The 144,179-nt window shown below is 40.2% G+C and overlaps 6 protein-coding genes across 15 annotated transcripts in view; 1 reads left to right on the top strand and 5 right to left on the bottom strand.

Annotated features, from left to right (window-relative positions):
• stk16 (serine/threonine kinase 16) overlaps positions 1–3,918 on the bottom strand; it is a 6,594-nt gene extending 2,676 nt beyond the window's left edge. Inside the window, exons 1-5 of one of the 2 annotated variants that reach the window (XM_061740867.1) lie at positions 3,839–3,918; positions 3,471–3,595; positions 2,320–2,539; positions 2,098–2,231; positions 249–336 (exon numbers count right to left, since the gene is read on the bottom strand). In XM_061740867.1, coding sequence (XP_061596851.1) covers positions 249–336; positions 2,098–2,231; positions 2,320–2,539; positions 3,471–3,556 — 528 coding nt within the window. In that variant the 5' untranslated portion in view covers positions 3,557–3,595; positions 3,839–3,918. Of the gene's footprint in view, positions 1–248; positions 337–2,097; positions 2,232–2,319; positions 2,540–3,470; positions 3,596–3,826 lie in introns of both variants that reach the window. The other variant, XM_061740876.1, reaches the window with a different exon arrangement.
• A 2,795-nt stretch (positions 3,919–6,713) lies between these two features.
• LOC133460242 (PEST proteolytic signal-containing nuclear protein-like) lies at positions 6,714–11,071 on the top strand. 2 transcript variants are annotated; one of them, XM_061740844.1, is made up of 5 exons: positions 6,714–6,834; positions 8,333–8,559; positions 9,557–9,631; positions 9,722–9,777; positions 9,850–11,071. In XM_061740844.1, the coding sequence occupies exons 1-5, from the start codon at positions 6,792–6,794 to the stop codon at positions 9,956–9,958; spliced, it is 510 nt and encodes a 169-aa protein (XP_061596828.1). In that variant the 5' UTR covers positions 6,714–6,791; the 3' UTR covers positions 9,959–11,071. The 2 variants fall into 2 exon arrangements, with proteins under 2 accessions (XP_061596828.1, XP_061596820.1); XM_061740836.1 differs by having other exon boundaries at positions 6,770–6,834; positions 8,330–8,559.
• Positions 11,072–11,224: 153 nt separating this feature from the next.
• LOC133460260 (interleukin-18 receptor accessory protein-like) lies at positions 11,225–25,536 on the bottom strand. Its single transcript, XM_061740855.1, has 12 exons — positions 25,398–25,536; positions 25,048–25,246; positions 24,275–24,428; positions 23,913–24,081; positions 19,315–19,383; positions 18,865–18,994; positions 18,575–18,729; positions 17,583–17,720; positions 17,244–17,351; positions 16,998–17,159; positions 16,797–16,912; positions 11,225–11,765 (listed from the first exon to the last, which is right to left on the bottom strand). The coding sequence occupies exons 1-12, from the start codon at positions 25,486–25,488 to the stop codon at positions 11,523–11,525; spliced, it is 1,734 nt and encodes a 577-aa protein (XP_061596839.1). The 5' UTR covers positions 25,489–25,536; the 3' UTR covers positions 11,225–11,522.
• Positions 25,537–30,035: 4,499 nt separating this feature from the next.
• LOC133460294 (interleukin-18 receptor 1-like) lies at positions 30,036–39,853 on the bottom strand. Of its 2 annotated transcripts, XM_061740910.1 has the most exons (10): positions 39,680–39,853; positions 34,581–34,833; positions 34,092–34,272; positions 33,864–33,999; positions 33,712–33,774; positions 32,780–32,912; positions 31,745–31,884; positions 31,418–31,567; positions 31,067–31,219; positions 30,036–30,989 (listed from the first exon to the last, which is right to left on the bottom strand). In XM_061740910.1, exons 1-10 carry the CDS (start codon positions 39,762–39,764, stop codon positions 30,640–30,642), a joined length of 1,644 nt encoding a protein of 547 aa, XP_061596894.1. In that variant the 5' UTR covers positions 39,765–39,853; the 3' UTR covers positions 30,036–30,639. The 2 variants fall into 2 exon arrangements, with proteins under 2 accessions (XP_061596894.1, XP_061596898.1); XM_061740914.1 differs by lacking the exon at positions 39,680–39,853 and having other exon boundaries at positions 34,581–35,275.
• Positions 39,854–48,341: 8,488 nt separating this feature from the next.
• Positions 48,342–58,893, bottom strand: LOC133460307 (uncharacterized). 3 transcript variants are annotated; one of them, XM_061740932.1, is made up of 10 exons: positions 58,659–58,893; positions 56,452–56,517; positions 52,469–52,721; positions 51,981–52,161; positions 51,735–51,870; positions 51,586–51,648; positions 51,365–51,488; positions 50,756–50,889; positions 49,915–50,061; positions 48,597–48,775 (listed from the first exon to the last, which is right to left on the bottom strand). In XM_061740932.1, exons 2-10 carry the CDS (start codon positions 56,492–56,494, stop codon positions 48,741–48,743), a joined length of 1,116 nt encoding a protein of 371 aa, XP_061596916.1. In that variant the 5' UTR covers positions 56,495–56,517; positions 58,659–58,893; the 3' UTR covers positions 48,597–48,740. The 3 variants fall into 3 exon arrangements, with proteins under 3 accessions (XP_061596924.1, XP_061596916.1, XP_061596908.1); XM_061740924.1 differs by lacking the exon at positions 58,659–58,893 and having other exon boundaries at positions 56,452–56,609; XM_061740940.1 differs by lacking the exons at positions 49,915–50,061; positions 50,756–50,889; positions 58,659–58,893 and having other exon boundaries at positions 48,342–48,775; positions 56,452–56,609.
• A 5,331-nt stretch (positions 58,894–64,224) lies between these two features.
• Positions 64,225–132,473, bottom strand: LOC133460328 (interleukin-1 receptor type 2-like). Of its 5 annotated transcripts, none has more exons than XM_061740967.1 (9): positions 72,454–72,749; positions 68,915–69,167; positions 68,470–68,659; positions 68,253–68,388; positions 68,102–68,167; positions 67,832–67,955; positions 65,525–65,664; positions 65,120–65,263; positions 64,225–64,455 (listed from the first exon to the last, which is right to left on the bottom strand). In XM_061740967.1, exons 1-9 carry the CDS (start codon positions 72,488–72,490, stop codon positions 64,421–64,423), a joined length of 1,125 nt encoding a protein of 374 aa, XP_061596951.1. In that variant the 5' UTR covers positions 72,491–72,749; the 3' UTR covers positions 64,225–64,420. The 5 variants fall into 5 exon arrangements, with proteins under 5 accessions (XP_061596951.1, XP_061596955.1, XP_061596943.1 ...); XM_061740959.1 differs by lacking the exon at positions 64,225–64,455 and adding an exon at positions 132,328–132,473 and having other exon boundaries at positions 64,757–65,263; positions 72,454–72,519; XM_061740971.1 differs by lacking the exon at positions 65,120–65,263.
• Positions 132,474–144,179: the final 11,706 nt, after the last annotated feature.

Genomic DNA, 144,179 nt, shown 5'->3' with positions numbered 1-144,179 from the left:
TTTTATTAAACAGTAGAGAGTTAACAATCAGTTGGTTTGCTTTAAGTCTAAATCATGATGGCCAAAAGGTACAGAAAAAGTACTTCCAAGAGGTTCAGTCATTGTCATGCAAAGTGATCATGAATGAGATGCTAGGATTGGCTTCAGTCTGTACACGATCTAAATGAGATGTCATGACTGCAGCAATGCTTATCAAGTGATTAAGTTCTTATTATTATTCTAATTTGTTATAAACTGTGCACCCTCACCTCAATTCTTGCACGGTTCATTGAGCCCAGATCCATCAGGACAGGCCTATCATCCTCATCCAGAAGAACATTTGTGGGCTTCAGGTCTCTAACAAGTCACAAGACATTGCATGTGGTCACAACCAGACAATTTGGCTTCTTTTCTAAGTTCGGAAAAGAAATGTTATGATTGACAACATCATGCATACAACATGTATATTAAGTGTAAACTATTTTAAGCACATTTTTCATTAGAGACGATATGCTAAGTGGAACAAAAAAAATTACAAAATGTTCCCTTTTTTTCCCCCTAAGGACACAGAAGTAGTCAGGTGTGAAGACGAGATTAGTTGACTGTGTCAAATAAACATTTCAGAACAAAAGAAACACAATTCAGCTTGATAGTTAAAGAAAACAGTTTTGTAGTCAAACTGTCCAAAAAACAAAGTTTAATTAATTATTTTTCCCTTTTACAATATGTACTGGCCAGAGACACTGGTTCATATTTTCCAAGGGGGTTTAAAGAAAAAAATTACATAAACTATGACTAATATACCTCATCAACCACACTTTTCTGCAGTTGTTCCATGGAAGAGGGGAAAGGTGTTTTAATAGTATGACTCAATTTTTATAAATAAACTGTTTTGTATCCGTTTTGTTCATCTGATTGTATTTTCATTTTTCATACTTTGTCCATACTTCCTGTACTTTAATTTTGCGAATTCGTAATTTCTCAAATATGAGAAAGAACCACAAATAAACAAGGCAGTTTTGAATAACAAAAGTATCAACATTAGAAATCAACTTTTTCCCTAAAAATATATTGTGATGGTAATCTCAAAGCACATTCTTCTTTTTCACAGTAATATAGAGAAGAAAAGAGGGGATCTTATATTGTACCAACACAAACCCCAAATCCAAAAAATGGAAACAAACAAAGTATTTACAAAGCTAACACAAATTGCAACAAGGCAACGGTTTCCAGGACTCATATTTGGATATTCCTAAACATCCTTTCAGTGATTGGCCGTGGTCTTATGTTAAAAGCAGGGTTAAGGATTTCTGGATGATGTCACATTTGTTGATATTTTAAACAAAACAGGGAGAACTAGTTCAACCTTTCCCTACCCTCCAGTGGTTCTTAAGAAAACAAACCCATCATAAACTCTACTATGCTCAGTTTATGGATCCAGCATTATGTGTGAAAAACATATATCAATGAAATAAGTGTCCTCACATGGGAAGCTAGCAGATGGGGAGAAAGTATTTAATGAATGTGACAACGTGTTTTTCCATTAGACATTGCTACAGTGTCTTAACCATGGTTTCCCAGTCATGGTCCTTGAGATGTTTCTGAGCTCCAACATGCCTGGCTTTAATTGATGGGTCATAAATAGACTTGTGAAGACCTTAGTGACAAGTGATGCTGTGACCCAATTAGTTAAATCTCGACTACTGACACAGGGAAATGTCTAAAACATGCATGGCAGCAAATACAGAGGACCAGCACATGGAAACACTCTTATCCTGTCTTTAAGTTAATGGATTGTTTTGCCTTTGTATGTTTAAATTAAACCATAAAACAATATTATAGAGTTGTTTATTTTTTCCTTTTTTGTCTTTCTTATGCAATTTAATTTGTACAACAGAAAGTTTCAACTATTGAACCAAGTACTTAAGTAACAAGCCATTTCTGCCGTGGAAACAGACATGAGGAAAGAGATTTGCTAGCATGTAGAGATACGGGAGCTTTGTGTTTCACACAAATCTCTGGAAAACTGAATTTATTGCATTTTCAATTGAAGAACTAAACCAACATTTAAAGTATACAGATATGAGTCATACATTTCTGCATTAGGAGAAAGATTACCTGTGTGCATAACCTTTTTCATGAACGGTCTTCAATCCAGAACAGATTCCCCGGAAGATTTGCAAAATCTGTTTTTCAGGCATTAAGCTCCCTTTGTCTCTGAGCTTCTCAAGTACAGACCACAGACTTCCTTTCTGTTCTCACACACAAACAAAACCATATCAGACTTTTATCATATCTTGTACAATGTGTCTTATCATCCAAACCATGGCTACAACTCACTCTTATGTATGGCAAAAGAAGCCAGGCTTCAGTCTTGCCCCCATGTTCAACAAAGCTGTATGCAACTAGACTCAAGATGTTGGGATGATTGAACATGTGATGCATTTCCACTTCCGTCTGAGCTTCCTGGCGACCTTCTCTGTCATGACACAGGATCCTCTTCAGAGCATAGAAGTGTCCATCCTTTACCCCCTCCACCAGATCAACATAACTGAACCCTCTGAACAGACATTAAAATAACAGAAAATAAATAAATAAATATGTAGTGAACAGGATGGAGGTGGGAACATCCCTTTGTGCGTGGAACTGAATCTGTTTTTTTTTTAGTTTATTTCATATTATATATCCTGTGTAGTAGGGATGGGCGATATTTTACCGTTCACGATATACCGCCAAAAAAATTCCCCACGGTAAGAATTTTTCATCTCGCGGTAAAAACGATAAATTCCCGTTGATGATGTTTTTGTGTAAAGTCTGATTTATGGTTCTGCGTTAAATCCACGCACAACGTACGTGAAGGAAGGAAGGAAGGAAGGAAGGAAGGAAGGAAGGAAGGAAGGAAGGAAGGAAGGAAGGAAATGAGCCTGAAAGAAAGAAAGATATGAGCCTGAAAGAAAGAAAGAAAGAAAGAAAGAAAGAAAGAAAGAAAGAAAGAAAGAAAGAAAGAAAGAAAGAAAGAATATTTTTTTAATCGTCATTTTTATCGTTATCGGGATAAATGCCAGAAATTATCGTGATACATTTTTTAGTCCATACCGCCCATCCCAACTGTGCAGATGTTTTTCATTTATCTTTCTAATCTTTTATTATGCCCTCCTTAACTTGGCTGTTGTAACTTACTTTTCCAAATTTGGGATTACTAAAGTCCATCTATTCATCTATCTAAAACAACAGACTTTTGCTTCCACAGTAATCAGACTTAAATTACACATCTGTTGGAGGCGTTGAGTTGCCATCCCTGAAAATATCACAGCTTTTAAATGAAGTATAGTTTCCAGGTATGGAGGCATGTGTTTAACTAGACCAAAACACAATAGGCAATACTTGTTTTGTTTTTAAATGGGATTTTATCACATCTATAAAATATGCCACACTTACAAATGAAAACAGATCAATGGTGATAAAGGTGGACAATAAGAATGTCACCTTACCCTTCATCTAGCTTCTGAACAAAGTAATATTTTTTGTTTTCGATGGTGATGGAGCCACGAGAGCATAAACACAGGGTCTGCCCCATCCTGCCTGGTACATTGTTTAACAGGAGGCTTTAAAGGCTCTAGAAGAAATGAAACAAACACAAATATAGAAAGTAAAGTGTAAAAACGACAATTACCGAAGGCAACTGTGACAAATTACAATAAACAATGAGTTCTGACAGACGAACGTGAGCTAACACGACACAATTTCCAGTCTCTTAAAGCATATAATGTGAGTTTTTTTTACGTTACTATCAGATGTTGTGATATCACAACCAACTCCTTCACAAAACAGGATTATAACTAGTTACCTTTCCTCTTACCGGTTTTATTTTCCCCAAGTTAGCCAGCTGTGTTGTCATATTGCTCTTCCTCGTCGTTTTCTTCTTCTTTGCGTTTTTTGGCGGATTGCAATACCAACTGTAAGGTGCATACCGCCCCCTACTGGACCGGAGCATGTAGGACAGGATCTACTTATCTATAGCTTTACATTAAATTATCCATCCATCCATTAGCTATACCTGCTTTGTCCTTTGCAGGGTCACGGGGGTCTGCTGGAGCCTATGTTATAATGTATGAGTAGGCCTATATTATGATATGTAATATATATTTATATTTATACTTCTATAAATAGAGGGATGGGTATATTATAAAGTCGTTGTAAACTATCTTGTTCATAAGCGGAACAGATCTGGTGATAGTAGCAAATATTGCTACGTAGGATGTGGATGTAGGATTACTTAATCTTTTATTTTTGGTTCAATTTATTATTTCGGGAATTGTAGTGAAGATTTTTCACCCTTTTTGAGTTGGATTATTGTCATGTTATTATATTATTATTATATTATCATCTTTTATATTATCTTTTGTATGTCTATGTGTGGACCCCAGGAAGAATAGTCTTCCCATGGCGAAGACTAATGAGGATCCTTTTAAATAAACAAAATCCCAGCTCATTTCAGGTGAGAGGCAGGGGTTACACCCTGGAAGGGTCACCAGTCCATCGCAGGGCCACATATAAACACAAACCATGCACACTCACACTCACACCTACGGGCCATTTAGAAACACCATTTAACCTAATATGCATGTTTTTGGACTGTGGGAGGAAGCCGCAGTATCCGGAGGAAACCCACGCAAGCACGGGGAGAACATGCAAACTCCACACAGAAAGACCCTGCCGGGCCTGGGAGTGGAACCGGGGACCTTATTGCTGTGAGGCAACAGTGCTAACCACTAAGCCACTGTGCTGCCTTACAATAAATTATCTAATATAATAATAATAATGAAAAGAGAGAGAAAAAAAAACATCTAAACAAACAAACAAATAAAACAAAACAAGACTGCTATATATCCACTGTATCCTGTAAAACAAGCCAGTGTTTCTTAGAAACTTTATGAGCCCTCTCTGTGTCTCCCACAACTTATCCCCCTTAGTTCCCAGGCAGTATCCCTGCCTCTCTTACCCTGTCTTTCAACCTGGTCCTTTCTTTGATACATTTAGTACATTGCATAATTACATGTTCAGCGTTTTCTGTTTTCTTACATACATTACAAAGCTCTGAATTTATTTTTCCCAATAAAAAGTTTTATTTAGTCCAGTGTGATCAAATCTTAGTCTTGTTAACACTACCCCCTCTCTTTTACTTCTTCCCTTGATACTCTGTGCTCTGACTGTGTTTTGTATTCTATAGTAAGTTCTGCCCTTACTGTCCTCGTCCCACTTCTTCTGCCAAAATGCAGATATTTTCTTTTTGATTAGGGCTTTAGCTTCACCTTTTCCAAATGGAATATCAGTGATATGTCTTGTGCTTAATGCTGTTTTTGCCACTTTATCTGCACGTTCATTTCCTTGTATTCCCACATGAGCAGGTACCCAGCAGAACTCTACCTCGGTCCCCATTCGAATTCTGAACAGACACTGAAGAACTTCATACAGCAAATCTTCCCGGAGTGACTTCATAGTCTGTAAGCTCAGCAGCATCATAGACATATACGTAGACGCCCCATCGAGTGCTGAGCCGTACGCCAACGTCGCCGCCATATTGGATGTGGCAAGACTGCGCTGTAAACTAATACAAGTAAATTGACTTATTTTCATAAAGCGCCTTTCTACAAAGAATTGTACGTTTTACATCTAATTTATTCATTCACACACGCACTAATATACTTGGGAAACAGTTAGGCACCAAATATAATATATTTAATTTTCTCAGATGGCAACAATAAGAACTTTATTGATCCCACATAGGAGTAATTCATGTTATATCAGCTGTAGAGAACAAGGTAGTGCCAAAAAACAATATATATCCCCCTTCACAAAAATAAGAATGTTATTTGTTGTCTGAAAAATGGTTCAAATGTTATTTTATTGTCTGAAAAATGGTTCAATTGTGATTTTATTGTCTGAAAAATGGTTCACATATGCTATTTTGTTACTTGAAAATTTTAAAATATGTTTTGTTGATGAGAAAATATGTCTATTTTTCTTATTTTTGTGAGTAGCACTCACTGCTGCCCGAGGTTGATCCCTGCACTTTTTGCAATTCTGATGATGAAACATTGGAGCACTTGTTTTTTTCCTGCCATTATTCACAACAATTTTGGATAAATATTAAAAACTGGTTATCCTTAAAATCGAAGGTTCCTTCTCTGAACATTTCCCACATCTTATTATATATAGACAATCAAAGCTCGTCCAACTCTAATATCATAAATATTGCCATACCTTTAGCCAAATATCACATCCACTGTAGTAAATGGAGAGGTAACACACCCTCTTTTTCCTGTTTTATGAATGAATTTAAATTGTATTATTCAGCATTACTCAGACTAAAAGACTGGAAGGCAGCTAGGATGATCTCTTACATGATTTCTAAATCTCTAAGCTACTCTCATTGTGTGGTTTAGCTCCTCTGATTTTCTTTTGGTTTGGTCTTATGTCATTATCATTGCACTTGCCCATTTAATTTATATTTAAACAATTATATGCCCCCTAGTCCTTTTTCTTTCTTGTTTTGTGTATTTATGTTCTTTTGTTTTTGTTATTGTTCTTCATGTAGCATTACAAAGAAGAATTTGAAAGTAGACTTGTTTCCTCTACGAGAGTTTGTATTGGTGTCTTTGTTAATAAAGAAAGTGAGAAAAAAACAAAAAAAAAAACGGCTGCCCTCTTCCTCGTCTTCTTCTTCGCTGGTAGAAATGTGAGTCCTCCCGGCCACAGCGCCCTAAGAAGACTAGCGGCCGGATCCCGCCACTGCAGCGAGAGAGACGACCATGGCGGACAACGAGCACAGCACGAGCAGCAGCGACGACGGAGGTGATATTTGTGTGGTTACAGTCTATAATAATTGTAGGGGGAAAACGCGCGAAGCTCGATTTGATGCATAAGTTAAAACTGGCTTCATTGAGGAGGATTTATTCGCTGAACTTCAACATAAAAACTTGACGTTAGCTTCAGCTAGCTCACACATGTAGCATAAACATGGTTTTATCGCGACCCGTGTAGCCATGAGCTAAAGTGTCTCAAAGATGTTATTAACGTCAGCAATGCTGCAAAGAAAGAAAAAAAATGTATTATAAGAGTTTCTAAACTATAAATAAGAGCAACATTGTCACTGGCCAGCTAGTAGTTTGAGTTTGTAAGGGTGTTGTTGTTAAACTCAACCTGCTCTCACTACTCCCTCTTTACATGAAAGAGTGAAAGCTGTCACATTGTGGAATTGCTGTGATAAGGATCTAAGAATTAACCTCAATTTATGTTTTCAAAAAAAATGTTTAAATATAAAACGATAAACAGTTATAAAGAAATCTGTTAATTATGTTGGTATAGCCTATTATAGATTAACATGAAAATAGCACCACTATATACCCCTTTTTGCATTATTGGTATTACTATTTTTATATAACATAATGCAATGACAGTTTCTCTTTGTTTTCTTTTTATATATTTATTTTCTGAGTGAGTGATGAGTATTTCTTTTCTTATTTGTGTATTATCATCCACCGGATGCCATATTGTGTGAATGATATACACTGCACAGGATAGGCTATAATAAGCCCTTGGCTTCAGCCTACTCCCTTTTCGGACATTTCTATTTACTAGTGATGCACCGAAATGAAAATTTGTAGCCGAAACCGAAAATAATAATAAACACTTGGCCGAATACCGAACAATACCGAATTCTTCAGCAGTTTTTCATTTATTTTGCCAATTTTTTCACCATTGCATAAATCAAATACATTTGATTTAGGCATGCTTTTCAAAGAAAAAAATATTTTACAAAATTACAAGGTAGAAAATATTTATTGAACATAAAAAAATGATTTTTTTAAAAAATTTCCCAGCATTATGTTGTTTTGGTTCCACCTCCTGGTGAATGTTAAGTAAAATTGTTATGGGGTTAGTTTTTGGTTGGCCAACGATTTATGTAGTGCGCAACATTACGGGACGGAGCAGCCAGTCTATTTCCTTATTTTACAACGCAGTTATTAATTGTTCGTTTTTTTTCCCCACTTATTCCACCGAACACTGAAAGTGTTTTTTTGCCATTTTCGGCCGAACAATTTCGGTTACCGAACAATCGGTGCATCACTACTATTTACCTTTTATTTGTGAAATGACCATGTAAATGTCTCAATGTATTCTGTCCGAAATAAATCATTCATTCATTCATTCAAATAGTAGCAGAGAATTCAAGTCCCGTTTGATTTATCGGTGGCTAGCCACACAGGTGAAAATAAAGATATAGCTTTTTATCATCTCCGATTACAAGAAAGCAGTTGTTCACCGTGGTGAGTTGTCTTGCTTCAAGCAGGCCCGCAGGAGGAGGGAGACAGAGTGAAAACTAAGCCTGTCTCTTGTAGCACTGTGGGAGGAGAGGGGACCGCACTCAAACGCAAACAGCAGCATCTCAGCCCTGAAGTCGAAAACGAGGCCTCGGCAGACCCGCCGGCCCCCCGAAAACTCTCCAAAATAGGCTTTGGCATGAAATGTCCGTTGCCGAAGAAGGGGAATCCCATATCCATCAAGCTCGGAGCGACAGTAAGTGGGACAGCAGACCTTGACTTCTTGCAAAGACTGTGCATGCATCTGCAGCACGAGTTCTGACTGAGACCAGAAGGAGAGCACACATTAGGCCAATTTTAAAATCCTTACACTGGCTACCTGTTAGTTTTTGTGTTGATTTTAAAGTTCTTTTATTAGTTTATAAAGCGCTACATGGGCTTGGACCAGAGTATATTTCAGAGATGTTTTTATTCTATGAACCAGGAAGGCCCCTCAGATCCTCTGGCTCTTCCTTTCTAGCTGTTCCACAGAGTAGAACTAAAACATTTGGTGATGTTACTTTTAGCCACGATGCTCCAAAACTGTGGAACAGCCTGCCGGAGGATCTGAGAGGGGCTGGAAATGTGGACATTTTTAAACGTAGACTAAAAACTCATCTCTTTGGTCTGGCTTTTATGTAGCATCACATTTTATAGTTTTATTCTATTCTATTGTTTTTAGAGGTATTTGTTTTATTTATTTATCTATTTCTTGTAATATTTTTATTATATTTTATTGTTGTGGACTGATTATTTTTTAGCCTTAATTCTTGAACTTTTATCATTATTTCTTTTTAATTAACTGTATTGTATGTCAGTGTGCATTGGTCTCCCAGTTTTTATTTTTATTATGCTTATATTTCAGTCAAAATGTTAAGCACTTTGTATTTCATCTACCTGGATGAAAGGTGCTATACAAAAAAAATGTGATTGATTGATTTGATATAAATGGTGTAAATGTTCTAGAGGTGCACAACAACATACACGTTGGTGTGTATGATATGTGCACATTTCTCATGGGTTCAGAAAAGGCATTTAAGGCAGTAAGGAATTATTTTTAAGTGGTTTTGGAGCAATCACTAGTTTATAATGGGAATAATTTGTAGGATAACCATAACCAGTTGTTATGGTTCTTCCACTCTTTCATTTTATGTGTTGAGAGGTATAATGCTGATTGACTGTGTTGCTTTTTTTCTTTGTCTGAATTATTGTAGAAACCCAAAGAGACTGTACCATCACTTCCTCCAAAAAAGGTTGAGATGGCATCGGTTTTTAACGAAGATGATGATGTAAGTGGGCGCATGCATCCAAATGAACACAAGATTTTCATAGTCAGAAAAAGATAATATTTTATTTTTGTTTTTTTTCTTGCCAAATAGAGTGAACCAGAGGAAATGCCTCCAGAAGCAAAAATGAGGATGAAGAACATTGGCAGGTAATATGGCAGCAGTTGGCTCTTAAATCTCTTTTAGTGATTTTGATGTATCTTAAGCCGCTATCTTTTCAGGGAGACGCCAACATCTGCAGGACCTAATTCCTTCAACAAGGGCAAGCAGGGCTTCTCTGATCATCAAAAGCTATGGGAGAGGAAGCTGAAGGCCCAAACAGACGAATAGTAAATCATGGGCTCAGATTTTTCTTGTCACTAATGGATAATTTTGCATAGGTCAACTATGTCTGATATCCATGAAGGCTCAAGTGTTTCCTCACTGTAGCATCAGGTTTTTACAACCTAACAATTTGTGGACACGCAATGAGGAATACTTTTAGCCTTCTATGGTTGTAACTGAACTTTTGTTTACGTTTCTAACCAGTTGTGGTTATTCCTAACTGAAAGGAAAGAATATCAGTCCCCTCGGTTCGAGGGGTATGGGCCGGTGATGGAGAAGGGATGAGTTATACAGAATATTGTTCTAAACTTGTAACATCTGCAACAATTGCACTGTGCTGGCCCATAGAAAAGCTAGCATTTTACATCCTTCACGCTCTTTTTGTGACATTTTGTTTTCACCCACATAGAGCTGGTTAGGTGTGTTCCTTAGCAATTGTGTTGCATGTCTTTTATATTTGTTTAAAAAAAAAGTAAATCGAAATGTGAGTTGGTTTTTTTTTATCCTCAGTTTGGAGTTTTATGTAAACGTAAATGTTTTGCAAAGCAGACACTAGATGTGCAAAAGCATCCTTTAGTTTGATTCAGTTCCATAGCATCAATGTACAACCTTCTGTTTTCACCAGCTGTGCCACTTCAGAAACTTTCTTTTGTTTGATTTTTAAGTTTTTACTTAGGTTTATTAGAGCTTTGTGCAGGTGGTTCTTTTTTCTTTTTTGGAACACTGTATTTCATACTGCTCCACTCAGTTTGACAAACCTGCAATATGAATATGGGTCATTGAATCTTATCTTTACAATCAATTTCTTTTTAGTTGTTAGCTGTATGAAAACCTAAGTGATTCAGCAGTGACGTGGTTACCCCTTTTGGTGGTAACTGCTATAGCAAATCATTTCTTGTGGTTTAAAATATAGGTTTCAGTTATAAGGCATTTTCACAAGATTTTTTCATGGAAAATATAGATTGTCCTTTTATGTCAGCTAAATGTCATACCTCACTGACTTATCCTGTGCCTGAATCTCTTATGAATTTCCCTTTGTCTAAATTATAACTTTGAATATCTCTGTGGACTATTTAATTGTTGTTCAGACATCCCCAAATAAATACAATAAACATATAATGTGATAATCTGCTTTTATCCAACAGAACTATTGATCCATCTAAAAAAAAAAAAACATGGTGAAAAGGGAGTATAATTTCAAATATTTAATGATAACATACCAGTATGGTGCAACTCAGCGATGTACAGCCATGTAAGCACAAATCAAATTCGTCAACTTGTAGAGTCGACAGGCTTTTAATAGTTTTCCATCGTTCAGTGCAGGTGGAAATTCATACACGACATAAAACTGAGTCATGTTTACAGAATGACTCACCTTTTTTCACACATTTTAAAGTTACGCATTGTCATTTTTCATATCGGCCAACATAGATATTTTACTTCTTATTTTCCAGAGCTTTTCCTCATTGAGGTCTTGCAATGGATTTTTGGTAAACGAATCATTGTTAGTTGTGTTATTGTTTCGAAGATTAAATAGCTGCACCTCGTTATTGTAAAAATGTTGCTGATATTACGATTGTGTCATCAACACTGGATGAGTGCGGTTCCTGTTATACGGCATAGCTTTCCTCAAAGAACTCCAGAAGATGCTGTTGGCTGTGGGAGATGTTTCTGATCTCCATTTCAGACTGGGTAGCACATTCAAGCTCCTTCGGACAACTCTGGACAGCGCGGTGTCCGTCTGGATGAGGGAGGCTGAGGCTCCGCCGGTCCATATTGGGAGGAGTTTAAAGACAGACTTTTGTAGCAAAGCCTGAAAGACATTATCGATGTAGCAGATTGTCGAATGTGAATTGTCATTTCACAATTGAAACCAGAGGTCTACATTCACTGCAAAAAGACAAACATTTTTATCACACTGAAGTCAAATCAGACTAAACGTCTCCGGTTTCAGGTCAATCATGATGACCAAAATGATTTCATTTTGCTAAGTGCCATTATAATGTTCTTAGAGAATTCTTAGAGAATTTTTACGTTACTTTCTTCAGGGTCATACATTTCCTTAGTATTTAGTAGCATTACCTTTGGACTGCTGACTAGGGTCAAACGTTTTTAGTAACCTTCCACAAGCTTCTGACACTCTGCTGGAGTTCTGGCCCTTTCCCCCTGACTGAACTGGTGTAACTGAGTCAGGTTTGTCGGTCGCCTCACTCGCAAACGCCTTTTCAGATCTGCCCACAAATTTTTGATGGGATTCAGATCAGGGCTTTGTGACAGTCACTCCAAGACATTGACTTTGTTGTCCTCAAGCCACTTTTTAACTATTCTAAAGTATGCTTTGAATTGTCCTTTTGGGAGAGCTTTAGTCAGTTTTAGCTTCCTGGGTGATGTCTTGAGGTATTGCCTTAATATTTCCATGTAAAGTCCTTTCTTCATGATGCTGTCTATTTTATGAAGCGATCAAGTTCCTGCTGCAGCAAAACATCCCCACAACATAATGCTGCCACCTCTGTGTTTCACAGTTGGTATGGTGTTCTCAGGTCTACAAGCTAATCTAATGGTCAAACAGCCCTGATTTAGTTTCATCAGACCACAGGACAGGTCTCCAGAAGTTAAAGCAGCACAACGTAACTTTCAGCTTTTCTGAGTTTGGCGGCATCTTTTGGACAAAAGCGGTAGTGCTTTACCAGAAAGAACACTACGTTTCCCATGAGCACCAGCGTGTACTGCTGGAAAACTCCTGTCCCGTCGCTGCATTTGTTTTGAGAGAAGACGGGACGCTTTTCTGTTTCACCAAGTGAACAGACGGAACACAAAAAAAAAGATGTTAAACTGCTGGAAAGGAACTGGAATTTACCGGGGTACCTTAAACAAGGAGACCAGGGAGCGGTATATGGAGAAAATAATGATTATTAACGGTCTGGATCCATATGAAATCCCTACTAAAGAATGGAGCTCCTCGTCGGAGCTCCATTCTTTAGAAGAATTTACTGCCGCAGTTCTGCACAACCCACGTCTTACTACCTTGTTTAGGAGTGTTTGGCAGCTGCTTCGGTAAATGTTTGACTCGCCATGTGTTTCAATAAATTAGTATAATAGTACAACATACAGTACATGTTTTGTATTACTCTTACTTTTCTTTTCTTTTTTTTGACTGCTTTGAAGAGGCTCCGAGGCGTGAGCAATATTTTTTTTTCCTCGTGAGATTATTTTGTTCCTCTGCAGCTACAAATCAAATAGTTAATATTTTTTCCTCAACAAAATTAATCGCACCGCAGAGAGCTGGCCAACAACTGCGTTTAGCTGGAGAAGTGGGGAATAAAACCCGTTTGAATGATCCGACCCCGGTCTGTGAGTGTTTGTTAGTGGTTTAATAAACCCGTGTTTTGATCCCACGCCCGTCTGTGTGCGTGTTTGTTTGTTTACTGAGGAACGTTATGTTTGGTCGGACTCATTACAGCCGCGATCCAACCGAGCCGACGACTCTTTTACTCTTTTACTTTATCTCAGATAATTGGCCGACCTCCGTGGTTCTGCCTCCGAGCAGGAAAGCGGTGAAAAGTTAAACCATTAGCGATCTTTTCCCCACGTCTGTTATGTGTGGAGCTGCTGCAGCCACAACACAGCAGCGGGTTACCAGCTTCTGCGGAGCTGCACTCCAAGTCCCGCCCACTTTCGTCTCGACTACGAATCGGGAAGGAGGGGGAAGTGACGTATGCCGTAAAGCAGTCAAAGCCGTAAAAATGTGTAGTTTTTTAGTGTGGCAGGGTTCCTACCATGCTCCTCAAAGTTACATAGTGCCAGTGAAGGTGATACAGACCCCCCCAGACCATGACAGAGGTGTCATTAAACCTGTTGGAAGTTGATGTACCATCACAATGACTCTGGAAATATTATATTAAGGTGGAAAAGTTACGTAGTGTCGCTTTAAGGTTTTTGTCTTGGTGTCTTTTTGCAAACTGTAATCTGGCTTTTTTCTGTTTCTTTAGGAGTAATGGCTTCTTCAAGCTGAGTGGCCTTTCAGCCCATGTCAGTGCAGGGCTCGTTTCACTGCGGATAAGGCTCTTTTTTTAATCAGCTTCATCTTCACAAGTTCTTTAGCTTTTGTTCTGGGGTTAGTTTGCACATTTCGGACCAAAACACGTTAATCTCTGGGACACAGAGCCCGTCTCTTTCCTGAGCGGTGTGATGGCCGGACATCCCGGAGATGTTTATACGTGCGTATAATTGTGTGAACACATGAACGTTCCACCTTCAAACATCTAGAAATTGCACCCATGGAAGAACCAGATTTGTGGAGCTCCACGAGGCTCTCCCTGATTTCTTGGCCAATTTATTTTGATTTTCTCATGATTTCAAAGGAAGAAGCAGAGTGTTTGAGGTGTTGCCTTAAAATACATCCTTCAATTAACTCACATGTTGTCAGTTAATCTATCAGGAGCTTCCGAACCCATGACAACATCATCTGGGCATCCCCACTTTGTTTAAAGACACAAGTACTTTTTGTGCATGTAAACTTTTGACCTTGAAGAAAGTAATAACATTTTCTAAGTAATGATCTCTCTCATTAATGTGGCATTTAGCAAAATGAAATAATTTTTGTAATCCTGACTGACCTGAAAAAGGAGAGGTTTAGTCTGATATGACTTCAGACAGTGAGACAAAAAATGTTATGTATCTTTTTGCACGGTGTATGTAAACTGACTTAGAATTTTCAGCTAGATGGTAACAGTGGCACTGCTCGTGAATTCTGCTACTTTCCAGTACATGTGGAGCTTCTGGTTTTAGTTTGTTGTAAAGCCAATTTAATGAAACAAGTATGATTAGATTACCAATACAATCAAGACCTGTGTGGCTAGGAAACTTAATCCCATATCAACTGTGGTTTGAAATGAAAAGTGGTGTCATTTTTAGTAAAAATAAGACTTGTAGAAGGGTCATCAGAAAGTACTGAGGTCAACCAAAAGGAAATTATGTCACTGCCAGTAAAATGATTGCTATTTTGAGGCCAACTGTAAACATTTAGATGAACAAGGACCAAATCTTCCTGCTTTAGTGAGAAATGTAACACATACACTGACGAAGTGATGTCAATGTACAGCAAGTCACTGATTCTTATCAATTTAACTTTCCGGTCATGGCTAAGAAATACCTTCAGAAGCCTCCCTCCTTATCTCAATGTGAAAATGTTCTACAACAAATAAACCTAATCTTATTTGATCTTGCTGTCATAGATTAGATGTCATAGATTCAAACAAATGTCAGTTTTTATCTTTGATGAGCTCATGTCCTTCAAGTTATTTTGATCATTGTAACCTATACACGAATCCGGCGAAACCCGGAAGTCGAGCGGCCGCCATTACTGCGGTGGCGGCTCCGCTCCTCCGCTCCAGCCCATAGACATATATACGTATATAGATCCATGCTCCGCTCCCATGGATCTATTACTGCGCTCCCTGCCAGGCTCTCTTAATGTATTTGTATCAGCGGAAAACTCCTGTCCCGGTCACGTGCATTTGTTTTGATAGTGAATGAAGAAGGGATGGACTTTAAAAACTACTTTTTTGTTTCACCAAGTGAACAGACGGAACGCAAAAAAAAGATGTTAAACTGCTGGAAAGGAACTGGAATTTACCGGGATACCTTAAACAAGGAAGCCAGGGAGCGGTATATGGAGAAAATAATGATTATTAACGGTTTGGGTTCATATGAAATCTCTACTAAAGAGTGGAGCTCCGATGAGGATTTTACTGCCGCAGTTCTGCAGAACCACCGTCTTACTACCTTGTTTAGTGTTTGGCAGCTGCTTTGGTAGATGTTTGACTCGCCATGTGTTTCAATAAATTAGTATAATAGTACAACATACAGTACATCTTTTTTATTACTCTTACTTCTCTTTTCTTTTTTTTTTACTGCTATATTATGCTGAAGAGGCTCCGAGGCGTAAGCAATATTTTTCTTTTCCTAATAAATAGAGTTGATATTTTTTCCTCAACAAACTAGTTTTATCTGAAGATTGGGGTTATGTATGTATGTATTCTGTATCATCCGGAGCTGAGATAGTTCTGCCCTTCAATTAGAGACCTGTAATTGCGTTTTTTTTGGTCATCGGACGCCAGGCGATCAATAAAATATTCTTGGATACCTAAAATAAAACAAAACATAAACAGGTAATATTTAATTGTGCAGACGTGCCTCGTAAGGAGAGGAGGTGGAGAGAGCTATATTACAGTGTTTAATCATACACTCCCTTATCTCCCTATTCCTCTATTCTTTCCTGCTTATCGCTCAAACAAATCATTATTTATAAATTAACATCAGCATTAATTTAAGATACCTTCATTATTTATGGAAGGCCACTGTCTAACATCATCAATCCAGCTATAATGATGCTGTAGCGTCAGGTTACAATAACAGCGCTGCGGTGGCAGATTGACACCTGCCACCGCAGCAATGGCGCCGCCGCAAGATGGCGGCGCACACAAACCGGTCGCCGGATTCGTGTATAGGAGAAAAAAACATTTAGACCTACTCTGGGAATTACTGAAGGAGAGATATATTTAATCTGAGCTTTCGTCACAGTTTTGACCATCACACTAATAATTTGAGTAGCTTCACTGCTCCTATATTACTCATAATGTTAGACATGTTTAGTATTAAAGAGCAGTCTCTCAGAAGCCCTGCACTAGTAGGTCCAACAGTACATTGACCTGCATGGTCTGTAGTTTTTAGTTGTCTTTTTTTTTTTAATGGCAACTGATAGGAATTAACTGGATTAAATAAGGGCATAACCAGGGAAGAAATATCCACTATGACTTCTGTCTTCTGGCAAACACAGGCATACCTGCACTCCTGATTCCAGTACAAATACAGCATTGCTGTTAGTAAGGTATTCGGGTGAGAGGACGCAGATCAGCATTTGGCTTCTGTTGATTCCAAGAACCACATCATTTGTATAAGCTGCAAAGAGAAGGGAAACATCATTTTTTGGTAAAATGAACATTTTTCAATAATATATAAAGACATGCTCAGCTGATCGTCGGACCTCCTCCAGGAAGTACATCCCTTTCCAGCAGACAGAGGCGGTAACCCCACAGGTCCTCTAACACTTGTGGCAGCAGCACTTCTAGTTGTGTCTGGCTGATTTGACCTTCCCCCGAGTTAAACGGGTTCATGCATGTGCTGACCTTCTGTGCTGCTTCTTTTACTGCCAATAAAAGAACAGAGTTCCCTAACAATGTTACTTGTAAAATGTAATCCAGGCAAAGGTGTCTCACATGTGAGCCGTTACCTTCTTTACAAAAAGGTCCTGACTTGGAGGAAAAGGTCAAATCTTCCTGCACCTGTGCAGATGGAGGACTCCATACGAACGACAGAAACACATCAAAGTCTTTGTTCTCTGGTAAATGAGGGAGGATATGAGTGACAAGTCAGAGACCTACATTAGAGATATGCAGTAGAGTCATCACTAAAATGGTTTTGTCAATAAAATTTAGAGTCATAGCATTTAACACGCAATGATAAAGCATGAAGGCTATTGTAAAGAACTGGCATTTTCTTATAGGTAGGCCTGCTGCTATGGTCAAAAATGGCAGTAAAGACTTATAATCTACTGTACTTGCTGTCTGACCTCCATCATATTTTCCATACTGGAAGCGGGACCTGTAGATGACCTGTAATTCCAGCCACTTCACATATAAGATGATTCCGAGCCCAGCTGCCACAAGGAAGGCCACAAATGGATATCCAATCAACGATGGCAATTTCACTATAAATACACCCAACACACATTCAAAGATAGTTTTAAAATGTATATTGAAGTTAAAACAAATATTCTTACAAACTTGTCTCACAATAGATACAGTGTTTATTTAACTGTGAAATATGATTTTGAGAAAGTTATAGATAATTGAAAATGAGTCTGGGGCAGCTCGGGCTGAAAAAGGAAAAAAAAAACTTCAGACGAGGAAAGCCAATGAACTGGGGCTCAGTGGTGTTTATTGATTATGTGAAACTGCCAGAGTCATTTAAAAAAAAAAGAAAAAAGAAACTGCCAGAGGTAGCAAGATGAATTATGATGCTGAGGTATACAGGGCTATACTCTCTGCATACACTCAGCCAGATGCTACAAAACTAATAGAACAGTGCTTCACAGTGCAGATGAATAATGACCCTAAACATACAGTGAAAGCAACTTGAGACTTTTTGAAGAAGAAATGTAAATGGCAGAGACCTACAGTATAAACATTCAGAAGTTGAAGGAGGCTGTTAAGTCTTGGCAAAGTTTCTCCAGGGAGGAAACTGGGGATTTTAATAGGCTCCTGACTTAAGTCAATCATGGACTGCAACAGCTTTTCATCAAAGCATTAGAGATTATGGTTACAATTAGACTCATGCCATAATTCCTAAACGTAATCACTACTTTTCTGAATCAATTGTTTAATCCAGCTGCTTCATCACTAATTTACATTCATTAGTTCATCGCCAATATATACGTACTGTTTACTGGCGTTTATACATTTCAGTGTATATATTGACACAATGACTGCATGTTTTTGTGATGTTTCATATAGACATTATTCATGAATCATAATCTATCTAATTCATCAAAAGAAAACATACCTTGATTTTTCTTTTTAAGTGTGATTGTGACACTGGCTCTCCCTGCAGCGTTAGTGGCAGTGCAGGTGTACGTATGGTTCAAGTGTTGTGGCGTCACTTCTTTTATGATGACTGTCTGTGAGACCGTGAACCATTCAAGATTCTCTTTCCCCCATCTGTATCACAAAGAAAATTTGACCCAATATAGATCATAAAACAGGCCCTCATCCGATTTTTCCAACAACACTGGAGAACAATTGAGTTACGTGTTGGAATATGGGAATTGTGGTTAAGGGTCTGAGATTACTTACACAGTATTGTTTGTGTGCAGTAGAGTCGTATTCTTCATGTTGCCACCATAATTCATGAACCACTCTACCTTTAACGAACGCTTCCTTTCATAATAAAAAGTTACATTACATCTCAGAGTGTGAGGGCGACCTGCAATGAGTAAAAAATGGACATCAAAAGGAAGCCCATGAGTATGATTATATATATATATATATATATATATATATATATATGTATATATATATACATACAGTACACTATACTGTAGAAACTGTTTTAAAGTTTAAAACCGTTTTAAAGTTTCAAAGAAAGGTTTCAAATCCAAAGGCAGTCCAGATGATACGACTTTAATTAAAAATGTACTTTAGTGTGATGATTTAAAATGCATTGGTCTTGTGTTAGACATACTTTTGATAAAATAAATCAAATGTCCTGATATTAATTTCACTGAAACACATGAATGGACTTACCGATTTCTACTTCCTCCGTCATGTTGGCACTAGGATCATCAATCTTGGGAGACAAACTTTGAGGGCGTGCTGTGTAGTAATGGGAAATAAAGTCACATATTATTTTTCTACTTTATATTACTTTAAAAAAATAAGTATATACAAGCCATGAGCTATACATAGGGTCTGTTGGGTCCTTTATTTAAAAGAGATCAGTATTTAAACCTTCATCAAGGTTATGGAAGGTGTCCAAATTTTAAAGTGACCAAAATTTGATTTTGTTACATTCCTGGGAACACCACCGTTTAGGACTGGTGACCACTAGATGACAGCACTGCCACATGCAAAAATTAGGTAAGTCCATCAAGCAATAGTGAATAGATTAATTTGCCAAGAAATGTTTAAAAGACTGACATTATAACAGGGATTATACATATAAATATAGTTAAGATTTATGTTGAATCAAAATATATATGAATACCCTTTTAAATAAAATGTACAGTATTTGCTTTCATTAAATACAAAGTGTTTAAAAGTGATAGTTTCAATACTTAAAAGTAGCAGTGGTGTCTTTGGAAATGCTTATGGAAAGACAAATTCAAACTTTTGCATAACAAATACTCTCTAATTCTTCTTAAATTAAATACTCTCTTTACTAAAAAAACAAAAAAATAACAAAAACAAAAAACAAACTTGAATCTTGAAAAAAGAAGCAAATATCTTACATAAAATTTGCATCATCTTTTCACTGTTGTCCAAATTTAACTGTGACACTCAACCGGATAAATAAACTGACCTAAATCAGCCACCAATTCTTGCAGCTGCACTATGATATTATTGGCAACTCTAAACACTAGAGGTCAGGAATATCACATTTTTCATCTTAAAAGTGGTCCTATTGAATGAAAAACTGAGTCATTTTAAAAACGTAATCACAAGAAACATGACAAACAGCCTGCAACACAATGGAAAATCCTTCAATTTGTTTTTGCTTTTTAATCTGGACCAGCAGTTCTATAAGCCCACTCAAACCGAGCCCCTGCAGCACACCCATTATTGTGAAATATGTTGTTTGCAAGTTTTTTGTTTTGTTTTTTTTTAACACTATTTCAATTGATATTGTTTCTTCTGTTATATTCTTTTTTGACTGTATCATATTTGTTGTTATCTCCACTGTGTCATTAAATCCATGCACCATGAAGCAGTCATCGAAAACAGACTTTACACTAAAAATTCATAATTTTTTTATTCGTAATGGAACAATTAATTCAACATGATTATCATATTATGGTATGTTAGGCAGTTCTTCTGCTGTTAAATATAACTCTATATTTAATATAGTTAACATTTATGTTAAGCATTTATACTTTCAGTGTAAAAATATATATAGTTTTTATGAAGTGATGAGAGGAATAACCACACAGTCAAACATGGGAAAGTCTGATAGTGTGAGATTAGCAGCTAAAAACGAAAGTGTGTAAGGGAAATATCCTGTAGTAAAAAATCTGTGAACAAATTATGTCCAGGGTCTTCACGGTGTGGTCGACAAGGCAAGGCAAGTTCATGTGTATAGCACATTTCAGCAGGAAGGCAATTCAATGAAATAATGAAAAGATGGAAAGTAAAGAGAAAAAAGAAAATATATGAGTTACAGTGCAGCGGCATAATAAAGAAAAGTTACATTTAACCAGAGTTACAATCGAGTACTAAAATTAACATTGTTTAAATTTAAATTCAGAAAGGTTTAAATAATTCAGTCAAAGGCAGCTGTAAACAAGTGAGTTTTTAACCTTGATTTAAAGGAACTCTAGTCGGCTGCATATATGAAAAAAAAACCATCATACCCCCAAAAAATTCTAACAAAAGGTTTTTCAGTGGATTATTGTAGTATTAGGTGTACTTAATGACATTAAAAGTCTACCAAACTCTGACCACCAGAAAGGTGTATTTTTCAAGATGGCGACCAAGGTGGCCAAGAAATCCCAGGTGAATAGGGTAAACATTTTAACAAACAGATATCATCATGAAACTTCCCCAGTTAATTACTTACATGAAGACAAAAAAAATTGCATTGGAAGTTTTTTTAAATTGTATGTGTAACTATGCAAATTAGGTGTTTCTTATTGAATATGCACCAATTCGCATAAAGGAACATATATCTTAACATTGGATAAAGCTAGGTTAAAAATTATTGTTTGACCTTATTCACCTATCAGATACAAATTTACACAGGAGATTTTGGAAAACTCTTATCACTCTGCAGGCGGAGCGGAGCAGAGTGCCTGCGGAGGCTCACGCCCTGTTTAACCAAGGAGACATTAGCTATTGCCTCGGCGCGCGGTGCTTCCGCTCTGCTTCGGCGTCCGGTGGGTTTACGCTGTTAGAGGTAAAAACTCATTTTGAGAAAATGGCCAATAAAGATAACGATTGTGAATTCTTATATTAGTAATATACAAAAATATACAGACGCAAGTATATATGTAACGATTCACTCGGGTCATGATTAGATTCGATTCACGATTTTTAGCCCATGATTACGATTTTTCATGATTCTTTAAACAAAATTATTAAATTAAAAGAATCCACTATACTGTATTTTCTCACCTCCTCACTGTTACAGCAATACTGATCGTCGCTGTGCTGCAGTGTTATCAATGCATCAGGTGATGCAGATGTTGACATAGTCAAAACTGCAGTCAAAGCATCAGAACATCAGACCACAACCTTGATAGGAGAGGATACAGACTTGCTTATTCTTCTGCTCTACTATGCTGAGACAAACAATAGAGACCTCTATTTTCGTTCAGATAAGTCCAAAGCTAGTAAAGTGTACAACATCAGAGAGATGAAACAAGTCCTGGGTAGTGAGTTGTGTTCCCAGTTGCTCTTTATTCATGCTTTCACAGGATGTGATACAACTTCCCGCATCTTTAGTGTCGGGAAACAGTCAGCATTCCAGAAACTTGTGAAACGTAAGTCAACCATCCAGTCCTGTGCAAATGTGTTTCTGCTCCCAAATCAGGCAAGGAATGTCAGAGAGGACCATGGGAGCAAGGCAATGGCAGTGTTTTTTGGTGGCAAGAGTACTGATTCACTTGCTTCTTTGCGCTACAACCTTTTTAGCAAGAAAATTGTTTTCTGCTAAGTCATTTGTTACTCCAGAACGTCTCCCTCCTACAGAGTCCTCGACTAAATACCATTGTCAAAGAGTTTATTTCCAGATCATGGTGTGGATGGAAAAGGAGAGTGACATGAACCCAGTGGATTGGGGGTGGAAACTGGAGGGCAATATCTTCCTGCCAGTTATGACCAATTAGACAGCTGCCCCAGAAAGCCTCCTGCAGATGGTCCACTGTAATTGCAAAACCGCCTGCCGAACACAACGGTGCAGTTGCAGAGCATATGGACTACCATGCATGCCTGCTTGTGGACCATGTCAAGTTGAAAACTGTGAGAATCTACAGAATCAACCTTTATGGGAGGAGGAGTGTGACGACGAACTGGGAAAGGAAAAAACAAAACAAAAATAAAAAAACATACAAGATAAACAAGAAACAACTGCAGCGAACTTAAAAACATAAAAACAATGAAAAAAAAAGATAAAAATACAAAAAAAACAATGAAAAAAAACCATAAAAATACAAAAAAAAAAAAAAAACTATAGGGGTTAGCGGTACTGAGCCTTCACGTGGCGGCCCTGTTTTGACTAATTTCACAGTACCACACTGTAGTAGTCAATGGATTTTTTAGACTACAGGTATAAAGAAAGCTCCTGAATACAGGATTAGAAATAGAAGTGAAACTGGAAATTGTACATTTAATATAGATATGTTCATAACCGATTTCATAACCGTTTTATTAAATGTTAAATGTGCATGGCTAATAATGTCACTATAATTTAAATATTCTAATTAGATGCTTTTATCAAAAAACATGGGGTTTGGCACCAAAAATGCTTGCCTCTGTTAAAGAATAAGGAGCAATGGTTATTTTATGCGAATTGGCGCATATTCAATGAGATACGCCTAATTTGCATAGTTACCATACAATTTCAAAAAACTTCCAATGCAATTTTTTTTTGTCTTCATGTAAGTAATTAACTGGGGAAGTTTCATGATGATATCTGTTTGTTAAAAATGTTACCCTATTCACCTGGGATTTCTTGGCCATAATGTTAAGATTATGTTCAATAATGAAATCATTGATAAAAAATGAATGGAGACAAAAACCAGCCAGCAAACCTCTAAAAATGCAGAGCAGCAGTTTTAAATCATTGGTTTTAATCTTCAGTGGACCACAGCGGAAAGTCTGAGCGCACAAAAGTAGAGCAGGAGTCCTTATATAGAAATGCAGACCAGTTTTAAAACATGTTTTAAGCCTGAACCAAATCAAGTTATGCCACAAGCTATGTAATACTTGTGACACAAATTATGTCACAAGCTTTGTTGAAAATGTAACACAACTACTATTTCTACCAGCCATGTTGTAAGGATAATAACTATGAAAGGCCTGGGTTGTATTCAACCAAACAGAAGCGAGCACTTGAATATGCAAACACTGCACTTGTATTGTGATATGGAAATAATACACACACGCCCACACACACACATAGGACTTACGTATGACTGTGACATTAACAGCCCTCCTGAAGATCCACATGACTCCTTCCTCAGAAATTTGTCTATCACAAAAAAATACACCGGTATCACTCTCATAGACGGTGCAGAGTTCTAACCTTCCTTCCTCGTTGCAGAAGTCTCTATTCATCTCAGCCATGGTTTTTTTTTTCTGTAAGAAACCACATGAGAGATTTTTTTCTTACAGTAAAAGACACATTTTCACTTTAAACTACAAGAATACGTTGTGCATCAAAAACTGAAACCAGGATAATTTAACCATTCACCTCAATGTAATGAACTGAGTTGGATTTAAAATTGAGTTTTTTGTGAAATGGTCAATTTTGCATTTGTATATGCTTTACCTGGTACCAAACAACACCTGTGTTGTTATTGCAGGTAAGGCCCGGGCAGAAAATGTTCCCACCAGATAGCTTTGTCAGCATTGCAATAGTCTCATTGAGCTGGAAGCATCCCAGGCTGAATTTCTCAACCACCTGCAGATGGAGGACAGACGTCCTGTTGCAAGACACGGAGATTCAAATTCTTAGAAGTTCTTCAGACGAAATTATACTTTACAGCATGCTATATACATATATATATATATATATATATATATATATATATATATATATATATATATATATATATATATATATATATGTATATATATATATATATATGTATATATATATATATATATATATATATATGTATATATATATATATATATATATATATATATATATATGTATATATATATATATATATATATATATATATATATATATATATATATATATATATATATATTGTTTTTTCTAAACAAACAAACAAAGTTATAAACTTTTGATGAGCTCAGACTGCAGTATCATCTAGGCGTGATCTAGTTATGGCATGAAGCTGGCATAATATTCCTGGTATTCCTGGGATGAAATCCCTTTCTGCTCTCATGAAACAAGAATAACAACTACTGAGGCTAAAACTGTTCCAATACGCACAATACGTGAGCGTGTGATTATGTATAATTTAAAAAAAAGTTAATTGTACTTTAATATCCTCAAATGACCTAACCACTCATCAAACTGCAAGCTTTTTTCCAATTGGAAACAGATGCATTCGATATGATTGTATTTACCCATTCAAGCTTGTGTACTTTCCAGAATGTTTCACTTCACTTGCAAACTCCCGCCCACAGTCAAAGGATGAACCTCTATTTCCTCCTGTGTCTTCTTCAATCCTGGACCACACAGTCTTCACAGACTGAATGCAAGGCATCATGAAGATTTCCCCTTCCACAACTCTGTAGTGTTCATATGGAGCAAGTTGCTGAGGACCTGCACACACGTTGTGGAGCAGAATCAAGTTCACATTTTGGTTCATTCGAAACTGGTTTGGGATATATGGAGCCCGTAGGGATACAGTCTTTGATTAAACCGTTTGTTAAAAAAAATCCTTGAATATATTGTTTATATTTAAATGACTTACCTTTTATTTTCTTTTGTTGTTTTATGTCACATCTGCATCCTTCTAAGAAAACGGGGAAAACAAGATAAAACCAGACAAATGTTGTTTGCATGCTGGTGGTTAAAATCCGTCCTATAAGTGGCGGAACTGTATGTGGAGTTCTTGGTATCAACGCATGCTTTTGGTAAATGTTCACACCTTATCTCTTGGGCAGAAATTTGCCACAGCATTTTGTCAGCATACGAGTACGTCATAGTGTGTGGTTTTGAAAGGTTTCCTGTTTGCTTGTGCTTTAACATAATTTTAGTGGAAACTGCTCTTGTTAGCCACTTCCTATGTAAATGGCTATATATCTTGGCAGATTTGTTGTTTTGCTATGCTGTGAAATGAAAACATTAAAGTTAAGGATGTTCTGAACACCCACATCAAACATGTACTAAAAAGCAGGGATACGAACTGCGTATGTAACACTTTTCAGAGTAAAATTATACATTTTAAAGGCTCTGAGGTGTTTTGTTATGAGCAAAATTACACACCCAATTCCAAAAAATGTATGACACTTTGTAAAATCTAGATTAAAAACAGGACTTCATTATTTGAAATTTTGATAAACTTTTACAGTATCTTTTATGCCTTATGACATGGGTTGCAGCTGAGGGTGTCCGTCTTGGCATCCCAGCCTCCGTTTACTGGAACTAGCTCTTGGGACTTGGAATTCATCTCTCTGGTGGAGAAGGAGCCTGAGCTTGTGCACGAGGTTGAGGGGTACTACTGACTAGATAAGTTCACCTCAACCCAGATTTCAGAACCTTTCTCCTTGGGAGGGGATGGATCTTGTTCAAACTGCTCCGGATGAAAGGTGTCAGGTTTGGTAGATGAGAGGGCCACTTCACTGTGGCTTTGGGTCAGGGAGCGGGCTCTGACTGTCATTTACGCTTATGCACCTACAACAGTAGTTCAGAGGACCAAGCCTTCCTGGCAGCAATGTTGAGAAGTTCTCATAAGTGAGACTTTGTTGTTCTACAAAGGGACTCTAAAGCTTAACACTGTTAGATGAAGGGACATGACTGGGAGGAAGTTCTTTAACCTGAACCTAAGTGGCGTTCTGGACTTTTGTGCCAGTCATGGTTTGTCAATGATGAAAACCATGTTTGAACGTAAGGCTGTCCATAAGTGAACGTTTAAGTCTGCCGTAATGGCCCTCATGCAGTTCTGCATTAAAAGCAGGCATTATTCTATAATGGAAATCACTACAAGGGCCTTGTTAAATGGAGCCTTTTCTCATTTTGAACGTTTGATTGTTTTTCTATGTTTGATGATTAAAAAATTAATGGATTTGCAATTCATTGCATTAAAATAGATAGGTATTATACACAGGGTAAAATGAAACTGGGATTGTAAACTGAAAACATGCTGTTCTACTTAAAGCTGTGATAACTGGACCAGGGTTAACCCCAGTGACTTGTTGGATAACCATTTTCTAAGTCACACATATAATTTCACTGGCCTGACCTAGTACATTTTGCCTGACTCTTCTGTGATTGCTACGAGTGACATGGGGCTGAAAAGGTAAACAAGTCTACAGTATGTGAACTTATTACTACTCGTGTTTGTTTAGATTCCTATCAATATTTGTTACATTATTTAACTCATATTTAAGGTAAATTTCTATGATGGCTAAAATGTGCCAGTGTCAATTAATTAGAGCCAGAAAAGCCTTTTGAAATAAAAGCCCAATGTTTAAAAAAAAAAATCCTAGGCTATTTTTGAGGGTCAGGAGGGAACCATTGTTTTAGTTTTGACACTGATACTGTCACATAATTACGAACCAGATTTTTGTTTATATCTCTGTTGAAAAACACAAACAAATAAACCAAAAACCCACAAAGGGAAAAAGACGCATCTAAATGAAATAAAACACACTCACTGTGAGTGGCTGCCCCTTCCCTATGGAACAGATCTAGAAGGGCCCTTCACACCCTGGTCACTGCCACTTCCAACTTTTGCCATCAAGCTAAAGATACAGGACTATTATTTAACTATTAAACAGCTTATTGAACATCACATAACCCTGTGTTCTCCAGTGCAGCAACCAATCAGGGACACGTACACATGCTGCATTCCAGCTACGCTTTTGCCTGGTTTGAAGCAGCAAGTGGACAAACCTATATGACCCTGGAGAACCAAGTTCAAGTCTCTAGGTTTGTTTTTTTGTTTGTTTGTACTGTTTATTCCGAATATGCCAGGAAGAAAAATAATAAAGCATAGAAAAACCGAAAATAAATGACATATTCGAAAAGGAGTGAGAAGAAGCATAGCTTATTAGTAGGTTGACAATAGAGGCGAAACAGTGTGGGCTCCTGAGCAAGGCTACTCCCCAGGTGCTGGAAATATGGCATCAAAAAGCAAAACAATGAATCAAAGTTTGATGAAAATACTTGTGGAAATTCCATTTAATTATAAATCACAGTGGTTTTAGTAAAAAAAAATAAATCAGGTAGAACATTTTCCACATCACTCTTTCACATTTAATGATGAGGTGAATATAGTAACAGAGGTCATGGTGGCATACATAGAAGCACAATACAAAGTGTTTAAATAAATCCAAAATTTCCTACCTATGGGAGCGTGTAAGAAATATTTAAAAAGGAAAATAAAAACAACATTTAAATGGTTTGGTGAACTAGCCTTACCAACTATACCCATTTACTTTGCAAAAATTATGTATAATATCTCTCATTTCCCTCCGATTTACGAATGTTTCCCCCGGTACAGATGTTACCAATGAGACTAATTCTTCAATTAGGATGGCTGTTCAGATTAGCTGTTCACTTCAACCACGCTGGCAACTCAAATCAAATCAAATCAAATCAAACTTTATTTATAAAGCACCTTTCATACATAAAATGCAACACAAAGTGCTTTACATAAAACAAATAAAAATAAAACATATTAATGCCCTGCCCCCTCCCCGCACACACACAGACAGACACAAGCACACCACAATTCACCCAGGTTATACACACAGACACACACGCAGACACACGGTGTAGACATGGCTAAGCACAGAGGATCCAGGTGAGGAAACGGTAACAGGGAGCCGTCCACGCCAGGAGGTCTCATAGCCCGCAGCTACAGGGGGGGGGGGGCACAGAGACCATCCCGGCCCGGACGAATAGAGGAGTCCCCACCACAGCGGTGAAGCCGTGGTGCAGAGCTCCACAACCATCCAGGCCAGAACCACCCCCAGGACGACCCCCTGCAGGCCAGAGTCAATCCCAGCATGGAGGCTCCCCATGAGGAAACACTGGAGCTAAAAGCTACAAGAAAGCAGGATAAGATACATAAGATACACAAAAGAGTTTAAAAAGTATAACATAACATAAAATCCTAAAAGTATGTCTAGAAAGCAAGACATTAAAAACTAAAAGAATAAGACAGTAGAATGTATAAAATAGACCATAAATAACGACTAAAACATTTAGATAAAATATTGAGATAAGACAATGAAAATAAAATATGATAAAACAGGATAAACTAAAGATTCATATAAAACAGTAGTAAGATCTAATAAAAATAGGGGTGAGCATAAAAAATGTAAAAGAGTTGAATGAGTCAGTTAAAAGCCTGATTAAAGAGATGAGTCTTGAGCCCCACACCTTATCGTATATGTTCCTGAGGAACATGTATCCATACTTACGAAGAAACTTTGATCAGTGAGGTAGGACGTGAACCAGTTAAGAACAGTACCAGAGAGGCCGACCAGGTTCCTTAGTCTATTTAATAAAATGTGATGGTCTACTGTAACTCCACATATGATAGTAACAAGTGTAATAATTTACTAAATAATGGTATGTAATAACGAAAAGCATTTTTACATTGATGTGTGCATTGTAAAAATGCTTTCTGTCTATTAGAGAGCTGCACGGTTGACACTAATGGTGTCTGATGAAATGCAATTCAGTAAAGAAACTATTTTATAGAATATTTAAGGCATAGGCTACCTACAATAATACCAGTGTAGAGCTAAGATGGCCTATCTAAATATGGACGCTGCTCGTGACCCAGGAGCCCCCCCAGTATGATAAATAATAATCCTTATCCGTTGATGGTAAAAACAAAGCAGATGGTTTTGCATGTGACCAGATGGTGCTGCAACATAAAGAAGGACATCGCCATTATGTAATGTGTCATTAGCACATAAGGGGCACCTCAGTCCAGTAGAGCACTCATTTAGGAACTTGGAACATTTTTAAAAAGAAATGGCACATTACAAAAAAAAAGCTTTTGGCTGCTTGTGCCGAGAATGAAAAGTCATTTGCAATAAAGTTGTTGAAATGCACAACGGAAAAGGTCTAGTATTGGCCTTATATTGACATTGATGGAAGTAAGTTGTTAATGTCAATAATGACATTACCAACTGTATCAATGACACTAAAAAGTTATGATATATGATAAAAAAAGGGACAGACATTAACAACTTACGTATGCATGACCGCAACCAGAACGTTTTTGGCACTTCTAGGACCTCCACAGAAGGTCATTCAGCAGCCAATGAGCAACTAGATCCCGGCTTTGTCCCGCCTCCCCTCTGTAGATTGACACTTCTTTGTTACAGATTCTGGGTTCAGGGTCTCAGATTTTTGGTTTTGATGAACAATACATTTGGCATCAAATTGATGCAATAGGTGAGGAGATTAATAAAACTGACACCAGAAAACTGAAACTATTTGTCAACTTGCACTGAATAAAGTTGCTCTTCTGGGTCACTACATAACCTTCCATGAAACACCAAGCCAATATCACGTGAGCATCACCTGAACATAGCACACAGACATAACTTAACAATGGTGTAAACAACAATGTGGAGGCAGAACAGAAAATGCTGCTTGGTTGTTGGTTGTTCTCAGCTATTATACAGCTGAAATCTGCATTTTGTGATACTGTAACTGCCTACATGAAGAGGAGGAGAGACATTACAAGACCAATCTGCATCAATGCTTATTTCCATTGGAGTTTTCAGCCCATTTTCTTGTGCGCTTGGATGCCCAGTGAGATGGATGAGTGCGTGATGTGTGATTATGGTGGGGTTATGATGTGTGTAACGGAGATCTTTTATAACACAAAGCTGAAATGCTAATCTGGACTGGGTTGTTTCCAAATGCATTTTAAATTAATGCATAAGCAGGGATCATCCTCATTGATTATCGATTGAAAACAAATATGGGAAAAAAATAACATTTCAAATTTGGCAGAAATCGTTTCATAAGCTGAAGTCCTGGTTTGTTTGCAGCAAAAGGTGCATTTGTGATGCACGTCGTGGAGCCGGTAAGTGATAGCGCAGCTGCTTCCAGAAGGAGCGGGGCGCCGGTCTCCCATTCCAGGTGACGCAATCTCCCGCCTCACTCAGAAGGTGCAAAGCCTCTGCAAACGAGTCTGACATTGACGCATCTGCTTGCTCAGTGATGATGAAAATTAGACGAGTCTGTCGCTCCACAAGGGCTGCATGGATGGCACTCAGCAGGCTGGATTCTGGACCCGGATCTGGAGAGCTTGGAACCAAAACCACTGTCCGGCTCTGTTCTATGCAGTCCAACACAGCCTCGGCGACAGCTTCAAGAGACCAAAGGTTCAGTTAAACACAAATGGCCTGAATACTGTTAAATCATTGCGCGGTTCATTGAACAAACCTTTTCCTGGTAAGACATCTCGGTCATAACAACAGAGATTGTAACCAAATCTCTCTTCCAAGGTAGTTTCCAGCCATTTTCTGTCATCTTCATTCAGTCCTCCATTGGTGATACTCTTGTAACACATCAGGAAGGCGTCATAGTTTTTTCCATCTAAGCACACAAGAAACATTCTGTCACTGCAGTCATGTTGATTGCATCTCAACATGAAGCATCACTGTTTTACATGTATATGTTGAGCAAATCAATGTGAACGGCTGCTCAAGGAAACAAAGGTAGCTAGTTAACCACCATCTAGTTGGTTAACATGCAGCCAGTCCTGGTTGTGTGTGTGAAAAGTATGAACCGCACCTGAGGAGCTACGCCGGCAGCCAAGAGTGTCTCTCAGGAAAAGGATGATGTCAACTTTAAACTTCACATAGATAACCACCGTCACAACCATCACCACTGAGATGACAGCTACACATACAGCCAGGGAAGTGTATGAAGGGAAGTGGCGAGCTTGCAGGGAAGGGATTGAGAGAAAAAATTAAAAATGTGGTAAATAATAAATAAACAAAAACAAATAAAAAAAAAAAACAATAAAAAAACAAAAATCCAACGAAACAAAAAGTAAAACATAGACTAAAACAAAGGAATACTTTGAGCAAGAATTCAAATGAGAGAAGATTAACATACTTATTTGGGTGAGGTTGATGGTAGCATGTTTGTGTTTGAAGTTTGAAGTTTGAAGTTTACATGTGTAATTTTTGGAAAGATCCTTCTCTGACACGTTTCTGAAGACTAAAGATGCTCTGATCTTGTTCGTATCTTGGTTGCTGGGAAGGACAGGAAATAAAAGGAAACAATAACTTTGAGCTTATTGTACTGTTACTATCAGTCATTGAGATGAATGTGGAAAAAAAAGTGTAGCAACATAAAAGTAACACAAAGTCAAGAAAACAGATGTACATCTGGCTCCTTGAAGGGATCTGAGTCCTATACTGGACCAGTCATCACTCAGAGTTGGATTCAGAATCAGAATACTTTATTATCAATGTACCTGGGTACTGTGAGATTAGAGGTAGCATCACCTCTCCAGTGCAAGATAAATAGCAGTAGTGCAAACAATAAGAAATACAAGAAATATAAGTAATATAAAAAATATAAAAAAGGTTAAGGTGCATTTGAATCGTTTTTTTTTTTTTTTTTTTTTACAGATGACAGTATATACATGTGTAGAATATTGTAGAATATTGCACAGAGTCCGGGAGAAGTATTGCACAGTTTAAAGAGACAGTAACGAGGATGATTCACATATTGTTCAGGGCGATTATGGCTTTGGGGAAAAAACAGTTTTTGAGTCTGTTTGTTTTTGACCTGATGACTCTGTAGCGTCTACCTGAAGGCAGCAGGTCAAACAGGTCGGAGCCAGGGTGGGAGCTGTCTTTCGGTAAGTCCTTAAAGATAACTTGATTCCTTGTAAAGAAATGCAGAAATCCTCCCACTGCAACATGAGCGCATTGCCATTTAACTAAAGACATCTGTATCTGTATCCGTAGCAAAGAATGCGTAATAATAAAAGAGATTACTTTGGTTTTGATTCGTCGTCAAATTCAAAAGTGAAGACAGACATCAGCATTTGGAAAGCTTTATCGATTGTATTTAACATTTAATACCGTCATGATATTTTGTTATTTGCAAACATCTCTTACAGGTGACTCCAGCATTTACCATGAACTCTTGTAGAAAACTTGAGACGTTTCATTTTCAACCACAAAATCCCCATCATTACTCATCCAGAATAAATCATCCAGATTACTGCAGGAGTTTGTGGGGGCTTCACAATCAATCACCACTGTCTTACCTGCAAAAATAAATTCACAGAAGAATGTGAGATACCAAGCCATCCACCCACTAGCTGGAATGTGGGATTGGAGTTCCAGGTGGCAAAAGGAATGAAGGAAAGGTGGTTTACAGTTCAGAAAATAGCTTTTCTCGTTTATTTTCCAACTTTTTTTAACAGTGCCAAACAAACAGCCTAACAGGAGAGGCCAGGAGACGCCCTTCTCCTTGTACCCAAAAGGCCACCTCCCCCGAGCAGCGAGCTGCCCTCCTTTACGGCCCCTCCCAAATTGCTTTGGTTGGCCATGACCAAATAAAGCGGCTCAGGTAATTAGGACAACTTTAACATAATTGCATATGACTACTCAAAACATAAATAATACAAACCACTATAATCCTCAAAGTGCAAAATGACAAAAGATTAATAAGAATTAGCTACACAACTTCCCCTGTTACGTATCATGCATTGGCCCCATTCCCCTAGCGTGAATAATATAAAAACCCTGTCTCACTGCGGAACACGCTTCCGCAATGGGTCGTGGCAGAAAGACAAACACTGAGGAAGTGTCAGGGTAAATAGATGTACAGTTTATGGACACATGACAAATGACAGATAGAAGATGAAATGTAGTGGGTACCGCACTATATTGACAAAACACAATCACACCCAAGACAGTGCCAAGCACATATAGCTAAGATATAAGTCCGTAAATTCAACAGGGGGACGAGTGGGCACGTCCCCCTTTTCACAAAGAATTACAAGTAACAACGCTCATAAGAAGTAAATGTGTGTGTATCTGTGTTGCATATTTAAAGCTTACCCAGTTCGACTTGAAATACCTGACCATGTTTTGGTGAAATTATTTTTGAATATTTCCCTCGGTCTGTGTGTAAAAGGAGAAGACATCTTTCTTTTAGGTAATAGAAACTCACAAAAAATAAATAAACACACAAACAAAACTTTCCCCCATACCTTCTTTCACAGTGAGGGGCACTGTAAAGGTCATATTGTACATTTGACCAGCGTACAAGCAAGACCTTTTGCAGGTGTAGACACCACTATCTTTATCTTCAACACTTGGGAAGTAAGACGGAGATGTCTTACCATCCTCATGAAAAAAAAATAAAGTATTCATTTAAGACATTCATCCTTCAAAGCCTTGATTTTATTCAAAATATTAAATCTGCATTTCCTTGATACCTTGTGCCACATGATGCTTCTTTTTATGATATTGGGGGCATCTTCAGCAAGGTCATGAGGACAGTTTAATGTGCAGGAATGCTGCTTGTAACATGTTATCGGGTACTGGTTCCTCTCTTCATACTGTTTCGACTGGGCTGTGTACACGGTCACCATGAACTCCATATGCCTGCTGGTCTTCCTGCCAAGAAAATATATTGTCCTTATTGATCATAGCTGCAATAGATTATTTTCAATATAATAAAAGAACATAGGATATTCATTTTAATTACACAAATGTATCTACTTCTGAGCTGCAGGTTGTTGGCGATGACGTCTGCACAGCATCAATACCGGTTTTGCAGCAGTTTCTATAAAAACGTTTAAACTGCTAGTTTCGTAACCAAGTACCAGGCACACAAGTAAGCACTTGGATGACATTTCTCTTGAGATTGAATACATGCACTCCAAGTAGCCGACTGTATTAGTTCAGGAATGCTTACACCGTACCTGCGAGAATCACACGAGTAATTCCCCTGATGGTTTGCAGATGCGTTGAGAATCACAAAGCAGTTTCCAAAAACCAGGATGCCCATGTGCTTCTGCTCAGCTGCAGACGTGTTGAACAGAAACGTCTCCTGGTCCGTGTCCTTCTTCCAGACTGTTACTGAATCACCGTTCTTACATTGTTTCTTACCGCAGTACAGCACCAGCATGTCACCTGCTTTCACATATTTCTCCTTAGCCATTAGTGGACATGCACCTGCAATAAACAAACAAACATAAAGGTACTTATGTCTCCTCTTTGGGCTTTACCATTTGGACGTGGTGGCTTTTTGGTTTTTGGTTGGCACTGTTGTCTCACAGCTAAAAGGTTCCTGGTAAAATCTCAGATGCCAACTTTCTGTTAACAGTTTGTTACATTGCCTTGAATTTTCTCTGGGTTCTGCAATTTCTTGCCACAGGCCAAATATATGTATGTGATTCTTAACAGCCCTTAGCAGTGAATATGAGTGTTTGTCTGAATGTGGTCTTGGAATCTAGTGCAGTGGTTTACAATTGGCCTGGTTTCAGGACTCATCATCACCCTTTAATAACAAGCGGTGACTCAAATATATACTCAAATATTTTCAATTTTTCAGTATTATTTTATGAAAAGATGGTCCAGTTTAAACCTCAGATTGCACAGAATTGACAGTGATTTCATGGATGGACGGGCCCACATCCACACTGTTTTGAGTCATAGCATGTTCTGGCTTATGCTTTTAGTTTTCCCACCAGCTGTTTATCAGAAAGCTGCTCAACAGCAGTGACACGTGTTCTGTTACATGACGTATATCCCTGTTTCCACAGACTGCCCTTATTATTCAGGTGTATTTGCATTGTTTGCATTTGCATTCTTATTTGTTTGAACAGTCATCCATGAAAAAATCATGAGGTAAAGGAAAGACTTTAGGGGAAGTTTATAAGCCTAAGGAATAGAAACTTAGAAACTGCTAAGACAATTCAACTATGCTGTGATGTGCAGAAATAAAGCTAAAACTGGATTAAAAAAAAAACTCCCTGGCCTTATACTAAAATGTATTTTTAAATATATTTTTAATATTTCTAGATGTACTATATATATTTATAACCCATAAAACATTTTTGTTGTTGTACATAAGGGTACGTCTATAATCCAAATGTCTATTCATGAACAAGTTATTATTGATCAACATTTGGGAGAATTCTTTCAATTTTTTACATCCAGAATTACAGAAAAAAAGAGAAAAACCTTACAAAAAAACAATCAAAAACTGACCTGAAGCCATGACAGCTATCAGTCAAAACAAACAAATTCTGTAATTTGACATTAGTTAAACATGCAGTGCTATCTTGCAGACATCAGTATTTGTGCATTTGTGGAAAAAAACAGCTTTTGCTTGACAGTGCATGAACAACTCACTTAACCACATCCTAATTTCTTGGTAGTGTCTTGTTTGTAAAAGCAGCCCTCCACCCCTCAATGGTGTCACCATGTTAAAGGAACTCTCTTCCCCTCAACGTACCAGGCATGGGGTTATGGGGATCTTGTTGTATTGGTTCTGCTTGATCTAATTGCTGCCTTTGATACAATGGACTACAAGATTTTAATCTCATGCCTACATTACCTAGAGGGCATGTGTGACAAAGCACTTGATTGGATTAGGTTTTATCTGGCTGATGGGTCCTTCTGTGTCACCATTTCAAGGTCAGAATCATCCTGCACTCCTCTGTCATGTGGGGTCCAACAGGACTCAGTTGTAGGACCACTGTTTTTTTTCATGTACTTATGGCCTCTAGGGTTTATCCTTAGCCTAGCATTGCATTCCACTGCTATGCTGATAAATGTCAGATTTACTTGCCCTTAAAGGAGAAAAGATGGCTTCTAAATTAAACCACTCTTGCATTGTTTTGAGGATATTAAAGCTTGATGGGCCTTGTTTTGTTTTTGTTTTTTTGAATGAAAAGAATAAAGAGGTATTAGTGCCTCCACCTTTGCTGACCATTACCAATATTGGTTTTAAGATGGACAGTGATTTTAAAAAAGGGCTGTCGCCAAGTCCTATTTTTATCATTTAGGTGTTTGAAAAAAGTGAAAATGTTTCATTCCGGGCAGCATTTTGAAACACTGATCCACACGCTCATTTCATCTTGTTTGGAGTACTGTAATGGACTTTATGTTGGAGTGAGTCAGTGAGTGGACCACAAGCGAGTCTCACATCTGCAGCTGGTTCACAACACCGCTGCACAACTTTAAACTAGTACTCATAAAAGAGAGCATATCACCCCTGCTTCACTCCACTGGATGCCTGTTTGTCTAAGAGTTTATTTAAAAATTCATGTGTTTGTTTTTAAATGTTGAAATGATCTTGCTCCGCCTTACTTCACTTAGCTTCTTCACCCCTACTCACCTTCTCGGCTCCTCGGGTCGGCTTACCAGCTGCTCCTGCAGGTACCAAGGTCTGGGAGGAAGCTCAGAGGGGACAGGGCCATCTCTACTGCTGCCCCCCAGCTGTGGGATAACCTGCCCTCGCATTCAGGAGGCCCCTTCACTGTCCACTTTTAAAACCCATCTTAAAACCCATTTTTATTATTTGACTTTCAACCTCAGCAAGATTTACTTTCTTAATTTAATCTTAGGTGTTTAATTGGTCTTATTGAATGTAAGTGTTCTTGTGTCATGTTTTTATATATGTCTCATGTTTGTATCCGTTTTATGTTTCTTATACAGCACGTTGTTTCAGCTGTGGTTGTTTTAAGTGCTTTATAAATAAAGTTGGTATGGTATGGTATGGAAAAAAGCTGCGCCCAGGACCATAGTATGTCAGCCATGGGATTATTTAATATTCAACTCTGAAGAAAATCCTCATGGAGTGAAGCAGATTTCCTATGTCTGTCAGTTAATTCATTAATGGCAGACGGAGCTGTACTTATACATTATACCTTTCATGACGACTGTGGAATTAAGTTCATTTTACAGAGATTAAAGATTGAAATCCATTCACCATCTACAGTGTACTTATTTCTTTCCTATTCAGGACTTTGGGGGTCTGCTGGAACCCACGTACATCACCAGTCCATCAGGACCACACCATCTCAGTCCTCAAGTCTATTTGAAGTATCAATTAGCCTAACATACATGCTTTCAGACTGTAGGAGGAAACCGGAGTATCTGGGAAACACACACACGCACGCACGCACGCACGCAGGCACGCACGCACGCAGGCACGCACGCAGGCACGCACGCACGCAGGCACGCACGCACGCAGGCACGCACGCAGGCACGCACGCACGCAGGCACGCACGCACGCACGCACGCACGCACGCACGCAGGCACGCACGCACGCACGCACGCACGCAGGCACAGAAGTGCAGTGTAACAACAGCAACGACAACCAAAACTTTCAGAATTAAAAATGAGTAATGACAACAGATTTGTGTAAGTGTATACATGACAGCTCACACTTTCAATGTGTCTATATACATCAAAAATAGCAAGGTATTCTCATCCTGTTGTAACAACAACAACAACAAATAAGCAGACCACTGATGTATGATAAATTGGTATTTTACAATCAATTCATAATTATGTGCATTTAGCATGAATCCTGGATGTTCTGCTGTTTCTCCTTCCACCTGCTCCAGCATCTGTAGGCTACTATGTTTCTAGAGTTTCCCTTGTGCAATTCATGTATTCATGGGAAAGATGTCTGAACTTAAAGCACCATTTACTTCTGATCTAAAGATATCAACCACACCTGAAACGCTTCTGCTTGTGGTCATGTTCCCTGCATGCATGATTCATACATTGAAATACTTTCGTGAATAAGCCACAACACCTTCTTTGATTTTTAATGGTATCCATCCGATTGCGTCTTATGACCAAAACCAAAACTTTGCTGGGAAATCCCTACTACTTTATATTATTACGCGTAAATGAACCAGGAGGAATTACGATCTGGAGCTGCTGCCAGGACAAGTGATCATTTCAAATTAACATTTCACAGTGAAAGTATCAAGGTAGAAAAAAGGAAAAGTTATTAAATAAGTAACTAAATCCTGTTTACTCATTTTAAATAGTCCAGCTACTCCCTTTGCAAAGTCTTTGAAGATTTCCTTCCACACCAAAGTTATTTTCTTCTTTATGTCACTGAATGTCATTTAATTCATTCGATCTAGGAAATTGTTTTGTCCCAAAATCATCTTTCATTGTGTTTGTAGTGTGTGGTGTTCTCGGCTGCAGGACGAGGTTGCAGCGCGCACCCCGTCCCATCCCAAATTGCTATAAAGGCTGATTTATGGTTCCGCGTTACACCAACGCAGGGCCTACGGCGTAGGTTCTGCGTCGATTTAACGCAGAACCATAATTAGTAGTAGTAGTAGTAGTAGTAGTAAATATTTATTTCGGTCAATCACAAACAAAAATCAACAAACAAGATAACACAGGTTTTTCCCTGGTCAACATTGTGATTATTTGACCGAAAAGGTCTGGGCTTGAAGCATAAAGCTTATCTTGCCCACCTTCTAACAGAATAGAATATACAAAAAAACAAATGAAGTATCATACGTCTACACAAAATAATAATAATAAAAATAATAATAATAATAATGATAATAATAATAATAACAACAATAATAATAGTAATAATAATAATAAAAATAACGATGATGATGATAATAATAATAGTAATAATAATAATAATAATAATAATAATAATAATAATAATAATAGCAATAATATAATAATAATAATAATGATAGCTCTGAAAACAGAAAGTGAAAAGATGCTAAGGAAACCGGCAAAACAAATTTAAGTTGTCATTTTATCTCGTGCACGTGTGCATGTGTGCAGGCTTAATGCGACTCACTCGGTCGACTTCTAGTATTTCAAAAACGTTTGATTACGTGTAAGCAAGCTGCGAAAAATAAACCCCAAAGACAGTGTAGTTTAACGAGTTTGACTAAACATTGGTCGGAAAGTTCTGGCAATCCAAATCATTCGTTCAGTCGTTCACATGTGCCCTTGTGACGCACATTGATCAGTGTTTTTTCTGCACTCCTGGCTCATAACATAACTGTTCTCTTACCTGCAATGAGTGAAAAGAGGACCAGGAGGACCATTGTAATCATCTTCAGCACTACGCTGCGGCAGTCTCGTGGAAGTGATGACATACGTGCATTTCCTCAAACTTTTGTGGCGGTTTTTTATGATTAGAATAAAAAAAGAGAAGAAACTTAAGGGATGATAGACCGTTTTCGCACCTCCGCCTCCCCACTCCACAAATGTGAAAGCTTCGCTTTCCGCTCTGATTTCCAGTTAGCTCTTAACGATTTAAAAATGTGTTTCCAAACCTTAGAGTCATCATTCAAGTTAAATAATGCGGTAAAATGAAGAAAAATAGAGGGACTTAAACTGCACTGAGATTATATGATTTGTTTTGTTTCTAGGAGACAAATTGCTTACTGGAATATTGTCATAATCTCAAACCATGTCTAGTACCCCTCGCTGCAGCCCTGCGGAAGGGGCATGGATGGGGGCGGTGCGTCGGACATCACAGGGGCGGGGCGTCGGACATCACAGGGGCGGGGCGTCGGACATCACAGGGGCGGGGCGTGATATCAAAATGACACAGCACCATCTGGTGGCCATTTCCAAATGCAAATTTATATTCAAAGTCATCATTTATACAGATGAATCTCCGAAAATAAGAATACCGTGCAAAAGTTAATTTGTTTCAGTAATTAAACTCAAAAGGTGACACTAATATATATACTCATAATATGCAAAGATAGATATTATATAAGATTATAAAACATACTTGTGTAATATAATTATTATGTTTAATATTACATAATTATAATAAAAATATATAGATTGTCATTGGGTATTGAGTGTGATGAGTAGGCTAGCACTAAAAATCATTGGTATATATATATACAAATTACATTTTTTCAACAACAAAAGAGGGACAAGGACAACAAAAGCAGGTGTTTTGTGTTAATGTGTTTATTCATTCATGAGATTATATAACTAAATATAAAATACTATCAATCTATTGCTTTAAGACAAGCATTTATCAAATTAATTCAAAGTGCCTGTATGAGACAAAAGTATGAACATTGAAAAAAGTACGTTTATATGAAAATAACCAAAACAGACAGCTATGACATTTATATTAAATCAATATTTCCATAGTATTCTTAGTAACATTAATATTTACATTATAACACATATATATATATATATATATATATATATATATATATATATATATATATATATATATATATATATATATACATATATATATATAATTACTATATAACATGTATATATATATATACACAGATGTTATAATGTCATGATATAAATACATCATAATGTAATAATATATAAACATGTTATAATGTAATAATATATATATATATATATATATATATATATATATATATATATATATATATATATATATATATATATATATATATACATATATACATATGTTATATGGTAATAATATGTATATGTATATATGTTATAATGTAAATATAAATGTAAATATAAATGTTACTAAGAATACTATGGAAATATTGATTTAATATAAATACCATGTTATAGCTATCTGTTTCTGGTTATTTTCATATAAAAGTACGTTTTTCAATGTTTATAATTATTCACAAGTATGCAGTGTCATAACTACATCTCTGACGTTCATAAAAACCACACAGTTTGAAAATCTGTTGAGAATTGAGTAAGTTATGTTTTTTTTGCAGTACAGGCACCATTAAACACAATGTTAAAGTGAGCGAGCTCTCCTGTGGCAAGATGGCCGCCGTGTGACGACGTCGCTCTCCATTGGCAGCAGGTCGGACGAGTCATCTAGTCTTTATATATGTCTATGGCCCCGCCCCTGTGATGTCCGACGCCCCGCCCCTGTGATGTCCGACGCCCCGCCCCTGTGATGTCCGACGCCCCGCCCCCTTCCGCGGTGCTGCAGCGAGGGCCTTCTCAACCATGTTGTTGATGAATTCATACTAATTATAGGACCATTTTCTTATTGCCTGTTTTCAAATTAGTGTCTTTATATAGTAAATTTAAAGTTTTACAAGTGAGATTGTGGCATGAAAAGATAATAATGGATTAGATTTATATTACGTTTTTCAAGACGCAAACAATTATTTATTCACTGTGTTGATTCATACACCTGTGATGCCCTCACTGCAGGCAACGAGGGTGAAGTGTCTTGCCTAACCCTGCGTTCACACTGAAAGCGTCAAAAGTCTCCTGACTCCAGCATCTGCTGCTTGGTGAGTTCACTGAAAGCAGCATGCACTGTCGACGGCTGCAGTGGGCGGGGCTAAAGCCTCGCTGCAGAAGTGGAGGGAACAGTGTATGGCCTGTAGTACTTCCCTCAGAAATTAAGTACATGAATTAGCAACTCAAAATAGCAACCTATTATTTAAAGCCTAGTCCTGAGACAGTATGTCCACGTGAGCCCAATTTGGATCAAAATGGGTCACTTGGGTAGAAAGGGGTTTAGGCTTGAACTTGAAATGGGGAAATGAGCTCATTAATAGTTTCAGTATTATGGCCCCAATTGAAGAGCCTATGAGGGCCAAATACATGGGGCCCATGACAGCACAAGTTTATTAAATGTACATGGCATATGGAAAGAAAAAATTATGTGTGTCCTATAGTTTTAGTAGCATTTTCCTCACTTTAAAAAATGAACCCTTTGGGCCCCAACTAAAATTAAAGCTGCAAGCAGCGATGAATGGGCCCTCGCACCCTTGGGCACGTTCAGGCTGCAGTGGAAGCGCTTTTATGACTTGCATGTAGATTCTTCAGGCCTGGACATTTAGCGGATGACACCACCCACGACTCTGTATCAAACCATTCAAAAGTTATGGCAGAAAATAGGAACTATCAGATATCGACCAATCAGAAGAAGTGGGGGGGCTAATTCATGCCAATGAAGGTCAAGTACTCAAATCCGAGTCAGATGACCCCACCCAGGACTCTCTATGTCAAACCATTCAAAGGTTATGGCAGAAAATAGGGACTATCTAAAATCAAGCAATATGAAGAAGGGGCGGGGCTAATTTGCACCAATTATGTTCAAGGACTCAAAACCGAGTCCGATGACACCACCCACGACTCTTTATATCAAACCATTAAAAAGTTATGGCAGAAAGTAGGAACTATCAAAAACAGACACATCAGATGAAGGGGGGGCGCGCTTTTTGGCGTCTATCGTCGCAACGGTAACGCTTTTGACTGAGAAAAGTAGGATCGAGACGCACATTTTGATGTATAACACACCTGGGTGCACGTTACGGTTCGGGCTGAATTAACTGCCGAAGGAATGGCATAAATTGCGCCAAAATTACACGATTAATTGAAAATGGCCGACTTCCTGTTCGGTTTCGGCCATGACCCCAAGAGACTTTTCTTTAAGTTGCGATATGATACAGGTGTATACCGATATTCGTGCATGTACGTCAAACCGTATTGTGAGGCTTGAGGCACAAAGTTTTCTAGGGGGCGCTGTTGAGCCATTTTGCCACGCCCATTAATGCAAACCATTAAATATCACATTTTTTGCCAGGCCTGGCTTGCGTGCAAAATTTGGTGACTTTTGGGGTACGTTTAGGGGGGGAAAAAGGCCCACATTTCGTCGGAAAAAGAAACAAAGAAAAAAGAAAGAAAGAAAAAATTCGTACAGATACAATAGGGCCTTCGCACTGTAAGTGCTCGGGCCCTAATTAGCCAAGGTAAGGACAAGTAGGGCCACCATGGAACATGCAGCACACTTTAACTCATCATAATCAGAGGAAGTTACGTTTTCACTGATAAAACAGTTTTAGTATTAATCAGAGGAATACATTAAAAACCATTTGTCTTCCGGCAATATTAGATTTATCTTTCAGAATCTACCCTGACAATTTTAGATTAAGAATGAGAATTACAGGATAATTAATATCTTTAGACTTATGAGTGCCAAAGCAAGCAGAAACAAATTGGCTACCATTGTGTATTAGTGTCATTTCAAAGGAGCCAAATACCTCTTTAAAGTACTTTTCACCCAGTCACTGTACCCATTAGAGGAAAATAAAGGCCATCATAAGTCACTTATCATACTTTCCAGTCATAATGAAAGCATCTGCGGTGTCTTGTCATTGACATCATCAGGAGAACCTCAGCTTCTCCAGAGCCACAGCACACATTGCAACTCTTCATTAACCAAATTATGTCATCCACAGTTCTGTGACCTTTATGTGTAATATGAACACTTGTCCTCACAAAGAGGCACAAAGTCCACTGAAAAATATATACATATACAGTATATCATATAGATCATATAGATCATTTCCTGCTCTTCTTTTAACCAACATTAAATCCTGTTACATGAAAACATCCCTGTGTGTGTGTGTGTGTGTGTGTGTGTGTGTGTGTGTGTGTGTGTGTGTGTGTGTGTGTGTGTGTGTGTGTGTGTGTGTGTGTGTGTGTGTGTGTGTGTGTGTGATTCATTTCATTGTTTTCATTAGTTTGGGTTCCACATGTTTAAATAGGGTTAAAAGTTTTAAGTATTTAACTAAATACTTATATCACGTAAATGAAAGCTCAGAGTTGATATTTGTTATTTCAAGTTGAAAATGCTCAACTGCAGCACCAGATTGGCCGTAGATGTCTGCTGACTACTGTCATGGCTGCATGTCGATGTTCTGTCGCCTCCAAGTGGACAGTATTTTCTATTACAGGTTAATCAGTGAAATTCATTGGGTTGGAGAAATTTGATTGACACATTTCAAACGTGTATTTCTTTTGCATCTATAATCTTTATATTGTTTGTTGAACAAGTAAAAAATGTAGGTCCCTCATTATTGTTTTCAAAAGCAGAAGAAAGTTCAATACTGTAACAAATATTAAGGCAAGGCAAGTTTATTTGTATAGCAAATTTCAGCAGTAAGGCCATTCAATGTGCTTTACATAATAAATATAAGAAAACTGAATAAAAAAAAAATCAGTCTAGTGGCAGAACTAAAATTAACATTGTCTAAAGTTAAATTCAGAATAGTTTAAATATTTCCGTCAAAGGCAGCCATGGGCGTGGTAGTGGGGGGAAAAGTGGACCTGACTACCCAGGGCCCGAGTAGAGAGAGGGGCCCATGAAAATCCTTTTTTTTTTCTTTTTTTTTTTTTTGTGTGATGTTTTTATTTCGAATGAATTGGGCCCTCCAATTAATTGGTGTCATAATTCATTTCAAATATATTGGTAACATCAAATGAGAGAATGAACTTAATGTCACAGTTCTCCCAACATATTAGACATTCTGGGGCCCCCCTATGCAAAATGGTTTAGTCCGCCCAACAGCGACCGGCAACAGGTCAGTGCGCCCAGATCAGACACCTGTGTGCAGGAGATCATGCTGCCCAAAAAACATAAATCGGGCTATCAGGAAAAGAAATAGAGGAAACAAAAAGAAAGACGGCAGAACGAGGGGAGGCAGCTGCTGACTGCTTTCTTTCCCAAAGGTGAACCAAGTTAGCTGTCATGCAAAGTCCAATTAAAGTTAAAATAGTCCACTCCATACAGCTGCTGCTTATACAGGCCCGGTTCTACGAGTGTGCATAAGCATTGCACCCTCAGTTTGTGTTTGCATGCTCAGTTATAAAGACGAAAAGAAAACTGAGAAATCCGTGCGCGTTAAGCCTCATTTATGGTTCCGCGTTAAATCGACGACGACGCCGTAAGATCTGCGTTGGTGCAACGCGGAACCATAAATCAGCCGTTGTCCGTCACTCATCTGCAAGACGCTGCTCTCTGCTGCTCCGTTAACACAAAGTAATGATGGATATTCAGAAGTGATTCAAGCACAACCACGCCAGCAAGTTTACAGGACTGTCTCAGAAAATTAGAATATTGTGATAAAGTTCTTTATTTTCTGTAATGCAATTAAAAAAACAAAAATGTCATACATTCTGGATTCATTACAAATCAACTGAAATATTGCAAGCCTTTTATTATTTTAATATTGCTGATCATGGCTTACAGTTTAAGATTAAGATTCCCAAAATATTCTATTTTTTTTAGATAGGATATTTGAGTTTTCTTAAACTGTAAGCCATGATCAGCAATATTAAAAAAATAAAAGGCTTGCAATATTTCAGTTGATTTGTAATGAATCCAGAATGTATGACATTTTTGCATTACAGAAAATAAAATGAAACTCCGTGCTGAGATTTAATGAATGATCCATCTAGCAATATTGCTGCTGCATATATCAACATGTAAATAACATACCAATATAACTGTAGGCTCAAGTGCACACTAGTAATATATTAATTGAGCAATAACGCAATTTATTATTTTTGTCTGGTAAAAAGCCTTAGCATTGCGGTGCAGTGCTGTGCTTAAAAGCTATTGTCAATGTTCAATAAATTCATGATGTTACCAAAGCCAATGAATAATCATGTTAAATAACTGTGATCTCACTATCAATCAAAAATGATTGTGATTCTGATTTTTGCCACAGATAGATAAATAGAGAGAGAAAGAGATAGGTCTGGGTGGTGAGAACATAGAAAAACAATTAGCTATTCTTCTCAATCTGGCTGAAAAATGGCTTAAAACATTTTTGCCTCTGCAACTTATTGCAGCCAAATGTAGCCCAGATGTAGCCTAATGTTTTTGGTATTTGAGCACAAGTAGGCCAAATGTATCAATTCAGAACCACTCATCAATATAATCTGATCTGATTGTAGTAGATTGTATAAATACGCCCAACCCCCCCCCCCCCTTTTTTTTTTTTTTCTCTCACGCGCCTCGCGGGCATGGATAGGGGCCCACTGACATTGAGAGTGTACAGGGCCCAGAATTTGGTGCTACACCCCTGAAGGCAGCTATTAACAAATTAGTTTTTAACCTTGATTTCAATGAACTCAGGGTTTCAGCGTTCCAGCAGTTTTCTGGAAGTTTGTTCCAGATCTGTGGAGCATAAAAGCTGAATTCTGCAGAAGACTTGAGAGAGCAATGAGTCTCTGATGTACTTGATCCTAAACCATTCAGGGATTTATAAACTAACATAAGTATTTTACAATCTATTCTGAGGTAGAAAGAGCCAGTGTAAAGATTTCAGAACTGGAGTTATGTGATCCATTTTCTTAGTTCTGGTGAGAACCCGGGCCGACCTGAGAAGACACTGTTGCAGTGACCAAGTCAACTGAAGAAAAAGGCAGGGATGAGTTTTTTTAAGGTCCTGCTGAGACATTGGTCTTTTGATCCTGGAGATGTTCTTCAGATGATAGAAGACTGACTTTTTAATTGTTTAAATGTGTCTCTGAAAGTTCAGCTCTGAGTCCATGACTACACCCAGATTTCGGGGTCTCATTAGTGGTTTGTAGCTATAATAGCTGAAGTGTGTGCTGACTCTTAAACGCCCTTGTTTTGGTCCAAAGACAACTTAAAATTTGTTTGTGTTAAACTGAAGAAAATTATGACAGATCTGCTCATTGATTTATTCTATTTACTCAACACTTGTGTGGGCTCATTGTCTCCTGGTGACATCGTAATGTAAAATGTTGTGTGTAAATGTTGTGTGTCATCTACGTAGTTATGGTAACTTATCTTGTTGTTTATTATTATTTGACCCGGCGGAAGCATGTAGATGTTAAATAGGAGGGGTCCTACGATAGAACCTTGGGAAACCCCACATGTAATTTTTGTTGATTCCTATTAACACAAAGTAGTCCCTGTCCTTTAAGTAAGACTCAAACCAGTCAAGTACTGTGCCAAAGAGTCTGATCCAATTCTCAAATCGTTTTAGCAATATACCATGGTCAACGGTGTCAAATGCTGCTCAGGTCCAGTTACAGTTGATGGCAGGTTGGAGCAGGAGTTTTCTCCATTTACACTATAAATGAACCATTCCGGCTTAATTTCGAGATGTATAAAGACATTTGTCTTGATCACTGTTGTCCTAGTTTTCCTGCCAAGCAGGTTGTCATGCATATGACTTTTGATAATACGTTTTATACATTTTTACTTAATGGAAAACCCATTTTTACATTATCTGACAATAATGACAGTTTAGTAAGAATGTGATTGATGATTGTTTTTAATGCCAATAGTATTGTAATTAATTGAGTAAACTGGTCAAATGTTTATTTATTTGTTCTTATTTAAATTTACTCTGTATTTGGAAATAACAAATGTTACGCTTGTGCTTCCAGTTCTGGGATCCATAGACCCATCCGTAAAAATAAATATTTCCTTTGGATAACATTGACAGACATATTTACATGATCATTAATGCTGGAATAATAACCATTTTGACCTTGATTTCTGGTTTATTTGTGCTACTGGCAACATGACGACTCCCCATCACATGCAGCGATTTCTGCAGGACAGACTGAAACTGGGAAAACATAGTTTATGTATTATTCTTGTTTTCAAGACAAAAAATGCACCACTTTACCTTTTTGAAAGTTTTCATTGAGGATATTTTGTTTGTTCATCATTCTCAGGGTTTCACAGGAGGAGCAGAGAAATATCACAGTTCATACAACACTTTCACATTTTAATAGTAAGGAGGGTTATTTCCTGTGAAACAAAGCACAGGCTTAAATTCACATACTGCTGTTCACTTTAACTGTGCTGACAACTCTTCATATGGTTATAAATATATATAAATATAACCAAATAAATTACTGAGTAAAAACAAAACACATTTTTAAATTTCCACATTAGTTTTTAACATACTGACCATTACAGGTCTAAATACCAGACAGGAACAGTTATGTTTAAATACATTGAATATATTAACCATTTTACAAATTTATTAGATCATAAGATCAAAGGTAAAAGAGAAAAAAATGCAATTGTTATTTTTTGGGGAAATCTTTTCATGAGGTGTTGTTTTAACTCATGTGTGATCAGGAGTGTATCTTTGGTGCTCGCTTTGGAGATGATGTGGCAGCGCAGCCCCTTCCAGAAGTCCGCTCTGACGCGCCAGATGGCACATCTCCAGCTATGCTAGGAAGGTGCAAAGCCTCTGGAAATGCAGATGATGTAGACGCCTCTGTCTGCTCAGTGATGATGAAAAACAGGAGAGTTTGTCGCTCCACAGGGGCTTTATGAATGACGCTCAGTAAGTGAGATTCTGGTCCAAGATATGAAGAGCTGGGAATCAAAAGCACTGGCTTTAGTACTGTTCAATGGGTAAGACCTATCAATCATAGAAACAGTGGTCTGTAAACAAATCTCGTTTCTACACTCTTTAGATCTCAGACTTGAGGAGTCGAGGACAGAGAACTGGTGGGCCGCTTTGTAGGATGATAGTGGAAAATCATCTCATCTTGAATGTGAATATGACAAAGGAGATCATTGTGGATTTTAGGAGGAGCAGGAATAAGTCATGAGAGAAGGAGTGTAGGCCATGGAGGAGTATCAATACTTCAGTGGTGACCAGGACAACAGACTCGACTGGCGAGGTGACAGTGCTTTTTTATCCAACCCAGGGTGGGCGATTCCAGTCCTCAAGTGCAGCTGTACTGCAGGTTTAAGATGTTTCCCTGTTTCAACACATCCTGATTCATTAATAGACTTCTTCAGACATTAATGACGAGGTGGTGATGATCCATCACTTTGAATTAGGTGTGTTAAACCAGGGAAACAGCCCTGGAGGGAAATGCCCACCCCAATCTAGACATACAAGACAGACTCTCTCACTGCTGCCATGTTAACATAACAAAACCCGGAGACTATGGGGTGCCAAGTGGAACAAATTAGTATAAAAGTTGTAGCTAACATATTTTCATTATTATATTAATTTTATCTTTGTAATATATGCCTTTTATTCAGCTATTTTTTTAACTGTACAGCACTTCGGTCAACTTCGGTTGTTTTAAACTGTGCTCTGACTATAAATAAAGATTGAGTTGAGTTGAGGTAACATTTACATTTTTGATATAGGTTTAAGCGTTTACATATGATATATAATATTTAGATTTATATTTAAACATTTAAATTTAACATATAATATTTAGATTTAATATTTAAATTTAGATTTAACATTTAGATATAAGATTTAGCATTTAGATTTAAATATTTAGATTTTTAGATAATGCTTTTTTTTTTTTTTTACCTCTATATATGTTGTGTTAAATGTAGGAAAATGTGCTTAATATGGGAAAAGTGGAATAAATAATGAAAATGTGTTAGTTACAACATTATACTGTTTTTACACTTTTTACACTATGGTTAGTCGTGTGTTGTTTAAGTTGACAATCAACAGATTGTATCTGCTTTTGGACTCTCACCCGAGCCACTGCGTCGCCAACCAGGAGCGTTTCTTAGGAAAAGGATGACGTCATCTTTAAACTTCACATAGATAACAACTACCGCCACAACCATCACCACTACGACGACAACTGCACACACAACCAGGGATGTGTGGGAAGTGCGAGCTGGAGAGAAAAGATTGAGAGAATACAATTTTGAAATAGCAGTTTTTTTTTTTTTTTTTTTTTAAAACTGCCATTTTTACCACCCCGTGCTCCTACCTACTGACAGTCCTGGGCATTGCCATCCTCTACCAACCCCGGGAGGGCCCTGCACTGAGCTCAGGTCTCCTCCTTAACCTGAGGAGTGAGCAGGCCGCATCTTTTCACCAGACAGGGTGGGGTTTCTCCGGCCGAACGTAGCGCGTGGAAGGATCACGTTATTCCGGCCGGATCCTCCCCACCCCATCTGGCGCCCCGGTTGGCCAGAGGGGGCATGTATAGCCCAGGACTGTGTGCATGTTTTTGTGAGGGTAGCTCACACTAGCTACCCAAGGGAACACGGGGAGAACATACAAACTCCACACAGAAAGATCCTTTCGCCAACCCCACCCATGGTGTGGGCACTGAAGTCATGGGGGAACTAACACGCACTTCAGCACCCACAGCGTCCCCCGGCGGGAATCGAACCCAGGACCTTCTTGCTGTGAGACGGCTGCACTACCAGCTGCGCCACCGTGCCCCCTTGAAATAGCAGTTTAAGCCCTGTATTTCTTGATTCTTTTAAAATAATCAAATCACTCAAGTGTTGTGAAAAGTGAAAATTTGGATAAAATGAAATGGACAAATTTAGCAAAAATTTAAACAAAATGGAACATACCATTTTGGGTGAGGGTTATGGTAACCCATTGTTCGTCGCTAGATTGAAGTTTACAGGTGTAATTCTTGGACAGATCCTCTTCTGACACCTCTCTGATGACTAAAGATGCTCTCATCCTTTTAGTATCAATGTTACTGGGAAGGAAGGGAAATGATGGGAAGCAATAAGCATGTGATACTGTCATATACCCACTTTAAAATGTCAAAATCTGCAGCAAATTTAAGTTCAAGGAGCTTTATATATTTATTAATCTTCATAGCTAAATTTGACACACATGACAGCTGTATTTGTTGTGGATTTTTATGTATCAGGTAAAGTAAAATAAACTTAATACACTCTTTTTTTAGTGCTGCCTCTTAAAAAAAAGCAACATTCACACCCACACAGTGTTTTTATGCGACTTCAGTCGCTCAGACTTAAATTTCTATGGCGGATTTATTTCTTATGATGATAAAGCGTGATTTCTAATTTCAAACTCTGACATTATTTGAAAACATTCATTCAGAAGGAAAAAAATGTAACGATTCATAATTCAAACCCATAAATAAAGAGTTTAGTGGGTTTGTTAAGTGCCCACATGCACCTCCTGTGAATGATCCCCGCACTCACCAGGTGTCATTGTTGAAAACACGAGTTGAGTTGTCGTCTGCCACGAATGAGCCGTTACTCAGCCAAAAAAGAAGATTATCACAGGAATCGGTGATGGCTTCGCAATTAATTACCCCTGTTGTGCCTGGGAAAAAAGAGAGAAGATGGCCATCGAAGACTTAGATAGATAGATATAATAAAGGTGTTTTTGTTTATACCCGTGTGGCATATTTGAAGCTCACCCAAGTCTACTTGAAATACTTGTTTGTCTTGTGGTGAAGTGATTTGTGATTTTTCCCAAACCTCTGTGCAATAAAAAAAAAAATAAAAAAGAACACACCATCTTTTAGGCACATCAAACCTTGTAAAAATATATATTTTTTCTCCATACCTTCTTTCACATTGAGGGGCACTATGAAGGTCCTATTGTAGATTTGACCAGCGTACAAGTAAGGCCTTGTGCAAGTGTAGACACCATGATGTTTTTCTCCAACACTTGGGAAGTAAGACGGAGAAGGCTCACCATCCTGAAAATGAAAAAATCAAGCATAATTAAGAAAAAAAATGTAAGACATTTACCTTTTGGAGCTTTAATTGAAATACTGAGGAATATTCTGTATCAGAATTGTTTTGATACCCTTTCCCATGTGATGCATCTGCTTGTGATATTGGGGGCATCTACAGCAAGGTCATGAGGACAGTCTAATGTGCAGGAATGCTGCTTGCAACATGTCATCGGGTACTGGTTCCTCTCTTCATACTGTTTCGACTGGGCTGTGTACACGGTCACCATGAACTCCATATGCCTGTTGGTCTTCCTGCCAAGAAAATATATTGTGCTTATTGATCATAGCTGCAATAGATTATTTTCAATATAATAAAAGAACATAGGATATTCATTTTAATTACACAAATGTATCTACTTCTAAGCTGCAGGTTGTTGACGATGACATCAGCACAGCATCAATAACGGTTTTGCAGCAGTTTTTATGTACAGCAGTAACAAAGTACCAGGCAGAGACGTCCATGGCACACAAGTAAGCACCTGGATGACATTTCTCTTGAGATTGAATACATGCGCTCCAAGTAGCCGACTGTATTAGTTCAGGAATGCTTACACTGTACCTGCGAGAATCACACGAGTAATTCCCCTGATGGTTTGCAGATGCGTTGAGAATCATGAAGCAGTTTCCAAAAACCAGGATGCCCATGTGCTTCTGCTCAGCTGCAGACGTGTTGAACAGAAACGTCTCCTGGTCCGTGTCCTTCTTCCAGACTGTTACTGAATCACCGTTCTTACATTGTTCCTCACCGCAGTACAGCACCAGCATGTCACCTGCTTTCACATATTTCTCCTTAACCATTAGTGGACATGCAGCTGCAAAAAGAGAGTTATGAATTAATTTATTATTTCCCTTTTGGGATTTGGTTTTACAATTTCCTGTTTTATTCTGATAATTTTTTTGCATCACAGATTATTTCCTGCTATTCTTTTAGCCAACATTAAAACCTGTTACATGAAAACATCCCTGTGTGTGTGTGTGTGTGTGTGTGTGTGTGTGTGTGTGTGTGTGTGTGTGCGTGCGTGCGTGCGTGCGTGCGTGCGTGCGTGCGTGCGTGCGTGCGTGCGTGCGTGTATGTGTGTGTGTGTGTGTGTGTGTAGACAATAAAAAATTCATGGACATGGGCTACAAATAACACTGACCTATTTGTCCTTAAATGTAGACAAAAACAAAATGCAAATGAGTAGTATAAAAAATGTGTAGTATAAAATAATGAAGCAGCTTTCTAAGTGTTGTAGCTGCAAATCCACGACTTCCTGTGCTAATGAAGATTAAGAAAGTACTTCTGCGATAGAACAAGAAACGTGTGCCCCAAAGCAAGCACTCGATAAAGGCCTTGATACAACTTGAATATATTACAGGACTCCTTAAAGGAGACCTATTATGGCATTTAATGTATATTTTAAACAGGCCTTGAATGTCTTAAAAACAATCTGAAGCTTGTTTTTTCTACATAAACCAGAAATCCAGCCTGTGGGCCATGTCACTAGTTTTACCACGTGTAACCCCTTTTTCTGTGCTTCATTCTAAGGGAAGGGGGGGGTATGATAATGAGGCTCTGTGCTGATTGGCTCCCTGAATGACGTGTAGCAGGGGAGGAGAATAAACCTGCTCCGCCAGAGCAGCTGGAGTCTGTAAATAAATCACAACACTGAATTTTCACAAATGGCAACTTTATTGTTAAAAAAATAAAATATGAGTTGTATATAAATGACATTTATGCACTGTTTCAGCCGGATCTGCCCGGCGGATGCTGAACGCTGGCCCCGGAGCCACGCCGGGCGCCCGGCCTACAGATCGGCTCCGGGGCGCATCGCCCGTTACCGGGGATCAAACTGACAGATTTCGATGAAAATCTCGGAGGGTGAAGCTGGTCCAGCCTGGGACATACCCCAGAAATCCCTGCTCCCAAAGCGGTTGGGAACGTGGACAATTTAGTCGGACGGACCGCGCTTTGGGAACCAGAAAGTAAGCTGGAGCAGCGCGCGTCACCGCGGCTTTAACGGGGGAATCTGACCGGTTCCGACCGGCCGGGACCGCAGGAACCGGCCTGGACTGGTAGCAGGGACTCCCGGGGACCGACCAGCGCAATTTCAGCCGGATCTGCCCGGCGGATGCTGCGCGACGGGCGCCGCAATCCCACGGCGGGCGCACAGATCGGCTCCGGGGCGCATCCGCGGCGCATCGTCGGTTACCAGTGATCAAACCGACAGATTTGGCAGAAAATCTTTGAGGGTGAAGCTGGTCCGACCTGGGACAGACCCCCAAGGACCCAGCTCCCAAACCACCCGGGAACCTGGATGTTTTAACCCGGATCCGCGGCGCCGTCCGACTGGCTCAAGGAAGGACCGCTCCAGCAGCGGAGAGAGCTGGTTGTGGGCGTGGTTTCAGCAGCGGAGGCTGAACCTATGGAAATGAGCGCCTATGGTGACGTCACCATAGGCGCAGATTCAGAATGGCTCAAAAAAAGGTCACGTGACACTGGGGGACTCTGTAAGGCGGGGGTCAGAGACCCTGCAGAATTTCATGGTATTTTGTCTCCCCTGTGCTGGCAGGGTGAGGGGAGACCACTTTATATATGTTAAAACAAGAAAAAACGTGTTTTTCATAATAGGTCCCCTTTAAGTCTCACTCCTGTCAACAAGTTAACATGCAGCATTTCTCATGCTGAGAACGTAACTTCACTGTACAGGTATTCCAACAGCTTCTTGCAAACGAGTCAAAGGCAGACTACGCCACTGTGCACTGAGCGCTCATACAGCTCAGAGCAGCTGTCTGGATCCTCCCTTCACTTACTCATCTTGACAAAAAAGAAAGAAAGACTATTCAAATCAACTCCTTTTATTTTGGCCCTAAGCTGACATCATTTTGCCTAAATCCACTGTCGACATCTAGCTGCCTTATCTGACATGTCTTTCACTGTCTTCCTCAATCTCTCCTAGTTCCCCCACCAATGCGACTGCTGTGACCTACATCCCACTTCTACTGGACCAACTGTAACTTTTCATCCTCGCTGCTTAGATTATGCCCCTAATTCTGCAAACCTACTTAAGCTTTTTCCTTTCATAGGTTTCCTCCACTGAGTATTCCCAGGAAACTCTCAGCTCAATAAAGTAAACTATTTGCTGACCAACTGACCATAATACTATGTCAGGCCTTAAACTAGTATAAACTATTCCCATGAGGAACATCTAACTTTTCACCTAAATCTATATGCATTTCCCATTCAAGCAGCTTCTAAAGATTCAAACTCTTATTTACTTAACTTGTCACCTCTGTATTTCTCTCCCTCGTGCACAAACAGGACTATTATTCTCTGTTTCTTAACAGCTCCTACATTTTTCGTACGTCCATTTGTCAATAGCTGGAGCCCAGCTTTTCAGCCAAGGCCCAACCCTACCCAGTCAAACTGAAGCTAATCTACAATTGCTTCCTGTTTCAGAGCGGGTTCTGCCTCCTGAACTGCCACTCTTGGCTTCCATTTCTTCCCGTTAGTTGGATTTGGAACCAAATCCAAACTACAGTATCAGATCCTTGGTCGCAGCCAACAACAACTCTGGCCTGACCATATATGTCACCTCTGTCAGTCGGATGCTTTGGAGCCATTTCATTCTGTTAAACCCTCCTTAGCACAAAATAAAGACTGTTTGGCTTCCTCCCTTGTTTGTTTGCTTAAAAAAAAAATCTGGTTTTGATTTTGCTACTTGAGTTACAACACAATATGTGCTGATGTGGATTTTAAAAAGGGTTTCTGTTCTTCTCATATGTTCCCTTTTGGTTTGTCCACCCCACTATTTTGTTGAGTAGTCACATGATTCCCATGACAGCGAGCTGTTTTGCCTTCAGTGTTGTAATGAATACATATTTTTGAATAAATAAACAATTTTTTGGAAAAGTTATGGAAAAATCTCAGTTCAATCCATCATGAATCCCAGATTTTTGAGAGCATATTTGTTTAAATCGCTCCAAACATTGTACATTGGTTAACTTCTATCCAGAGCTTCCTCTCCATGATGCGGATGTCATCTGTGGTTTGCTTACATAATTAAAATTATTTCCCACTAATGAAATTTATGATGGTGTGTGTTTCAGAAAAACTGTCCCTTAACAAGCAAAAGATTGACTTGACATTTGATCAGGTTTATTCTCAGCGGAACGCACTGTAAAGAAAATCATTCAGCCGATCGTGCAGCAAGCTGCAGAATTGTTTTAAGCATTAAGAGTTGACGTAACATGATGCTTCTGTTTTATATTGAAACTACAACATCTGACTGACTGACTGAAGTGTTTGGAATTGTCTAAAATGGTAATTATTGATCATTATTTGTGGCTGAACAGCAAAAAAAGGAAAATGGAAGTATTTGTAAATTAAATTGTCAATTGTATGTTTTTCTAGGCTAGTGTGATAATATAGTTATAGGGGTATTTTACATTGGACTGCAACAACAGGAAAAAAAAAACATTTTAATTGTCTTTCGTTGAAAACTAAGTTGTTCAGAGATTTGGCCACATCTTTCACCGACGCAGTTACCCAAGCTCTCTTACCTGCAATGAGTGTAAGGAGGAAGACGAGGAGGACCATCTTCATTGCAGCTGCCTCAGTCAGTGCCACTGTAAAAATAATCAAGAGAAAGATGTGCATTTTCTTGAAACACAGGAACTTACAAAAACCATCTTTCCCTATTTTAAAAATGAAAAAAAGTTTCACTTCCCTCCTCTTTTTTTTTTTAAATAAAAGGAAAACCAAGAACTAAAGCACAAGCTCCCATATCATCAGGTCCATATAAACTGGGGATTTCCGGATTTCGACATTTGCGTTTACATTTTTGGGCTCTATGGATAAATGTATTTTCAACTTAATTTAAACATAACCCTGATTTATTTCTTGGAGTCCACCTGGCACAGTTGGGACCTTTTACCTTCTCTCAGAAAGTGGATGAACAAGGGGCAGAGTGAGTTTGTGATGAACAAAACAACATCCATTCTTTTACACTAAAAGTGGAGAGCAGAATGCTGGCTGAGGCTATGTGGTTGGCCAGATGTCCGACTGGAATATTGTTATTCATTTATTAATACCTAAGTGCTTGCAAGGCCAAGCTCCTCACACTTTAAATCACTTATTCTAATACCCAGTAATAAAAAATTATAATAATAACAGTAGCAGTGTCGCATCGGGTAAACAGGCAGGAGTGGAAAATTAGTTGTAAAAAATAATTTAATGTCACTACTTATCTCATTGGCCCCTAAGTAAAACATTTCCACAATTAAAAAAATGTTTTTTTGTATATTTTAGATTTTCTGAGTTGTATCTCCCAAGATGGTAAACATTTCAATGTTTACTGTAATTTGATGAACAGATATTATACATTGTTGTTTTCCCTGGTCATTTACATCATACACACTAATTTTAAAATTGATTTCATTCAGTTTTACCAATGCAACCTCCAGCATGAACATCTTTCATCACCTTTTGGTGCATAAAAAGTAACGTAAAAACAAAACTGATTTAAAAAGGACAAGGCACATACAAATTAACTACAATGCCTCTCACTTCCTCTCTTTATTCACTTTTTGTGGAATATTTGGAAGCAGTTGCGTGGGCTTTTCCCAGTGACGATGCACAGACGAAGACCACATTTATGACAGTAGATTGTTGTCTGTCCATCTGAGCAAAACCTGCACCTTCCCTTGTCAATGAAAACCGGGAAGTGATCCACTTGATCATAGCGGACATCAGCCACAGGTCTTGGGGTTGTTGGTCTTTGGATGCATCTGGTGGGACTGTGCACATCCTCCTCCCTTCCCTTGGAGGGCCTTCCCTGCTTCCCACCGTTGATAAGTGCATCTGCAACCTCCAACCTGAATGTCTTGAGCTTTTTGTGCTTTTGCATACCAAGGCTTTTGGCATCTCGGCGATACAGCAGCCATCCATTGTTGATGGCTATATCAGCCATTTGCCAAAAGAGGCACATGTACCACCAGTGTGATTTTGCAGGGGTGCGGTACAAGGCCACCATCATGTCAGCAAGGTCAACTCCTCCCATGTGGACATTGTATTGTCACACAATGTTTGGACAAGGAACACCAACTCTTCTTCTCTTCTCTCCCTAGCTGTCACCTCAATCCCTTGGCTTTTTTGGACTTTTGATCCGTCTCTCCCTCCTCCTCCTCCTCCCCCTCTTCCTCCTCCTCCTCCTCCTCCCCCTCTTCCTCCTCCTCCTCCTCCTCAGTAGAACTATCCTCACTTGCTGCCGCTATCTCTTGCTGCCTGAAAATGACTTCCTCATCTTCATCACTGACTGAGTCTGAGTCTGAGTCTGAAGAGCTTGCAGGGATCTCCTCAATCACTCTCATCCTCTCTCTCATTTTTGTACCCGCCTTTATTTTGCCATAAAAAGAGCTAACTGTGATGCCCTGCAGGAAAATATATAGAACAAAATATATGGTTATACTGTCATAATGTACATACATGTACATGATAATATCTGTTTTTGCAGTGAATATTAACACATCTTGCAGTTTTAAACTAAATTTTGAATAATACACATTGACCAACTTTCTACCATTTCTACCCCTAATCAGTCAACGTATATTGTGGGATACATACATTTCAAAAGTTGCTAAATAACACTACAAACACAGTTAGAACATTTTTTCTTCATTAGCACATTATGACAACAGTCATAATTAGTTTCATGAATTTATATTATTGTTTTATTGAAAATAACTATGATTAATATGTAATCACTTACCCTCTGGGAAGCAGGTCCTGCACCACTGGCAGCCATGATGATTTATGATCAGGCTGACTAAACGATGACATATAACCTGAACCAAATCATGTGACCTACATACTAACGCAAGACAAGACTTTTGATAAATGATAACGTCATTGGTGAAAACCTCCAATCAAGCCCCCTACAGGATGTTAAAGACTTTGTATCTCCTGGTGCACGATGCCTGTTTAAGGAAGTGGACTCAGCTTCTGTAGAGGCACGTCACACATTATGCTGTCTTCACTGGCCAACTGATACTCTCCACAGTTCAGTGACCTTTGATCCTTAACAAAAGGGGAACTTATCTTAAACGACGTATCGATGTTTCCACACAGTGTCTCTCTTCTTACTCAGTTATACAGTGGAGACAAATCTGTTCATTTAGCCCATTAATATGAGCTGGCACATTGGCTCTATTCACACAAACACAGAAACGAACAGACACAAGAACACCCACAATAAAGTGACCATTTATTAATTTCCCTATAATGACAATCTATTACATGGTAATGTAATGCTGAAGCTAAACAGAAACCACCAGCATAAACTTGTCCGTACTTTGAGTCTGTTTTTTTAACCCCATGAAATAGCAGATTTGAACAAATATCCCCTGATTTTAATCCATTTCAACCGAACCAAAGCAAGGGAGAATGTGCAGGAAAGATGTGAGGATGACTGCAGCGAAGCTGTGACTCAAAGAAACAACTTAAATGTATGTGCATCCATCCACTGAACCATAGTAGTCGGTGGATTACCAAAAACGGTTTTAGTTTAATGTAAGGATATAATTGAGGTGTCAGCTCTATCATATGGCGCTCTACCGTCTCACCATAACAGGTAGCAGAAAAGCACTAAATAATCAGCAGAAGATTAAACTGGTGAAAAAGTACATTTAGTTAATTTAAAGTTGAAAGGAAAAATACCAAATTTTTACTTGTCAGATACATTTGAGTAGTCTTGACTTTTGAATGTAATCATAATAATTATGTGGCCCTGAGATTAAACAGTCGGAACCCTCCTGGCCTAGGGTTTTATTTGTAAAGGTTTTGTTTTATTATAATGCAGTGTTTTAAAAGAGAAACAGATATATAATAGAGTTTATATATTACTCTTTCTCCTTTTTACAGTAAAGTGAATACAAGGCAAGGCAAGTTTATTTGTATAGCATATTTCAGCAACAAGGCAATTCAAGGTGCTTTACATTATATATTTATAAACAGTAAAGCAATGGTGGGCTTAAACCAGAGTTACAATTGAGTATTAAGATTAACATTGTTTAAATTTAAATTCACAATAGTTTAAATAATTCAGTCAAACACAGCTGTAAACAAATTCGTTTTTAATGTCGATTTAAAGGAACTGAGGGTTTTAGCGTTCCTGCAGTTTTCTTGTTGCAGTAAAATCTGGTTTGTTCCAGATCTGTGAAGCTTGAAAGCTGAATGCTGCTTCTCCATGTTTGGTTCTGATTCTGGGGACACAGAGCAGACCTGAACCAGAACACCTGATGAACACATGATATGGCAGCAACAAGTCAGACTGCTGTCATTGCTGCACGTCGATGTTCTGTCGCCTCCAAGTGGACAGTATTTTCTATTACAGGTTAATCAGTGAAATTCATTGAGTTGGAGGAATTTGATTGACACATTTTACCCTTGTATTTGTTGTGCATTTATAATCTTTATTTTTTTTGTTGAACAAGTTTAAAATGTAGGTCCTTCATTATTGTTTTCAAAAGCAGAAGAAAGTTCAGTACTGTAACAAATATTAAGGCAAAGCAAGTTTATTTGTATAGCTAATTTCAGCAACAAGGCCATTCAACGTGCTTTACATAATAAATATATGAAAAGTGAATTTAAAAAAGTCAGTTCAGTCGCACAATAAAGAAGAGTTATACTTAAACTAAAGGTACAGTTGAGTACTAAATTTAACATTGTTTAAAGTTAAATTCAGAATGGTCAAATATTTCCGCCAAAAGCAGAGGAAAGGTCTGGATGGTTGATATGGCAGCAACAAGTCTCTGATGTACTTGGTCCTAAACCATTCAGTGATTGATAAACTAACAGAAGTATTTTACAGTCTATTCTGAGGTAGAAGGAGCCAGTGTAAAGATCTCAGAACTGGAGTGATGTGATCCACTTTCTTAGGTCTGGTGAGAACCCGGGTGGCAGCTTTCTGGATCAGCTGTTGCTGTCTGATTGACTTTTAAGCAGACCTATGAAGACACTGTAATGTAATCAAGCCGACTGAACATAAAGGCATGGATGAGTTTTTCAAGGTCCTGCTGAGACAATTGTCTGTTGATCCTGGAGATGTTCTTCAGATAGAAGACTGACTTTTTAATTGTTTTAATGTGTCTCTGAAAGTTCAGCTCTGAGTCCATGACTAGCTGTAATAGCTGAAGCTGTTTACTGACACTTAAACGCTCTTGTTTTGGTCTAAAGACAGCTTCAATTTTATGTTAAACTGAAGAAAATTATGGCACATCCACTCATTGATTTTTTCTATCCATTTATTAAAAATTTGTGTGGGTTCATTGTCTCCTGGGGACATTGTAAAGTAAAGTTGTGTGTCATCTGCATAGTTATGGTAACTTATCCTGTTTAATATTATTTGAGCCAGTGGAATCCTGTAGATGTTAAATAGGAGGGGTCCTACGATAGAACCTTGGGAAACCCCACATGTAATTTTTGTTGATTCCTATTGACACAAAGTAGTCCCTGTCCTTTAAGTAAGTTTCAGACTAATCAAGTATTATGCCATAAAGTCCGATCCAATTCTCCAATCGCTCTAGCAATATACCATGGTCAACAGTGTCAAATGCTGCGATGGGGTACAATAATATCAGCACTGTGGTTCTTCCACAGTACTGCAGAACCACATAAAGGGTGAAGTAAAGATGTGAGGGTTGTTTTAAAAGCAGTTTGAACAGTAGCACAAAATGAAATATGGAAACATAGCTTAACCATCCATGAACTCCTTGAAACATAAACCATGTTGTTAAAACCACATATTCACTTCAACTGTGCTGACAATGCTACATATGACAGTGAACAATGTAAAAATAAGTGGTGTCAAGCGATTAAAAAAATTGAGCGATTAATTAATTAAGATCTGTAATTAATCGCTTTTTTAATCTCACCTAAAAATTGCTGAGAAAAGCCCTCAACTTAAGGTGTTTTCCCTTGAATTCATTACATTATTGGCAGATCAAAACATTGATGTATAAAAACAAAAAAAGTGGCTTTTTAAAGTAATTTGTTTATTTTTTTAACAGATGCAGTCCTAGCCATTTACATTTACTTGGCAAAAACATTCGCCAGCCTCTCCTCGAGTTTAGTTTTTGGAAGAGCGTTGCTGTGGCAACATTGTTGCTGCTAATGTTAGCTGTGGCTGCGCTCGCAACCGGGTGCTTTGCGTTTATGTGGCTAAACTTGAGCTACTTCGGTGGTCAGCAAAGTCCTTTCCTAAAAGAACACATATCAATCTACCTTTATCAAAGGTGCCGTCGGGGCATTTTAGAAAATTCCCCATTCACTGGACCAACTTTCACATGCTCCTCCATTTTCACCCCCCCCACAATAAAGGCAACTCGCAAACAGAAAAAGTAAAGTTAGAGATTAAAAATCATAACGCGCTAAATATGCCTGTAATTAATTAATCACAATTAACACGCTAATTTCACACCCCTAATAAAAATATATACTAATAACTAAATAACTAAAATATACTAATATAATAATATATACTAATAACTAAAATATACATATATATATATATATATATATATATATATATATATATATATATATATATATATATATATATATATATATATATATATATATATATATATATATATATACACACACATATACATACAGTTGTGTTCAAAATAATAGCAGTCTGTTTAAAAAATTGAGTAAAGCCCAAAATCCTTATAATGGTTTTTATTTCCATGCATTGGGAACACTGCACATTATATTCTAAATCAAAACATGAAGAAAAAAGAAGAAATTCTTTACTCACTTTACAGAAAATGAAGAAAAATGAACATTGGGCTGTTCAAAAAAATAGCAGTGTATGCATTTTACTTTACAAACTCAAATATTTACTGTATAAACTGAAAAATATCCCGGATTCAGCATTCCTATGAATCACTAAACTAATATTTAGTTGTATAGCCACTGTTTCTGATAACCGCTTCACATCTGTGTTGCATGGAGTCAACCAACTTCTGGCATCTGTCAACAGGTATTCCAGCCCAGGATGATTTGACAACGTCCCATAATTCCTCTGCATTTCTTGGTTTCGCCTCAGAAACAGCATTTTTAATGTCACCCCACGAGTTTTCTATCGGATTAAGGTCCGGTGATTGGGCTGGCCACTCCATGACTTTAACTTTGTTGGTCTGGAACCAAGATGCTGCTCGCTTACTGGTGTGTTTGGGGTCGTTGTCTTGTTGAAACACCCATTTCAAGGGCATTTCCTCTTCAGCATAAGGCAACATGACCTCTTCCAGTATTTTGATGTATCCAAACTGATCCATGATCCCTGGTATGCGATAAATAGGCCCGACACCATGGTAAGAGAAACATCCCCATATCATTATGCTTGCACCACCATGTTTCACTGTCTTCAGAGTGTACTGTGGCTTGAATTCAGTGTTTGGGGGTCGTCTGACAAACTGTCGGCGGCCCTTAGACCCAAAGAGAACAATCTTACTCTCATCCGTCCACAAAATGTTTCTCCATTTCTGTTTCGGCCAGCCAATGTGTTCTTTGGCAAATTGTATCCTCTTCAGCACATGTCTTTTTTTTAACAGTGGGACTTTGCGGGGGCTTCTTGCTGATAGATTAGCTTCACACAGGCGTCTTCTAATTGTCACAGTACTCACAGGTAACTTCAGACTGTCTTTGATCATCCTGGAGCTGATCATTGGCTGAGTTTTCACCATTCTGGCTATTCTTCGATCCATTCGAATGGTAGTCTTCCGTTTTCTTCCACGTCTCTCTGGTTTTGCTTTCCATTTTAAAGCATTGGAGATCATTTTAGCCGAGCAGCCCATCATTTTCTGCACTTCTTTATACGTTTTCCCTTCATTAATCAACGTTTTAATCAAAGTACGTTTTTCTTCTGAACAATGTCTGGAACGACCCATTTTTCTCAGGTTTTCAGAGAGAAATGCATGAGCAACATGTGCTGGCTTCATCCTTAAATAAGGGCCACCTGATTGACACCTGTTTGTTCACAGATTGAATGACTTCACTAATTGAACTCCACACTGCTATTTTTTTGAACACGCACCTTCAATTCATCATTCAATTACACAGACCGAGGAGCCTACATATCATGAATGTTGGCTCTGTTGGTTTTCTATGACCCTACTACAGCAACTGGTAAATTATTTGCCATGCAGTAATATAATTTCTACCAAAAACAGGTTATTCATGTTGGACTGCTATTATTTTGAACACAACTGTACATATATTATAGAATATCTTTTTTGTACTTTCTTAGTTGTAAAAAGTTGCTAAATCATAGACTGAACACATGGAAGAAAAGATACAATTGCTGAGTTGGCAAAACATTTTTTCCATGAAGTAATGTCTTGTGAATCGTCAGTAGTAAAAGGTGTATTTTTGATGCATGCTGTGGATCCAGTAAGTGATAGCGTACTGCTGGAAGGAGGAGGAGGAGGCCAGTCTGTTGATCAGGTGACAAAGTCTGCACGGACACACTCACAAGACTTGAGCCTTGTCCCGGCCCTGAGGACCTGGGAACCAAAACAGCACATTTTAATACTTTTTACTCAGGAAAGACGCTTTTTGAATGTAACATTTCCTGGTAAGACATATGAAGTTTTTAACCAAATCTCTCCTCTGTGTTAGCTTCAAGCTCTTTCATGTCTTCTTAATTCAGTCTCTTTTGTAATGCCATAGCTTTGTTCATCTACCCTGGTACTCAAGGGTCCTGCATGCTTTAGATGTCTCCCTGCATCAGCACACTTAATCTTAATTAATGGTCATCATCTGCTTGTCATCTGTACAAGTCTGGTAATGACACAGTCACTTGTATCACAGTGTTTTGAAGCAGTGAAACATCAACATGCAGGACAGGTTCCCCACGTCTGATCTAAACACACGGTCACACATCCTGTCACTGCTACCTTGCGGCTTCAGCTCACTGCAAAGCATTGCTCTTGCCAATATAAATGAAGTATAATGCAATAGTAAAGAGTGAAGATGTTATGGTTTGTCATGTGTCCTTTAAGCTGTCAGAATGCACAGATATTTTTTTTTGGTTTTATCCTCATCATATACCCCTTTTATCTATGACACTGGGTTGGAGCTGCGTACAACTATACACTGGTTTCAGGTGGACTGTAGCTGAGATTTGGAGTTAGCCCATCTCTTGTTTGTCAAAAATATGATTCTGACCTGAGGTGCTGCGTCGCCAGCCAAGAGTGTTTCTTAGGAAAAGGATGATGTCAACTTTAAACTGCAGACAGATAACTACTGCCACAACCATCACCACTATGAGGATAACTGCACATCCAGCCATCCAACTGTGTGAAGGGTAAACTGAAGGAATAATAATAATAATAATACATTTTATTTGTATAGCGCTTGTCAAGGTACTCAAAGATGCTTTATATTAGAAAAAAATCAATCAGTTTCAGTGAATAAAATTATAAAATAGCTATTTAAACCCTCACTATTTTCTGAGTTTTTTTTTTTTTTTTAATAAATCAATGTTCTGTCATTAAAAGTAAATGCTACAATAAAGTAAAACGAACACTTTGAGCAAGAATTAAAAGGAAATGAAATAACTATCAGAAATACCTTTCTGGGTGAGTGTGATGGTAGTCCACTGTGATGGTTGGCTGTCACATTGAAGCTTACATTCATATCTCTTGGACAGATCCTCCTCCGACACATCTCTGATGACTAAAGATGCTGTCATCCTTTTAGTATCGGTGTTGCTGTGAAGGAAAAAGAATGAGCTCAAATTGCCTTGATTCACTAAGATTCTATGAATCATCGAGATCCTACCCATGGAGTGTCTAAGAACTGAACCTATCTGTGAGGTAACCCATGGGTTTCAGAAACATGGTTGTAAAGTCCAGCTACGCTCCAGCCATCGCCACCTTTAATCTTAATCTTTACTTTCATCTGAAGTTAAATCTGACCCGATCATGCTGTTTGGGGTTTTTGGAGGCGTTGCTAGAATTTCATACCTTCACAGTATGGTCCGGGGAAATTCACCTGATGGACCGTTCTTTTTTTTAACTTTAGATGTTGTTAGCAATTCTAAGTAGCATATTTTACAATAATAAATGTATGAGCAATTCTAAATAAATGTTTTAGAAAGTCAGAATAATATGGTTTATTTGGGTTCTACATCACTTGTTTTTAAAAAACAAAAAACCATCATAAAGTATCATGTCCTGCTTTAAAAAAAGAGAGTATTAATTTTATTGCATTTAAAAATTGAAATATTCTTGCATTAGAGAAACTGACATATGCCATGAAAGGGAAATCTGATGACTTTTGGGAAATCTGGGGACAGTTCATGCGCTTTATGAGGAGTAATCCGTCGGGACCTGTACTGGATGATTCTGTTGAATGATGATGTAGGGGGGATTCTGTTTTTGTTTTTGTTTTGTTTTGAGTTTTGTGCGTAATGTTTTTTTATGTTGTTGTTTTGTCTCTGTATCTTTGTCTGCTATGCTTGTGTTTTTTTTTTCTTTCATTGTTTTTTTATTTTTATTGTACATTTTATTTACAGATAACTGTATTGTTGTAATAATTGGAAAAAATGTCAATAAATATAGTGTTCAAAAAAAAAAAAATTGCAATATTATGATGATATTGTGGAGTATTGCGGGAGGCCAGCAGACAGTTCTTCTCTTGCAGCTGTTAACTTTGTCAAGACTGATCTCACTCCTATATTGCCATGAAGGATGAGTAAACTTTGGTGCCAGGATGTCATCTATTAAAATGCCAACTTATGTGCCTTTATTATGTTATGAATCCCACACCACCACCACCCATCCAATCAGCACTGCCTTAAAAAGTTAAATATCTATTTTTTACATTCCAGGTACAGATCTGGTTTTTGTATCTGGGCAACTCTGACCACTGGATGACTACTGTTCATTATGGAAAATCACACATGAAAGTCCTATGTTGTTTTACTATTTTCCCAATTTCGTTTTTTAGTATTTTTTTTTTGTTTTGTTTTTTAGGAAAATACATAAAAATTCATATACTTTGAATTTCATGATATCATGAGTTGCCCATTGCGTCACTTTGCTCCCATCAGAAATTAAGAAATGTTCAACCTTTCAAGAATAAAATCAACCTGTCAAATTGTGTAACTTTGACAACTACACAGCTATGTGAGCCAATAAAATCCACCTGATTCGAATGTGTAAAGTCACTAACCAGAGGTGGCTGGACTGTGTCAAAGCACCTATCTTACTATAGCAGGAGCATTTGAGTGATCATTTACACGTATCACAAAGGCACCTCAGAAACAAGTATTGCGGCTTTGTGAGAACAGGTTAGATGTTCCTCATTTCCAGTTGCTTTTGTGCATTATCTGATACATCCATCAGTCATTCACCTATATGTTAATCTCTGTAATCTTAGACACTGATACAAAGGTTTTACTTGCCTTGTCGGCTTGCAAAATTTCCATTTCCTACAGTGAATTTTTGGAGAGAACTGCCGAGCAGCTCAAAATGAGACCTGAGAGTTTTGAGGTTATTTATTTTCAGGGCCTGTAACAGAATTTAATGTAACAAAATAAAGTCCAAGAGTGAACATTTTGATTACGATTAAGTTACAACTGTCCGGTCAGTTAGATGTGTGATGACTGAAGTTCTGAATTTTACATGTATTTTTTCTGCTTTGTATCTGTGAACCAATTTTACAAAAAGGTCTTTTATTTTCTTCCTTCACTTAAAAAAAGAAAAAAAAACTTTTATATATGCACTGACAGGTTATTTTCAATACTTGAACAAAGTTACATTTTAAAAGGTACATTTATATAGCTTACATTTTCAAAATGTATTGGCTCTAATTCAGATCCATTGATGACAGATTTTAGTGGTTTGTTGAGTGCCAACACGCAGCTTTACCTACCAAGATTCCCGGTAGAAAACTCGAGACTGATTATCGTCATCCACAAATGATGCATTACTCAGCCAGAACAGTAGAACATCACAGGAACTGGTGATGGCTTCACAGTGAATCTCTACTATGGAGCCTAAAAAAAAATGTTTACAGAAGAATCAAAATAATACACACAAGAGTGTATTTATAAGATAAGATGGATCTTTATTGTCTCCCTTAGGAGAAATTTGTCTTGGACACGAGGCACGGCGATATCTCTACAGCATATTTGAAACTCACCCAGTTCTACGGGATAAACTTGACCATCTTGTGGCGAAGTGATTTTTGAACATTTCCGAACAGTTTCTGTGTGTAAAAGGAGAGTACAACTTTTTTTAGTAACATGAATTCTTGGGAAACTAAATATGGTAATAAAACCTTTTCTCTTTACCCTGTTTCACAGTGAGGGGCACAGCAAAGGTCATATTGTACATTTGACCAGAGTACAAGTAAGACCTTTTGCAGGTGTACACACCACTATCTTTATCTTCAACACTTGGGAAGTAAGACGGAGATGTCTTACCATCCTCATGAAAAAAAATCAAAAATACATTTAAGACATTCATCCTTCAAAGCCTTGAACTATTAAATCTGCGTTGCCTTGATACCTTGTGCCACATGATGGGTCTTTTTATGATATTGGGGGCATCTTCAGCAAGGTCATGAGGACAGTCTAATGTGCAGGAATGCTGCTTGTAACATGTTATCGGGTACTGGTTCCTCTCTTCATACTGTTTCGACTGGGCTGTGTACACGGTCACCATGAACTCCATATGCTTGCTGGTCTTCCTGCCAAGTCTTCAAAGAGAAATATTTTCTTTAGCAGTCGTGATTATTACAGATTATTTCCAAAATTAACAAATGAATATTCACTTTGAAAACACAATTTTATTATCTGATTTCTACAATGAAATCTGTAGAGCATCAATAACAGCTGTGCTTAGTTTCTACGAGAGCAGAGTGTATTTATGCTGTTTGCTTTACGTGACACAAGCAGTCACCTGGATGATGTAAGTGACTGACTGTATTAGTTCAGGAATGCTTACACCGTACCTGCGAGAATCACACGAGTAATTCCCCTGATGGTTTGCAGATGCGTTGAGAACCATGAAGCAGTTTCCAAAAACTAGGATGCCCATGTGCTTCTGCTCAGCTGCAGACGTGTTGAACAGAAACGTCTCCTGGTCCGTGTCCTTCTTCCAGACTGTTACTGAATCACCGTTCTTACATTGTTTCTCACCGCAGTACAGCACCAGCATGTCACCTGCTTTCACATATTTCTCCTTAACCATTAGTGGACATGCACCTGCAAAAGAGAGCCATGGATTCATTTGTGTCACCTTTTTGGACTTTGGTATGGAAATATTTTGAAATCTTTTGCCATTTTGCTTCCCACTTGTGATTTGCCATGTGGTCACTCAATGCCAGATTTAAACTACATGCATGCCATTATTTAATCAGACTGTCCTCATTTGGCATAGTTTCTGTAAGATTTCCAATAATCTAGTCAATAATAATAATAGTCAAGTAGTCATCATCAATAAAGCCGGGCATACACTGTGCGATTATCGGCTCGTTTTGAGCCGATTTTCCAATCGTGCGACTTTTTTTTGATCGGGCCCGATTTTTACCCAATCGTTGCTCGTGCCTCGTGCAGTGTACGAGGGGTAACGACGAGAGATTAACACCTCACGACGAGCTCCCGATCACAAATCGTGAGGTCGCAAGAAAATCAAGCATGTTTGAAATTCTCGTGAGGTATCGCACAGTTGAAGAAGTGCTGCGACCAGATTCGCCTCATCCTTTTGCAGAGAGCATGCGCAATCTCTGATGTCACGTCAAAAACTATTATTTGTAGTTTAAGTGTTGCAAATTCACATTACAAATCATGTTTTAATAGCAAAAAAATACCGCATTTCCACGTAAGGTGCGGGTCGCCGCGTACCCTGCGCCGTAGGCTCTGCGTTGGTGTAACGCGGAACCATAAATCAGCCTTACGGCGTACCCTGCACCGTAGGCTCTGCGTTGGTGTAACGCGGAACCATAAATCAGCCTTCAGTGTGTGCGCTGTCTGCTGTTGGGAAAACCTCTTTTTTCTCTTCTCACTTTGCTGGGACGCCGGTCCCTCCGCAGAGACACAACTTTTGCGGTTTGCGTTCTTTGTTGTGTCTAAAAATGATGCGCAGTGCCCACCCAATCAGAAACGGTACAGATATTTTGGGATTGTTTTAATATAGGCTATATATATAAATAAATTAAATTATAAAAAACTAAAGGATCCCCATAACCTTTGATCAGGTGGGCAGCCAGGACGCACGTTTGGGTGGGAACAGCCCACCCCTGCCCCAGAACCGGCCTCGAGTTCCAGTACACAGAGAGGTCCGACGGGAGGATTATGATCGTATAGTGTGAGCAGACGGGTCGCATCCGAACATCGGCTCGTACAGTGTGAGACCATAAATCGCGGGTTCTGAACTTTTGAACTCCGCGATCTAGTCGTGCAGTGTGAGATGGGGCAGTCTCATACGATTCAAAATATCGCACAGTGTGGACAACATGATGAAGTTATAAAAGACAACAAAGGAAATGTAAAGACTTATAAATAGAAAGAAAATTAATGAATTTTAAACTTTTTTGACCATTATTTTGGCTGTTGTAGGAATAAAAACCTAATTCTAGATATACATAATCCACCATGAAAACTTGCTAATGAGTAAAGTTGTAGTTCAGATGTCTATTTAGAAACAATTTACTGCTGATAACTGTGTAGGCCACAAAGTAAGGTTGTAGCAAAAGACGCCTGGTGCTTCCACCACAAGGTGGCGTAAAATCAGTAACTAGACTCTTCTCCTCCATCGTTTCTCCGATGGGGGAATCACCTACCAAACTCTGTCCAATCTGCAGGGTCTGTACCTACTTTTAAGAGCAAGCTAAAGACTCAGCTCTTTAAGGAGCACTTCTGCATCTAGTACACTTTTCTGCTCATCAGAATTACCAGTAGTTAGAAGTTTTGTCCAGCTATTTGCATGACTAAGCACTGAGTAAGCTGCATGCACTTATGACAAGATGATCTCGTCATGGTATCTTTTTAGACATAGCTTTGTATAAAAGGTACTGTTGTGTTGGACGGGAAGGGGAAAAAAAAACAAAAAAAACCCTAGCACTGGCATGGCAGCACTCAATCAGATGTAAGTCGCTTTGGAAAAGCATCTGCTAAATGACAGTAGTAGTAGATTTGGTGATAATTTTCCTTACAATGCAGATCGAATTTCTCATGAAACACTTAAGTAAGTAGCTGCAAAGAAAAAAAAATTGAGAACATTTATTTTCCAACCAAGAGAATGTACTGAGTTCAAATGTCTCCTTTATTATGTATTACTGTTGATTTACATTAAAAGAGAATGAAAGTAAATGAAAACAGACCTAAAGCAATGACAGCAGCAAGCAAGCGCTTTAGATGAAAATCTATGTTTTCCTCAGCCCATTTCAGACATACCAGTCGAGTAGGCTCTACTGTCAGCTGAAAACTGACCTTTTTGGATCACTGTATTCTTCTGATATGATCCCAAAACAACAAATGACTTCATTACATTTCATTTTCCAGTAGCTTACCTGCATATGATAACAATACAAGATTGAAGGATACCGTATATTAATCATTATGTATGAATTAAGATTACAATTGAGTTGTGTATATAATTGTGTATATTTATATATATATATATATATATATATATATATATATATATATATATATATATATATATATATATATATATATATATATTAAATATAGTAATAATGCACATATATATGCCTTTGGTTTCTACCGTCATGGTATCAATAAAAAAAAAATACAATTGAAACTAGAAGTTTACATACACTGTGCAAAAAGACAGATAACATGTTTTGTCTCACTGTCTGAAGTTAAATCAGAGTAAACTTCTCAGAGTAAACGTCTTTTTGCACAGTGTATGTAAACTTCTGGTTTCCACTGTACAGCTCATGTAAATTTACAAGTTAAGCCAAGATAAAATAAACTAATTCCATTAAACTTAATATCTATCAGTGATTAGCACAATCCCTTATGAGGGGCCATATAGGAAAAAATAATTTTTTTAACTCTCACACACCTCTGAAGTCATGCAATCACTTGCACACACACACATAAATCAACTGTCATATACACTCAGGAGCCACAACTCGCGTATAAACTAGTTAAAATTCACACATACTTCTAACACCCCACACACATACAGTACACTATGCATTTAAATAACAGTAATGTATGTGAACGGTTTTGCGTGTGAGCCCCCTCATAATCCGCGGTTAATTAAATTATTTCCAGTGGCATATTTATGTGTCATGTAATTGCCATTCTCATCCAAATCAACAGTCAGGAGATACAAAGTCTCGCTTGGTTTAATCGTTTTTTAGGATATTTGTATAAGGATGTCTTTTATCCCCTCTTAAGGAACGCACCTCCGTTATTAAACGTGACCCGGTTTATACTTTAATAGAATGTATTTCTTTTTTTTAAGTGGCTGAGAAATCCGCAGTATTTTTTGAGAAACTAATGCCAGTTATCTTACCTGCAATGAGAGTAAGGACGAAGATCAGGAGGACCATTGTGATGATGTTCGGCTCCGCGCAGCAGCCTAGAAATGAGAGACGAGAGAAACTTGTCTTGGTCAAGTTTAGGATCTCGGTTTGTATCCTGGTCAGCAGCCCTTTTGTTTGTAATTAAATCAAGTTTTTTGTTACTCCGGCTTCCTCTGTCTTCTACATCTGGGTGTAGTTTTGAACCTTGACCTTTTCAGCCCACGATTGGAAATTTTATTTGCTGTTCAGCCACGAACGTTTAATTCATTTGGACAACACATTGTCATGAGAATCATTAGTCATTGACGTGTGACATGTAGCTGTGATGTAAAACGTCATACTGTACACACACACACGCGCACACACCCACACACCACACACCACACCACACACCACAACACACACACACACACACACACACACACACACACACACACACACACACACACACACACACACACACACACACACACACACACACACACACACACACACACACACACACACACAAACAAAATCCAAAGTCTTAAGTCTGGGTAAAAATATGAAATGAAGGTAATTTGCTTGAAATGGCTGTAACTCTTGACTGGTTCTTGATGTTCTTAAACATTTTCAATTTGATCGCATTCTATTTTTTGGCGTTTGTTTTTGCTTCCAGATACGAGTGTATGAAAACATAGGAGCCAAAGATTTTCATTTCTGTACTTCTGAGGCACAGTAAAGTGAAAATGACAGGGTAGGCTAATTACCTACTGCTCAAAAATAAATTAAATAATTTAAATTTTATAGCATAACATCGAGTCAGTTTAACTTCCGGGAAATCAATCTGATTATGACCAGAGATTTTAAGCTGGTAGTTTCTTCAAACACCAAACTTACACATTATATGCTGCTTTTCAATTTGCAATTTTTATTTGAAACTGTTAATGCTGGTAATGGTTTAACTTATCAGGATTCGTTTGATGGAAAAATTGAAAAAGATGAAAAGGTTTCTATAAATAGAAAAAAGGAAAATTGTAATGTTCATTCACAAATACAGGAAAGTAGTATTTTTTTCCTAATATGATTGATTGACAGTTGGCTCACCCAATGGCTAGCAGCTACATCATCCATATTCATCATTCTACCATGCTTACCGAAGCAAACAGCCATTTGTACAAAACCAGTGACAGTAATTTTCGATTTCACCTGCCGGAAACATCTGCTGGTTGCTCTGGAGATATTTTGGCTGGGATTCTCTAAAGCAGTGGTCTCTATTCCAGGTCCTTGAGCGCTGCTGTCCTGCATGTTTTAGACGTTTTCCTGCTTCAGTACACTCTGATACAGATGACTGTGTCACCAACAGAAGACTTTGATGAAAAGTTGGTGATGACCACTAATTAGAATCAGTTGTGTTGATGCAGGGAACCATCAAAAACATGCTGGACAGCAGCTCTAGAGGACCCTGAATGAAGACCACTGCTCTAAAGCAGTGTTTCCCAACCCTGGACATCAGGGCATACTGTCCTGCATGTTTTATATGTGTCCCTGCATTGATGCACCTGATTCTAACTAATGGCCCTCATTAGCTTGTCATCATTGTCTGTACAACTTTGTCAATGACACAGCTACTTGTATCATGGTGTGCTGAAGCAGGGAAACATGCTCTAAAGAAACTGGTAGCCAAAGCTAACTTTGATTGACATATAGTTGGTGTGCTCCCGTCGTCTTCCCGAGCAACAGTGTATTGTTGCAATCATTTTCACTTCCACCACACTTTGCCGCAGTTTTAGATGTCAGCCATTTCCAACCTCAAAAATCTTTTGTGGTTTCAAGTATCTAGCACAGTGTCTCTCAGTTCCAGTCCTCCTGCATGTTAGGTGTTACGCTGCTCCAGTCACCTGGCTCAAATTAAGGGGTCATTGACAGACTTATATAGATCTTGATGCCAAGTGAAAGGGTTGATTCCTTCATTTGAATTAGGTCTGGATTAGGCAAGTGAGCTGAAAAACAAAAAAAATAGCCGGATTTCCTTATGTTAGTTAGAAACAGCCAAGGAACATTAGATGTTGAAGTGAAGCAGTTTTAAATATCTTACTTACGTATTTTTGGTCAAAATTGTTTCTCTAAAACAGTTGACAAATTCAGACATCTGACTAAACATTTACTACAAAAAGAATCTAACTTTGAAATCCCCCTTTGAAACTTTTTCAAAACTTTTTCAGTAGAAACCATGATGATAGTTTTCTGTTTCTCTGGAAAGCAAAGATAAATGACTAAGCAAAGCAGGCAGCCGCACTGAACCTGAAAATGCCAACGATAGAACAGAAGACTGTCTATCAGATTTCAGTTGTCAGTAAAACACTAAACGCATAGGACATGAAACCTGTAACCTTTAATTTCCTCGGCCGACATGACAAGCGTTGTCATGTCATCTGAGGAAGTGAGATATGTTCTTGGTCAGGTTTGCAGTTAGTCATCAACTGGTTTGCAAGAAAACTGAATTTCTTATGCAACCTTATTTTCAACGAAGAAATTCTACACAGAGAGCTAGTATTGTTCACTTAGGGTAATAAATACACTTTTGAGTTTATCATAACTGAGAAAACTACTACAATATTTAATTCTACATATAACAGGCTCTTTTAAGGAACCTCGGCATATAACAATTATTTTCTGATGCAAAGGTGGATATCATCAGCATAGAGATGAGGAAATGTTGCTAAACTTTGTAATTTAATGTCCAAGGGGCAACTTTTACAAAGTAAACTGAACTTGTCTAAGAAAAGATCCCTGCACATCACCACAAGTTGGAGGCGCTTTTGCTGATACAAAGTCCTTGATGGAAACAGAAAAGCTCCCACCATCTTGTGTAGCCTGTCTAACAAAAGACTTTGATCAACAGTGTCAAAAGCTGAATGTAAGTCCTCAAGAACAAGTACTGAATAATGACGTGAATCAGGTATCAGTAAAGCATCACTCGAAATCTTGAGAAGAGTAGTTACGGTTTGAATGAGGTTTAAGAAAATCTGACTGAAATTCATTAAAAATATTGTGCTTTTCACAAAAAGCTACAAGTTGATCGGCAATAACCTTTTCTAAAAACATTTGATATAACGGTAGCTTAGACATTGGCCTGTAGCTTTTTAGATGGATCCACCAAAGCAAATTAGAAAGTTAAAGAAAATTTGATTCCTTCAACAATAGTTGGACAAGAGCATGTTGAAAAGTAGATGGAATAGAATCAATTGAAAAGGACAAGGTATTTAAATCAACCACATTATGGCTAACGGAGTTAAAAACTTTTAAAAACAGTGATTTATGATGGCCAAAGTAGCACTGGATTACACCTTCCAATAATTTAACACACAAGGAAATAGACTTCAATCAAAACAGGAAGTTTACCAACCCCAAAACACAGAGCGCTTTGTCATCATCATCATCATCATCATCATCATCATCATCATCATCATCATCATCATCATTTATTTTAACTCACGACCACGATCGCATGGTATGGAGCACAAGTATACAAACATTTATACATTTATAGCAAGTGGCGGGCTGTACATGTTCAACTAAAATACAAAATTTTGCAAAATAATTGAAGCTTAACAAGCGAATTTCGGGAGCAGGACTACGCCTCAACCACGCCTCTTCCGGCAAACCTTCAAATACCAGCCTAACCCTCAGTTCATCTTCGCTCTCGTCTCTGCAGCACGTTCGCTCTCATTCTCCGAACCAGAACCGCAAGCACGACAACACTACTACAGGCTCGTATCTCAGATCGTTACTCACCCGTTCAGGCATGGATCTCGTGTCATTATCGCCATCGGATGAGACTTGTTTGCAGGGGATCATCAGCAAACACCAGCTGATCAAGATCCGGAGGAGAAAAAACTTTCAGCCGTGCCACGCCTGAAGCGCCGCAGGTGCGCAATCCACCGGTCCCGGCGTCGCCACGCTCCGGCGGACAACGATCGGCTTGCACGGGATCACCAGCAAACACCAGCCGATCGAGATCCCGAGGAGAAAAACTTTCAGCCGTCGCCGCGCCGCGAAGCGCCGCTCTCCCTGGCGGCCGTGGGGCCGGCCGAGCCCCGTCTCCTCAGCGGTCCGCGTCCGGTCCATCTCTCCTGACCATCCGGATCGTCGCCGCGGGTCTCCGCCTCCCCTCCTGTGTCTCCTCGCCGTCAACCCGAGAGCGCAAGTTGCGCCGTCGGCTGCCACTCTGGCGGCGGTTTATTCTTCCGCCGCGCACGTGTTTCTCTAACCCTTTTTTCTCTCTCTCAGCCACGCGCGGAGCCCGCGGTTAACCCGGCTTCAGCGACCCCCACCCAGAAACGAGTGGTCCATCCCATCCGGTCCATCTCTCCTGAACATCCGGTATTGCGGCAGCCCGCCATGGCGTCCTCCCTGTCTCCTGGCCCGCCTCGGTCATCGGCGGGAAGGGGACGCGCCGCGGATAATCCCTCGCCGTTGATCCAACAGCCCAGGCTGCGCAATCCGCCCGCGGTCTCGCCACGCCCGGCGGGGGCCCCAACGGCCCGCCTTCTGCAGGTGTTTCGGGCTGGACTGTCGCCACCCTCCATAGGGCCACCGCCTGTTCTTCTCAACCATCTCATGCCAGCCTGCCATGCCATCAGCCCCGCCGACACCTGCTCTCTTCCGGATGATGTCATCACGCCAACTCCGACGGTGCGCCGTGACGTCGACCCCCAGGTCTCGCACTCAGAAGTGGCCAGTGGCCAGCCGCGGTACTGCGCAAAAAAAAAAAAAAAAAAAAATCATCCCATGGGGCCCCGAAAGCTTTTCCCATAGACCGCAATAGTAAAAGAGAAGCGATCGTACAAACCGGACGTTGAGCATTACCTTTACTCACAAGGTCTTTTATTAACATTCTCGTTAAACATAATCTCCGAACAACGTTGCCTCATTGCAGGAACCTCAACTGCACATGAGCGGTCTTTCACCTTAAGCCGTCCGTGTGGAAACATAAACGATTCCATCGTTACACTGCCCACCTCCAGCAACTACAACAGCTAACTTCGGCCGGGGTTGCTAGCTCCCACCTCAGCCCACCCCCAGCAAGTACAACAGCTAACTTCGGCCGGGGTTGCTAGCATCGGGTTGCTAGCTCCCACCTCAGCCCACCTCCAGCAAGTACAGCAGCGATCTGGCCGGGGTTGCTAGCACCGGGTTGCTAGCGCCCACCACCAGCAAGTACAGCTGCGATCCAGCCGGGGTTGCTAGCACCGGGATGCTAGCCCCCCCCCAGTCCACCCCCGGCACCTACAACAGCTAACTCAGCCGGGGTTACTAGCACCGGGATGCTAGCCCCCCCCCCCCCCATTCCACCCCCGGCACCTACAACAGCTAACTCAGCCGGGGTTATTAGCACCGGGATGCTAGAAACCCCCGCTATGCTCATTCAGCAGCCTCAACCGCCAGCGCTAGAAGGGGCTCTTGGCACCGGGTTGCCAGGATCCTCTGCTTCCCAGCTCCATCAGTCCCAACAGGTTACCTCGGTTGGGGGCCACCGGCATCGTGATGTCGGTACCCGGCATCCCTCCCACCGCATTTCAACCCAGTTTCCTTCCTCAACCCGTTCCGGCCCCGCAGGCAACTACTCATTTCACCCCGTCCACAGCTAATCCCGCCGTCCGTCATCCAAACGCTTTCGCTTCCCGCCATTCCCCAGTTCCGGCCAGTGCCTGGCCTCCCTCCCACCGCATTTCGGCCCGGTTTTCTTCCTCGACTCGTCCGGCCCCGCGGGCAGCTGCTCGTTTCGCCCTGTCCGCGGCTGGTCCCGCCGCCCGTCATCCCAACGCCTTCGCTTCCCGCACTTCTCCGGTTCCGGCCAAACCTGCGCAAACAAACCTACAACAGTTAACTTCGGGGCTGGGGTAACTAGCACCGGGTTGCTAGCCCCCCCCAGCCCACCCCCAGCACCTACAACAGCTAACTCAGCCGGGGCCGCTAGCACCGGGATGCTAGCACCCCCCTCAGCCCACCCGCGGCAACTACAACAGCTAACTCAGCGGTGTTACTAGCACCGGGATGCTAGCACACCCCGCCATGTTTCGGAGGAGGTAAACTCCTCAGCCGCCGCCGTGCCCGAAACACCGCTCTCCCGAGCCCGACAGCCGCCCAGAAACTTCTGTCTCTTCAGTCGTCCACATTCCACCCGGTTCATCCCTTCTGAACATCCGGCATCACTGCAGCTCACCGTCTTCCAGCCTTTCCAGCCCACCTCCGCCATCGAAGGGAAGAGGACGCGGACAATCCGGATCAGCCCATAGCCGTCGTCGCAGGTCGGATTTCCACCCACACCAGCAGTCTCCTCCCTCCCTCCCCAAGGTCCTTTGCACCGGGATGCCACTACAACAGCTAGATCCGGCTGGGGTTTCTGGCACCGGGATGCCACTACAGCAGCTAGATCCGGCTGGGGTTTCTGGCACCGGGATGCCACTGCCCCCCTCAGCCCACCTCCACCAACTACAGCAGCTAGATCCGGCCGGGGTTTCTGGCACCGGGATGCCACTGCCCCCCTCAGCCCACCTCCAGCACCTAATCCACCTCCAGCACCTACAACAGCTAACTTCAGCCGGGGTTACTGGCACCGGGATGCCACTGCCCCCTTCAGCCCACCTCCACCAACTACAGCCGCTAGATCCGGCCAGGGTTTCTGGCACCCTGTCTCATCGCCACCCGCTTCCGGGCTGGTGTACTTCAGCGTCCACTGGCGAGGTGCATACTACTTGCAGTCAGGCTCACCTTCGGCCGCAAGAGCAACCCCTAACTTTTCGACACCTTCAGAGGCCCTCTGCTGGATCCTCTCCAACAACCACAGCATTCCTTCCTCGTCCATCTCTTGAATGATTCCTCATCGTTACCCCTCTCTAATCGCCACCCACTTCTGGCCTGGTCACCCTAACTTCCGTTTTCTCCGAACTCGGGGTTCCATTGTCCGCTGAGAAAACGGCGGGCCCCTCCACCTACCTCGAATTCCTCGGTATCACTCTCGATACGGATCTGTTTCAGGCTTCTCTTCCAACCGAAAAGCTCAACCGAATCGGTCTTCTTATTTATCGGTCTTCTTATTTCCTCTTAGCCCCAGGCTGCACCAAACGCCAACCCCTCTCCCTCCTGGGCCACCTCAATTTTGCCATGCGCATTATTCCCCAAGGGCGGGCCTTCATCTCCCACTTGCCATCCATCGCTTCCGCTGTTCCATCTCTGTCTCCCATCTCCCCAGACAACTCGAGCTTCGTTGTGGCTCAACCTCCTTGCCACCTGAAGGGGATCACTTTCTTCATGATGACCAACTGGCTCACCCCCACGACATCAATCCATACACTGATGCTGCTCCTTCAATCGGTTTTGGGGGCTTTTACGATGGCAGATGGTTCGCAGCAGGATGGCCCTCAGAGCGTGCAAACGAATACCACATCGTATTGACCGAACCATAGATCATCATCGTCATTGCCATCGTCATTGCCATTATCACTTGCATCGTCATTGGCATCGTCATCGCCTTCGTCATTGCCTTCGTCATCGCCTTCGTCATCGCCTTCGTCATCGCCATCATCTTCATCGCCATCATCTTCATCGCCATCATCTTCATCACCATCATCTTCGCCATCATCTTCGCCATCATCATTGGCATCGTCATCGTTATCGCCATCTTCATTGTCATCGTTATCGCCTTCGTCATCGCCTTCGTCATCGCCATCATCTTCGCCATCGTCATCGTTATCACCATCTTCATCGTCATCGTTATCGCCTTCGTCTTCGCCTTCGTCATCGCCTTCGTCATCGCCATCATCATCGCCATCGTCATCGCTATCATCATCGCCATCATCATCGCCATCATCATTCATCGCCATCATCATCGTCATCTCTTCGCCACCATCATCGCCATCATCTTCATATCGATAAGTATCGACATAATTAATAAAGGACGCTCCAACTCCACATCCATCATGCCGTTTGATGAAGCAGCTTGGCCCCCTGCAGGGGCAGGTTGCCCCAGTCCTACCTCCTAAAGGGCTTTGAACTAGGACCCAACACCTTTGGGGTAGCTTCAGCTTCCTACCCCCCGTGCAGATCCCGACACCTCGGAAGTTGGTTCAAACAGACTTGAATCACGAAAGCACCCTATGGGGTGATTTGGAGGTCTGTGACAGTCATGCCAAATGTCTGATAATGACATTTGGCCCGATTCACATCCGACTGTAAATTACTTTTTGTCTCTCGCCTGATTCGTGTATTCCTGCATCTTGTTGTATAAGAATCTGATTACAACATCACTCGAGGTCAGCATTTCTACCAGACCTCTGGTCTGTGTAGACGTGCTCACCGCCGGCTCAATAAAACCTCATAAAAAACCACAAAGCGGACTTCTGAACTGGTTTGATAAATTCCTCAACAATTTGGTGCAGGTGACCCGGATTGACAATAAACCTTCGACGGAAACTCCTTTTCCAGACCAACGGCACAATCAGCGACTCTATCTAAATTTTCAAAGGTAAGGGATCCATTTAAATCCCAAATTATTGTTTCTGGGCTGTTGTCGAAAGTCTGTGAACTGGAGTGCCAGAGAAAGTTGACGTTATCCTTAAATTTAGGTAAGTCCGCTGTGTGGTTGTGAAGGTTATATTTTTTATTATTATTTTGTGTTATTGGGAAGGTTATTGTAGAGATGTTTTAGGAATGCTGACAATTTCATAACACTTGAATTTGATTGTGTTGTGAGAATGTTCTGCTTCTCCTGCCTTAGAATTGACTCGCACTTCTAAAAAAAGGTTTAATATCTCGGGTAACATTAAAGAGAGAAATGGCGCCATGGTTGGTCTGGTACCAATAAAAAGATAGTCCAGGGGGACTATTCTTATGCATATGCAGGACGTGGGGTCCGTAAGTGTTGGAACACTGATATATTTGTGAGAAATAGACATACTGTATGTAGTAGAACTGCCCTTTTATTTTATAAGTGGGGATGACACGCTCTCCCAAATGGAGTATATTTCATTTCTGCAAGAATCGACTCGCTCTTCTTTGCATCAACAGGAATGATTTATATGCTCAGGTAGACTGATAGTTGGAAAGTTTTTGGGAAGTTTTTCAGTTCTTTAAATACATGTATGGTAATCACGGTACCGATAGTTTTATTTGTTAGTTTTGTTTGTTACTTAGTTAGTATTAAATTGTTAAAATAACTAAAAAGCACTTCAAACTCCCTCAGATTTTTGGAGGGATGAAAGTAGACGCCGTAATGCAGAATCCCAAATAGCTTCGCTTACTGATCTAAATAAAAAGCTGATGGCTCTACTACAAGGATTTAAAAACCAGTTAAATGATAAAATCAAAACCTTTATCCGGTGAAACTGATTAAAGAATCAAATGACGATGACACTTCTGATGACGACTAGATTTTACAAAAAATCCAAGATCTGTTGCCTACAAAATTTGGAGCAAAATAATAGTAAGAGATTTTAAATAAATAAACAAAAATGGCTAGAGGAAACAGCTGTTAAACTAACTGCCACATGATTTGAAAAGTAAAGTACTTGATGCCTGAAGAATTCTCTTTAATCCCACAGCTGTCGCCAAAATCACACCAGAGCAAGTTCAGACCTTTTTATAATATGTATCGCCTTAACAGTTCAAAGGGAAGTAGATGATAATCCCAGGGAACTTTATGCTAAAATAAAGTTGACAGATGAAAATACTAATGTCTTTTTCAAAAGTGTTGTCTACACAGGTTGAGCGCTGAGAGGAGGTGGAGAGGAGCCAGCCAATGATTATTCACACCAATCCACATGTCACACACGTCTCAAACAAAGAAAATGGGAACGGCTCCCATTGTGGTGAGGCAAATCAGAGCATCCCAATTTACCTAATCTTATCCTGCCTATGGTACCTTCATAATTTAATTGCATGGAAATCTGTCTGTGACCCAACTATAACGTCTCTGAATGCATGTAAAACTAATCTCTAACTAGAGGTGTCAAGTAACGAAGTACAAATACCTCATTACCTTACTTAAGTAGAACTTTTGGTTGTGTATGCTTCACTGGAGTAATTATTTTTCAGACGGTTTTTACTTTTACTCCTTACATTTTCACGCAATTATATTTACTTTTTACTCCTTACGTTTTAAAAAAAACAGCCTTACTCTATTTCATTTCGGCCTTTAAAAAAACTATCCAGTTAAATTGTGCCATCCGGATAGAGTGAATTTGGTTGTGCTTGGATGAGAAGTATAAACATATTTGGTTTGTACGTGTCTGGTCTCTGAAACACATGTTAATGCTCAATAATGCACATATATGGTTCTTTAATATATTTGCATTATACTAAGATGCATTCATTTTCAATGGCTTTTAGCCTTAATGGTTTTTCCCCGCTTATATTACTTTTACTTTTATACTTTAAGTACTTTTGAAACCAGTACTTTATACTTTTACTAGAAAAAAAAAAAATATATATATAATAATTTTTGAGTTGATACTTCAACTTCTACAGGAGTATTTTTGAACTCTAATATCTATACTTCTACCTGAGTAATGAATGTGAATACTTTTGACACCTCTGTCTTTAACACTCGTCCTGACCTTTCCTGTTTTCCTCACTGACGGCTCTGCTTATAAAAATGGAATACCATACGCAGGTTATACAATTTGTGATAATTCTTAATTGTTGAAAGCGCCCTCCTCCTCCAGCTCCACCCAAGTAGATGAAACTATATACTGATCAAAAGGTAAAACTGTTACAATCTATACAGATTCCAGAGATGCTTTTGGTTGTGTATATTGTATTTTATAGATTTTATATATTGTGGGCGAACCGAGCATTTATTTCATCCTCGGAGATAAATGTGGTTAATTGATTGGTGAACTGTTACAAGCCTGTCAACTACCTTCATCTATTGCTTTGTTAAATGTGAAGCCCACACCCAGTCCAACCCTGTTTTCACTAGGCAATGCTTCAGCTGACCATGCAGCAAAAGAAACTGCCAAATTTGGCTTACCTGTCTATGTAAAACTTTGCCCTTCTATACCCGCTAACGACCTGGTTTCTCCTAATGATGTAGCCCTCCTACAAGAAGACTACTGAGGTGAAGAAAAAAACGGATTGTAGCATTCCCATGGTTGTAAAAATGTAAACAATTCTGGGTCAGCAACGACGGCCGCGTTGTTGCACCCACATCCTTGTACCCGTGATAGCTGATCACAGTTGGCAATCACAGATGAGCAAAAGGGGGAATGTGTCAGATAGTGTTGAAAGACTGATAAGCTCCAAGATTTGCATCCTATAAAAATATTGCAAACATTATCAACACTTCCCCCCACCGTGACTTTTTTTGAAGCTCTGCAAATAGACATTATGTGAGGGATATGAAATTATTCTTGTATGAAAATGTTCATGTATGAAAATGTTTTTGTATGTGCAGAGAATTTTAAACTGGACTTAAATGGACAATGTTGACACCTGTTAACACCCATTAGGAAGCACAAAACTCACGCCTCATGAAAGGATTATGGGTAGACCTATGACCATACCAAGCAATTCAGTTCTGTATATATGAAGAAGATGGACTTCCATGCCATGGATGAATCCATGATATCATTCTGTTGTACTCTAAACTTTTGCTGTCCAGTCAATCCACAGACAAGTAAAAGCTGTCCAGTCTCCTCCTAGTGACAAACCGTGCCATAACCTCCAACCCGGCAACTGGGTCTGTGTCAGGGAGTTCCGACGGAAAAACGCCCTGAAACCTCGCTGGTCTAAACCTCAACACGTCCTGCTCACCACCAACACCGCCGTCAAGTGTGAGGGACGTCTAACCTGGTTCCACGCATCCCACTGCAAGAACACAACTCCTCGACCATGCAGCGGAAACCAGCCGATTCCTTCTTCTTCCTGCCCGGAAGTAGCTGAGCTCCAGCACCTGGGACCTCTGCAGAGGAGCAGGGGAGCAGGGGAGCAGGGGAGCAGGGGAGCAAAGGAGCAGCACAGGCCAAACTGTGACTCCACATGCTCTCCTTCTGAAGAACCGCTTGTTAAGCCTAAAACAAGCCAAAATCCACTACCCGATTCCATTGAGGATTATAGCTACCTTGCTACAATGGTTAATCGCTGTTCCATACCTCTACCAAAGGATGTTTACTGGATTTGTGGCGTGAAGGCTTGTGAATATCTTCCAAATGGTTGGTCTGGAATATGTGGTCTGGGCCATGCGGTACCAGCCATGAGAATCGTTCACATTGTTAGAAGAGAATTGTACACACACACACAAACACCATGGACAAGATTTTTTGGTGCCCTCGTTCCAAATTACGGAGTCATGTCAGCTTTGGAACAGATAAGAGATTTATCCCATGCAGTTGAAGATTAGCCAACACCACTGCAAAAGACATGCCTATGCTCTCACAAGAAATGACTGCTGTAGGGATGATGGATTTATTAGCTTCTCAAGGGGGAACTTGTGCTGTCATTAAAACTGAATGTTGTACATTTATACCCGCAATGCCACAGTCCAAGAAATAACGCATCACTTGAAAGATATTGCCAAAATGTTACATACACCTGTCATAAGTAGTTTGTTTAATTGGTTTAAAGAACAGTTAGGACACGTTGGTTACTTGATATTTGAATTTGCTTTGTTGGCTTGTTGTTATTTGGTTTCCGACCACATGTCTAAGGTTCACTTGCAAAATATGTATCACTACTCCACTGTAATTCAACAAAAAGAAAAAAAAAAAAAATTGTGAATTGATGAAGCAGCTTGGCCCCCTGCAGGGGCAGGTTGCCCCAGTCCTACCTCCTAAAGGGCTTTGAACTAGGACCCAACACCTTTGGGGTAGCTTCAGCTTCCTACCCCCCGTGCAGATCCCGACACCTCGGAAGTTGGTTCAAACAGACTTGAATCACGAAAGCACCCTATGGGGTGATTTGGAGGTCTGTGACAGTCATGCCAAATGTCTGATAATGACATTTGGCCCGATTCACATCCGACTGTAAATTACTTTTTGTCTCTCGCCTGATTCGTGTATTCCTGCATGTTGTTGTATAAGAATCTGATTACAACATCATTCGAGGTCAGCATTTCTACCAGACCTCTGGTCTGTGTAGACGTGCTCACCGCCGGCTCAATAAAACCTCATAAAAAACCACAAAGCGGACTTCTGAACTGGTTTGATAAATTCCTCAACACGTTCATGCGCCGTCTAGTCTGGCACTCAGCCATACATCAATTTATCCTCCATGCAGCGCATGTCCCCGGTCACTCCACCACCATCACCGACTCTCTTTCTCGTTTCTCATGCCCGAAGACCAATCGCCCCTGAATACTTCGAGACCCTGGCCAACTACTTGTCTTCCTGGAAAACACAGAGCACATCTTCGACAGATCCTTGCGTCCGAGTCAGGACAGTCGTCACCAGTTCTGGTTTCACCATCGCTTCCACCATATACTCTCCTTATGGCATCTCCCCAACGCACTACTCCGGTCACTCCTTAGGATCGGAGCCGCCACTTCAGCCTCCCGCTACGTATCCCAGAGCACCTCATACAGCCCGTGGGCCGATGGTCCTCCCAACTATCATCGCTACATTCGCTCAGATCTTAGCGACCTCAGATCCGCTCAGTCTCATCTCCTTAAATAATCCACGGTTTTGGGGGTTCGTCGTTGCCCGGGCGCTGCGGCGGATTCCCTACCAGCTTCCCCACAACGCATCGACCGATCCATAGATCATCATCATCGTCATCGTCATCGCCATCATCATCACCATCGTCATCGTCATCATCTTCGTATCAATAAATCATTTAAACGTATCCTGTTGATGGCGTGGTCCTTGCTAGTGAAATATCATTTTAACAGAGGAAGGAAATTCTTCAAAAAGGTGCCTCATTTATAAAAACATTTAACTTATTAGATTGAAGTAACAAAATCAATTTGAACATAGATGGTCGATTTGTATAATACTTTGGTAAATATTTTTGTCTGAGATTCATTATATTTACATTTTTACATTCAAACAAAATATTAAACTTATCTCCAATACGGTTGACATTACAGAGGGGACAGAATCTCTGACTTCTATCCAGACCTTTATACCTTCCAGTGACTTTTGGGATTCTGGTGTTATTCATCCTAAAATTACAAATGGCCTGTCTATACTTTTGATTTTGACACAATAAGTACTGTTCTAGCTTAAACTCTTGCTTAAACTCTACATAAATATCACATGATGTCATCCTACAGAGTTCACTTCGCCATTTTTGCAGAAATTGATCTTTCAACCTTTGCTCAACAGTTTGACATGTTTGAGAGAGCCAGAGGTAAGATAAACCACAGTCATCCAGTATCCGCTTTACTAGCAGAATCCATGGCGACTGAAATACATCTGCTTTGTATAGTCTAATTAAACAATTGTACATTATTCTGCTTAATTTACTTTCTTTACCTTCTACCAACCTCCCCCAAAAGCCAATGACTGCAATACACAGTGGATACCTTCCCAGCTCTCCATAGACCATATTCTTATTGTTGTTGTTTTAACTTTCAAAATATGTTTGAGGAATTTAAGATGTAATTTTTCTAGCAAATCCATTTTTTCAAATCCCCAGACTTCACATGTGTATAACATGACAGGTGAAACAAACTTGTCAAAAAGCTCTAGAGTGACATCTACAGGTAGTTTACAGTATATGTTCTACTTTTACAAAGAAGGGCATATGTGGCGCGAGACGCCTGCTTCTACAATTCACCAATGGCTATTTTAAAGGAGCCATTATAGTTCATAGTAATCCCAAGATATTTTTTTTTTTTTTGGGGCTCTAGTGGCCCTTTATTCAAGCTGCAGATATGAAAGGGGTAGAGAGAGAGATCGGGGATGACATGGAGCAAAGGTGCGCAGGCTGGGATTTGAACCTGCGACCGCTGCAGGAGGACTGTAGCCTCAGTATATGAGCCACTGCCTAACCCACTGCGCCACTGAGCGGCCCATCCCAAGATATTTAAAACAAAATACAATCTCTAAATTTTCTCCATTACAAACAAACTTGAATTTACTAATATCGGCTTTTCTACATCCAAAGACTGTGACCTTAGTTTTTTCCCTATAAATGTTTTAATTTCCATTTCTCGCAAAAACCACACATCAGATCAATTGCTTTCTGTAGGCCTTCCTTTGAAGTAGACATAATAATAGTATCATCAGCGTACAGTAGTACCAACAATTGTATATCGTTATCAATCATTACATCGTCAAATGTAATAGACTGGCAGCCATTGCACATCAGGTAATCCTCTAAATCATTAATAAACAGTGCTAACAACAACAGAGATACATTTTCACCCTGCCTAACACCTGCTAAACTTACAAAGAAATCTGACTTGGTTCCATTTACGAAGACACATGATTTTATATTTTTATACATATTCACTACTACTTCCAAAAATATACCCTTTATGCCTACTTTTAACAATTTGTACCAAAGTGCATCCCTCCAGACTGAATCAAAGGCCTTACTGTAATCAATAAAAGAACAAAATAGTCTTCTCTTTTTAAAACAGAATAGATCAATGATATGTTTCAACAGAAATATATGATCAGTGGTGGAGTAGCTCTTCCTAAATCCTGTCTGGTTTTCTTTCAGGATAGTTATATCCTCGCAAAACGTAAGTAGTCTGGCATTTAATATATTTGTAAATAGTTTACCCAAACAACTCAAAAGCGTGATGCCTCTATAATTATCACAATCTGCAGTATCACCTTTTTTCTTAAAGATTGGCACAATCAGTCCAGCTGTCCAGTCCTCAGGGAAAATTCCTGTGTCAAGAATCCTATTGAATAGGGACACATATAATGGCATAAAACATGTTTGCTGTACTTTTGATATATTCATTTAGGATTTGGTCAATTCCTGCTGCTTTTCCAATTTTTAGTTTTAGGATAACCTGTTTAATTTCTTGTTCGGTGAAACTAGAATTCAAAACATTACCATGTGTTCAGCACAATCAACTTCAGGAACCTCATTTGTACTTCCCAATCAGATATTTTTTTGAAGTGCTCATAAAAGATTTTAGCTGAGATTGGACACTTCTCCTTATTTCTGATAGGGCCATTAAGTATTTTCCAGAAAAGCTTTGGGTTTTTAGATTTTAAACTCAAAAGCTCCCTACTGACATTAGTTCTGTAAGCCCTCTGAGATTTAAATAACACTTTCTTATATTCTTTACTTTTTAACTTAACACTTTCGGCACTGGTCTCAGTTCTACGTACCCTACGTATTTTCGTTGCTTTTAGGTATTCTTGCCTTTTTAATCTGCAATCCTTATTAAACCATGTTACAATTTTACTAGGCTTATTAACAGTTCTAGTTTTCTCCACTACCGTTTTTTTTGGAAATGTGATCGCTGCACCATTAGTCATAATGCTATATCCCCTTTGTAATTTCATCTATTGTTAAATTATACTATAGGTCAAGCAGCAATTTATCTATCTTATCAGGCTGAATATTACTCATAAACATGTCTACCTTGTTTTTATCCCATTTGCCAATAGGCACTTCACTGATTACAACTGAAGAGTGAAACTTGTCAGTTCTCTGTGCCTCTGCCCGTAAATGATACATATCAAGATTCGCATTCAAGATCACTTCCACCATAGGCTACAATGTTTATCAGAGAACAAGGGATCAAACTCATGTATACAGAAACCTCTGACCTTACTCAAAACAAATGGAGAGCCTATCATATACCGTAATCAATTACACTGCCCTCAACTGTAGTTGTTTTCCCAATATTCTTATCATCACCGCATCTTCCATTTAAAATGCAAAACATAAGATTTCTGCACAGTTCTAGCAGAGCACTACCGTAATTACAAGAGTCTCTTTGTTCATCAGTTGATTTCCTTTTTAATGGGATAAATGTTTCCAATAACTCCATGTGACATGTGTTTTCATTTAAAGGGATTGTGACATGAAAAACACATTTTTCTTGATTTTTTGTGTTTTGTTGGGTGTCTTGACATCAATTACACCCAAAAAACAACGAACTTTTAACATTCAGTGTATTGTGTGCTTTCTGGGATTTTCCGCATAACTATGCAAAAACGGCGCATGTGGTTTGGTGGCGGATCGTTACGTAACGATCCGCTAAATCACCGCCCCCTCCACCCAGCTCCCTGCCTCCGCTCCTCTCCAGCGCACCATAAAGGCTGATTTATGGTTCCGCGTTACACCGACGCAGAGCCCTCGGCGTAGGGTTACGCGCGACGCGCACCATACGCTGAACCCTACGGCGTAGGCTCTGCGTCGATTTAACGCGGACCATAAATGAGGCTTAACACGCCTCTTTTGTTCTAATCACCGGAGGAAAACTGCTAAGAAGACCCGTGGCCACTGACTGGACTTAAGATAAGGGGACAGTGCTGCTTGCATGCCTTTATTTTTATGATTGTTTGCTGTGGTTCGCCCTCCTGCTTTTCCGTGCATGCTTCGCCTGTCGCTCCGACGCCGCTGTGAGCGTATGGCTGGAGGAGGAGGAGGTTTGGAGGAGGAGCGGAGCAATGATTGACAGGAAAGGGGGGAAAGGAAGCATTTTTCACGGCGCAAAAAAACACTGTAATAAAAAGCCAGGAAAAGAGTACTAGAGTGAAGTTTTTCTTGTTACACTCTTTTAGACACATTTGAGGGATGTTGCCCAAGACTTTTAATAGTGTTAAAAGCATGTTAAAAATGATGTCACAATACCTTTAAGGTTTCCAGGAAATAATTATTTTCAACACCAATGTTAAGTATGATTTGTACTAGTTCATCAAACATGCCTACATTGGAGTACCTCGTGTTGTATGGAGTAATATACACAGCTAGGATTACAAGATCTTTATCAAAATTGAGCAAGTGCTTATTTACTTTTAGGCATACACATAAGTCACTGTTTGAGAGAGCCAGAGGTAAGATAAACCACAGTCATCCAGTATCCGCTTTACTAGCAGAATCCATGGCGACTGAAATACATCTGCTTTGTATAGTCTAATTAAACAATTGTACATTATTCTGCTTAATTTACTTTCTTTACCTTCTACCAACCTCCCCCAAAAGCCAATGACTGCAATACACAGTGGATACCTTCCCAGCTCTCCATAGACCATATTCTTATTGTTGTTGTTTTAACTTTCAAAATATGTTTGAGGAATTTAAGATGTAATTTTTCTAGCAAATCCATTTTTTCAAATCCCCAGACTTCACATGTGTATAACATGACAGGTGAAACAAACTTGTCAAAAAGCTCTAGAGTGACATCTACAGGTAGTTTACAGTATATGTTCTACTTTTACAAAGAAGGGCATATGTGGCGCGAGACGCCTGCTTCTACAATTCACCAATGGCTATTTTAAAGGAGCCATTATAGTTCATAGTAATCCCAAGATATTTTTTTTTTTTTTGGGGCTCTAGTGGCCCTTTATTCAAGCTGCAGATATGAAAGGGGTAGAGAGAGAGATCGGGGATGACATGGAGCAAAGGTGCGCAGGCTGGGATTTGAACCTGCGACCGCTGCAGGAGGACTGTAGCCTCAGTATATGAGCCACTGCCTAACCCACTGCGCCACTGAGCGGCCCATCCCAAGATATTTAAAACAAAATACAATCTCTAAATTTTCTCCATTACAAACAAACTTGAATTTACTAATATCGGCTTTTCTACATCCAAAGACTGTGACCTTAGTTTTTTCCCTATAAATGTTTTAATTTCCATTTCTCGCAAAAACCACACATCAGATCAATTGCTTTCTGTAGGCCTTCCTTTGAAGTAGACATAATAATAGTATCATCAGCGTACAGTAGTACCAACAATTGTATATCGTTATCAATCATTACATCGTCAAATGTAATAGACTGGCAGCCATTGCACATCAGGTAATCCTCTAAATCATTAATAAACAGTGCTAACAACAACAGAGATACATTTTCACCCTGCCTAACACCTGCTAAACTTACAAAGAAATCTGACTTGGTTCCATTTACGAAGACACATGATTTTATATTTTTATACATATTCACTACTACTTCCAAAAATATACCCTTTATGCCTACTTTTAACAATTTGTACCAAAGTGCATCCCTCCAGACTGAATCAAAGGCCTTACTGTAATCAATAAAAGAACAAAATAGTCTTCTCTTTTTAAAACAGAATAGATCAATGATATGTTTCAACAGAAATATATGATCAGTGGTGGAGTAGCTCTTCCTAAATCCTGTCTGGTTTTCTTTCAGGATAGTTATATCCTCGCAAAACGTAAGTAGTCTGGCATTTAATATATTTGTAAATAGTTTACCCAAACAACTCAAAAGCGTGATGCCTCTATAATTATCACAATCTGCAGTATCACCTTTTTTCTTAAAGATTGGCACAATCAGTCCAGCTGTCCAGTCCTCAGGGAAAATTCCTGTGTCAAGAATCCTATTGAATAGGGACACATATAATGGCATAAAACATGTTTGCTGTACTTTTGATATATTCATTTAGGATTTGGTCAATTCCTGCTGCTTTTCCAATTTTTAGTTTTAGGATAACCTGTTTAATTTCTTGTTCGGTGAAACTAGAATTCAAAACATTACCATGTGTTCAGCACAATCAACTTCAGGAACCTCATTTGTACTTCCCAATCAGATATTTTTTTGAAGTGCTCATAAAAGATTTTAGCTGAGATTGGACACTTCTCCTTATTTCTGATAGGGCCATTAAGTATTTTCCAGAAAAGCTTTGGGTTTTTAGATTTTAAACTCAAAAGCTCCCTACTGACATTAGTTCTGTAAGCCCTCTGAGATTTAAATAACACTTTCTTATATTCTTTACTTTTTAACTTAACACTTTCGGCACTGGTCTCAGTTCTACGTACCCTACGTATTTTCGTTGCTTTTAGGTATTCTTGCCTTTTTAATCTGCAATCCTTATTAAACCATGTTACAATTTTACTAGGCTTATTAACAGTTCTAGTTTTCTCCACTACCGTTTTTTTTGGAAATGTGATCGCTGCACCATTAGTCATAATGCTATATCCCCTTTGTAATTTCATCTATTGTTAAATTATACTATAGGTCAAGCAGCAATTTATCTATCTTATCAGGCTGAATATTACTCATAAACATGTCTACCTTGTTTTTATCCCATTTGCCAATAGGCACTTCACTGATTACAACTGAAGAGTGAAACTTGTCAGTTCTCTGTGCCTCTGCCCGTAAATGATACATATCAAGATTCGCATTCAAGATCACTTCCACCATAGGCTACAATGTTTATCAGAGAACAAGGGATCAAACTCATGTATACAGAAACCTCTGACCTTACTCAAAACAAATGGAGAGCCTATCATATACCGTAATCAATTACACTGCCCTCAACTGTAGTTGTTTTCCCAATATTCTTATCATCACCGCATCTTCCATTTAAAATGCAAAACATAAGATTTCTGCACAGTTCTAGCAGAGCACTACCGTAATTACAAGAGTCTCTTTGTTCATCAGTTGATTTCCTTTTTAATGGGATAAATGTTTCCAATAACTCCATGTGACATGTGTTTTCATTTAAAGGGATTGTGACATGAAAAACACATTTTTCTTGATTTTTTGTGTTTTGTTGGGTGTCTTGACATCAATTACACCCAAAAAACAACGAACTTTTAACATTCAGTGTATTGTGTGCTTTCTGGGATTTTCCGCATAACTATGCAAAAACGGCGCATGTGGTTTGGTGGCGGATCGTTACGTAACGATCCGCTAAATCACCGCCCCCTCCACCCAGCTCCCTGCCTCCGCTCCTCTCCAGCGCACCATAAAGGCTGATTTATGGTTCCGCGTTACACCGACGCAGAGCCCTCGGCGTAGGGTTACGCGCGACGCGCACCATACGCTGAACCCTACGGCGTAGGCTCTGCGTCGATTTAACGCGGACCATAAATGAGGCTTAACACGCCTCTTTTGTTCTAATCACCGGAGGAAAACTGCTAAGAAGACCCGTGGCCACTGACTGGACTTAAGATAAGGGGACAGTGCTGCTTGCATGCCTTTATTTTTATGATTGTTTGCTGTGGTTCGCCCTCCTGCTTTTCCGTGCATGCTTCGCCTGTCGCTCCGACGCCGCTGTGAGCGTATGGCTGGAGGAGGAGGAGGTTTGGAGGAGGAGCGGAGCAATGATTGACAGGAAAGGGGGGAAAGGAAGCATTTTTCACGGCGCAAAAAAACACTGTAATAAAAAGCCAGGAAAAGAGTACTAGAGTGAAGTTTTTCTTGTTACACTCTTTTAGACACATTTGAGGGATGTTGCCCAAGACTTTTAATAGTGTTAAAAGCATGTTAAAAATGATGTCACAATACCTTTAAGGTTTCCAGGAAATAATTATTTTCAACACCAATGTTAAGTATGATTTGTACTAGTTCATCAAACATGCCTACATTGGAGTACCTCGTGTTGTATGGAGTAATATACACAGCTAGGATTACAAGATCTTTATCAAAATTGAGCAAGTGCTTATTTACTTTTAGGCATACACATAAGTCACTGTTAGTCAATTTGTGTGTGCAGAAATGACTTTTATGATATGAACTTTGGGATAAGATGTGTTAACAAGATGAGAGCTGTTAAACTTTGGCCATAACAAACAGAACATGTTTACCAATGTATTGTTGTGGCTGTTGACTCTTTTGATACTTTTGATACTAAGAATGCCAACGAGAAAACCGAGATAGCAAATAATGGCTGGCCCAAACTTGGCCCTAATCAGCATTTTCTTTTGGCTCACATTTGGCTTTGACTGAAAACATTGACCTAAGATGGTTTGGTTGCACATGTCCACCAGACATAGCCCAATAGTTAATTTCCTTTGAGCCTCAGGATCCTCACAACAATTGCTATATCCCATGTCAAATGTAGTTTTCTTTTTTTTTTTTTAGGCTGCGTCCCAATACTCCCCCTCGCCCTCGTTTTCTTCACTAACCCTAACTTTTGCGCGTTCCCGTGAAGGTAGTGGTGTCCCAATTCCTCTTTTCACCAAGGGGGAGGGGGCATAACGAGGGCTAGGGGCTGAGAATAGCCCCTTCAAATCGAGGGATTTCAGATGCTGACTTGGCGAGCGAGGGGGTATGAAAATCTCCCAGAATGCTTTTGCCGTAGGCTCTGCGTCGATTTGACTCGCCGACCAAAGGCAAAACAGGCAGACTCATCTCAGAGAAATAGAGAAAAATAATCCTGTGACTCGTCAGATTTGTTTTGGATGTTTCTGATATAATAGTCTTCAGAAACCACAAAGTAATCCAGCTGTTATCTGGGTAATTTACACACTTTCAGATAAAGTTGCCGATCATCACGGCAGAATAAAGGGATTTATGGTTCCGCGTTACACCAACGCAGAGCCTACGGCGGAGGTTACGCAACCTACGCCGTAAGGTCTGCGTCGATGTACGCGGCGACGCGCGCCGTACGCCGTACCCTACGCCGTAGGCACTGCGTCGATTTAACGCGGACCCAAACTCCGGAGCCGGCAGACAGAAATCTCTAAATTTCGGAGCAAATTTCTTAACAGGCGTAGCTACAACTGTTAGATTTCATCTATTAAACCAACATCTTCCTAAATGATTTATTTCAGCCGGCGTGATTCTCAACAGAGCAGCGTCCCAGATAGAGTTTCTCTCCCGGGGCTGACGGAGCAGCCTGACCCGGCGGAGACGTCTCTTCTCGGGCTGTGAGCTGAGGCTGCTCCCCGGGGGCGGCGGCTCTTCTCATCTCCGAAAACATCGGGTCAAATTTCTTAACAGGCGTTATTTGGATAAACTGAGCCCCGGTTGCGGATCTTAAGGTTACCTTTATACCTGAAAAAATATTAAAACTTAATAAAGTGCCATATTAACAGCGCTACAGCTGAAATTAAAACAGCTTTTGGCTCTCAGCTTCCTGTTCAGGTTAGGGATGAAAACGAGGGGGAGTAGGAGAAATGGGACAGGCACCTGGGCCAAGTGCCCTAGATCTCAAGCGAGGCCGGTTCTAGGGGGGGGCAGGGGTGGGCTGTGCCCACCCAAACGTGTGTCCTGCCCACCCAATCAAAGTTATGGGGATCCTTTATTTTTTTATAATTAAATTTTTTTTTATATATATATATATAAAAATATCACAAAATATCTGTACCGTTTCTGATTGGGTGGGCACTGCGCATCATTTTTAGACAGAACAATGAACGCATACCGCAAAAGTTGTGTCTCGGAGACGTGAGACGTGTTCAGAACAGCACACAGAGCACACACTGAAGGCTGATTTATGGTTCCGCGTTACACCAACGCAGAGCCTATGGCGTAGGGTACGCGGCGACGCGCACCGTTCTTGCGCGTCGCCGCGTGCCCTACGCCGTAAGGCTGATTTATGGTTCCGCGTTACACCAACGCAGAGCGGTGAGGGCGAGGGCGGAGAGCGCCGGTGCGGGTGGCGGTGCTGCGGTGCCTTTCAGGCTCTGGAGCCGCCAGCCTGCCGCGGGACCTTTTAAATCAACGCAGAGCCTACGCCGTAGGGTACGATTGATTGATAAAAAAAAAAAAAGAAAAAAACATTAAATAAATGCAGCCTCAACAGGGCACAAGCCAGTGTCCTGTTGAGAGGGACCTGGCTGCAGGCAAGATGGCCGACAAGGGCGCGGCCATTTTTTCCACCCATACCGGAATTCCAGACCGGAAGTTGGTCTTCTTCGTGTATATTATTATTCGTCGCGCTGAACCAGACCGGAAGTTGGTCTTCTTCGTGTATATTATTCGTCGCGCTGATCCGGAGGTTTGTCTTTCCTCGTTTTTTTTTTTTTTTTTTTTTTTTTTTTTTATTGAACATACAATAACACAGTATCATAACATTTTCTCGTAAGGACATTAATACATTTTAAACATGACGTGGAATGTTGTCATCAAGTATAAGCCATGTACAAAATATATATATATATATATATATGTAGAAATGAATCAAAACAAAACAAACAAAACAAACAGGGGTTGTTATTTTAAAATACTAGTAAAACCATTTGCATATATTTTCAAAATCAGGCAAAACAAAAACCATAACAAAATAGGAGCAAGGTCTGAGGCATGAATCACAAAAGCAAAAAACAAGATATGTCGTCACAAATCTTTTTAGCCAATTTGCTGGAATCAATTTTTTTGAGGGACAAAAAGAACAATTTAAAATCATTTAAAAACCAATCAAAGGAGGGTTTACCATTTCTCCATTTACAGCAGTGAATATGATATTTACCCATGATAATAATTATATTTATCATATCAGATATAACAGCCTTCAAATTGTCTACATATAAAAAAATATGAGAAATATTAAAAACTGGTATGTCATCTATTTTAAGTAATAACCAACTTCTCAATTCTTTCCAGAAGTTTCTGGACACAGGACATAAGAAAAACATATGATCTAAAGTTTCATCTGCTGCATTACAGAAAGTACACAGGTCAACTTCAAACTTAAATCTTTTTTTAAGAAATTCTGCAACTGGGTAGACTTTATGCAGTATCTTAAAGTGAGTTTCTTTCATCTTTGGGGAAATAGGCCATTTAATATATTTAGAGTGAGCTTTTTCCAACATAGATGCTGTTACTTTCTCAAGCCCTTGGAATTTACGTCCTCTGTTGAAATCGTAAAAAAATATTGATTTCCACGCAGCACTAATCACTTTGTTGTTACATTTTTTGTCATTTAAGTTGCATTCATTAATCATCAGTCTTGGTAGTGTTGATTCAACACTTGAAAATAACAAAGTATTCTGGATTAAATGCAGAAGTGGAATAGGAATTGCTTTAAGGATCCTGTTATATTCCCTCTGAGTACAATTTATTTTATATTTTCCTAACCATGTCCTGTAGTCCAGAAGACCTCCACCAGAATCCATCATATCCTTCACAAATAAAATGCCTGCCTCATACCAATCTCTTTTAAATAACGATTTTCTATTTACTATTATCACTCTGTTATTCCATAAAACGGATCCATGAGGGGAAAAATTATGAGTGAATAGTGAATATGAGTTATTTTCCTTTTTTTTTTTTAATTTAATTTAAAAAAAAAAATTTAAATTTTCATTTAAAAAATGAAATTGAAACTACGGACCATATTTTCTTCTCTTGTGATGCAATACAAACATTCTGGAATAACCTTCACAAATTTATTAAACGGAAAATTGCATCGTTCCCATCCTCTATTTCTAGAGATAATGTAACTTTTGGTATGATCTTGAAAAACAAAAATGATGAACTCTGTTGCAATGTAATCCTCTGCTTGGCCAAATTTTTTATCCACAAGAATAGGACCCTAAAATCATCCCCCAAATTTTGTGTATTTATGAACGAATTTAAAATGTATTTGAAATCTCTAAAACGTATAACAACAATTAAGGCACGAAATTTATATGATCTCTTAAAGAATTTTCCCTACTGAATTGGATAAAATCAGTCTGAATTCCCCCTTATAAAAGCTGCTTTTTTTCCTTACTAGTTTTATTACTTTATTAATTTAATTACTTATTTATATAAGTTCCTTTTATTTCATTATGTCTGTTTATTATTTATTTTATTCAGTCTGTTGCACTTTATGTTAAAGCATTTTAAAATATGTCACATTAGGGTCAGTTTTATGTTCCCTTGTTACTCTTTCTGGATTTCTAATGCTGTTTTATTCGTCATGCTCAATTCACTCAGCTGTTATAATCTTTTCTATCAATAACGTCATGCCATTATATGTACTACATTTGTTTAATTGTTGTTTATTATTACTGTTGTAATGGGACATGTACATTACTACCTGCATTGGGAACACCTGAATGTGTTTCACTAATTGTAACGTCTGACCTTTCAATAAAGTTTCTATTAAAAAAAAAAAAAAAAAAAGAAGACCAACTCCCGGTCTGGTTCAGCGCGACGAATAATAATATACACGAAGAAGACCAACTTCCGGTCTGGAATTCCGGTATGGTTGGAAAAAATGGCCGCGCCCTTGTCGGCCATCTTGCCTGCAGCCAGGTACTCTTGGTCCTGTTTGTGCCGGTGTTCTGCCATTTTTTGCTGCTTTGTCAAAAAATGCTACCTAATGGTTTTCTACCTTTGTAAAGCTACAATTTTACTGCTTTTTACTCCCTAAACCACTTCCTTTCCCCCAAGTGGTCCTTGTCTCTTGCCAGGTCGTCATTGTAAATAAGAATGTTCTTAATGACCTGCCTGGTTAAATAAAGGTGAATGACTGAATGAATATCAAATAAAGCGATATAATTGTTTTTTTTCTCTTTATCGTATAATGTTCACAAAGTGTAATGCAATTCATGTCATGGGTAGTGTATTTTGAAGGATCAAATACTCAACATCCCATATTATCCATTTTACATCGTGCAAGAAATGATGGACGTGGCAATCAAACTTTGAAAATCTACTGTGCGTGTGCGCAGAACCACAAAAATGGTAAAAAAATGGGTAAGTGCAGAGGGAAGTGTCAGGAAGGGCAATTGGGTTAGCATACTGTGGAGAAGATAGATGAACTGATATGATGATAGCATAGTTTTCAATGCATTTCGGGGGTTTGACCCCCCAAAATTTTTTTCGCCCACCCTACATTTCAGTCTGCCCACCCTAGTGGGCCTATCTAAATCCGGCCCTGATCTCAAGTGCCCTAAAATATCCCCCTTCTTTTTTAGGGGTTAGGGAAGAAAAGAAGTGCGAGTGGAGAAAAGAAGGGCGAGTGAAGGAGAATTGGGATTGGCCCTTAATCTGGGTGACATCTGGCTCAAACAATACATGATAAAACCCAAGTTTGTTCCAGTTCACAAACGTTGGAATATGTCAGGCCCACATACCACTTATCCGGGCTGTGAGCCAAGTAGTACCCAACCCTGATTAGGTGTAAATATGTCTGTTATCTGATAAATCTGATATATTGCATTTATGAATAACTTCCAACAAAATCCACATCCAACAAAAATAGTTGTTCAATACCCAAATTCAATTCAATTATCTATTTTTTCCATGTTGCAGTGTTTAAACTGAATTTAATTATTTTCCTAATGACGTCCACGTGAAGTGAGTTTCTGCCATGTAATCGGCTTGTAAGTTGTGAGTGACTTTTTATTTTAATTTTTAAAGAATATCAAAGCTCCACTCAATTGCCGTACTGCTGGTTCTTGATGCACAACAAAAAGGTCATATATCTCCTACACATTTTGACTGGCGAAATGGATTGTATTAGGAAATCCTAATACACGTCTAGAGGGGGGAAAAAAGTCTTTGCCACAAAAGGTTTGTGCATAAAAGCTGCTTGAAAGAATTTCTAGTTTCATCTCATGTAGTGCTTGAACAAAGAAAGTTTGTAGCTATGTTTTTGCCTTTATAGACATCCACAATGAATTTCAAATAGAACAACCAAGATGTCATCAAAATATAGATTTTCAGTTCCAATTTAAGAAATTTCACAAAAATATGACATTTGGCGTTTTGTTTTTTTATCACTTTCAAGCAAAGCACTTCCATTAAGGGCTTAAACGTATTTAAACAAAGTTACATATTTGTAAATGTAGTACTTTGTGTCTGAATTTGCAGGCGCAAAGATACTTATCAACTAAATTGTTTTAGATTTCATGCCGGGAAACGAGTTGTTTTTGTTCAGTGTGAATACAGACCGGATAGACCGGATAGCACTGTCTATAAAGTTAACAGCTCACCAGAGACTTATGTGAGAGAACGATTTAATGTGGCCTTTACAGTTTTTAGGTGTGACCATGAGAATAAAAGTTGAGCTGACATCTGGGCTCTGCACTGTAGAGTACAAGCAGAGCTCCAGTCCAGAAGAAATGGTGAGCAGTGTTTAAGATGCCAATGAGACAAATAAATACAGTGCAGGGAATTTTGTTAGGCATTGTGAATTAAGGCTTGTCACAACCCTTGAGCAAAGGTTATTATGTCATAATAATAATAATGATAATATAATATGCTTGTGGCAACCGTAACCAGGTTAACAGAGAAAACAATATGAATTAAAGCTGCAAGCAGCGATGAACGGGCCCTCGCACTCACGTCAACCGCCCCCCATAAGCATATCAGAAATGACACCACCCACGACTTCCTATGTCAAACCCTTCAAAAGTTATAGCAGAAAAAAGGGACGACCAGTCAGAAGAAGGGGCGGGACTAATTCAGGCCAAAGAAGATCAAGGACTCATTACAGAGTCCCATGACACCACCCACGACTCTCTATGTGAAAACATTCAAAAGTTATAGCAGAAAATAGGGACAACCAATCAGAAAAAGGGACTGGGCTAATTGTCACCAATTATGGTCAAGGACTCAATGCCGAGTCCCATGACACCACCCAGGACTCTCTATGTCAAACCTTTCAAAAGTTATGGCAGAAAAAAGTATTCTAAGGGGCGCTGTTGAGCCGTGAGGACACGCCCATTAATGCAAACCATGAAAAAAAAAATCAGATCACTCAAATGAACGACGATCATACAGTACAGCTGTATCTCATGGTCCAGAATGTATGATATTATATTAATGTATTAAACCATATTATATTACATGTTGTTATTTCATATTAGCGTACCCAGTAATATAGCATATTGTATTATTGCATTGTATGTTGCTTCATTTCATATATTTTTGACTGTATTATATTGTAAAATGATATATCATAGCGATTGCATTATTATATAATTTCAATTTATAACACTAATATACAATTCCTCACACACACACTCCTTCCAAATGTTTCTTTTTTTTCTCCATTATGACAATTGTATGCTGTCATCCGTTATGTTTTTTGTTTTTAAGCTTGTTATGTCTGTTATTCAAATATATTTATACATTCATTAATATGCTATACTGTACTTTGTATTGTGTATATTGTGTGTGTGTGTGTGTGTGTCTGTGTGTGTGTGTGTGTGTGTATATATATATATATATATATATATATATATATATATATATATATATATATATATATATATATATATATATATATATATATATGTGTGTGTGTGTATACCTGAAGTGTGACTACCTGCAGAACGTATTTTAGCATGAAAGCTTGCATATTTAACGTACATCAAGCATCCTGTATCATAGCTACATGTCTGCCGTTTGTAACAAAGCAAACCGCGTGAAAATCGGTTGAAAATCAAGTGAGTTATAGTTATTTTACTTATGCAGACACCTCCTTCCACAATAGAAGTGAACGCTCTAGAGTTAAAGCGATACCGATCCAAGATGGCGGCCACGCCCGACGTTCTCAGGCAGTCAATGCGGCGCCTCGACCAAGATGGCGGCCGCGCTGAACATCAGCCCCTCCCCCCGCGGGAGCTGCGCGCGCAAACTCCACTCAAATTCAAAAGTTATGGCAGAAAATCGGGACAACCAATCAGAAGAAGGGGAAAGAGAAAAGTAATGTGCGTCGTCACAGGACAGAGACGAACATTTTGATGTAAAAAAAACACAAAAATTGCTGACAAAAATTTTGGCATATCAAGCCAGGCTTGAACTCTCGACCTCTGGCAGCAAAGACCGCAATAATCTGGCTGAGCTAAGTCTCAACTACTCCTTTTATTTGACCTACTGGCTTAGGACAGACCAACATAGCGATAAAATGTCTGGAACTTTTTTTTCCTAATTTTTTAAATATTTGTAAGTTATAAATATTAGTAAAACCCTACTATTTAAATTATTACTTTTTCTGTAACCATTCTGCCAAGGTTGTAACCGGGCTGAGCCGGGAATATTTCTGAAGTCACCACATTACAGGGAGCTGATTGGTCGGGGGGCGGGGCCGTCATCACCCTACTCGCCACTGATTGGTCGGGGGGCGGGGCCGTCATCACCCTACTCGCCACTGATTGGTCGGGGGGCGGGGCCGTCATCACCCTACTCGCCACTGATTGGTCGGGGCCGTCATCACCCTACTCGCCACTGATTGGTCGGGGGGCGGGGCCGTCATCAGCCTACTCGCCACTGATTGGTCGGGGGGCAGGGCCAGCAGACGTTTGAATCAGGAAGCGGGACTCTCTATGTCAAACCATTCCAAAGTTATAGCAGAAAAAAGGGACAACCAATCAGAAGAAGGGGCGGGGCTAATTTTCACCAATTATGGTCAAGGACTCGATACCAAGTCCGATGACACCACCCACGACTCTTTATGTCAAACCTTTCCAAAGTTATGGCAGAGAAAAGTATTCTAGGGGGCGCTGTTGAGCCGTTAGGCCACGTCCATTAATGCAAACCATGAAATATCAAATTTATCGCCAGGCTTGGCTTGCATGCAAAATTTGGTGACTTTTGGAGAACTATCAAACATGGACCAATCAGATGAAGGGGAGGCGCGCTTTTTGGCATCTAGCGTCGTCACGGTAACACTTTTGAAAGAGAAAAGTAATGCGCATAGTCGCAAGATGGAGACGCACATTTTGATTTATAACACACCTGGGTGCACATTACGGTTCGGGCCGTATTAATTGCCGAAGGAATGGCATAAATTGCGCCAAATTTACACAATTATTTCAAAATGGCTGACTTCCTGTTCGGTTTCGGCCATGGTGCCAAGAGACTTTTCTTTAAGTTGCGACATGATACAGGTGTGTACCGATTTTTGTGCATGTACGTCAAACCGTATTGTGGGGCTTGAGTCACAAAGTTTTCCGGGGGGCGCTGTTGAGCCATTTTGCCACGCCCATTAATGCAAACCATGAAATATCAAATGTATCACCAGGCCTGCCTTGCATGCAAAATTTGGTGACTTTTGGGGAACTATCAAATATGGACCAATCAGATGAAGGGTGGCGCGCTTTTTGGCGTCTAGCGTCGCCACGGTAACACTTTTGAAAGAGAAAAGTAATGCGTGTAGTCGAAGGATAGAGACGCACATTTTGATGTATAACACATCTGGGTTCATGTTACGGTTCGGGCCGTATTAATTCTCGAAGGAATGGCATATATTGCTCCAAAATTACGTGATTCATTCAGAATGTTCAAAATGGCCGACTTCCTGTTCGGTTTCGACCATGGTGCCAAGAGACTTTTCTGTAAGTTGCAACATGATACAGGTGTGTACCGACTTTCGTTCATGTACGTCAAACCGTATTATGGGGCTTGAGGCGCAAAGTTTTTTCTGTCTGAACCAATCAGATGAAGGGTGGGCGCGCTTTTTGGCGTCTAGCGTTGCCACGGTAACGCTTTTGAGAGAGAAAAGTAATGCGTGGTGTCGGAGGATGGAGACGCACATTTTGATGTATAACACACCTGGGTGCTCGTTACGGTTCGGGCCGTATTAACTGCCGAAGGAATGGCATAAATTTCGCCAAAATGACACAATTAATTCAAAATGGCCGACATCCTGTTCGGTTTCGGGCATGACGCCAAGAGACTTTTCTTTAAGTTACGTCATGATACAGGCGTGTACCGATTTGCGTGCATGTACGTCAAACCGTATCGTGGGGCTTGAGACACAAAGTTTTCAAGGGGGCGCTGTTGAGCCATTTTGCCACGCCCATTAATGCAAACCATTAAATATCAAATTTTTCGCCAGGCCTGGCTTGGGTGCAAAATTTGGTGACTTTTTGGGCACGTTTAGGGGGGCAAAAAGGCCCTCCTTTCGTCAGAAAAATAATAAGAATAATAATAATAATTAAAGCTGCAAGCAGCAATGAACGGGCCCTCGCACTCACGTCAACCGCCCCCATAAGCATATCAGAAATGACACCACCCACGACTTCCTATGTCAAACCCTTCAAAAGTTATAGCAGAAAAAAGGGACGACCAGTCAGAAGAAGGGGCGGGGCTAATTCAGGGCAAAGAAGATCAAGGACTCATTACAGAGTCCCATGACACCACCCACGACTCTCTATGTCAAAACATTCAAAAGTTATATCAGAAAATAGGGACAACCAATCAGAAAAAGGGACTGGGCTAATTGTCACCAATTATGGTCAAGGACTCAATGCCGAGTCCCATGACACCACCCACGACTCTCTATGTCAAACCTTTCAAAAGTTATGGCAGAAAAAAGTATTCTAGGGGGCGCTGTTGAGCCGTGAGGACACGCCCATTAATGCAAACCATGAAAAAAAAAATCAGATCACTCAAATGAACGACGATCATACAGTACAGCTGTATCTCATGGTCCAGAATGTATGATATTATATTAATCTATTATACCATATTATATTACATGTTGTTATTTCATATTAGCGTACCCAGTAATATAGCATATTGTATTATTGCATTGTATGTTGCTTCATTTCATATATTTTTGACTGTATTATATTGTAAAATTATATATCATAGCGATTGCATTATTATATAATTTCAATTTATAACACTAATATACAATTCCTCACACACACACTCCTTCCAAATGTTTCTTTTTTTTCTCCATTATGACAATTCTATGCTGTCATCCGTTATGTTTTTTGTTTTTAAGCTTGTTATGTCTGTTATTCAAATATATTAATACATTCATTAATATGCTATACTGTATTTTGTATTGTGTATATTGTGTGTGTGTGTGTGTGTGTGTGTGTGTGTGTGTGTGTGTGTGTGTGTATATATATATATATATATATATATATATATATATATATATATATATATATATATATATATATATATGTGTGTGTGTGTGTGTGTGTGTGTGTATACCTGAAGTGTGACTACCTGCAGAACGTATTTTAGCATGAAAGCTTGCATATTTAACGTACATCAAGCATCCTGTATCATAGCCACAAGTCTGCCGTTAGTAACAAAGCAAACCGCGTGAAAATCGGTTGAAAATCAAGTGAGTTATAGTTATTTTACTTATGCAGACACCTCCTTCCACAATAGAAGTGAACGCTCTAGAGTTAAAGCGATACCGATCCAAGATGGCGGCCACGCCCGACGTTCTCAGGCAGTCAATGCGGCGCCTCGACCAAGATGGCGGCCGCGCTGAACATCAGCCCCTCCCCCCGCGGGAGCTGCGCGCGCAAACTCCACTCAAATTCAAAAGTTATGGCAGAAAATCGGGACAACCAATCAGAAGAAGGGGAAAGAGAAAAGTAATGTGCGTCGTCACAGGACAGAGACGAACATTTTGATGTAAAAAAAACACAAAAATTGCTGACAAAAATTTTGGCATATCAAGCCAGGCTTGAACTCTCGACCTCTGGCAGCAAAGACCGCAATAATCTGGCTGAGCTAAGTCTCAGCTATTCCTCTTATTTGACCTACTGGCTTAGGACAGACCAACATAGCGATAAAATGTCTGGAACTTTTTTTTCCTAATTTTTTAAATATTTGTAAGTTATAAATATTAGTAAAACCCTACTATTTAAATTATTACTTTTTCTGTAACCATTCTGCCAAGGTTGTAACCGGGCTGACCCGGGAATATTTCTGAAGTCACCACATTACAGGGAGCTGATTGGTCGGGGGGCGGGGCCGTCATCACCCTACTCGCCACTGATTGGTCGGGGGGCGGGGCCGTCATCACCCTACTCGCCACTGATTGGTCGGGGGGCGGGGCCGCCATCACCCTACTCGCCACTGATTGGTCAGGGGGCGGGGCCGGCAGACGTTTGAATCAGGAAGCGGGAGTCAGCGCGAGAGCGACTGGCGGCTCGCGGCAATTTTATTATAAAAAAAGGACAACCAATCAGAAGAAGGGGCGGGGCTAATTCAGGCCAATGAAGTTCAAGGACTCCATAAAGAATCTGATGACACCACCCACGACTCTCTATGTCAAACCATTCAAAAGTTATAGCAGAAAATCGGGACAACCAATCAGAAGAAGGGGCGGGACTAATTAAGGCCAACGAAGCTTAAGGACTCATTACAGAGTCCCATGACACCACCCACGACTCTCTATGTGAAACCATTCAAAAGTTATGGCAGAGAAAAGTATTCTAGGGGGCGCTGTTGAGCCGTTAGGCCACGCCCATTAATGCAAACCATGAAATATCACATTTATCGCCAGGCCTGGCTTGCATGCAAATTTTGGTGACTTTTGGAGAACTATCAAATATGGACCAATCAGATGAAGGGTGGGTGCGCTTTTTCGCGTCTAGCGTCGCCACGGTAACACTTTTGAAAGAGAAAAGTAATGCGTGGTGTCGCACGATGGAGACGCACATTTTGGTGTATAACACACCTGGGTGCACGTTACGGTTCGGGCTGAATTAACTGCCGAAGGAATGGCATAAATTGTGCCAAAATTACACAATTAATTCAAAATGGCTGACTTCCTGTTCGGTTTCGGCCATGGCTCCAAGAGACTTTTCTTTAAGTTGCGACATGATACAGGTGTGTACCGATTTTCGTGCATGTACGTCAAACCGTATTGTGGGGCTTGAGGCACAAAGTTTTCCGGGGGGCGCTGTTGAGCCATTTTGCCACGCCCATTAATGCAAACCATGAAATATCAAATTTATCGCCAGGCCTGGCTTGCATGCCAAATTTGGTGCCTTTTGGGGAACTATCAAATATGGACCAATCAGATGAAGGGGGGGTGCGCTTGTTGGCGTCTAGCATCGCCACGGTAACACTTTCGAAAGAGAAAAGTAATGCGTGTAGTCGCAGGATGGAGACGCACATTTTGATGTATAACACATCTGGGTTCACGATACGGTTCGGGCTGAATTAACTCTCGAAGGAATGGCATATATTGCTCCAAAATTACGCAATTAATTCAGAATGTTCAAAATGGCCGACTTCCTGTTCGGTTTCGGCCATGGCGCCAAGAGACTTTTCTTTAAGTTGTGCCATGATACAGGTGTGTAGCGATTTTCGTGCATGTACGTCAAACCGTATTGTGGGGCTTGAGGCACAAAGTTTTCAAGGGGGCGCTGTTGAGCCATTTTTCCACGCCCATTAATGCAAACCATTAAATACCAAATTTTTCACCAGGCCTGGCTTGGGTGCAAAATTTGGTGCCTTTTGGGGAACTATCAAATATGGACCAATCAGATGAAGGGGGGGTGCGCTTGTTGGCGTCTAGCGTCGCCACGGTAACACTTTGGAAAGAGAAAAGTAATGCGTGTAGTCGCAGGATGGAGACGCACATTTTGATGTATAACACATCTGGGTTCACGATACGGTTCGAGCTGAATTAACTCTCGAAGGAATGGCATATATTGCTCCAAAATTACGCAATTAATTCAGAATGTTCATAATGGCCGACTTCCTGTTCGGTTTCGGCCATGGCGCCAAGAGACTTTTCTTTTAGTTGCGACATGATACAGGAGTATGCCAACTTTCGTTCATGTACGTCAAACCGTATTATGGGGCTTGAGGCGCAAAGTTTTTTCTGTCTGAACCAACCAGATGAAGGGTGGGCGCGCTTTTTGGCGTCTAGCGTCGCCACGGTAACGCTTTTGAAAGAGAAAAGTAATGCGGGTGGTCGCAGGAGGGAGACGCACATTTTGATGTATAACACACCTGGGTGCACGTTACGGTTCGGGCTGAATTAACTTTCGAAGGAATGGCATAAATTTCGCCAAAATGACGCGACTAATTCAAAATGGCCGACTTCCTGTTCGGTTTCGGGCATGACGCCAAGAGACTTTTCTTTAAGTTGTCCCATGATACAGGTGTGTACCGACTTTCGTGCATGTACGTCAAACCGTATCGTGGGGCTTGAGGCACAAAGTTTTCAAGGGGGCGCTGTTGAGCCATTTTGCCACGCCCATTAATGCAAACCATTAAATATCAAATTTTTCGCCAGGCCTGGCTTGCATGCAAAATTTGGTGACTTTTTGGGCATGTTAAGGGGGGCAAAAAGGCCTTCACTTTGTCAGGAAAATAATAATAATAATTAAAGCTGCAAGCAGCGATGAACGGGCCCTCGCACTCACGGCCACCGCCCCCCATAAGCATATCAGAAATGACACCACCCACGACTCTCTATGTCAAACCATTCAAAAGTTATAGCAGAAAAAAGGAACAACCAATCAGAAGAAGGGGCGGGGCTAATTCAGGCCAATGAAGGTCAAGGACTCCATACAGAGTCTGATGACACCACCCACGACTCTCTATGTCAAACCATTCAAAAGTTATGGCAGAAAATCGGGACAACCAATCAGAAGAAGGGGCGGGGCTAATTCAGGCCTATGACGGTCAAGGACTCAATACCGAGTCCCATGACACCACCCACGACTCTTTATGTCAAACCATTCAAAAGTTATGGCAGAGAAAAGTATTCTAGGGGGCGCTGTTGAGCCATTAGGCCACGCCCATTAATGCATATCATGAAATATAAAATGTATCGCCAGGCCTGGCTTGCATGCAAAATTTGGTGACTTTTGGAGAACTATCAAATATGGACCAATCAGATGAAGGGGATGAGCGCTTTTTCGCGTCTAGCGTTGCCACGGTAACACTTTTGAAAGAGAAAAGTAATGTGCGTCGTCACAGGACAGAGACGAACATTTTGACGTAAAAAAAACACAAAAATTGCTGACAAAAATTTCTGCATATTGCCAGCCTTGAACTGTCGACCTCTGGCACCAAAGACCGCAATAATCTGGCTGAGCTAAGTCTCAGCCATTCCTTTCATTTGACCTATTGGTTAAGGAGAGACCAACATAGCGATAACATGTCTGGAACTTTTTTTTCCTAATTTTTTAAATATTTGTAAGTTATAGATATTAGTAAAACCCTACTGTTTTAATTATTACTTTTTCTGTAACCATTCTGCCAAGGTTGTAACCAGGCTGAGCCGGGAATATTTCTGAGGTCACCACATTACAGGGAGCTGATTGGTCGGGGGGCGGGGCCGTCATCACCCTACTCGCCACTGATTGGTCGGGGGGCGGGGCCGTCATCACCCTACTCGCCACTGATTGGTCGGGGGGCGGGGCCGGCAGACGTTTGAATCAGGAAGCGGGAGTCAGCGCGAGAGCGACTGGCGGCTCGCGGCGATTTTATTATAAAAAAAGGACAACCAATCAGAAGAAGGGGCGGGGCTAATTCAGGCCAATGAAGGTCAAGGACTCCATAAAGAATCTGATGACACCACCCTTGACTCTCTATGTCAAACCATTCAAAAGTTATAGCAGAAAATCGGGACAACCAATCAGAAGAAGGGGCGGGGCTAATTAAGGCCAACGAAGCTTAAGGACTCATTACAGAGTCCCATGACACCACCCACAACTCTCTATGTCAAACCATTCAAAAGTTATGGCAGAGAAAAGTTTTCTAGGGGGCGCTGTTGAGCCGTTAGGCAACGCCCATTAATGCAAACCATGAAATATCACATTTATCGCCAGGCCTGGCTTGCATGCAAATTTTGGTGACTTTTGGAGAACTATCAAATATGGACCAATCAGATGAAGGGTGGGTGCGCTTTTTTGCGTCTAGCGTCGCCACGGTAACACTTTTGAAAGAGAAAAGTAATGCGTGTAGTCGCACGATGGAGACGCACATTTTGGTGTATAACACACCTGGGTGCACATTACGGTTCGGGCTGAATTAACTGCCGAAGGAATGGCATAAATTGCGCCAAAATTACACAATTAATTCAAAATGGCTGACTTCCTGTTCGGTTTCGGCCATGGCTCCAAGAGACTTTTCTTTAAGTTGTGCCATGATACAGGTGTGTAGCGATTTTCGTGCATGTACGTCAAACCGTATTGTGGGGCTTGAGGCACAAAGTTTTCCGGGGGGCGCTGTTGAGCCATTTTGCCACGCCCATTAATGCAAACCATTAAATATCAAATTTATCACCAGGACTGGCTTGCATGCCAAATTTGGTGCCTTTTGGGGAACTATCAAATATGGACCAATCAGGTGAAGGGGGGGTGCGCTTGTTGGCGTCTAGCGTCGCCACGGTAACACTTTTGAAAGAGAAAAGTAATGCGTGTAGTCGCAGGATGGAGACGCACATTTTGATGTATAACACATCTGGGTTCACGATACGGTTCGGGCTGAATTAACTCTCGAAGGAATGGCATATATTACCCCAAAATTACGCAATTAATTCAGAATGTTCAAAATGGCCGACTTCCTGTTCGGTTTCGGCCATGGCGCCAAGAGACTTTTCTTTTAGTTGCGACATGATACAAGTGTGTACCGATTTTCGTTCATGTACGTCAAACCGTATTATGGGGCTTGAGGCACAAAGTTTTTTCTGTCGAACCAATCAGATGAAGGGTGGCCGCGCTTTTTGGCGTCTAGCGTCGCCACGGTAACGCTTTTGAAAGAGAAAAGTAATGCGTGTAGTCGCAGGATGGAGACGCACATTTTGATGTATAACACACTTGGGGGCACGTTACGGTTCGGGCTGAATTAACTTTCGAAGGAATGGCATAAATTTCGCCAAAATGACATGACTAATTCAAAATGGCCGACATCCTGTTCGGTTTCGGGCATGACCCCAAGAGACTTTTGTTTAAGTTGTCCCATGATACAGGTGTGTACCGATTTTCGTGCATGTACGTCAAACCGTATCGTGGGGCTTGAAGCACAAAGTTTTCAAGGGGGCGCTGTTGAGCCATTTTGCCACGCCCATTAATGCAAACCTTTAAATATCAAATTTTTCGCCAGGCCTGACTAGGGTGCAAAATTTGGTGACTTTTTGGGCATGTTAAGGGGGGCAAAAAGGCCTTCACTTTGTCAGGAAAATAATAATAATAATAATTAAAGCTGCAAGCAGCAATGAACGGGCCCTCGCACTCACGTCAACCGCCCCCCATAAGCATATCAGAAATGACACCACCCACGACTTCCTATGTCAAACCATTGAAAAGTTATAGCAGAAAAAAGGGACAACCAATCAGAAGAAGGGGCGGGGCTAATTCAGGGCAAAGAAGATCAAGGACTCCATACAGAGTCCCATGACACCACCCACGACTCTCTATGTCAAACCATTCAAAAGTTATAGCAGAAAATAGGGACAACCAATCAGAAAAAGGGACTGGGCTAATTGTCACCAATTATGGTCAAGGACTCAATGCCGAGTCCCATGACATCACCCACGACTCTCTATGTCAAACTTTTCAAAAGTTATGGCAGAAAAGGGTATTCTAGAGGGCGCTGTTGAGCCGTGAGGACACGCCCATTAATGCAAACCATGAAAAAAAAAATCAGATCACTCAAATGAACGACGATCATACAGTACAGCTGTATCTCATGGTCCAGAATGTATGATATTATATTAATCTATTATACCATATTATATTACATGTTGTTATTTCATATTAGCGTACCCAGTAATATAGCATATTGTATTATTGCATTGTATGTTGCTTCATTTCATATATTTTTGACTGTATTATATTGTAAAATTATATATCATAGCGATTGCATTATTATATAATTTCAATTTATAACACTAATATACAATTCCTCACACACACACTCCTTCCAAATGTTTCTTTTTTTTCTCCATTATGACAATTCTATGCTGTCATCCGTTATGTTTTTTGTTTTTAAGCTTGTTATGTCTGTTATTCAAATATATTAATACATTCATTAATATGCTATACTGTATTTTGTATTGTGTATATTGTGTGTGTGTGTGTGTGTGTGTGTGTGTGTGTATATATATATATATATATATATATATATATATATATATATATATATATATATATATATATATATGTGTGTGTGTGTGTGTGTGTGTGTATACCTGAAGTGTGACTACCTGCAGAACGTATTTTAGCATGAAAGCTTGCATATTTAACGTACATCAAGCATCCTGTATCATAGCTACATGTCTGCCGTTTGTAACAAAGCAAACCGCGTGAAAATCGGTTGAAAATCAAGTGAGTTATAGTTATTTTACTTATGCAGACACCTCCTTCCACAATAGAAGTGAACGCTCTAGAGTTAAAGCGATACCGATCCAAGATGGCGGCCACGCCCGACGTTCTCAGGCAGTCAATGCGGCGCCTCGACCAAGATGGCGGCCGCGCTGAACATCAGCCCCTCCCCCCGCGGGAGCTGCGCGCGCAAACTCCACTCAAATTCAAAAGTTATGGCAGAAAATCGGGACAACCAATCAGAAGAAGGGGAAAGAGAAAAGTAATGTGCGTCGTCACAGGACAGAGACGAACATTTTGATGTAAAAAAAACACAAAAATTGCTGACAAAAATTTTGGCATATCAAGCCAGGCTTGAACTCTCGACCTCTGGCAGCAAAGACCGCAATAATCTGGCTGAGCTAAGTCTCAGCTATTCCTCTTATTTGACCTACTGGCTTAGGACAGACCAACATAGCGATAAAATGTCTGAAACTTTTTTTTCCTAATTTTTTAAATATTTGTAAGTTATAAAATTAGTAAAACCCTACTATTTAAATTATTACTTTTTCTGTAACCATTCTGCCAAGGTTGTAACCGGGCTGAGCCGGGAATATTTCTGAGGTCACCACATTACAGGGAGCTGATTGGTCGGGGGGCGGGGCCGTCATCACCCTACTCGCCACTGATTGGTCGGGGGGCGGGGCCGTCATCACCCTACTCGGCACTGATTGGTCGGGGGGCGGGGCCGCCATCACCCTACTCGCCACTGATTGGTCAGGGGGCGGGGCCGGCAGACGTTTGAATCAGGAAGCGGGAGTCAGCGCGAGAGCGACTGGCGGCTCGCGGCAATTTTATTATAAAAAAAGGACAACCAATCAGAAGAAGGGGCGGGGCTAATTCAGGCCAATGAAGTTCAAGGACTCCATAAAGAATCTGATGACACCACCCACGACTCTCTATGTCAAACCATTCAAAAGTTATAGCAGAAAATCGGGACAACCAATCAGAAGAAGGGGCGGGGCTAATTAAGGCCAACGAAGCTTAAGGACTCATTACAGAGTCCCATGACACCACCCACGACTCTCTATGTGAAACCATTCAAAAGTTATGGCAGAGAAAAGTATTCTAGGGGGCGCTGTTGAGCCGTTAGGCCACGCCCATTAATGCAAACCATGAAATATCACATTTATCGCCAGGCCTGGCTTGCATGCAAATTTTGGTGACTTTTGGAGAACTATCAAATATGGACCAATCAGATGAAGGGTGGGTGCGCTTTTTCGCGTCTAGCGTCGCCACGGTAACACTTTTGAAAGAGAAAAGTAATGCGTGGTGTCGCACGATGGAGACGCACATTTTAGTGTATAACACACCTGGGTGCACGTTACGGTTCGGGCTGAATTAACTGCCGAAGGAATGGCATAAATTGTGCCAAAATTACACAATTAATTCAAAATGGCTGACTTCCTGTTCGGTTTCGGCCATGGCTCCAAGAGACTTTTCTTTAAGTCGCAACATGATACAGGTGTGTAGCGATTTTCGTGCATGTACGTCAAACCGTATTGTGGGGCTTGAGGCACAAAGTTTTCCGGGGGGCGCTGTTGAGCCATTTTGCCACGCCCATTAATGCAAACCATGAAATATCAAATTTATCGCCAGGCCTGGCTTGCATGCCAAATTTGGTGCCTTTTGGCGAACTATCAAATATGGACCAATCAGATGAAGGGGGGGTGCGCTTGTTGGCGTCTAGCATCGCCACGGTAACACTTTCGAAAGAGAAAAGTAATGCGTGTAGTCGCAGGATGGAGACGCACATTTTGATGTATAACACATCTGGGTTCACGATACGGTTCGGGCTGAATTAACTCTCGAAGGAATGGCATATATTGCTCCAAAATTACGCAATTAATTCAGAATGTTCAAAATGGCCGACTTCCTGTTCGGTTTCGGCCATGGCGCCAAGAGACTTTTCTTTTAGTTGTGACATGATACAGGAGTGTGCCAACTTTCGTTCATGTACGTCAAACCGTATTATGGGGCTTGAGGCGCAAAGTTTTTTCTGTCTGAACCAACCAGATGAAGGGTGGGCGCGCTTTTTGGCGTCTAGCGTCGCCACGGTAACGCTTTTGAAAGAGAAAAGTAATGCGGGTGGTCGCAGGAGGGAGACGCACATTTTGATGTATAACACACCTGGGTGCACGTTACGGTTCGGGCTGAATTAACTTTCGAAGGAATGGCATAAATTTCGCCAAAATGACGCGACTAATTCAAAATGGCCGACTTCCTGTTCGGTTTCGGGCATGACGCCAAGAGACTTTTCTTTAAGTTGTCCCATGATACAGGTGTGTACCGACTTTCGTGCATGTACGTCAAACCGTATCGTGGGGCTTGAGGCACAAAGTTTTCAAGGGGGCGCTGTTGAGCCATTTTGCCACGCCCATTAATGCAAACCATTAAATATCAAATTTTTCGCCAGGCCTGGCTTGCATGCAAAATTTGGTGACTTTTTGGGCATGTTAAGGGGGGCAAAAAGGCCTTCACTTTGTCAGGAAAATAATAATAATAATAATAATAATAATAATTAAAGCTGCAAGCAGCGATGAACGGGCCCTCGCACTCACGGCCACCGCCCCCCATAAGCATATCAGAAATGACACCACCCACGACTTCCTATGTCAAACCATTCAAAAGTTATAGCAGAAAAAAGGGACAACCAATCAGAAGAAGGGGCGGGGCTAATTCAGGCCAATGAAGGTCAAGGACTCCATACAGAATCTGATGACACCACCCACGACTCTCTATGTCAAACCATTCCAAAGTTATAGCAGAAAATCGGGACAACCAATCAGAAGAAGGGGCGGGGCTAATTAAGGCCAACGAAGCTTAAGAATTCATTACAGAGTCCCATGACACCATCCACGACTTCTTATGTCAAACCATTAAAAAGTTATAGCAGAAAAAAGGGACAACCAATCAGAAGAAGGGGCGGGGCTAATTCAGGCCAATGAAGGTCATGGACTCCATAAAGAATCTGATGACACCACCCACGACTCTCTATGTCAAACCATTCCAAAGTTATAGCAGAAAATCGGGACAACCAATCAGAAGAAGGGGCGGGGCTAATTAAGGCCAACGAAGCTCAAGGACTCCATACAGAATCTGATGACACCACCCACGACTCTCTATGTCAAACCATTCAAAAGTTATAGCAGAAAATCGGGACAACCAATCAGAAGAAGGGGCGGGGCTAATTAAGGCCAACGAAGCTCAAAGACTCCATACAGAGTCCCATGACACCACCCACAACTTCCTATGTCAAACCATTCAAAAGTTATGGCAGAGAAAAGTATTCTAGGGGGCACTGTTGAGCCGTTAGGCCACGCCCATTAATGCAAACCATGAAATATCAAATTTATCGCCAAGTCTGTCTTGCATGCCAAATTTGGTGACTTTTGGAGAACTATCAAATATGGACCAATCAGATTTCAAAATGGCCGACTTCCTGTTCGGTTTCGGCCATGGCTCCAAGAGACTTTTCTTTAAGTTGCGCCATGATACAGGTGTGTAGCGATTTTCGTGCATGTACATCAAACCGTATTGTAGGGCTTGGGGCACAAAGTTTTCCGGGGGGGCGCTGTTGAGCCATTTTGCCACGCCCATTAATGCAAACCATGAAATATCAAATTTATCGCCAGGCCTGGCTTGCGTGCCAATTTTGGTGCCTTTTGGGGAACTATCAAATATGGACCAATCAGATGAAGGGGGGGCGTGCTTTTTGGCGTCTAGCGTCGCCACGGTAACACTTTTGAAAGAGAAAAGTAATGCGTGTAGTCGCAGGATGGAGACGCACATTTTGATGTATAACACATCTGGGTTCACGATACGGTTCGGGCCGTATTAATTCTCGAAGGAATTGCATATATTGCTCCAAAATTACGTGATTAATTCAGAATGTTCAAAATGGCCGACTTCCTGTACGGTTTCGGCCACGGCGCCAAGAGACTTTTCTTTAAGTTGCAACATGATACAGGTGTGTACCGATTTTCGTTCATGTACGTCACACCGTATTCTGGGGCTTGAGGCGCAAAGTTTTTTCGGTCTGAACCAACCAGATGAAGGGTGGGCGCGCTTTTTGGCGTCTAGCGTCGCCACGGTAACGCTTTTGAAAGAGAAAAGTAATGCGTGTTGTCGCAGGATGAAGACGCACATTTTGATGTATAACACACTTGGGGGCACGTTATGGTTCGGGCCGTATTAACTGCCGAAGGAATGGCATTAATTGCGCCAAAGTGACACGATTAATTCAAAATGGCCGACTTCCTGTTCGGTTTCGGGCATGACGGCAAGAGACTTTTCTTTAAGTTGTCCCATGATACAGGTGTGTACCGATTTTCGTGCATGTACGACAAACCGCATTGTGGGGCTTGAGGCACAAAGTTTTCAAGGGGGCGCTGTTGAGCCATTTTGCCACGCCCATGAATGCAAACCATTAAATATCAAATTTTTCGCCAGGCCTGGCTTGCATGCCAAATTTGGTGACTTTTTGGGCACGTTTAGGGGGGCAAAAAGGCCTTCCTTTTGTCAGAACAATAAGAAGAAGAAGAAAAAGAATAATTCCTGCAAATACAATAGGGCCTTCGCACTGCAAGTGCTCGGGCCCTAATAAAAATTCCTGCAAATACAATAGGGCCTTCGCACTGCAAGTGCTCGGGCCCTAATTAAAGCTGCAAGCAGCGATGAACGGGCCCTCGCACTCACGTCCACCGCCCCCCATAAGCATATCAGAAATGACACCACCCACGACTCTCTATGTCAAACCATTCAAAAGTTATAGCAGAAAAAAGGAACCACCAATCAGAAGAAGGGGCAGGGCTAATTCAGGCCAATGAAGGTCAGGTCATCACCCTACTCGCCACTGATTGGTCGGGGGGCGGGGCCGGCAGACGTTTGAATCAGGAAGCGGGAGTCAGCGCGAGAGCATGACGCCATATTACAGGCAGCTGATTGGTCGGGGAGCGGGGCCGTCATCACCCTACTGATTGGTCGGGGGCGGGGCCGGCAGACGTTTGAATCAGGAAGCGGGAGTCAGCGCGAGAGCATGACACCATATTACAGGCAGCTGATTGGTCGGGGAGCGGGGCCGTCATCACCCTACTCGCCACTGATTGGTCGGGGGGCGGGGCCGTCATCACCATACTCGCCACTGATTGGTCGGGGGGCGGGGCCGTCATCACCCTACTCGCCACTGATTGGTCGGGGGGCGGGGCCAGCAGACGTTTGAATCAGGAAGAGGGACTCTCTATGTCAAACCATTCCAAAGTTATAGCAGAGAATCGGGACAACCAATCAGAAGAAGGGGCGGGGCTAATTAAGGCCAACGAAGCTTAAGGACTCATTACAGAGTCCCATGACACCACCCACGACTTCCTATGTCAAACCATTAAAAAGTTATAACAGAATAAAGGGACAACCAATCAGAAGAAGGGGCGGGGCTAATTCAGGCCAATGAAGGTCAAGGAGTCCATAAATAATCTGATGACACCACCCACGACTCTCTATGTCAAACCATTCCAAAGTTATAGCAGAAAATCGGGACAACCAATCAGAAGAAGGGGCGGGGCTAATTAAGGCCAACGAAGCTTAAGGACTCATTACAGAGTCCCATGACACCACCCACGACTCTCTATGTCAAACCATTCAAAAGTTATGGCAGAGAAAAGTATTCTAGGGGGCGCTGTTGAGCCGTTAGGCCACGCCCATTAATGCAAACCATGAAATATCAAATTTATCACCAGGCCTGGCTTGCATGCAAAATTTGGTGACTTTTGGGGAACTATCAAATATGGACCAATCAGATGAAGGGGGGTGCACTTGTTGGCGTCTAGCGTCGCCACGGTAACACTTTCGAAAGAGAAAAGTAATGCGTGTAGTCGCAGGATGGAGACACATATTTTGATGTATAACACATCTGTGTTCACGTTACGGTTCGGGCTGAATTAATTCTCGAAGAAATGGCATAAATTTCGCCAAAATGACACAATTTATTCAAAATGGCCGACATCCTGTTCGGTTTCGGCCATGGCTCCAAGAGACTTTTCTTTAAGTTGTGCCATGATACAGGTGTGTACCGATTTTCGTGCATGTACGTCAAACCGTATTGTGGGGCTTGAGGCACAAAATTTTCCGGGGGGCGCTGTTGAGCCATTTTGCCACGCCCATTAATGCAAACCATGAAATATCAAATTTATCGCCAGGCATGGCTTGCATGCCAAATTTGGTGCCTTTTGGGGAACTATCAAATATGGACCAATCAGATGAAGGGGGGGTGCGCTTGTTGGCGTCTAGCGTCGCCACGGTAACACTTTCGAAAGAGAAAAGTAATGCGTGTAGTCGCAGGATGGAGACGCACATTTTGATGTATAACACATCTGGGTTCACGATACGGTTCGGGCTGAATTAACTCTCGAAGGAATGGCATATATTGCTCCAAAATTACGCAATTAATTCAGAATGTTCAAAATGGCCGACTTCCTGTTCGGTTTCGGCCATGGCGCCAAGAGACTTTTCTTTTAGTTGCGACATGATACAGGTGTGTACCGATTTTCGTTCATGTACGTCAAACCGTATTATGGGGCTTGAGGCACAAAGTTTTTTCTGTCGAACCAATCAGATGAAGGGTGGGCGCGCTTTTTGGCGTCTAGCGCCGCCACGGTAACGCTTTTGAAAGAGAAAAGTAATGCGTGTTGTCGCAGGATGGAGACACACATTTTGATGTATAACACACTTGGGGGCACGTTACGGTTCGGGCTGAATTAACTTTCGAAGGAATGGCATAAATTTCGCCAAAATGACACGACTAATTCAAAATGGCCGACATCCTGTTCGGTTTCGGGCATGACCCCAAGAGACTTTTGTTTAAGTTGTCCCATGATACAGGTGTGTACCGATTTTCGTGCATGTACGTCAAACCGTATCGTGGGGCTTGAGGCACAAAGTTTTCAAGGGGGCGCTATTGAGCCATTTTGCCACGCCCATTAATGCAAACCTTTAAATATCAAATTTTTCGCCAGGCCTGACTAGGGTGCAAAATTTGGTGACTTTTTGGGCATGTTAAGGGGGGCAAAAAGGCCTTCACTTTGTCAGGAAAATAATAATAATAATAATAATAATAAAAATTCCTGCAAATACAATAGGGCCTTCGCTCTGAAGGTGCTCGGGCCCTAATAATAATAATAATAAAAATTCCTGCAAATACAATAGGGCCTTCGCACTGAAGGTGCTCGGGCCCTAATAATAATAATAAAAATTCCTGCAAATACAATAGGGCCTTCGCACTGCAAGTGCTCGGGCCCTAATAATAAAAAAAATACAAATAATTCCTACAGATACAATAGGGCCTTCGCACTGAAGGTGCTCGGGCCCTAATTAAAAACCCTATACTTTCATTAGCATCCAAGCTACAGCATCTCCACTCAGCTGAGCTGCTGAAGTCAGTTGGTCTTGTTGACCAGTGAGGGGAGCTAAAGTGTCATAGGATCCAGGTTCATTCCTGGTGTATGTTTGATGTGGAGATTTACATTTGTTTGTGCATGAGCAACCTGTAACGTTTGATGTGAGATGATGCGATATTCTCTAGCAACCACAAAAAAACACAGCAATAGCCTGTCAGCACTTCAGTGTAACATTCAGTTTAAAAGAAACAGACTAAACCAATAAACACTAACTGACAACTGACTCAAGGAAAAACAACAACAAACACATCAGCAGCAGCTCAATAAACACTAACAAGTCTGATTTTTGACTACAACTTCTTCATAATCAGACATCCTTTTTAAAGGATTTATGATGACAATAAAGGGTTGTATAGGCTACTGGCAGCCCGTAGTGCCCTAGGATGTGTTCCAACACACCCTGGTGACCCTGAAGTATATTCAGTACGTACAGAAAACATATGGATAAATAGCAAGATTATATACAAACACAGAACTAATTATTCTAAATTGACCTGCAGGGAAACCCAATTTAGCTAAAGTCTGACCATTTTTTTTACGTTTTATAATCCTTCATGTTTTGGTTTGTTTTTAATATTCATTTATGCCTAAAAGGATTCCTTTCAATTTTGTGCTGATAAGTGAAAGCTAATGGAAATCATTTCCATGTGTTTTGAGCTTTTCAGAGATGTACTCTTCTTACTTAGTTCAGATGAATACATCTCTCCACAATACATTTTAGTGTTTGATAATAGAAAAAGCTTGTGAAAAGCTAATAGTTGAGGTTTTGTTAATATGGCTTAATCTCAGTTAAGACCAAAAGAAAAATATATATATATTTTAATAGGGTATACACAGGACAACGTGAATCATGGTGAAATGGCAAAATTACAGTCTATTGTTGCAGTATAAATTCTTTTGGAAAATATTTGAGAGTAAAAAATTTAATTACGCTAGAACATACATGTGGTCAGAAATTAGGCTGAAAGTTGGGGCCTTTGTTGTTTAACATCTTCATGCTTGTACTCGCTCAATTTATGAAAAAGAAACAAAATATGTTATGATACAACTATGCAGTTAACACAAATCTATATAACTGTATCACCAGAAGATTACAATCTAATTCAAACGTTGATCATATTAAAGAATGAATGTCCTAGAATTTTCTTCAGTTAAATGAAGACAAAACAGAAATAATAGTGTTTAGAGCCAAGGAAGAAAGATTAAAGCAGTAAAGCTTAAAACCATGGGCCTAGCGAGAAATCTGTGAGTGGTTCTGGACTCAGACCTGAATTTTAACAGCCACATCAAGACAGCAGTGAAGTCAGCCTATTATCACCTAAAGAACATATCAAGGATTACAGGACTGATGTCTCAAAATCCATCAAAAATGCAATTAGTTCAGAGCACTGCTGCCCGAGTCCTCACTAAGACCAAGAGAGTGGACCATATAAGTCCAGTTCTTGGATCTTTCCACTGGCTTCCTGTCCGTCACAGAGTACATTTTAAAATCCTGCTGTTGTTTTATAAATCTTTTAATGCTCTGGAAACTTGCATTCAACATTTCGGTGTCTGGGGTGCAGTGTTGCTCCTTCACAGTCACATGTCCAAGATTACAGCATCTGTCATTAACAAGCACTGAAACCATATCTCTCTGAAGTCTTGTGTCCGCCTGTATCGTCCGATATCCATGTAGAGAGATGCTGGAGTCCACAACATGCTCCTGTCTCAAATCTAAAAAACAAACAAACAAGATACTCCTACTGTCTCCTGTCAGTACAAGCTCCTTCATCCAACCACCCACACTGATCGAGAGAGAAAAAGTCAAAACCTCCTTCTTTTTGCTCTTACTTTTTGTCCAATTGTCTGCTTTTGAGGTCTTTATGTGATTATTAACTTGTCTTTGGTACTGCAACAGGCTGCCACTTAGGCAGCCCCATAAAGCTGTCTTTTTTTACTGACTCCGACAGCTGATGAGGTCATCAGTCTTTGTCACGATATATATACAGAACCAAAGTGATTCTCAGCAGAGCAGTAATGAGCATCTGCTGAGTTTCAGCAGAGACTACGAGTTACATTTTCGTGAGGACTGGAGTAGGAAAACATGAGCCAGTATAATTAATGTACATTTTTATATAAACTATTTCTAAGTTGAAAACAAATTGGAGCAAAGATAAAAGTAAAGAAAATAAAACAAGATAAGAAAAAAAAATGGGCCTTTGATATGGGTGGCAGGGTTTAACCAGGGGGGAGTTCCAGGAGAAGATAAATGTTTGTTGCAGGATCATGACATTATTCCTCTGGCTGTGGTCCCAGTTCTCTCTAAAAGCAAAACTCCCTTTATGAGCTCATGGAGGATTTTTTAGGATGAAGAGATGAAGCAGATACAGAACATGCTGCCCCACACAATCTGTCAGAACTTACATTATATTATATTTTTGCAAATGTGCAAAGAGATGCAGGATGGGTGTGTATTGATGTATTTTTGGTGCAGACACAGGCTCCCTTGAAACTGACCCAGAAGCCCAGAAGTGGACCCACCCAGAAAACACATATACAAACACTGTGATAGTCTGACCTCGTGCCAGATGCACGGCGAGTATGTTGCATAAGCATTGGAGAACTGCTCTGTTGCACTTACATGTGTTTATTCACACTTATAGAACAGGAGGTTTTGGAAATGGCTGTAAACACACAGTCTTGTACCAGCCATTGTCGGTATCATTCAAAAAGTTCTTACATAAAAGTTGTCCAGTTGTAATTTGAGACCAAATGCATGCAATAGTCATAATTAGAAAAAGATCATTGCAAAAGGTATAGGATCAACATCTTCAGCCATGCTCAAGTTTTTTTGCGTAAAATAACATGAAAAGAATCTCCTGATTATCTGATTGGACAAATATAAGCTCATACACAATAAGATGTACAATTTCTTTTTTTATTGTGCCATTCTTTAATTAAGAAAAATGAAGCCAACAAGAAACATATTATGTGGGCAATATACTACGTACCCCTATGATTAAATACATTTTAAATCCGCCTGTAACAGAAATAACTTGAAGAAGTTGTTTACTGTTTGTTGTTTCCCACGACCTTATGAGAGACAGAGTTTACTTCCCCTGTTTCGCTAGATTTGGACATTTTCTGATGGACCAACCACAGCATTTCTGGTGGCCTGAAAACTGGTCTTTGACAGATGGTCTCACCTTTGATTCTAGATTACTATTGACTAGTGCAAGGTGTCCCACTCATGTAGCTGCAAAACAACTCCACTGTCCATGTTGTTTTTAGAGAGAAGAGGCCTTTTCTCTCAAACCATAATAATCCAGTCTTTCAGCAGATTGAATGGTTGAGATGCAGCTCATAGCAAACTACTAAAACCTCTGATTTGCAGAAGTATGAAATATCTATAATGGCACATGGCCACATTGCAGCCATTGTGGTCCATCGGATGACAATGAGATTAACATGAACAAGTTACCAAGTTACACATTACCAAATGGTGCCAGGTACAAATACATGTTTCCTTCAGCAGTGAAATTACTTAACCTATCCCTTTTCTATAATGACATCATCAGCTCTTAGTTAGATATGAATAATGTCCTAAATCTGAAGCCATCAAATAATTAATGATAATAAACTAATTATTACTAAATAAATAAAACTGACTCAAGGATGAGATTGGTAACCTAAAACTTATCTTCTGGGATCTCTTTAGGATTACAAACTGAATGGAGAGCTTTCGTGTGCAATTCAAGCTGCTATATTTTCTGGATTCTACTGTCACAGACACTTGGTGGTTTCTTTGCACTGAATGCTGGATGAAATGTTGCTTTTAGGACTTGGAATCAGGTTTTGGTGAATAAGCTATGGATTAGTTGTGTGTGGTGGGGACTGTATCTAACCTGCTCTGTGAAAAGCAGACAGCAGGAGACAACGTACTTAATGCTTTTTGTCATGCAAATAATAACTGACACCAGTGACAGGGTTATATGAGGTTAGTTTTGTTATCCAACAGCAGGAGAAGTAACCACCCATTATCCACCCTGACTTTCTTTTTCTATTTCTTTTGTGTTTCATTTACCGTATGTTTCACTGTGCTTAATTTCTCAGACTGCATTAGATCTTAAATGGGACCTATTATGAAAAACACGTTTTTTCTTGCTTTAACATATATAAAGTGGTCTCCCCTCAGCCTGCCAACTTAAAGAAGGAGGACAGCAACCAAATTCTGCAGTGTCTGTACAGCTGCTTGGATGAGCCATCCAGTGTGATGTGGCTTCTACGAGCCGTTCAGATTCTGCTGATTTTCGTTGCGTCACCAAAATGCGAACCACGCCCACAACTAAACACCGTGTCCTAACTGAATGCGAGCGTCCGACTATCGCGTTGCATTGCGTGACATCGGACGCTCTCTGTCCATCTCCCTCCAGCCAGCTGCCACTTTATTGAGGTTTTTGTAGTGAAATGAGGAGGAATCATAGAGATAACTTCTCATTTCAACTAACTGGATCAGCCGTTCCTCATCCGTGACCGTTTCCTACAGCGCTTTCAACCGGCTTTCAACGGGAGCGACAGGAAGAAAATAGAAGCAGGGCGTCCGACAAATGTTCAGCACAAAATGTCGCGCGGCGTCGCGCTGCGTTGCTTCGGCCAGTTACGACAGTCTGGGACAGTCCAACAGAAAATAAAGCAATGGAATTGATTTTGTCGCTGACGCTCGCTCGCATGCAGTTAAGACACGGTTTAATAGTGTACGCAGCCGGCTGCTCTTCTGCCCAGAGCGAGGCTTTGTACCCCTGCTACACGTCATTCAGGCAGCCAATCAGCACGGTGCCTCATTATCATAGCCTCCCCGCCCACTCACAATCGCGCATAGAGAATGAGGTTAGAGACTAGGAAGATTCAGAGGCTGAATTTCTAATTTGTTTAGCAAAAACAATCAAAAGCTTGTTTTTAAGACATTCAAGGCCTGTTTAAAATACGTATTAGATGCCATAATAGGTCCCCTTTAAGGATATTCAGCTTCGCTGGAAAGAAGATGATGCTTGGCTTTTTGACTGTTTGTGGATTATATTTTCCCTAGATCCCCATGAGATCCCCATGTTCCCACTCTGCCCACACATCATCCCGTCATGACCGCAGCAGAATCCCCGACACATGATATCACGTAGGATGTGTCACTGAATTGCAGCCAGTACATAGTCAGTGTTTATACTCTGAAAGAAACTAATTGAAAATATGACTGCGTGCAACCACACAGAAAGAAAGACTTTTATTTATATATAAAAGTCTCAAAAATTGAGGACACCGTTTTGAAATCTGCAGTGCTCACAGTTCTGTTCTTAAAAGAATATTCTGGAGCTAAAACAAGAGTCTGTCAAAGTCTATCAAGGAGAACAAACCTTTGTTAGGGACCAAAATGAGGTGCATCAAAACAGTTTTGAGGCATCAGAGCTATGTCTCCTTGCTTTGCATCAGTTGACAGTGGTCAGTAGAAACCTTGTACAAACTTATAAAAATGTGTCGTTAAACAGGAAGAACCCCTTTAATGCACTTTTTGTATACAATACAAAGGTAAAATTAAAGCTGCAAGCAGCGATGAACGGGCCCTCGCACTCACGGCCACCGCCCCCATAAGCATATCAGAAATGACACCACCCACGACTCTCTATGTCAAACCATTCAAAAGTTATAGCAGAAAATCGGGACAACCAATCAGAAGAAGGGGCGGGGCTAATTCAGGCCAATGAAGGTCAAGGACTCCATACAGAAGCTGATGACACCACCCACGACTCTCTATGTCAAACCATTCAAAAGTTATAGCAGAAAATCGGGACAACCAATCCGAAGAAGGGGCGGGGCTAATTTTCACCAATTATGGTCAAGGACTCAATACCGAGTCCCATGACACCACCCACGACTCTTTATGTCAAACCTTTCAAAAGTTATGGCAGAGAAAAGTATTCTAGGGGGCGCTGTTGAGCCGTTAGGCCACGCCCATTAATGCAAACCATGAAATATCAAATTTATCGCCAGGCCTGGCTTGCATGCAAAATTTGGTGACTTTTGGAGAACTATCAAATATGGACCAATCAGATGAAGGGGGGCACGCTTTTTGGCGTCTAGCGTCGCCACGGTAACACTTTTGAAAGAGAAAAGTAATGCGCGTAGTCGCAAGATGAAGACGCACATTTTGATGTATAACACTCCTGGGTGCACGTTACGGTTCGGGCCGTATTAATTGCGGAAAGAATGGCATAAATTGCACCAAAATTACACAATTAATTCAAAATGTCCGACTTCCTGTTCGGTTTTGGCCATGGCGCCAAGAGACTTTTCTTTAAGTTGCGACATGATACAGGTGTGTACCGATTTTCGTGCATGTACGTCGAACCGTGTTGTGGGGCTTGAGGCACAAAGTTTTCCGGGGGGCGCTGTTGAGCCATTTTGCCACGCCCATTAATACAAACCATGAAATATCAAATTTATCGCCAGGCCTGCCTTGCATGCAAAATTTGGTGACTTTTGGGGAACTATCAAATATGGACCAATCAGATGAAGGGGGGCGCGCTTTTTGGCGTCTAGTGTCGCCACGGTAACACTTTTGAAAGAGAAAAGTAATGCGCGTAGTCGCAGGATGGAGACGCACATTTTGATGTATAACACATCTGGGTTCACGATACGGTTCGGGCCGTATTAATTCTCGAAGGAATGGCTCATATTGCTCCAAAATTACGCGATTAATTCAGAATGTTCAAAATGGCCGACTTCCTGTTCGGTTTCGGCCATGGCGCCAAGAGACTTTTCTTTAAGTTGCGACATGATACAGGTGTGTACCGATTTTCGTTCATGTACGTCAAACCGTATTATGGGGCTTGAGGCGCAAAGTTTTTTCTGTCTGAACCAACCAGATGAAGGGTGGGCGCGCTTTTTGGCGTCTAGCGTCGCCACGGTAACGCTTTTGAAAGAGAAAAGTAATGCGTGTTGTCGCAGGATGTAGACGCACGTTTTAATGTATAACACACTTGGGGGCACGTTACGGTTCGGGCCGTATTAACTGCCGAAGGAATGGCATAAATTGCGCCAAAGTGACACGATTAATTCAAAATGGCTGACTTCCTGTTCGGTTTCGGCCATGTCGCCAAGAGACTTTTCTTTAAGTTGTGTACTGATACAGGTGTGTAGCGATTTTTGTGCATGTACGTCAAACCGTATTGTGGGGCTTGAGGCACAAAGTTTTCCGGGGGGCGCTGTTGAGCCATTTTGCCACGCCCATTAATGTAAACCATTAAATATAACATTTTTCGCCAGGCCTGACTTGCATGCAAAATTTGGTGACTTTTTGGGCACGTTTAGGGGGGCAAAAAGGCCCTCCTTTCATCAGAAGAAAGAAAGAAAAAAGAAAAAAGAAAAAAGAAAAATTCCTACAGATACAATAGGGCCTTCGCACTGAAGGTGCTCGGGCCCTAATTATTTCTTTATTAGTTCCATTTATTCTAGTGGCAGTGTTCAGCTGTGTTTTCCATCTTCCATCTAGAATAGTAAGTTTGCAGCTGATTGAAAATAAATTGGTCTGTAGATTTAATAGCTATTTCTGATAAAGTCAATCACAGATTCCTTTTGTACATCATTCATACCCCTGGGTTCTCATGTAAGAGCTCATATCTTAGCTCAGCTAAGTTGTGGTGTTCCCCAGGGATCTCCTTCTGTTTTCTGGATAGATGCTGATTCTCAAAGGAACATTCTGAAGGAAAATCAACTCCAGACTTATAATTAAGTAGTATAAACTTTTGTTAAGGACCAAATCACATGCATAAAAGCAGTTTTGAGTTAAAACAGAATATGCATTTGTAATAAAATGGTAATTAATGTTATCATAGGGTCAGTGATGGGGACATTAAAATGCATAGCTGTTTTAAGCCTCTGAAAATAACGATATAATACTTTGTTTACATTAACGTAACATTTACTTTTTGCTCAGGCATCAGTTGGGGCTCTCGTCATTAACAGCTAGGCTAACATCACCTTTGTACTTATGTGTCTTTAATGGCTTCTGATGGGGTTTGTATGATCGAAAAAGAAATACATTCCTTGTCATGTAGAGAAACAAACATCAACACCATCTAAAGAAACAACATTTAAATAGGGAGGAAACAGTACGGACCAGCAGGGAGCAGGGGAAAGACAAGACCAGATATAGACAAGGGTTAACGAGACACAGGTGCAGACATCAGGGCTGATGGGAAACAGGAAGGTCAAACTAGAACTCAAACACAAAGACACGGGTTTCAAAATAAAACAGGAAGTCACAAAACCGTGACAGTCTAAATAGCACAAGGTTTGTTGTGGCTGATTATGTTCAGTTTCTCTGAAATTGGTGGAATTAAAACTTAACTAAAAGAAGAGAAAAATAAATGGATCATAAATTTAGATCATTCAGTGTAGCTTAATGACTATACAGGTGTAGGTTTGTTGTTGCTTAGACACTGAACAAGAATTCAAATGTGATAAATATAAATAAAAAGATTTTTGACAGTGCAGCTCTAATTTAGTGTGCAGGATTTCAGCTGCTTCTGTTGAAAGTACGCCGTGTTCATAATGTAATTCAAGTGAGATAGTTTTTGTCTAATTATTAATGTGTTTTTAGCGCTGTTATAAAGCCTAATGATGCCTACGTCACACTTCTATTGTCATTTTAACATTTTTTTCCTGTTCAAAGTCTGCAAGAAAAGCTGAAAAACGTTGGGGCCTCGAACACAAAAATTAAGATTGATGACAATAATGATTCAAGGAAAACCCACTTATTTCCAAAAGTGAGAGTTGTCAAGGATTAGAGTCAGTTGGAGTCATTTTCATCACATGTGAAATCCAAACGCTGTCAGGCGAGAAAAACCAGAAACAACCCCGCCTGCTCCCTCTGCCCCATAACAGCCTGTCATACACATGAACATGTGAGTGAATCCACACTCACATGGACACACCGTCTCCATCTCTAAGTTTCACACAAACACAAAACACACGTTCACATACTCTGCATGGCAAAAAATGTCATTTCCTGACAAACGCATACTTCCAGTGTTTTACTGAAGCCTCCTCCTTTTCCTTTTCCTCTGTTAATCATGGTATGCATCCTAAAGATTGAAATACCACAACACACATGTGCAGATTCCATCAGATGTGCGTTATCAGTTAAGTGGAGGTGTACTTGTGCTTTAAACTTTGGAGAAAAAATACAAGGTCACACTGTTAACTTCAAGCTTTTCTGTCCTCCCTATCCCCTCACTCCTGACTCCACAGCCTCCCCGCCCAACCCAGCTCTGCTTTTCCTCTAACTATCTACAAGATCAGCCTTGTGTTTTTCTTTCCCTTGCTCCCATTTTTCTCCTTTTCATTTGTTGTTTTTAATAAAACATAATGTGAAAAATAGCACTGAAAGGTGTTACAATGTTTTCACATCTTGACAAAGACTAAACTAGCAGTAGTCGGAAAAACTTACTGCACAAGTTAACCCTATAACTTGTAAAGAATCCCTTTTATCAATGATGGTTAACTTGAAGTAATCATGTTCTGTATGACGTTATCAGTTTCTTGGTTGTTAAGCAAGTTTGGCCTAGCCTTTTTAACAGTGTTGATTCATTCTTTTAAAGCTTCTTATTTATACACAGCATTTGAGTGTAGATCTAGACTTTCAATGGACTTGTCAGTGGGCTACTGTAACACCCACAGCATTTTAATAGGATTGAGGTCTGGACTTTTGACTAAGCATTTCCAAAACCTTTTTCGGACATTCTCATGTCGATTTGTTGGTCTGCCCATCTTTCACTGTCAGACAAATATCATCAAATATGACCCCATCTTTCACTGAGGGGCAGCAGAGATTGACTCCAACCTGCCACAACCCTGATAAAGTAGAGAACGGAGTGACAGAAACGGCAGTATACTGATGGGTTCGTGGTCAACTTCATGACTGTAACTTTGAGACTACACAACTTCCAGCATCAGCAGTTTGCCATGTTGTCATTGGATGTCCTAAAGTCATCGTGCTAATGAGCTATGGAGGGTCACACACTTCATGAGCCGACAGCAACTTGGTTATCCAGCTCAGGGGCGGGTCTTCAGGGGGGACTGGGGGGGGGGGGGGGGGGGGGGTTCTCCCCCGGCCCGGGGCCCAATGGGGCCTGAGGCAGCAGGCCCCGCCCGCGAGATTTTTTATTTATTTTTTTTGTGGCACCACTTGGTTCATATTAGGCATAAAGCATTGTATAATATGTTGGGCCAAGATTTTCATCAACAGCCGTCTATCAACGTCATACATCACTTGTCAACAGAGCGCAGTAATCCTACAGCCTAAACATGAGCGGGAGTTATAAACACAAAAGTGGAGCGATAAAACGCAAAGAAAAAGAAAAAAGGGAGCAAGAAAAAGCCAAATTGCCCAAGCTTGATGCATATTTTGTTCGCCCTAATCCTCCTCCTGTGGGAGATGAACCTGACGTTGTTAGCAGCGATTCATCCCCGGGCCCGGGCTGCCAAAAGCTGCATCATGGTCAGGGAGCAGGTTTACAGGTAGGCTACAATTATAACAATCACAGACACACTCTGTCAGCAAGAAAATGTGAGTTTGTGGTAAATTGTTGATATAGTAGCCCGGCCGCCTAGCTTATTTCCTTCTCTGTCTCTCGGCTGTAGCGGTGATAATAGGGACTCAGCAGCTGCAAAGGGCCCGGTCATATGCCCCGCCCCCCAGCCCAGCTCTGATATGTTCTGCTACTGATCCAGCTGATCATTAAATTATCTTTCTTCCAGAAAGCATAAGTGAAAAAGAACACTTAACCACGGGAAAAGAGGAATTGATTATGTTCTGGAGGGAAACGGGCAGCGCGGTGCCAAATCTTCTGCTTTTTTAGATGTGAGATGTGAGATAATCAAGAGCATTTCATTCATGTCTCGTGGCTTCTACTTACTTTCATAATTCTGGTGAAAGCATGAGGGATGTTTTTCACACTGCTTCTGCGCTGTGACTTAGTTTTTGTAAAGCAAATCATTACATAGTGCAAATGTGTGTTATTATCACTCTAGGGTTGTATACACCCTTTTTAAGACCAGATAAGGACCACACATTTCTTTTCTCTTTTTTTAAGTCCTGATATGCTAAAGCTTAGATTTAATAGATCATTACGGTTATGCACAACTTCATTTCTATACTTATTTTTGCCTCTGCAGATTTCAACACAGTGTTTGGTTTTAACTATGAAGACACAGCTGCATCTGGGAGCCCATCTTGGCAGCATGAGTGCAGTATGGATCTGCCAACGGGTATGTGCATGTTAAGGTCTGTGGTAGGACACTGTTTTTTCTGCAGAGTGCAATTTGTTTTCACAGAAGATTTCTCAAGCTGATCGTTGATCCACAGTAGCTCTGCTGCCCAGACACTGAGATTCAATTTAAACTCAGAATAAATAATGTATTTATGTATTTAACCTTTTATTTTACCAGGTAAACATTCAAGTTAAACAGTTTCTCATTCACAAATAGGACCTGGTCAAGGACACCAGCAGACCTACACAAATCTGCGTGAATCAGCTTTGAAGCTTTGCAAAGACTGTCTGGGCAGAAAGATTATGGTTAAATCTTTGACTTTGACTTTGACTTTGAAAAATAGATTTTGCCTCTCAAACTCCTCTCTGAACTCAATAATGTTGGTGCATGTATTTCGCCATGTGCACGTGTTTTGATACACGGTAGTCCATGTGTTGCTCTGAACGCAGCCCTCTCGCAAGCCTGTTTATGGTCAAAATATGCAGGCTCTCGTAGCACGGCCAGCAGGCACAAGAAGAAGGGGGGGATGAAGTGACCGAGTGACAGAGAAAGGAGAAAGAAAGAAAATTGCCCAATTATAAATAGTGGTAGTGTTAGTGGTAATTTTCCCCGATTTCTCACGTTTCAGCAGAAAGTGTGAGTTATAAAGTAATTTGTAAAATAAAAAGCTCCCCTGTTGGTCATTTATTTCACATTCATATGGTCTTGACCGGTTCAGCTCAGGACTTTGGCATCCCACAAGAAAAAAACAGAATCATTGACAATATGTCACAGCACATGTAGAAACAAACCACACAACAGCAGCAGAGGGCATTAACATATCTTTGCCAAAGATTAACATTACTTATTTCATTCCAACTCCTTTCATGACTCAGTGCTGCTGTTCCAACACTAAATCCCAAAAGCTGCACACCCACATTTCATATTGATATTCATTTTCCACAGTCATAACTTTCATAGTGACATACAGGGCCTATGGTGCATGGGTTTCCTTAGACATGACAACTTTTCTCCTGATCACTGAGTTCTGACTCTGATGACTGAGGATGTATACTGTAACTATGTGGACGTACACTGGCCAGTCACATTACTACTACTACTACTACTCATTTAGCAGATGTTAGTCTTGTTTCACCACAATGTTCCATCAGGAAAGCCAGCATCCTGCACATTGATATTACTTTTACACGTGTCACCTACCAAACAAATGTTACAGACACATTCAATAAGTGCAAAGTGCAGAGGACTGGTGTATAGTTATATATTGGCATTCTTACCAGAAAGTGAAGTCACTGGCCCTCAGTGTGTCGAGCCTCTGTCTCCCATCCTGTAAGTCCTGCACCAGAAATCAGGGGTGAGAGGGACTGTAAAACTTGAAACTGAAAGTGCTGTAAATAGTAAGCCACATATCTCTGATCTTCAGATAACTCTGTGCGCAGCTTGAGTTCTACTTTTGGTTTTGCTTCTTTTGGTTTTGTGATTACCTTTTATTGATGTAGTGCAACACCCAGTGAATGTCTAAGGTTGTATAAACACCTTCAAACACCAGGCTTTTAAATGAGCATGTCAAGGCAACCATGTGAAATGGCACGCAAACTGTGGCACAAAATGCCAAAGCGTAATGAAAAACTCTAAGATAAAAGAAGCAACGCCTTGGGCTTAATATCACTGAAAAAAGTAATAACATTACAAAGGGACATGCAGAGTTATGTTTCTCTCTGCTGCTTCTTACGAGCACATTCAAGTATGAGTCACAGCATAGTTGCAGGTCACTCCCCATGTCATTGCTTATTAATCAACTACAGTTCATGTTCGCCAATCTCTCCGCACTTGTTCTATTGTTCTGTGTGCTTTAATAAGTGAGTGTCTCTCCAGATCTAACAAAAACACCACACAGCTGCTGTATAAAGGTTATCCTGACAGTAGCAGAATCTAAGTGTGCTGTTGTAGGTGCTCAATATGTTTGTAGTGGTGCTGTGATAACACATTTATGTATTTTGTCATTTCGTGTGAACTATAGGGGCTCAGATTGAAAATTCTGGTCCCTTTCCCACCAGCTTTCACCATGAAAATGGTGAAAGCTGGTGGCCATTTTCAACTGAGTGAAAGTGGAAAATAAAATAAATGATTTAACTAACTAAGCTAGCACAATATTTTTTTCTTCTTGTTCCTTGTTGAAGATCCCGTGTCAAACCTACTACCAAATTCCACCTTGAAGATGTTCCTGTCATATACAAACATTTTAAAGTGATAGTAAAGTGTTAAAGCTCCAATAAAGTTGGAATAATTTTGTTTTCAGAACAGTACTCTTTTTGTATTCCTCTTTTACAATCATTTTATGAGAAGATAAAAAAAAATATTTCATTTCAACTTCATGGGCCACAGTATAGCATGAACCCGCTCTTAACATTGAGTGTAGATTTAGTTTTTTGTAGTATAAGCGCCTTATAAAATCTGTTGCTATTACTGAAAATCTGCCTGGTACCTGATAATTGCTGCTTGCATACATTTTTCTTTTCTCTTTTGTTATTTTATGCAACACTTTGAGACAACACAGTTAAAATAAAGTATGGTCCTGCAGCATGAAAATCACAGTGACGGTATTGCTGCAGCATTGCAAAATATGCTTCTATTCTACTTGAAAAAAAAAACCTCTTTTAATGTCTTTTTAATGTGGAAATGTTTTCAAATAGGATTTAATTTTCAGCTTAGCTCCATCGTTGTCTTCTGGTAAAGAGTGGTGGACTGATTGATGTGAACCTCTGAGAACCAAGGGAAAGAAAGAAACATGGAAATGAGATTGACAGTCATTGGTATATTACTATCTGTGACTCAGGTGTATGCATCATGTACCCCTCTGATAAATATGCAATACACTTAACTGTGCAATATTCTAACTTGCAATATCTGCAATACCCCCTGCCCTAAATCTTTGTAACCTTGCATTCACATTCAAAATTGTGTACACATTCCCACCTTCCTGTACAGTGCTTTTATATATTATATCCTGTATTTATTATATACCTTTTATTATAATGTTCTATTTTTACTTTACTGTTCTCTTTTCCCTTTCCTAAACTGAACTCTGCGCAGGAATCTCAGTGTACCTGCACTGTAAGTTTTATGCACAAATGGCAAGTAAAAACCTTGAACCTTGGTAAACTGCCAAAACCAAAAGGTTTGGCCTGCTCTCTGGTGTACAGTTGCCAGAAACTATTCTCAATAACTAGTTGAAGATCATTTGAATCTTTTGCACATTTTTCAAAGCACAGTAAACTACAAGCTTATTAAACAAGATATTTCTTAGTTTCAATTTGATAAGACTTGAGGATAAATAAAAGTTGAACCGAGCCTCTGAAATGCAACCCATCGAGTACTGTTTTGAGGACCTGGGTTCAGATCTCACTTGGACAACATGTACATCCACTGGGAATGAAAGTTAAGCTGCTACTATGAAGTTACTGATTGAAAGTGTGCATGGTTGGTTGTCTTGTTTGTTTCCATGTGGCCTTGTAACTGGTGACTTGTCCAAGGTGTATCCTGCCTTTTGCTTAATGACAACTGGAATAGGCTTCAACTGCCCTAAACAGGATGAGGCAGGTGTAGGAAATTGACAGTGGTTGATTTATGGTTCCGCGTCACACCAACGCAGAGCCTACGGCGTAGGATACGCGGCGACGCGCGCCGTCGATTTAACGCGGAACTATAATTCAGGCGAAGCTGCAGTCTGTGCGGTGAACGCTGACACACTTGGTCGGAGCTGATTTGGTCATGATGTTTAAACTGTGTTTTGTGATTAATAAGCACGGTTTTTAATTATTCTGCAATGTAGCAAATAAAATCGTTCGGACCATACAGCTCCTCACCCATCAGATACGCGTTGCACATGAGCAGTTCAGGTAAAAACGGCAGTCAAATCAGCAAAAATTTGCTGGATGAAATATATTAATTCCTGATAAAATAAGTTTGTTACTGCACAGCTCTGCTCCTGTACGGATGTGAATGAGTGTACGTTTGTGTGTAGACGAAAGTACAATCTGCATTGAGGCTTCTCGCTTCGGGAATCCCGGTCTGTGATTGGACGCTGCCTTGGCGTCGCCGCTGCTCATTTGCATAAAGTTCAGATTTTTCAACTTCAAATTGACGCGCTGCTCCTGGCTGCCTATGACGCCCGTGACGCTTTCAGTGTGAACGCAGGGGTGTAACAATATTTTTGTGTTCAAATCACAGCTATGTTCCAAATTGAATATGAATGGAGTGAAGCGATAAGGATTTTCCTGATCCACATTTAAACTGGCTGGGAATCATAATCCTATAATGTCAACATGAACCCAACATTATGAAATGTTCTTGCTCCTAATCTTCTGAGAGCTGTGGAAGACACTCGGGACAGTGACATTTTCCCACAACCGGGGAAATCCTGTAAGGCATTGTCGTTTTTGGGTGTGTGCACAAATGTGTGTGTGCTTCCTCACTGCGCAGTGATCCTGCTGAATAAGTACATTTTTACACTGGATTTTCATTTAGAGGTAATACCCTGCATATATATTTATATATATCTACACACACGACAGGTTAAACAGATTATGTTACTTAGGGCACCAGGTTTTACTCTAAACCTCAGCTAAGCTAACAACAGTGTAATTGGCCCAACATTTGTCCTTTAAACACTAGAGTGATACAGCTTTTTGTCAGATAGCAGATTACATATTATGTCCTCACATTTATAGTGAAACTTGTTTGTATGACTGTGTTTCTGTGTTTTTATGGGAGATCAGCTCCAAGTTCAGCCCATAACACAACAAAATTCACTGAGCCAAGCTGAGCCAAACTGGACACCGATTATTTTCTGCGACAGTATTGAATATTACAACACTTCATCTCCGGCTTGATAGACTAAAGTTTCATCAGTCCTCTTTCCGAAACATTTCAAGCATGAAACTCTGGAGGAAATGTTGGCTGACCTATCACACTGAAAAACAAACTGTTATAAGTGCTTCCATCTTGGTCTTCAAATGTATTTTATTTTTTTAAGGGAACTGTTGTGCAATTCAGAAAAGGGAAAAATGAAAAAGTAAAAGTGCAAAAAAACATTAAAATATAACAAGATAGTTAGTTTAAAATGAACGGAGACATTAAATAATCTCAAATAAGATAAAATAGTTGAGGATTATGTGACTACTGTCAGTGAGATTAATGACATTATGCCGTAATATCAATTGTTTATTTTTTTCCAGGGAAAAATAAATTTAAAACTAGACAAATAGGGGCTATGTGGAAATAGTTCACAGGCATCAAAAGGAATGAGCTAAGGTGGATTAATGACAGGAAACATGACAATGTAAATGTGAAACTGTGGCGTGATACTGCATGACCTTGCAGACTAGCACTGGAACAACATTCCCACATAAAAACATGGAAAACCCCTTTGTCCAAATGACGCAGAGGTTTCCCTCCTGCTGCGAATGCACTCCTTCCCACACGGAAGCTCTCATTAACTCAAAATCCTCTGTACTTCCTGCTGGTCAGTGATTGTGTCCTGGTTAGGGGGTTACTATGGAAATGGGTGCTAGGGAGAGAGGTCAGATGATGGCAGACTGTACAATGAGATATAGTTTGTCAGCTCATGCAAACATGTTCTTATTTTGAGGGATGAAACTTTTGAATGAAAGGTAACACCTGGTAAAGTGAAAAATTGCACATTGCTTCTTTTGTATTTTATATTTTTTGGAATTAGTCTGACAAATGGCATTTGACTTTCTGGGAAAAAAAAGATTACCGCAGTACTTTGAACAAAACTTATTGTATCACTGGGGTTTTTTTAGTTCTTATGCAATTTTTTCACAGAATCTAAAATGTATGTAAAATGGATGTAAAACCATGATTATTAACCACACATGCTTTAAAGAAAGTGCCATGTCAAGTAAGTGTTTATTTATATAGATGAACGCGGATAGCGGATTTAAATAGCACCTTTAAAACAATAAAAGTTGGCCAAAGTGCTGTACAAATTGCACTGATAAGCGAAGCAATAAAGATACAAACCTAAGAACAATAAGACAAATACAATAAGAGTCTTTTTTTCCAGGGAAAGAAAAAGTGTGTATGTACAGAAAATTTCCTAACATCCAAATTTTTGACTGCAGTTTGATGTTCCTTCCCCCATTAATCGGTGTGGAAATTGCCACCGTCATGTTGTGATACATGTGATAAACATCCTCACATAACCTCTAGAAACAGAACAGCATGTCTGCTTCTCCTCACACCAGATCCCTACAAACACACCATCAAAATAACATTATCCTTGGCATGTCTGTTCACAGTAACCTCCTGAACTGGGAAACTTTTCAGCTTCTACTTGCTGAAAAGTTTGAAATAAAAGAATGTGGGCGCATAAGGTGGAAAACTCAATCTCATGGGTTTCAAAAAAGGTATTTTATTTGTGCAGGTGGTAACAGCCAGTATAAGTCTCCTTGTTTTGTCAGCTTTTAGAGATCACCACAGTGGATAACCTGCTTTCTTGGTCTATTGCATCGCCTTCTGTCACACCAACCATTCTCTTTGTTTTTCGCGCTGACCCACACCTACAGCATCATCATCTGAAGGCCTCTCCACAAGAGATGCAATGTTGTACATAGGTTGCCGGTGCTAATTCAGAAGTGTTGATTCAGTATCACTCATTACGTCTGACAGACTATCTTTATCATGTAAATACAATTACAAATTCACTCTGAGCTTTTTTCCCACCTGCTTTGCACACAAATTGTAAATGAAGCACACATAAAAACGATATAAAGATTGCCCTTCTTTCATGCAGCCAATGATGTGGAGAAGTGGATGTTTCAAACTTGTTATCAGTTCCAAAAGATGAACGGGTAGAGTTTTAAATGTTTGAAGCAGACAACAAGTTCAATCTTCCAACCATGTGTGGCCCCATATTAGTGTTTCTCTTTTACTTTGTCAGTATTTATTGCACAGTGCTGTCTGGCCTTTTAAAATGCAGCTGCCCAGTACAAAGAAATGCGTTTCAAAAAAATCAAAAGAAACTGGGGTTCAAGGTGACCCTCAATGTGCCCACCCATGCAGGGGACTGCTCAAGTGCAAACGTGTCAAGGCTTCTGACATACAGAAGGACTGAAGATGAGCAACACAGGAACAGTGTGAAGATTAAACCTCCCAAAAGTCAGCATGTCAGCATTATTATGGTGGGGCATGTTTATGTGGTGTTGTCATGGGAGGGTTCCCTTCCCCATGCTGGAAGCCCAGCAACCAACTAAAACATCAACACCACATCTGTGACATTTAAAGTTCAAAAAGCCCACGCATGCAAAGAAATTTGAATAAAATAAAACAGAATAGAAGTGCTGTCTCATCCATTTGAGAATGGGCAGGGACCAAGGGGATCAAGCAGCTCAGTGACCCGGATGTGACTCACGGGTCTCAATTCTCAAGCCTCATTGTTTCCCCTCGCCTCCTACAGAAAACCACAACAATTCAAAACTCTCTTTACAACAGTGCAGATGACCTACCAACTCTAGATTAGAGAAATTGAAATCATGTCATCGTCAAATTGCAAAGGGGGGTGATTGTGATCTGAATGGTTTGTGCGGTATTTTGCCTAGAAGTGAAATTCCCGCTTCATCAACAGATCCAAATTTAGACATGTGTTGTCAGACTATCTCTCTCTGCCTGAGAGAGTTTAACCTCTCACCTTCTAGCTTCAATACTATCAAAACTAGAGGGTGAGAGAAAGAGATGTTTTCTGCCAGAGATGTGACCATAACAAGAAATCTGGAGCTAAATAAGCAGTCGTGGTTTGTTTCATGTGACTTACAGTGCACTGTTCCTACACCACTGGAAGGCATCTGCAGAGCAGATTTCATATTTCTTCTCAGATCATTTGTATCTCCATCAAAACCCCACATGCTCACACACTTCAATTACTTTGGGAAAAGATATACAGTATAAAGATGAGCCCTGGCTGTGAGACATCAGTCTCAGCCTCAATCATGCAGAATAAAAAATGACTGATGGCTTCTCCGAATCTGTAACAACCTCTGGATTATAGCTCTGAGAGGGATTTCTAAAGTGCCCTGTGGTTTAAAGATGGATTGGATTCACAGAGATTCCTGATATCTGCGGTCTGTCGGGGGCTGACAGGCTGCTGCTTTCTTCGGTCTGAGATGTTCTCTCAGGGATGGGTGGATCCTCGCTGTGATTCAACTTGGATCAGACTGGATGCAACCACGAGCAAATAAAGATGCTCTGAGTCACACAGTCATTTTGGCGAGCTTCGAGTTCTGAATTATAAAAGCACGTTGCTGATATTTCATGCACAGTCATGTGAATGGAATGATAATAAAAAGGAGCTGTTTTGATTTAATTTAGTCATGTTTGTTGTGATGCATATTTGGAATCAAGTTTGTTGGTGTGACATCTGTTCTTGGGACAAACAGCCAGAGATGTGATGTATATATGAACAATGTTACATTTCTGTAAATGTGTGTATTTGCTTTTATTGTCAAGAATTGTTGACATCAGTTTCTCAAGCCATTGCACATGTATGAGGTGTTTTCATTTACTTTACTTAAACGTAGAACCAGCAGTATATTTGTAAAGAATAACATCATGCAGACTTATACAAAAGCAATCCCTGAAAATCATGTTTTATGACCCACTAGAAGTGTGTGTGGTGATGTATTTCCCTATAGTATTTCCCTACTGCTTTTGCTTCCATAATTACTTTATCAATTTGACAGTTTTCAGGATGGTTTGGGGCTGCAAACTTTAGCTAAATTATAAGTGCACATGTGGAAGGACTATCGACGTGGAGTTCAAGTTATCCACTGTTTTAGGTGTGGTCATCTTTACTACACTTACATTCAAGCAGAGTGCGTGAATGTCTGGGGATTGTCGACTTTTCATTGCAACTCTTGGTGCTCACTTGTCACTCAACTAGAATGGACAAACCCTCTATGATGTACACGTTTCTGAAGAGTGGTCTCTAAGCCCACTCCAAGAAGCTCTTGCTGACATTTTCTTGGCAGGAGCTTACAAACCATGGTGACTCCTAAAACTGACAAGTGGGAAGAATGAAGAAGCTGGATAGTTGGATGAAACACACCCATCTTACCTAAGTTGTAATGTAGCATTTTACGCTTAGCTTTGCTCATGCCAACATGCTGCTAACTAACGTTATCGCACGTTCATTCTGATCAAATCCATAGCCTTTGGAGCTACAGTACCCCTGGCCGTCGTTTCAGGGACTGCACATTCACACGGACTTCAAAAAGGAAAACCAGATGTTGTCCATCGCTCTAAACTCTGGCCCATGGAGCAGGAAACCCACCCAGACTGTGTTTGTAAACTACTTAGTCGACCTTTGAGTCGCACTATTTTATTGCATTAGTACTGTGATAAATTTACTGTGTTTAAAGCTGGATTATTTCGTTTTTCTATGTGTGGTCCTTTTCAGTGTTATTATCTGGAATTAACATAAATCCTGATCATTTTATCATTAAACTAAACACCATGGCTCACTTGATTGCTATGATATAGGTTTCATATTTAAATAACACATTTAGATGTGTTAATTTGAGGTAAAAACTATCCCTCGGTTGGAGTGGCTGTGGCTATCACCACTGCCACTCAGCTCTTCCCCCCGCCATCAGTTTGCATAGTTGTAATCAAGTTTTGATATCTTAAAAACATACAGTCCCATAAAACACGGCTTGTAAGAAGCAATCCAAACATTTAATTCCCACTTGAAAGATATCAGTGTGTAAACCAGAAGAGGGGGGAGATTAAAGCCAGCTGTTGCATCAGTCACATCATTTATCCTTTGTTTAACCTCACTTCACATGCAAAGTTTCAACACATTTTACAGATGTAGCCATCCAGCTGTGACGAGTGAGGAAAAATTAAAAGAAGAAAAAAAACAATAACTCTCTAGAGAGTTTGATAGAGGGCAAATTCAAAATAGATAAATAATGCTGTCTAACTTTTGGAGCTGTCTCATAATTCCTGCTGCATCTGTGCTGATATGTCACAAGAATAAAAATTACACCCATGACCAACATTCCTCTTGCTGACGGGTAATTTCCACAGAACTTTTGTATCACAAAAACCCAATGTTTTGATTATATTACGATTTGATCAAATTACACGCTCTGGCCTTGTGAGAGAGGAATGACTTTAAGAAGAGAGCCATGTTCCAATAGTCATTACCTACTGGGCAAACTAAAAAGGTTTCTCGGTACACCAAATTTCATAAAAGTGAAATAAAAAAAAACTCGCCTGAAAATTAGCTGGTATAGGCTCCAGCAGACCCCCGTGACCCTGCAAAGGATAAAGCGGCTATAGATAATGGATGGATGGATGAAATCTAAAACTTAACAATAAGAAAAACTCCAAATCTTGTAGGATGTCATGTATGCTTTGTCATATATTTTTTAACAAGGAAATGAGTCACTTTCCAATAAGCTCGAATATCACATATCTCATGAAGTCACTGGATTTACTCAGTCATGGTGCAAAACCTCTTTCCTGAAGGCGAAAGGCATGAGGGAGGATATCCTGCAGCTGGACAGAACCAAGTGAACAGCTTGTCATTTCAGATCATGATGTCCAATCTCTTTTGCCTCCAGCATTTGACTGAACAGTGATGTGTGATGTGTGCATGATATTATTTTAAAACAAATTTACCAAATAAACTTTCACAGACTTAAGGCTGGATTTTGGTTGTGCGCTACACCAACGCAGAGCACACGCCGCCCGTCACCGTGACGCCGTCATGAACCCTCCGCACTCCAACACGCTATTTAGCCGCAGTGCAGTACCCCCCGTGAGCGCTGGGGGGTGTGATCTTTTCCTGCATGGTTTATCTGACTTTTCCGGTCACAGTGAATCAAAGAGATAAGGACAACTATTGTGAAAAAAAACTAAACAAAATAAATCACACATACACGAAGAAAAGAGCACTGAAAGTTCACGACTGCTTCACGAACCGGAACCGGAAACGCGTTGCTACCAAGCGAACCAATCACAGACCTCTCGGTCTGCGTCGGTCTGGGACCTCTCGACGCGTAGTTACAATTTGTGGGAGGTGCACGTCAGGCACAGCGTGGCGTGGAGTGCGCGACGCGGCGCGATGCGGCGCAACCTGCGGCGTAGGCACGGCTTCGATTTGTTGCAGAACCATAATCCAGCCTTTAGTGCTCATGGCAGTAATTAGGACCTCTAATGTCTGTGGCTGGATGTATAGATTATTAGATTTTGAATGTTTGAGGTCTGTGCAAGGAAGCTGATATTCAGAGATTCAATTAAACAATTTTCTTCTTTTTATTTATTTTTGATTCTTTATCTTTTATTGCGCAAATTCTCCCACTTAAAAATATGAGAGAGGCCTGTAATTTTCATCAGAGGTATATCTTTTTTTAAAGGTTTTTTTGGGCTCTAGTGGCCCTTTGGGGGCCACTTGGGGAAGACACGCAGCAAAGGTGCACAGGCTGGATTCGAACCCGCGACCACTGCAGGAGGAGGACTGTAGCCTCAGTATATGGCCCGCTGCTTATCCCACTGCGCCACCGAGCGGCCAGAGGTATATATCTTAACTATGAGAAACAGAATAAAAAAAACAAGGTTTTCACTCAAAATCTCACAATACATGGCCCCATTCATTCTTTCCCTTACACGGATCAGTTGTCCTGGTCCTTTTGCAGAAAAACATCCCCAAAGCATGATGTTTCCACCCCCATGCTTCACAGTAGGTTTGGTGTTCTTTGGATGCAACTCAGCTTTCTTTCTCCTCCAAACCTGACAAGTTGTGTTTCTACCAAAAAGTTCTATTTTGGTTTTATCTGACCATATAACATTCTCCCAATCCTCTTCTGCATCATCCAAATGCTCTCTAGCAAACTTCAGACGGGCCTGGACATGTACTGGCTTAAGCAGGGAGACACATCTAGCACTGTGTGTCGCGTAGTGTGTTACTGATGGTTCCTTTGTTACTTTGGTCCCAGCTCTCTGCAGGTCATTCACTAGGTCCCCCGTGTGGTTCTGGGATGTTTACTCACCGTTCTTGTGATCATTTTTACCCCACGGGGTGAGATCTTGCGTGGAGCCTCAGATGGAGGGAGATTATCAGTGGTCTTGTATCATGTCTTCCATTTTGTAATAATTGCTCCCACAGTTGATTTCTTCAACCAAGCTGCTTACCTATTGCAGATTCAGTCTTCCCAGCCTGGTGCAGGTCTACAGTTTTGTTTCTCACGTCCTTTGACAGCTCTTTGGTCTTGGCCATAGTGGAGTTTGGAGTGTGACTGTTTGAGGTTGTGGACAGGTGTCTTTTATACTGATAACCAGTTAAAACAGGTAACAGGTGGAGGACAGAGGAGCCTCTTAAAGAAGAAGTTACAGGTCTGTGAAAGCTGGAAATCTTGCTTGTTTGTAGGTGACCAAATACTTATTTTACCCAGGAATTTACCAATTAATTCAGTAAAAATCCTACATTGTGATTTCCTGGATACTTTCCCCCATTCTGTCTCTCATATTTGAAGTTACCTATGATGAAAATTACAGGCCTCTCTCATCTTTTTAAGTGGGACGACTTGCACAATTGGTGGCTGACTAAATACTTTTTTGCCCCACTGTATGTGGTAATACCACTTCTGACAAAGTGGGGCAGCATATTAAAACAGTGCACCTTTAGTTGGACAGTGGTATTACAAGATGTGCTAATGTGAGCATTCATTAGCCCGGTATTGTTTGTAATGTCAAGCCTGGCTCAAAGGCTGTGACAAAAATGGGAGACAGACGAGGGGATCTTGGTGAAAAAATTATTTATTTTACAAAAAATAAAGATCTCTGAAGATCAACCACAGCCCGTCCGAGGGATGTACGCACAAGCACTGCTGCCCGCTCCCACCAAGTCTAATCTGGAGGCCAAACCAAAAGCACCACACCGTAACTTGCTTGAAACCAGCCTTTAACAGCAGCTCAGGTGTACTCAGTTTGGCAGCCAAGCCATCCACCTGCTATCTGAAAAAGAAGAACACAACAGAGACACTTAGTGGACTGAAGGGGGGCGTCACAGTAACCACTGCAGATTTATATGCTCTCATGTAATCAG

This window comes from Cololabis saira, chromosome 2 (genome assembly GCF_033807715.1).
Source record: "Cololabis saira isolate AMF1-May2022 chromosome 2, fColSai1.1, whole genome shotgun sequence".
Taxonomy (NCBI): domain Eukaryota; kingdom Metazoa; phylum Chordata; class Actinopteri; order Beloniformes; family Belonidae; genus Cololabis; species Cololabis saira.
This window is presented reverse-complemented; position numbering and strand designations above follow the sequence as displayed.

Bases quoted from the DNA above. Each gene is read 5' to 3' on its own strand.
- LOC133460242 (XM_061740836.1), top strand. From the start codon at position 6,792: ATGGCGGACAACGAGCACAGCACGAGCAGCAGCGACGACGGAG. The intron at 8,560-9,556 runs GTAAGTGGGACA...GAATTATTGTAG, and splicing joins CCATCAAGCTCGGAGCGACA to AAACCCAAAGAGACTGTACC. The intron at 9,778-9,849 runs GTAATATGGCAG...CTATCTTTTCAG, and splicing joins AGGATGAAGAACATTGGCAG to GGAGACGCCAACATCTGCAG.
- LOC133460260 (XM_061740855.1), bottom strand. From the start codon at position 25,488: ATGCAAACAACATTTGTCTGGTTTTATCTTGTTTTCCCCGTTTTCTTA. The intron at 25,247-25,397 runs GTAAGTCATTTA...ACGTGTGTGCAG, and splicing joins ACAACAAAAGAAAATAAAAG to GTCCTCAGCAACTTGCTCCA. The intron at 17,721-18,574 runs GTATGTTTTCTT...GTGTATTTATAG, and splicing joins ACTTAAAAAGAAAAATCAAG to TGAAATTGCCATCGTTGATT.
- LOC133460294 (XM_061740910.1), bottom strand. From the start codon at position 39,764: ATGTCATCACTTCCACGAGACTGCCGCAGCGTAGTGCTGAAGATGATT. The intron at 31,885-32,779 runs GTAAATGCTGGA...TGTCCTTCCCAG, and splicing joins GTTTTCTACAAGAGTTCATG to CAACCAAGATACGAACAAGA. The intron at 31,220-31,417 runs GTGCGGTTCATA...TTGTGTGCTTAG, and splicing joins CTGCCGGCGTAGCTCCTCAG to ATGGAAAAAACTATGACGCC.
- LOC133460307 (XM_061740924.1), bottom strand. From the start codon at position 56,548: ATGCACATCTTTCTCTTGATTATTTTTACAGTGGCACTGACTGAGGCA. The intron at 52,162-52,468 runs GTACAGTGTAAG...TTTTCTTGGCAG, and splicing joins TACTCGTGTGATTCTCGCAG to GAAGACCAACAGGCATATGG. The intron at 50,062-50,755 runs GTATGTTCCATT...TTTTCTCTCCAG, and splicing joins CATAACCCTCACCCAAAATG to CTCGCACTTCCCACACATCC.
- LOC133460328 (XM_061740959.1), bottom strand. From the start codon at position 72,490: ATGGTCCTCCTGATCTTCGTCCTTACTCTCATTGCAG. The intron at 68,660-68,914 runs GTACGGTGTAAG...TTCTCTTTGAAG, and splicing joins TACTCGTGTGATTCTCGCAG to ACTTGGCAGGAAGACCAGCA. The intron at 68,168-68,252 runs GTAAAGAGAAAA...TTTTACACACAG, and splicing joins GCCCCTCACTGTGAAACAGG to AAACTGTTCGGAAATGTTCA.